Source organism: Pelmatolapia mariae, linkage group LG9, assembly GCF_036321145.2.
Source record: "Pelmatolapia mariae isolate MD_Pm_ZW linkage group LG9, Pm_UMD_F_2, whole genome shotgun sequence".
Taxonomy (NCBI): Eukaryota; Metazoa; Chordata; class Actinopteri; order Cichliformes; family Cichlidae; genus Pelmatolapia; species Pelmatolapia mariae.
The window spans coordinates 19277514-19421692 of NC_086235.1; the positions used below are offsets into that span (position 1 = coordinate 19277514).

At 39.6% G+C, this 144179-nt stretch overlaps 5 protein-coding genes across 5 annotated transcripts; 2 read left to right on the forward strand and 3 right to left on the reverse strand.

Annotated features, from left to right (window-relative positions):
* Positions 1-26249: 26249 nt before the first annotated feature.
* si:ch211-161h7.4 (uncharacterized) lies at positions 26250-37222 on the reverse strand. Its single transcript, XM_063483580.1, has 16 exons — positions 36955-37222; positions 35647-35690; positions 35371-35435; positions 35114-35256; positions 34847-34895; positions 34515-34725; positions 34314-34400; positions 33786-33929; positions 31837-32534; positions 31094-31615; positions 29815-30379; positions 29631-29701; positions 28429-28569; positions 26767-26927; positions 26568-26658; positions 26250-26426 (listed from the first exon to the last, which is right to left on the reverse strand). Exons 1-16 carry the CDS (start codon positions 36976-36978, stop codon positions 26344-26346), a joined length of 3099 nt encoding a protein of 1032 aa, XP_063339650.1. The 5' UTR covers positions 36979-37222; the 3' UTR covers positions 26250-26343.
* Positions 37223-49949: 12727 nt separating this feature from the next.
* nanos2 (nanos homolog 2) lies at positions 49950-50719 on the reverse strand. Its single transcript, XM_063483208.1, has 2 exons — positions 50223-50719; positions 49950-50088 (listed from the first exon to the last, which is right to left on the reverse strand). The coding sequence occupies exons 1-2, from the start codon at positions 50717-50719 to the stop codon at positions 49950-49952; spliced, it is 636 nt and encodes a 211-aa protein (XP_063339278.1).
* A 1344-nt stretch (positions 50720-52063) lies between these two features.
* Positions 52064-58792, forward strand: kpna1 (karyopherin alpha 1 (importin alpha 5)). Its single transcript, XM_063483609.1, has 14 exons — positions 52064-52144; positions 52765-52898; positions 53047-53160; positions 53783-53882; positions 54166-54260; positions 54444-54575; positions 54714-54802; positions 54903-55002; positions 55168-55331; positions 55720-55798; positions 55892-56017; positions 56133-56260; positions 56688-56863; positions 57000-58792. The coding sequence occupies exons 2-14, from the start codon at positions 52773-52775 to the stop codon at positions 57185-57187; spliced, it is 1617 nt and encodes a 538-aa protein (XP_063339679.1). The 5' UTR covers positions 52064-52144; positions 52765-52772; the 3' UTR covers positions 57188-58792.
* A 3699-nt stretch (positions 58793-62491) lies between these two features.
* fam162a (family with sequence similarity 162 member A) lies at positions 62492-66419 on the reverse strand. Its single transcript, XM_063483832.1, has 5 exons — positions 66251-66419; positions 65128-65226; positions 64648-64759; positions 64011-64119; positions 62492-63607 (listed from the first exon to the last, which is right to left on the reverse strand). The coding sequence occupies exons 1-5, from the start codon at positions 66291-66293 to the stop codon at positions 63491-63493; spliced, it is 480 nt and encodes a 159-aa protein (XP_063339902.1). The 5' UTR covers positions 66294-66419; the 3' UTR covers positions 62492-63490.
* Positions 66420-66679: 260 nt separating this feature from the next.
* mix23 (mitochondrial matrix import factor 23) lies at positions 66680-72322 on the forward strand. Its single transcript, XM_063483833.1, has 5 exons — positions 66680-66873; positions 68343-68468; positions 69438-69584; positions 70263-70322; positions 70422-72322. The coding sequence occupies exons 1-5, from the start codon at positions 66823-66825 to the stop codon at positions 70470-70472; spliced, it is 435 nt and encodes a 144-aa protein (XP_063339903.1). The 5' UTR covers positions 66680-66822; the 3' UTR covers positions 70473-72322.
* The last annotated feature ends 71857 nt before the right edge of the window (positions 72323-144179 follow it).

Here is a 144179-nt window from a genome sequence, read left to right on the forward strand (position 1 = left end):
TTGAAATTCAGAGGTGCTGCTTTACTGACAGCCAAGCAGAACACCAACGTATATTTGTGGGGCGATGTCCCATATGGAAAAGATATATATAAATCTTATAAAGTTTGTATCTGTCTTGTGTGAAACTTGTATGAAAAGCATACAAGAGTGAAAACAGATATAAGATCCCTTGAAAAATTATATAAATGAAACTTGTATGTTTTGGATACTTACTAAAACAATATGTGAAAGTAATGAGAAAGTGGCCACTTTCATGAGTAAATCATATAAGCCTTATATGATTCTCTATATGAAGTAGGCCACATAAGTTTTTACTATTTCTTTTCCATATGGGGTGGTTCAAGAGTTGGCAGTTCATCTTGTAATCAGAAGGTTGCCGGTCCGAGCCCCGGCTCCGACAGTCTCGGTCGTTGTGTCCTTGGGCAAGGCACTTCACCTGTTGCCTACTGGTGGTGGTCAGAGGGCCCGGTGGCGCCAGTGTCCGGCAGCCTCGCCTCTGTCAGTGCGCCCCAGGGCAGCTGTGGCTACAATGTAGCTTGCCATCACCAGTGTGTGAATGAATGGGTGGATGACTGAACGTAGCGTAAAGCGCTTTGGGGTCCTTAGGGACTAAGTAAAGCGCTATACAAATACAGGCCATTTACGACACCAGACATGAAATCTGGGATCTGTCAGATTATGTAGAGGTATTTCTCTTCTTGTCCATTTAGTTAGTGTACAAAATCATAGCAGAGCTTACAGAGAGGGACAGAATATTAACTTTGAGCACCTTTTGATGCTAGATCCCTGTGAAATTTCTCTTTCACTGCCAGCAGAATTTATAAAACAGTATGCATGCACACTTTTGCTCCGCTCCATTAAGACTGTGAAGCAAACTGCCTTAACATTTTTTCACAAGCTCCTGCTTAGACAATAAGTGACCAGCAAAGTTGGAGTTACTTAAGAATGTGGGGGATTCATATACATTGTGGACATTTCCCATTGTGCATGTGCACAAGCGTAGACCTGGCTGCTGGATTGGCACAACAACCTTCCAGTCCTCATGCGTCACTGTAAGCCATCTCAAGGCCCTTTTTCTCTGCTGCAGCTTCCTGTCAAGTTAATTGTAGTTGCACAAACACATTTGCACTTGCTGACTTTATAGGTGGGTGTTGTTGGAACACTGTACTCTATAGTATATTGGCCTCTTTACAAGATTTATATGGTGATTTGCATTCACTGAGAATTTAAAGGGTTCAAAAAGAAAGGAAATGCCCACGATAATCTACCATCTGAAGGGGAATTAATGCCTCTGTGGGAGTGGACAAGGGGTAAACGCCCAGTTTCATTCGTCATTGTTTTCAGCAAAAATATGAGAGCAGAGGAGGTAAGGTCAAATGCTTTAAGTAACATACTTACATAATTACATTTCTCTGCCAAGCTTCCTTCTACTGTAGTATTGTCTGAGTAATGGCTGTTGTCAGGAGCAGAGGCAGAAGTAATGTGACTTTGCAATAGTGCACAACAAGGACACATCGTATAAATGTTGAGACTTAATTGCTGTAGCTCATCGTTTACCAACAGCTAGAGGGGCAACTAGCCAATTAACACTACAGATGGGTATGGTAAGACTTTTATCATTACTGATACTGCTCTCTATATTTTGATTTAAAATAAGCAAATACCATGACTATTGCTGAGAAATCCCCCATGGTGTTTGTTCGTATCAACTTCAGGTGGCAAGCAATGTGCCTCTGGGATAACGTGGTGTGATAAACCCCCTACATTTAAAATATTAATAACACTGAGCAATAAGGAAGTGTGGTTATCTCTGGTTGTCAGAACATCTCCCGCTAAGCTCTTTAATTAACTAACTTGGGGGTGGGGGCAGGGTGAAGCCTACTACTGAATACCATTAGTTTGGGCTTGTTTTTGACTGTTCTGTTCTGTTCCATACAGTCCCTTTGAGTGTGGATAAAAGAGATAAGAGGTAGGTTTTTTTGTCAACAAGTTTAAGCTCATTAAGTTTAAGCTCATTAAGTTTCAACCTTTGACTCTAAACTCAAGGGTTAGAGTCTTTGTTCAAGAGGGCAATAGAAAGGTCAGTGATTCGATTCCTGGCTCTTGCTAATCTGCACGTTGAAGCATCATTGGGCGACACTGAACCCTGAGTGGCCACTGATGCATGTGTCAAAGTGTGTGCATGAATATTTGGTTAAAGGTGCATAGAAATTTTTTTGTGTGTGAATGAGGCTTGTAGTAAGAAAGTCCTTTGAGTGCTCAAATAGAGAAGAAATGTGCTATATCAGTACCAGTCCATCTTCCCCCAGTGTGTTAATTCTAGAAAATCTGATCTTTAACATGACTTAATTAAACTTGATGTCCACCTCATTTCATCTTTTGCTATGAAGATTGTTTTAAAAAAAAAAAAAAAAAGCTCACCACCACTGCACTCACTGAACTGGTCATCAACAAAATATTTAATGAGCTAAAGAGCATCATAATGGTGACGAAGGCGGATTTAAGTGACATGGTATGGTTGTTGATGCCAGATGAGCATTTCTCAAAGCACAACACATCCAATCTTGAAGCAGACGACCTACAGCAGCAGAAGACCATGCTGGGTGCTGCTCTTGTGAGCTAAGAACAGGAACCTGAGGCTACAATTAACTGAATCTTGCCAAAATTGGCAATGTTTTTACAGTCTTCTGTTCACCACCAGTTCAGATTGCTGCTGCTGGTGTAATGGTGTGGGGGATATTTTCCAACCACCAGATCCTAATCCAATAAAGCACCTTTGGTATGTGGTGGAACAGGAGATTCACATGATGTATCTGCAGCAACTGTGTCATGCTATCATGCCAAAATTTAACAAAATCTCTGAAAAATGTTTCCAGCAACTTGTTGAATCTGTGCCATGAAGAACTAAAGCAGATCTGAGGACAAAAGAGGGTTCAACCCAATACTAGAAAGGTGAACCTAAAAAGCTGTCCACAGTGTATTTGTATGGTGCATGTAGTGTAAAATACATTTTACACTATGTATTCATATTTTTGTTTCAAATGCAAATGAAAATCTCTTGGAGTACAAAGTACAGACATGTATGCTAGCTGATTAGTATTTTGTAAATCTAACACCAACTGCGCTAACTAAAAATCTATGATGATCTGTACCACAGAGCCAGCCATAATATTAGGCATATAATTCATTAAAAATGCTCTAAAAGGCCACTTTGATCACTTGAAATACTGGATAAAGGGTAGCAGACACTACCTGGCCCAAACCTCATCTGTGAATATTTTAAATTTAAATACATAACATAGGAGTCTTTCGGGATTGACTCCCTTTTTATCACCAGCCTCAAGTGGCCAAAAGAGGAACTGCACTTTTTTTCCACTTTTGTATCTAAGCGCTACTTCAGCACATTTAAAGCAGTTCTTTTAAAAAAAAACAGTCTTAAAAGTGTGTCTTAAACAAATAAATCTCATTTAAATAACTATGTGGGATGTTGACTTGCATCAGAGCCAGGAAGCTGCACTGAAGAGGCTGAGATGTGTCACAGCTTCAGTCATTATGCATGATGGATTTTTTTTGGTTTGTTTTTTGTAAAGTTCCTGAGTTTGCTTGTGTTGCATATTTTTCATGCAGCTACTTACTGGCAGTTTGAAAACGTCAGCTAAATTTGGCACTGCTTGTCTAGGTACTTATCAATACTTTGATCTGGAAGCAGTGCCCATTTAATACCTGTCCTCTCTACGTGTCCCTAAAGTAGAGCGCTTAGCAGCTAAATAGCCAGATATTTCCCATGAGAGCTGATTGAAAACAGAGAACAAATGAGAGAGAATATTACATTTAAATTCCCAGGCGGTGGAAAGCCTAGCCCACACTGAACTGTATTGTTGTGGAGTGTTGTTGCATTCAAGATGCTCTGTAAATGCTCTCAAATAAAAGGAAAGTCAGTTAATATTAACCACAGAGGTGAGAGATCAAAAACAAGTCCTGCACAAAGACTGGCAACCAGAAATGTTTGTAAAATCCAAATATATCGCTCTGCATTGTCTTATTCCAGCCGATATTTTTTAAAGTGCATCCACTGACAGCATCCATTACACCAATGATTTCCAATAAACTAAGAACCACAAGTATGTGCATTTACGTCTGGCCATGCTTCACAGCAGACTGAAGTAATACAAACACAAGCTCTTACTTATATTACTCATCTTGGAGGGTCCCAGGAGAGGAAACCTCTCATAGAATTACTGCTAAGAGTGTCAATTAGCCTTTATGCTGACACACTCACACTGCACATGAGTCATTAAAGACCCACCGATCAGGGAGGGTCAGACAATTGCACTGAGGGAAAATGAGTAAACCTCTAAAGTGGTAAAAAGGTGGCTGCAAACGTATAACGCAATCACTGAAGTTTCATTTTGAGCAACGTCACACAACTGGTGCAATTTCCTGCCCAATTATCTGAAACTGTAGAATCTACATCTCAATGGTATAAATCAGAAAAAAAGAAATTATGTTCTTCTCATGAATATCCGACAAAAAAAGAAAGTTTCAATCTGATTTTCGTCATTTTAAAACTCTTATGTGGCAGCACCATTAACAGACCACTAAATGCAGCAGAGCCAGAAGTCACGGCGCATTCATGAGTGAGAACTGCAGCTATGAGGCGGAAAATCTTTCTCTTCTGCTCCTGTCCACCGAGCAGTGTGCAATCCATATTGCACACAAGCTGACAGCCTTTATCACAGACTGCAAAAATCATTTTGGGGGGCATGTTGGAAATCACTACCTGAAGAAGATGAAGATAAGGATAAATGAATACACTATATATAGATTTCTGATGGGAAATGGGGAATGCAATTGTGTCAGTTTTCTTAAAAATTTCTCGATCGTCAAGCAACAGCCGGTGCTTTTTTTCTTTTCCTTTCTTTCTTTGAAACACTTACACATCCTTAAAGTTTATTGTTGATATCTCGAGCTGTTAAATCACTAAGCAGAAGGTAACTGAGAAGGCTGAGTCATTGTCTGCTGGAGATTAATTTACTCCGTCAGACCACAGATGGATTTCAGAGGTTACTGGCTGCTTTTCAACACCATTATATCTGGCTTCAAATGTCACATTCACAAGGTGAAGAAAGAGAAGATCCACAGAGCTTTTACTCTAATTGGTAGCTGTATAAGTGCAACAGAGAGAGGGGGGAGTCCTCCTTTACACAGCCTGTGGCGAGTCTCCTGACACAACATCCCTCTGCAGGGAGCCAGCTGGCCAACTTTGATTGTGGCCAGAAATAAACTTAGCCGTGACTGCTCGTGTCATCGGTTTTCGACTGAACATCCTGCCCAGAGGTACAAATGGGATGGGCTGAAAAAAAAATACAGAAATCACAAAGAAAATGTGAGTATATGATTAAAGTTTTTCTCAACAAAGAAGACCCTTAGTTAATCTCTCTCTGTCTGATCTGTGGCACCAAGCTCCTCATTCCCTCATGAAACTATAAATTTCAGCTTGAGATCACAGATGTATGCATTTGTTTAAGAAAAAAAACATTTAGCACAATTAGCAATTAGCACATGTGATGAGGATTTTGAAACTTTTGTTTAATAATACATATTTAATGCTTGAGTGCGTATGCATGAGTCCTTCTGAGCAGTCCAGTATTACATTACACCACAACCAGTGTGAACCCTCAATAGATCAATGCTGCCATGTTGTTAAAGCCTTCTCTTGCTTCTTCTCTTGCTTCTTCTCTTGCTTCTTCTCTTGCTCTTCTGCTGCTGTAGTCCATCTGCTTAAAGGTTTCACAAGCTGTGCATTCAGAGATGCTCTTTTAAAAAGCGGTTATTTTAGTAACCGTTTCATTTATACCAGCTTAAAGCAATGACCTCTGACATAAATAAGGCATTTTTGTCCAGAGAGCGTCTCTTTTTTGACCTTTTCTCTGTAAACAAGGATTTAAAAGGTGTACTTAATTAATTGACCAGTGACTGTAGATAAATGGAGAAAAAGATGATTGTTATAGCAAACAATCTGTCTCTAGCATTAAGCATTAAGCATTATCACAGATTATGTTAAATACATGGGACTAGTGCTTTTATGATCTAACTGAGCACTCATTCATATAAGTACCTTACACTCACACTCAGATACACTGAGGGTAACTCGACATACTTCGACATGCAGACTGCAGGAACCACGACCTTCCCATTAGTTGGCAACCTACCTCCACCTCCACCTCTTGAGCCAAGGTCAGCCCGATAACGATCAAGGCAAATGCCAACGTCTTGCATTCAGCTCTCTTTATAATGAATTCACTTTATAATAGTGCTGATTATTGGCACTAAATGCAAAATGATGAGATGAATTATTAGAGTGGCTTAACAGTAGCCAGATGTTACATCTCACACTATATGATAAAATAAATAAATAAATAAAATACAGTCCTTCTGTTAAAGGTACTCAAAGAATAGCAGAGCAAATGTGACAGTGTGGCTCACTCGTCTGTTTGTGTGGCTGTACACAGCTGATCATCATCATTATTATTGTTTGTTTGTGTGTTTTTCTTTTCATCAGATTTGTTCATAACAACAAAAATAAATAATAATCCAAACCGCATCCTTTAAAGCGAAAAGGTTTGTGACCTTCAGCTTATGAACCTGATTGTAAAAACCTGAACCGAGTCTAACCTTGGATCTTTATTATAAATAGGAGATGAATACAAAAAGCTTTTTATTCATTTTTTTTTTCCTGTGGATGAATTTCGCCGCAAAACATCCGTTTCTCTTTTCAATTACGGCTTTTGTCCTTTTATGTGCCGTTGATATGACTGACGTGTCATGTTTCTCACACAGAAATTTCTATTGGCAGTGTACAACAGGATATTTGGAAAATGTTGAGCTCTGCAGCATGAAAGATTGCCGTTTTGAATTTATAGCCACATGTGTGTCGCCCTGCTGGGATCTATTCTCTGGCAGGATCCTTTATCCCTCCGCCTCCCCCCAACCGTGAGTTCAGTGACATTTCAAGCCTGTCTCACTTCACGATGAACAGTGGGACGCAGGAAGGATTCATGTGGGGAGGGGGGTCACCCACACTGCTATTATGATCACGCAATAAATCTCTGTGCAATGACAGTTTCAGTTTTTAAGTGTTTGGAGGCTACACGAGCAACGATTGGGAGCAATGGAGCTGAAAGTAAACTGAATGAAAGTTTTAGATTTAGTTTGACATGTTACATGCAAAGCCCTTCTCACTGTTCCTTTTTTTTTTTTTTTTTGTCTGTCCCATTTGGTTCTTTAGCCGTCAGAATTGTTGTCTGAAGACCAACAAGGATACCAAATGAATTTATTTTGCCAAATGGATCATCATGGCATTGCCGTATTGGTCCATTTAAACAACCTTTGTTGTTATTATTTATTTTATTTTCAGTTGTTACAGATGGGACAGACATGACTGGGGGATAGGAAAGAGAGGAAGAAAGAGGAAGGAAAAGAAAAACAGAAGGGAAAAGGGACAGTGAGAAAGGGCACTTACAAAGACAAAGAAAAAAAAATCTCCTGGATCACCTGTTGAGAGAAAAAGAAGAGAAAACAAGCAAAAAAAAACCAAAGCAACATACTAAACAGCACCATCACGTTAATCTAGCTAAGTGTAAACAGCAGTAAATACTAAATATTGAATGTGGTTGTGCAGCACGCAGGACAGACAGCGCACAATGTGCTTTGAAGTAGCAGCTAAGAAAGGTGTAGTTTATGTCTACGAACAGTGAACACCCGTGTGCACACCTGTGTGGATCAGCGCGCTTGTATACAAAAGGTTTCCCCATGTAAGGGTCTGCTAGAGGGTGTGGAGGGCCATAGCTCCGTCCCCGAGGGCATGAAGCAGGCATGGAGGAGATCCAGGCTCCAGACATCCAGAGGCCCCAGAGTGCGAGAGCCCAAGGAGTACCACCGGAGGGGCATCCGTGCCACCCTCCTGGGAAGGGCTGAGGAGATCCCCAGACGAGGGGTCACCCAGTAGCCACGGAGCAGAAGTCAGAGGGGGCTGCACTGGCGTGCCCGCCGGCTCTGCCGGCAGCCAGCTGTGCCAGAGTGAACCGAGCCGCAGACCCCGAGGCCTTCTCACTGTTCCTAATGTGATGAAATAAAGAGCAAGAAGCTGAAAACAACATCTTTGAGCAACAGTCACAAAACTGTAAAGGTGAAAGTGAAGGTTGAACCGAGATGATGAGTGTTGCCTGTCCAATAAGAACAGCGTGTAATGATGTAATAAGGACTACTCATTTCTCATTACCAGTTAATCTGAACATCAACATGGTGTAATCCCACTTTAAGATCCCCAGTAGCTGATTTTCCCCTTAATATGCATCAGAGATGGGCTGAATAAAGGACTGGATCCTACTGTTGGAATGGGAATCTTTTTAGGAATAAAGAAGATCCTCGTTATCTCTAATTTTGAGTTTTCTAGGAAAGAGTGGATAGTTGTGAGGTTAGGAGAGCATTATTAATGGCTTGAGGAGATTGTGTATAAAACCCTGCTGAATTCCTTACTGTGATTTCTCACTCTTGATCTGCTTGAAATTTGTTAATCCTTTCTTCCCAAGATTCCCAAGAGGACATCTTTATTCCTAAAAACTCAGGTTGTGCTGTTTACAGGCAAAGTTAGAGAGGCAAGGCTGAGATAGTTTGGGCACGTGTAGGGGAGGGGTGATGGATATATTGGACAAACATGGTTGAATATCCACAGATGTGGATGTGGTGAATGGTTGGTGTGACAGAGGTGGATGTTAGGGTTAGAGGAAGACGGTCCCACAGAAATAGAAGAAGGAAGTGTGTTTGTATGGATCCAGTTTTGGAGTGATGGGTCAGAGCCTGCATTGGTGCATGTACCAAGTTTTTTGAACTTGATAGAAGTTTATTCTGTTCTTGAGTGTAGGAAGGTTTTAAGCAGAGCTTTGGGATGAGAGAAGCAACGCAACTCTCAGATGCGTTTTTTCTGACATTTTCAGAGAATATCAGTTTGTGATTCTGCTCTCATCAGCCATTTTGTTAGGCACACATGTTCACACATATCTACAAATATCTAATCAGCCAATCACATGGCAGCAACTAACTGCATTCACGCATATATTCAAGACAATGTGCTGAAGTTCAAACTGAGAATGGAGAAGAAAGGTGTTTTAAGTGACTTTCATGGAGGATTTGTTGTTGGTACCAAACAGGCTGATCTGAGTATATCAGAAACTGATGTACTGGGAATTTTTCCCACATAATTATCTCTAAGTTTACAGAGAATGGCCAAAAATAAAAAATAAAATATCCAGTGAGTGTCAGCTCTCTGGTTGAAAATATGTTGTTGATGTCAGAGGTCATCTTTGAGTTGATAGGACGGCAACAGTGACTTAAATAACCACTCATTACAACCACATTATGTAGAAGCAGCAGACAGGGGGCTGCTGAGTGTCACCCCTGTCAGCTAAGAACAGGAAACTGAGGCTTTAATTCACACAGACTCACCAAAACTGAACAATGGAAGATTGAGAAAATGTTACCTGGTCTAATGAGTCTCGATTTCAGCGATTCCATTCAGATGTTAGGATCAGAGTTCTGATCATTCTGACGGCATGAAAGCATGGATCCACCCAACCTGGTATCAACCATTACTGTGTGGCACATATTTTCTTGGTATCCTACCTACCTGAGTATTGTTGCTAATGATGTCCATCCTTTTATGACCACAGTGTATGATGTCTGAATGTCCAGCATGCTTTCTTGTGCTATCAGCATATTACGCTTTTCTGTGAAAAACAGCAAGATACTGACCGCAGACGTGATCAATAAAGTTTTCCTGGTATTTATACGATCCAGGACCAGCTATGTGAAGATACCGGTGTGGTTTTAGTGTAGCAAGCACAGCTAAGAGTAGTGATTCATAACATTTAAATAATGCAATAATAATCATCAGAAATCGAATAATCACCCTTCCATGTAAACTTGATATATAGATACAGCAGAAGAAGATGCTAACAAGTGGATTTTTAAAGTACATGCATTCAGTACTTTTCCAAAGTTGCATGTTAATTTAAAAAAAAAACCTTACAGTATAATCAGCCTGTGCTTTCATTTAAAACTTCAAAATGTTACTGCCTTATTCTAAATTTGAAGTAGTTGAAACCAATGATGAAAATTACAGATACTGAAAATTACACCCTAAATTCAGAAGAATTACATGCTTTATGTTGGGTAATGTACAATGTAAGTCGCAGGCTGATTTTGATCATTTTTATTTAAATTCACAAGTTAGTGGAAAAAGTTGTGAATGTAATGCTTTATTTTAATTATACATATCACAGCTTACATTTGCCCAACATTCGTTTTCTCCAGACAAAAATTTAATTTATTTTCAAAGACTGAAAAACAATCTGGACCTGATAACTACTTTGAGAAAGGACCATTGCTCTTAGGCAGGTCATGCCACTGTTACAATTTAGTGTGCACACTGAGCCATAGTTTTCTTGCTGCTGGATGACTTCTCCTTTATGTTCTTATGCTGCAGACTAAATTTGGAGTGAGTTACACAGCTCCCTACTGGTGCTGCGTGATGGATATGAATCTAAACATGTGAAATTAGAATTGCTACCTCGTATCGGCTTTTTAAATCTGTTCTGGTTCTGGTTATGGAAACTAACTCAATCATTGCTCGCACTAAGACTTGGCCAGGTTGTGTTCAATCTATGTGACAAATCCACTCAGATAAACACCTCCTTGGCTAAAGCCCCAGAGAGGACATAACAAAATTGAGGTGCTAATGATATCAAAACATTTGGGAAGCTGTTTAAAGTCAGGACTGTTAAGAGGTTTTAAAAAAACTCAACCCCCAAGCACCTCCTTTCATCAAATACTTCCTGGATATAGACACTCATCTCGGAGCAAAGCAGACACTGACAATCATAAAAACTGCCTCTTGGTAAACTTGTGACAAACAAACAGGAAGGAAGCAGATTTTGCTTTTATATTTTCTGAAATTACAGGGGAGCAGACTTAGAAGACTTTAAGTGGAAGGTATTGTGTATTAGTAATCAGTATTTCTCTTCTAATACCAACACATATACATGGGTGTATAATAATGAATGAGCAGGTAAGCAGGAGGGCAAGGCCTGATGGGTAAGTATTACTGCGAGGGCTATGGAGAGTGGGCAAATAGGCAGGTACTCGAGGCAAGAGTCTATTTTCTTTGGAGGGGAGCGATAAAACTACTCCAGGACAGGTGGGTACTTTTAAGTAAGAGCCTCTTTTCAGAAGAGTCTCAATCCAAAACTTCAGCAACTTCATGCAGCAGGGGGTCAAACAGCCGGGGCGCACCAGGAGGGAACTAGGGAGGGGGATGAGAGTGCAAGGTTAGTACACAGGAAGTAAAACACAAGAAAAGAGAGCCCGATTGTTGCTGCTAAGCACAACAATCTGGCCCGGTTCTTAAATCCACAGCAGGTAATGAGAAAATGTAAGAAGAGTGTTGATACCGGGTCTCCAGGTGGAGTTTCCTGGAGAGGGGGTGCCTGGCACACCCAGCAGAGACAAGAGACTCAGAGGGAGGGAAGGAGATGGAACGGCCAAGCCATAAAGCCAATAAATAATGGATACAATTATTAAAATACCCTTTATCAGAGCTTTCCAATTTTCAATCCAATGGAAAAGCAAATAATGAGCCGACATCATGTTTGAGCAACAAATTGACAGGTGGGTATAGTATGTGAAAGCTGTATTGTGAGTCTGGAGAGTTTTAAAGGGTTTCCACAGCATTCATTATCAAATAAATGTTGAATCTATCATGTGCCAAATCCTCCTTTTTTATGTTTTTTGTTCTGTTTTTTAACTAAACACAAATGAGCTGTTATCTCTCGCCTCGCTGTGTTTTTTTTTAACGCTCTGAACATTTTAAGTACATATTCTAAGCTAAATTCAGAACTGAAAGGTTGGGTGGGTGTTTGGGACGTTTGTGGCTAATGTATGTGGTGTGACCTGTATTGTACAAAGTCTCCTATTTTTCCGAACCTTTTCTAAACCTAATAATAATAACTGCACAGTCCGTAATACAAATACCACACAGCTTAATCACAACACCACAAACCGCAGCCTCAGAAAAATTCACAGCTCTGATACGCTGTAAATAATGATTAAACATTCAAAGGGTTTAAGTTTATTGTAATTGAAATAAGGCTGCTGATGTGCTAAGACTTGTGTGAATCCTGGATGCATGTCACACCTGAAATTTTTTTTGAAACAATTTAGTTATAGTAATTACAAAACAATTACCGTAACAGTTAAAACAATAAACTATATTTTTTAAAATAATGCAGAAGTAATCATAAAAAAATAAAATAGACTTTCCCTGAAATCCATTTCTCAGCAGCTTTCAGTTGAGAAGAGCTGTAGCAGAAAAACACTGATTAATCCGTGAGTCGTTCGTGCCTGTATCTGTGACTAAAGCTCTCGCTCTGCTTTTCTAAAGCCGGAACACTTTTTTGAGAGAATTTTTCATTTGTTACACCTCGAAAGGTGCAGACGGGAAAAGCTTGTTTGTGGATTTCAGCTGCTATGAATCTGACTGCGAGGTTGTAAAGTGGAAAAATGGAAAATGTAAACTGCCACTTCTGATGGGAATCAGCAACTGATTTTCAATCATATAAGACGACGCAGGTAAAGTAAAAGGCCTGTGTGGATTGCATTTGATGAAGATGATGGGATGACATTGGACTGATTGAAATTTAATAAAGATTGGCAACAGAATGGAAACACTTTCAAATATTACACAAGATTTCATTGAGGATGCAGCTGCTGAGAGCGCCTTCAGTCCTGCTGTAGTGGTTTATCACCTTATCTTTTCAGGTATACTCCTACAGCCTCAGATGTATAGTGATTCATACTGATTAAGCAGTTTATTTTGTCGCACAACTTTTATTCTACTTTTCACTGAGCTTTAGCTGAATTCTTAACTAACTGTTTATCTGTTTTAAATAAATTCTCCATAAAGTTTAGCTAATTATTGAAGTCTTACTTAAACGGGCTTCTTTTAACTGGTTCAATCTTCAAGTCTTTGTTTTTAGCTAATTACAGTTGGATCAATCAGTTGGACAATGATACATATTATTTTAATACACAGCTGATTGAAGAACACACTCGAGGAGGTGGACGTATTATTGTCAAAGTCTACAATCACTACATCACAAAGTGGATTAGACTTTGTCAGGAAACATCTGTTGATGAACAGTTTTTAAAAAAAAGGATTATCTGGACACCTTAAAGCAAGATTAACTTGTACCACAAGGTACATACGAACTATTTGTCAGATGTGGGGGAGGCAGTGTTACGGCATGTATGGCTGCCAGTTGATGATGTCACTGTTGAGACAAGTAACAGGATGAATTCTGAAGTGTACAGGCCTCTGCTCTCTGCTCTGATTCAGCCAAATGCTGGAAACTGATCAGATAATGATAATTAATGACCCAAAGCATCCTACCAAACCATCCCAAAAGTTTCTCACAGCGAAGAAATGGGATCAAGGATACTTGGGTAAACAGTTTACCCGATTGTGCAATGTGCAGGGAAAGGACATAAGAACTACATCTGAGCCTCGACAGGCCTCGTTAGTGTGTTAAATGTTAAAGTTCATTAGAGTGCAATTAGAAAAGAACGGAGGATTGTTGCCAGGAACAAACTATGATACTTCTGAAACAATGTCCTTTGGACAGATGAGATGCTCAACAGCATATTTGGTGAAAACCAAACACAGCTTATCAGCACAAACACGTCATACCAAAGGTCAAGTATTGTGGTGGAGGGGTGGTGATTAGGGTTTGTTTTGACATGACGGTTTTCCAGTCACTGAGTCGAGCATGAACTCTGTTGTAGAGTCCATCTCTCTGACACCTAAAGACAATGATCCCAAGCACATCAGCAAATCTACAACAGAGTGGCTCAAAAATTAAAGAATCGTGCTGCAATGGCCCAGTCAGTCCAGACCTCAACCTGACTGAAATACTGTGACGGGGCTTAAAGAGCTGTGCATAAATCAATTCTTGCAAACCTCAATGATCTGAAGCAACGCCTAAAAGAAGAGTGGGCCAAAAAAAGAAAATCCTCTACAACCATGTGAGACACTGAGAAAGCACACAAAAAATGATTACCTCAACTTGCAAGCTGCTGAATAATTTTCACTGGACTGTATATTTATTTGTTTATCACAAATGCAATTAAATGGTCTTAGTAACTGAATATATCTGATACTCAAAACACACGTGGCCATTTTTTAAACACTACGACTGGAATTCGCAGGTCTGCTTTTCATCTTGTTCTCTTTGAAATTATATCTGGCCAGTTACAGCTAGTGCACCTGGCTGAAGGTGCTTCTCTCAGCATCCATCTGCAGCTGTAGAAGAGTTCAGCGGGAACAGATTGAATCCAAGGTTAGAGAGGCCTGAACGAGCTGTTCAGGGAGGATTCTTGAAGCGTATGTGTGTCATTACAGCACACAGATGGAAAACCATTTTCCACTAAATCGACCTTTTATCATTTAACACGGGGCAGAAAATGACTGTGCCCCTTGATTTCTTCTTTAAAAAAAAGAAAAAAGAAGAAGCTCTCAATATATGTATTACGCTGACAAGCGAACAAACTTGGCTGAAGCAGCCAAACCTGCTGACAAAAGATAATTGGGAATTTTAGATTCAAAGGCTGCTTCGGCTCCCTCATCAAGACAGTAACCCTGAACACATTTCTCTACTGTACTTCTTTATAAAGAGAAACGCTGGTCCATCATGGTTGTGCTTTACCTCTGAGAGCCCCCTCTCTCTGTAACCGCAGGTGAATCAGGTCATCAGGGTGAAATGTTTACATGGATTCAAACTGCTTCCATATTATTGCATCATAATGATCTTTTATTGAAAAGGTTAACGTCACAAGAAGTGACGTCAGAGGGAAATCTTTTCTTATTTATGTCTAATGTTTGATCACTGACTTCTGACAACACATAGCACGTAAAATGTTCTTTATCAATGCTTTATTATATATTATATTAGCTTGAATAAAACACTAATGCAGTGCATCACCAGATTTAGTAAATCTACTTATTCAGTGTTCATTTTGATGAATGCTCCACTGCAAACTATTTACAACATAGTCAGAATAAACGAACAAGGCTGACTGTTCAAACCATCTCTTTGAGTTTTACTGAAAAGGTTTTTGTGTGTGTTCAGAATGTAGAGTTCTTCCTAACACAGGCTTGGAAGAGTAAACTCAATCCAGTCTCCTTTTTTCTTTTTTTTTGTTGTTATTGAAATCAAATAATATTTCTTCCTGCTGCTGCTGAGAGTGACTCCTACACAGCTGAAGATAATTATTTCACTGTTAGTTTTTACTCCAGTCTGTTTGCCCAGTAAAGTGTGCGCAGTCTATAAAGCCAAGTCCGCCAACCTGAGCGACTATATTTGTCCCTCTCATACAGGACTGTAGCAGGGGCAAGACAAACGTTTTAAAATTAAAATTTTAATTAAAATTTACACTCACCGGCCACTTTGCTAGGTCAACTTTATTAGTACCAGGTTGGAAACATTCCTCAGAGAGTTTGGTTCATGACAACTACATCCTAAATATTTCATTTGAGTAAAGCAGACTCACTGTCATGTTAAATAAAACAGTCTGAGAAAGGTGTATTTATGTCTACGAACAGTGAACACCCATGTGCACACCCGTGTGGATCAGCGCGCTTGTATACAGAAGGTTTCCCCATGTAACGGTCTGCTAGAGGGTGTGGAGGGCCATAGCCCCGTCCCCCAGGGCATGAAGCAGGCATGGAGGAGATCCAGGCTCCAGACATCCAGGGACCCCAGAGTGCGAGAGCCCAAGGAGTACCACCGGAGGGGCATCCGTGCCACCCTCCTGGGAAGGGCTGAGGAGATCCCCAGACGAGGGGTCACCCAGTAGCCACGGAGCAGAAGCCAGAGGGGGCTGCACTGGCGCGCCCGCCGGCTCTGCCGGCAGCCAGCTGTGCCAGAGTGAACCGAGCTGCAGGCCCCGAGGCCGGAGGTTCGAGGGCCCCCTTTGCCCCGGAAGAGGCCTGACCGAGCGACAGGCACCAGGCCCCGCCAAGTAGCCACCGGGAGTGAGATGGTGTATACCTGAGCGCCCAGCCCCGGACACCAAGAACCACCAATGCACCGACCCCTGAGTGCATCAGTTACCGGCAGGGAGTGTGGTGAGGGGAGATAGGCCTCCACACTTTGGAGGGCCTGGGTGTTCCCAGGGAGGTGGAGTCTAAGACCCGACCTGACATATAGACACAGACAAACAGGCACACACAGACACAAACATGCATTCCCACCCTCATGCACACATATACAAACACTCAGCACTCATCCAACGTAGGAATAGACATATATGCACATGTACACACAATCGCACTCCCCAAACATACTCTATACCCCGGGTCCAGGTACCCTCGCCCCCAGAGGGGGAAACGGCACCCAGACCCAAGAGATGTGACCCTTTCCCCCCGGGCTGGAGGCAAGCAGACCGCCCCAGGCCTCGCGGAAGCAGGGAGGCCAATCTGTCAGCCAACACCTCCTCCCAGCCCCCCGCCCCGATGGCTGGCAGAGAACGGGGGTGTGTGAAGACCCCATACCTCCCTCCTCCCGCTCATGTGTAGTGTTGCTGCGTGTTGTTCTAAAGTGCATTTAAAACAGGGGAGGGCATGGTGCTGCTGCCGGAGAGCAGCAGGTGTTAGCACGGCCCCTCCCGAGAACCCTCAATGTCTACATGGATTTAAAATTGAGAGGTGGGCACCGGCGCCAGAGGTAGGGTTGAATACTCAGACCATTCACTGGACGCCGTTGGCGTGGTCACCCTCAAGGCCCTATATATATATGTGTGTGTTATGACAGTGTGAATAATGTGGATGTCTAAGTTGTGGAATAAAATTGAGGCACAGGTGGCCAGAAGGGGACAGAGGGGGGGGGATGTCTCCCCTGCACCCTGGTGACACACCCACACCCCAAGGCCCTACCTGTGTGGGTGGGTGTGGTGGAGCGGGAAGAGGGAGGCAGCCGGGGATGGGGAGGAAAAGAAAGGAGGGGCAAGATGCTCCTCCCTAGGGCCAGCTCCCCCGCTGACCCCAGTAGGCACCCCCGTCCTCTGGCACCCACCAAGGCAAGGGAGTCCAGGCCCATCCAGACCGGGGCCTACGGCAGCAGCACCGCCAAGCCCCACAGGACCCAGGGAAGCCCACCCTACCCCACCGCAGAGGAAACTGTACCCACCCTAACATTCAATCATCTCCCAGACTACACAAGACAACAGACACCCAGGTTAGGTTTGTTCTCCACCTCTCCTATGTCTCTCCCCCACCTGCAGAGTGGACTTCTGCAAGGATGGAACAACCTCCCCGCCAGTTAAAGAGCCCCCCAGTTAGGCCGATGCACCAGAGGCCCCCTGCGCCAGGGCTGGGCCCCCGTGCACCCACCCGCCCACAACCTCGGCGACACACCGACTAGGACCGAAGCCCCAAGGCCCAGCCAGAGCCCCATCACGGAGACGAAGCACCCCCGAACCCCAAGCCCCCCCGCCTGCCCCGGATCCACTCAGGGGCAGCCAGGCCACCAGGCCAGTAACCTACGTCCGCCAGCACAGACCATCCCCCAACCCCCGCTGCACGCAGCCACGAGGAGAACACCCTCTAAGAGCGACCAGAGCCACTGACCAGGTTATGACCACAGCCCCCCGGGTTGAGCCCTCCCGGGATAACGTCTCTAGGGGTCCTCCAGGCGCCCTAAGCCCGTCCCAACCTCCACATCAACCACAATAGCTAAGACGGGACCAAACCACGACCCCCCACCCCCTCTAGGTGACGGAGCCGATCAAAGGAGCCCAGAGGGATTGATCTAATGTGGTGGCAGAGGCTGTATCAAGACTAATGTGATCTATTAGATGGTTTCTATATTGGCTAGAATTAAGATTATTTTTATTTTTCCAGTTCATGAGGATCGTTTTCTTGGCGATGCATAGGGCAGTAAAAACCATGTGGACTGTATTAGTTTCTGTAGTGACATCATCCAATTTTCCCAACAAGCACACTAAAGGGGAGGCTGGAATTTTACATTTCAGACACTTTGATAAGTCTTCACATATCTCACGCCAAAACTTCTGAACTGGTGAACAGAACCAAAGAGCGTGGATGTAATTGTCTGGTGTATTGCCTTGACAGTGTGAGCAGTTGTTGGAAGATGTAAAGCCCATCTTGAACATCCGATGACCAGTATAGTGCACTCTATGTAGTATTTTGTATTGTATTAACTGCAGACTGGGATTTTTAATCAATTTAAAGGTTTGTAAGCATACCTGAGACCAGAAGTTTTGGTCTAAGCTTACTGATAAATCTGCTTCCCACTTTGCAATAGGAAGGGATACTGATACATCTATTTTAGAAAGTGTTCTGTATATTTTAGATAATAATTTGGGGGATTTAAGAGTAAGAAAATGTACCGCACTTGGTGGTGTTTGTAATTCAGCTTGACTGGGGTAAAATTTCTTTTTTACTATGGATTTAATTTGTTGATATTCTAAAAACCTTTTCTTGTTGATCCCATATTGTGCAACTAGTCTGTCAAATGAAATAAATTCTGTTCCCTCTAATATATGTTCTAAGTATTTAATTCCTTTACAACTCCATTCTGGAAAATTAATCATATTATTGTTTTGTAATATGTCAGGGTTATTCCAGATAGGTGTACGTTTGCATGGGATTAATGAAGACTCCGTTATTTTTAGAAACTCCCACCATGCTGTCAGAGAAGAGCTGATGTTAACACTTTTGAAGCATTCATATCTTTTGATGTTTGAGCTGATAAATGGTAGGTCTGAAATCTCTAGATCATTGCATAGTGCCTGTTCAACATCTAGCCAGGGCTCATCTAAGAGGGTATGTTTTAACCATTCTGAAATGAACTGAAGCCTGTTGGCTAAAAAGTATTGTTGAAAATTAGGCAGATCTAATCCTCCTTTATCCTTAGTTCTTTGTAGCGTTTTTAAGCTGATACGCGGGGGTTTATCTTTCCAAAGGAATTTAGAAATATATGAATCCAGAGATCTGAACCAATCTTGTGATGGTTTGTTAGGGATCATTAAAAATAAGTAATTTATTTTTGGCAAGATCATCATTTTTATAGTGGCGACCCTTCCCATGAGTGATATGGGTAAAGATTTCCATCTAGTCAGATCACCTTCTACTTTCTTAAGAAGTGGGATGTGGTTTAATTTAGTTAAGTCTGAAAGCTTAGGAGAAACATTAATACCCAAATATTTAATGTTTCCAGATTGTAGTGGGGCAGAAGAAGAGTTATGGAAGGAGCAGTTAATGGGAAGAACTGTAGATTTTGACCAGTTAATTGAATAATCTGAAACTCTTGAAAACCAGTTTATTAGAGTAATTACCTCAGAAAGGTTGGTTTGTGAGTTTTGCAGAAAAAGCAACACATCATCTGCATAGAGACTGATTTTATGTTCTACGTTCTTACATTTTATGCCCTTAATTGTTGTGGCCTGTCTAAATGCTGCCGCTAGTGGTTCGATAAAAATTGCAAAAAGTGAAGGGGAGAGTGGGCATCCCTGCCTGGTGCCCCTCAGGAGACAGAAGCTGGAGGATGTCTGGTCATTTGTCCTTATACAAGCTGTTGGAGAATTGTATAATATTCTTATCCAGTTTATGAAAGAGGTTCCAAAACCAAATTTGTGTAAAGTTGCAAATAGAAATTTCCAGTTTACTCTGTCAAATGCTTTTTCTGCATCTAGAGATAATATTATGGTTTCAATGTTTTTACTGCATGAGTAGTCTATTAAATTAAGTAATCTACGAGTGTTTGTTGATGAGTGTCTACCTTTTATGAAACCAGTTTGGTCAGGATGAATTAAAAGGGGGGTTATTTTCTCTAGTCTCTTTGAGAGAGCTTTGCAGATTATTTTGAGGTCTACATTTATAAGAGATATTGGACGATAGCTTGAGGGAAATAAAGGGTCCTTGCCTGGTTTTAGTAGGAGACTAATGTTGGCAGAATTCATATTTGATGGAAGTCTGCCATTTTCCTTGATTTCCTGCAACATTCCGCGGAATACTGGTGCCAAAATTGTCCAGAATTCTTTGTAGAATTCTGCAGGAAAGCCGTCGGGACCTGGAGCCTTATTATTGGGCATACTTATCAGGGCTTCCTGGAGTTCACCTGGCGTCAGTGGCGAATCCAGTGCCATTGCTTGACTGTCTAGTATTTTCGGAAGATTTACGTTGTCAAGAAACTGATCAATTTCATTATTAGATGGGTTTATTTGTGGTGAATATAAAGTTTCATAGAAATCCCTAAAAATGTTGTTTATTCTTCCAGGGTCATATATTGTGTTCCCCGATAGATCTTTAACAGCACATATAGTTGTTTTTTCTTTATTCATTTTTAACTGGTTAGCTAGAAATCGACCGGATTTGTTACTGTGTTCAAAATTCTGCAAGCGAAGTCTTTGTACTAGGAATTCTGTTTTTTTATTAATAATTTCATTTAATTCTAGTTTTGTTTTGCATATTTTGTTCATTATTTCTTGATCTTGGTGGGACGCGTAGGCTTCTTCTAAGGATTTGATGTTTTTTTCTAATTCCTGAATATTTTTGTTTTCTTCTTTCTTTTTATGTGATGAGAAAGAAATTATTTTACCTCTCATCACAGCTTTCCCTGCTTCCCATAGAACAGAAGCAGATGTTCCGGGAGTGTCGTTAAAGTCTAAATATGAAGTCCATTCTTTTTTAAAATATTTAATACACCTTTCTTAGCTGCTACTTCAAAGCACATTGTGCGCTGTCTGTGCTGCACAACAACATTCAATATTTAGTATTTATTGCTGTTTACACTTAGCTAGATTAACATGATGGTGTTGTTTAGTATGTTACTTTGGTTTTTTTTTTTTGCTTGTTTTCTATTCTTTTTCTCTCAACAGGTGATCCAGGAGATTTTTTTTTTCTCTTTGTCTTTGTAAGTGCCCTTTCTCACTGTCCCTTTTCCCTTCTGTTTTTCTTTTCCTTCCTCTCTTTCTTTCTCCCTTTCCTATCCCCCAATCATGTCTGTCTCATCTGTAACTACTGAAAATAAAATAAATAATAACAACAAAAGTTGATCAAATGGACCAATACGGCAATGCCATGATGATCCATTTGGCAAAATAAATCCATTTGGTATCCTTGTTGGTCTTCAGACAACAATTCTGATGGCTAAAGAACCAAATGGGACAGACAAAAATAAATAAATAAATAAATAAATAAATAAATAAATAAATAAATAAAACAGTCTGAGATGATATGAGCTTTGTGACGTGGTGCGTTATCCTGCTGGAAGAAGCCATCAGAAGATGGCAAAACTGTGGTCAGCAACAATACTCAGGTAGGCTATGGTGATTAAATGATGCTCAGTTGGTACAGAGGAACCCAAAGTGTGACAAGAAATTATCACACCACTGCAACGCCAGCAGCCTGGATGGATCCTTGCTTGTTGTTTATGCCGAATGACCCTACCATCCAAATGTTACAGCAGAAATTGAGGCAGATCAGACGAGGCAACATTTTCCAGTCCTCTGTTGTCCAGTTTTGGTGAGGCTGTGAACTCTAGCCTCAGTTTCCTGACTTAGCTGACAGGAGTGGCACCTGGTGTGGTCTTCTGCTGCTGTAGTTCATCTGCTTCAGGATTCAAATTGTGGTGCATTCAGAGATGCTCTTCTGCATATACTGGTTGTAATGAGTGGTCATTTGAGCTAATGTTGCTTTGCTATCAGCTCAAAGCAGACTATTCTCCTCTGACCTGTAGGATCATTTTTACCCAGAAAACTGGTGCTCACTGGACATTTTCGTGTTTTCAGGCTGTTCTTTGTAAACACTAGAGATCCCAGTAGATCAGCAGTTTCTGAAATACTCAAACCAGCCCGCCTGGAACCAACAACCACGCCAATTTCAAAGCAACTTAAATCAACTTTCTTCCCCATTCTGATGCTCGGTTTGAACTTCAGCAGGTGATTCATTGGATAAGTTTCTGAACAAACAGTTGAACAGCTGTACCTGGAAAAAGTGGCCAGTGAGTGTTTAGAGTTTTACGAAAGTCTGCTAATCCCTATTTCTTAATCCGAGAACATCAATAAGTCAAAATGAAGTGATTTTATTACAGGATATCGATCCTGTAATAAAACTAAACTGTTTGGACATCTCTGCATTTCTTCTGTGTACACCCGCATTGCATAATGGATGTGCATATGATTTACTTCTCTAATAACTAAAACACTGCATCTGTTTGCAGGGGCGTACTCTTTAGTGCAACTCCTGTGGATAATTTTTCAATGAGAGATATTCAAATTCTGTTTGTGCCAAAAGTGTCAGTATCCTCTGTTAGCAGGGGTGTAAACAGGATGTAAAACAACACACTGGAGTTCAGTGACATGGGAGACAGGGGTATGAGGCTGGCTCTTTCAGCTGTTCGAGTCAGGGTACACATCAGGAACACAAACATGTGTTTCAGGATTAATTAAAAGGCTTTATTTTCCCTCTCAACGAGTCTTTGTGTTAAAATTTCAAATGAGCATTAAAAATATGATTTCCTGTTATTTGCCTGAACATGAAAGCGCTCACTGATTAATAAAGGGTGATTCATGGAACAACACAACAGCTTTGTTGCAAATTGGTTTATCATACACTCACGCGCCCATTAGCAAGTGCCTCAAACAGTTACTCGGAGCCAGTTCGAACAAAGGAAAGGAACAATGATCAGTGCCTGAAGTTGGGTCCAAGAACTGAGACTCAGATTAATGACTGAAAACTTGAATAGGCTTTGTTTAGACAAATGAATTCATGGCAGGCTCAGTGAATGCAAGCCCTGTGTGGTGTCTGTAGGCTCAGACTGTTAAATATACTCACTGGCAGCCAGGTTTCTCATTATAAATGCTGTACATCGTTTATCCCAGTTGCTTTAATTCAAGATTAGAAAGCAGTGATTGCTATCCCGACTCATTGTAGCTTAAACTCTGCTTAAACTATCTCAGAAATGTAAACACTGGCTCTCCAGAAGTTGTCTGCTGATAAGCACTTTACTCACAAAGGACCTCTTTTTGCGAAAGAAATCAAACATCTGAGCAACAACTTCCTGCATCAAACGTTTCTCGGCAGAAAGAGATAAACACAAAAGTTCATTCATCTCTCCCGAGCACGCCTGAAGCCACACACCTCTGCTTTGCACTTTGAGCTGAATCACATGGAGTTTGATTGAAATCAGCTTTAAAAAAAATATATATATATATATATGTATATACATACATACTTACATCTGATTACATTGCAAGCCCTGGGTGAAAAACTTAAAATAAAATACTTCTTTTCATTTTCTCATGTTGACATCTTAGGTGAAACTTTAATAAAATACATACTAATCCCCACGAGGTATTAGACCGGCGAGGTAAGCGCCGTATCTGTGGCGGTTAAAGGAGTCATTATGCAGTTTTAGATACACTTATGTCAGATGCATTAAGGAGTAGAACTGTGAGTAAGAGAGTGCATTTCGTAGGCAGAGGCTGAGGTTAAGCTCTGTGTTAGGCAGACTGTGGATACATTATTCAGTGTCTGTCTTACCACTTAAACCAACTTATCTGAGAATGGGAGTCCACATTTGCACTTTAGCTCAAACTAAGGCAGCACACTTCTTTCACTCTATCACTCATTAGCCGAGGGTTTTTCAGACTGGCTTGCAGCTTTGTTCTTAATTTTGGTGAGTGAAATATCGTAAGACTTCTAAATGAAATTTAGCACATGAATCTGTGTGTTTGAAAAATTGGCTAGACCGAGGCCTAATCATTTCTGAGTGTCTATGTTAGAGCCCGAGCCACAAGTTTCTGAGGGATCCATGTGATTTGAGCGTTTAGGCTCAAATTTGGATTAAAAGTTCAAATCAAGCACTGCATCCTCTCACATTGTCTTCTGTCTTCTCTTTAGGGTTCACTTCTGGGGGTGATCTGCCTCTATCTCACCCTATCCTTGTCATCTGTAACAACAGCTCTCCCTGCAGCATCCATGAGCCTCCACTGTGGTCTTTTCCTCCTGCCGGGCAGCTTTATCTTTAGCATCCTTTGTCCAATATATCCACTATCCCGCCTCTGCACATATCCAAACCACCTCAGCCTTGCCTCTCTACAACTCATTTCTAATTCTACCATTTTGGTCATTTGCATCAAAAATCTTAACATCTTCGATTCCAGTTCAGCCTCGTGTCTTTTTGTCAGTGCCAGAGTCTCCAAACCATACATCATAGCTGGTCTTGCCATCATCTTGTAAACCTCCCCTTTCACTCTTGCCGCTATCCTTCTGTCACAAATCGCCCCTGACAGTCGTCTCCACCCACTCCACCCGCACTCTCCTCTTCACCTCTCTCCTGAACTGTCCGTTGCTTTGGATGGTTGAACCCAGGCATTTAAAGGCATCCACCTTCACTATCTCTGATCCTTGCATCCTTTGCGTTTCCACCAACCTCACCTGCATTCTCTCTTTTTTTAAATGTGAGAAACGTGTGGAGATGGTTTTCTTAGTGAGCAAAAATTCGCTTTAACGTTATTCACTGCGCCCTGCTTTTCCTTCACAACTGCAGACCAGGCTTGATGTATTTTGCTCACTTCCTTGCACAGATGTTGCGTTACAGGCGGCATATTACGGTAGTTTATAATTAAAGACCTTGGGAGGCCATTCCCGTGAATACTCTGGTGGTCCACACACATCCTGAGTGAGAGTTCCTGCCCCGAGGCGAGTCTGTCTGTGGGTGCACTATGCAAAAACCAGACGTTCAGAAGTGATGAATTATCAAACCGGCAGGTGGTTGGATCCTCACCGTGGAGAAGATTCATTTCTCCTTTATTTTACATTCAAGTCATGGGTGTTGATCAGTTAATTAGCGACTATCAGCGCGCCCGCACCAGTGATGGACGTTTTGTAGCCTGCAGAAACAGACGTCTTAATGGAAGTCGCTTCACTGCACAGCGAAAGATTTCCAAAGCTACTTGTGTATGATACATTATGAAGGAGAAGCTTCAAGGCTTAACCCCAAAGTTCTTGTTTAAGAAACATGTTGGTATCATTGTCTCATAAACTATTCAACAGTATAGTGGGGGAGAAAATACCATATTCACTTACGGAAACATGATTTTGGCTCCTGAGGTAGCTCGGTAAATATTTAATGACAGAGCAGAGCAGTGGGTGTGACTTAGTGCCTGCCAGCAGATGTGTGAGCTTTGCTTTAAAACAAACATATGACAAACGCCTGTTTATCATCAGTTACTTTTGGTATGACTTTACTGCACTGCTGTCAGTGATGTGCTTTTTATTTCTTCCGTGCGTTACGTGATCAGAAATTTCAGCTGTTTTAAATCTTTTTTCTTACACATCATTTATATTGCATTTCACAACAAAAGCCTTCAGTGTACCAAAACTTCTATAATCCATTATTCTGTGGATTCTTGCCAAAGAAAAGACAGAAAGGTGCGTTCAGGTGAGGGGAGTAGTGTGGGGAGAAGAGAAACGCTTCTGGTGGAGTCCCGGCTTGTGTCCTATGTCAGATGAGTCACACACAGTGCTAAGTCATTTTTATTTTTTCTGCAAAAAGATACAATACTGTATCTTTTAAATATAGTAATATTCAAAGGTGGTCTTTAAGGATGTGAAAGATCACTGGTAGCACTTCTAATGTGTTTGCGTGTGGTGTTTCTTATCTCTTTATCATTTTGAAAGATCACAATTCTTTCAAACTTGACGTGAAAAGAAACTCAGAACAGAGGAAGAGGCAAACATTTCTGGCAATGCCTCTAACATGACATGACTTCTGAAGGGCAGTTTCTCTAATGACAAACCGTCTGTGCACACCTGTGGACCGGTAACCCTGAATGCACTCACAAGCCAGGATTTCACTGAATGCTGGCATCTACCGTAACACAAAATTTGAACAACATATCTTGAGAACTGTGAATGCCAGACAACTAACAGACAGACCTTTTTCTTCAGAGGGGGAAACAAAACCACCTCCAAACATCTTGAACTAAAATTATATCCGAATTTCTCGATAGTCACGCTCTGATAAAGATGCAGTTTAACGCAGGCTTTGGAAATGGCAAATACGGTATTTAAAAGCAAACTTTATTCAAATATTTTACATTTTTTACCAACATTTTCTTTCAGTTTTATTTCCTAGAATCATAAACTGAAGTAATTCTTAGGAAAAAAAATTACAGCCAATTTACTATTTACATTTTCACAATGCATCAGTTTACAGTTTCAGCTAACATTCTGGTGAAGTACAGAACCGCAGGCTGTGCAGTCAGATTCTTGATGGCGTATGCATGTCCTGTAAGAAGAGAACAGTAACTGTAAGAAACAAAAAAAACATCAAAAATATGTGCATTTCTCACTAAACCATGTTAAAGATCTATTATTATTTGCAAATGTTTTTATGATCAGATCTTACAGTAAATGTAAATAGTCTTACCAGACTCCACCACAAAAGATTTTCCAGGACTGAAGCACGACTCACAGCCATCGATGGTCACACCCACTGAGCTGGTTAGTAAGTTAAAAACCTTTAAAAGACAGAGAAATAAATAATGGAAATACTTTAGGACTCTGTTGTATAAGAGGCCTAGTTACTGCATAATTATATGCGAGAAACAGAATAAAGTAGTACTCACTGTTGTAGCACTGTGGTCCACCCAGAGAGGCTTCTTCATGAGGGATCCCAGCAGCAGCTTTCCACTACAGAAGGAGTTGGTGCTCACATCCTCCTGGAGGCCCATAGCTCTGTCTTGATAGAAGTACCAGTCAAACTGGTCTGGAGTGACACCAGGATCTCCTACAGTAATACAAAAAAGGCATAAGGATCATTAGACGACAAAAGTTTATTTATTGAAAATGTCTTGTCTACATTAAAAAGAAAGCAAACAAAATTAGATAGACGCATAAATGCTTTGAGTTTTTTGATGCAGGCATTTTAAGTATTTTATTTTGATCCTAACTGACAATAAAGAGGAAATTAATAAAAGATGTGATGATCAATCTGTCCAGTTAGGAAGGATAAACTACTGTGAATCCATTTCAGCTGTTTTGGTGCAAGTGAAAGTGACAACAGGTGCACTGGAGAGGCCACAACATGGTTTTAACAGGTGTTTGCCATGGACCACTGCTTTCTCCTTATCCCTCCTGACTGATTGTTCTCAGTTTGGCTTTTTGCTTGTGTTTTTGTTCCTGCTGGTAACATGAGATGATGCCTCCAGCCCATTCTGTTCGCACAAGTAGTCCAGCTCCTCCAGGATGGCACATTCATATGTGTCGTTGCAAGAAGGCTTGTCGTGTCTCCCAGCAGAGTCTAAAGAGCGTGGACGAGATAACAGATGGGCCTTTACATGAGAAGAGCCGAACAAGGCCATAGAAGGTCATCAGCCCTGCAGCAGAACGGATATTGACTCCTTTGTGCAGGGAGACGGATGGCTGTAAATGTCCCCACAAAATGACCAAACTGTCAGAAAAAGACTCCATGAGCATAGCATGAGGGTCCTTTAGTGGGACCTATGCTCATAGCTCTGCACCGTGCAGCTCAACTGGCATTTGCCAGTGATATATCTCCCCAGACCGTCGCTGACCCACGGTCAAACCAGTCATGCAGGGTGATTTTGAAGGCAGCATAACATTTGCTACAAACGGTTGTCTCGAGACTCTTTCACATCTGTCACATGTACTCAGTGTGGCTCTGTGCTCATCTGTGAAAAGAGAGAGGCCAGTGAGGGTTCTGCCTGTTCTGGCGTCCTCTGGCGAATGCCAATTGAGCTGCACAGTGCTGAGCTGTGAGCAGGAGTCCCACTAAAGGAAGTTAGGCCCTCATGGCATGCTCATGCAGTCTGCTGCTGACAGCTTGGTCAGAAACATGCACATGAATCGCCCACTCAAGGCCATTTTGTAGACCTCTGGCAGCACTCCTCATGTTCTTTCTAAAACAAAGGAGCAGATGCTGCTCCTGCTCTGTTGATCCCCTTCTACATGCTTGTTCAGGAGTCCTCGGTTAATGACCCCTGTCACGGCATCTTCTCCACACTCTTGAGACTGTGCTGGGAAACATAGCAAACCGTCTTGTGATACGCTGTCCTGGAGGACTACCTGTGCAACCTGAATGGACTGCAGACACTGTAGCCAATCTGCTTTACAAACAGCACAAACCACATTTATGACCAAACAGTTTATTTAACAGTGTAAAAGACAACAGACATTTAAACACCTGTATCTGTGAAGTCAGTGCAAAAACAACATTTGGAAATTACTTTTTCTTATTTTTTCTCTTTTCTTTCTTATAATTTTCTTACCTTCTGGTGTAGCCAACCAGAGGCTCTTAAACCACTCAGCCAGGTTGGCCATATCCTTCCGCTGTAAGATCAGCGGCTTGAGGGGAGGGGCGCAAAGATCTGAAGCAGAGAGCAGAACTGGGCTGCTGGATGATGGCAAAACTGGAACATAATAAAAATAAAACGCAGATATTTATAATGAAAAAATAAGGGTTTTTTTTTTTAAACCATTCGGGCACGCACCCAAACAGTGATCACACTTTCAGATATTTATCATTTATATTCAAGCCAACTGAGGTTAACAAGGGCTACCATTTTAGGGCTGTAAATATTGCAGTATGAATGCTCGTACTGCCAGCCTGACAGACGAAAATGTCAAATGTGACGGATTCATTTCATTAATTCAAGACTGAACTCACAGTGACACACACTGATTCATCCACAACAAACACTAGATTAGGCTTCAGCCGGTTATACTACTATGTAAAAACAAAGGAAAAGCTTCAGTACTTTTAAATTCCTCCTCTAATGATTCTGAATCCTTTCAAAACCATTTCTGAGTCTCTTTATCTGTTTGGTAGTTTGTGGGACTGACAGTTTTTTTCCTAGTAGGTCTGACACTGAAAATCATTGTGAAAACCAGCTCTCAGTTATTTACTTATTCATCCAGGTTTTAAAAAGTGCCAGTGCCCCAAGTTCCTGCTTCAATTACTGATACTATAATATTTGCAGAAAAGGACCGTCCACAAACACTGCACTTTACAGTGGTTTGTCTGACTGTCTGCAGTCCTGCAGTATCAGAAACACTGAGAGGCTAGGAGAGATTATGAATGAAATATCAGATGATCACAGAGCTTAATGGTTCTGGGCATGTCACCAGCTTGAAATCTGACCCAAAATGGAAAGAATTTCAGGGCCTTGAGATTTATAAAAAAACAATAAACTGCCTTTTTTTAATTAGCGAAATACTTAAAGGGGTTTTGATTTCAAAACAAGCCAATAACATTAAATCCTTGTTGATTAGATTTCTTTTTCATGTAAAGTAAAAGCATTTTAATGACTTCAGCTCATCCCGTCTCATTTTTACTGCGAGTGAAGCAGCCAGTGTTTAAGTCTTTACACTTTATTAAATGTTATAGTGAAGCTTTTTTCAGAGAATTGTGTAAAATGTTCTTTGAAAGATAAAACTGTTGGAAAATGTTTTAATGTAATTTAAAACCCACTTATGCTGTCAGCGTCTTCATAGTCTTCCAGCTCAATCATGGAGGATGGTCCACTCCTGTGGACTTGTGACCTGCCAATAAAAGATGAACGACAGTCAGAAATATACTGAAAATATAACAAAGACAGAGGTTAAGAGTAATTCAGGCTTTTCCTGAATTACAGCAGGTATCATGTAGCTGATACCTGCTATCTTGTGTGGTCTCCTGGTTGTCTGGGCTGTTGTCAGCTGCATGAGTGTTACTGCCTGCTACACAGATTTCCTCAGAGGGACGTGATCTGACATTACATCTGTTAGTCTGACGTCTGTCCACAGTCGAAGACTCTATGACTGAAGCAAAAATGTCTTTAAACGCTGCCAGAGAGCGTTTGACAGTCTTAGGAGTGATCACTGACTTTGGTGTCAAAGGAGGCACTGGAGCTCCTCCTAGAGGTTTTAATGAGACTGCCGTGTTGCCATTTTTGGGAACACCGAGTCTGGGAGATTTGCTCTGTTTAGACTCTTTCTTCCTTTCTTTTTTAGGTTCGGGCCTCTTGGGATGAAGCTGCTGAGGCTTTGAGGACATGTTCTCCAAATCTTCAGCTACGTTGTTGACAAGCCACCATTCGCCCGGGGCTCTCCTTCTCCGTTTGTGTGAATCTGCTTCCGTGAGCCGCTCCTTAGGTCGACTTTGTGACACGGGCGCTTTTGGTGTGGCTGACAGTTTTCCAGTAGAATCGTGCTGATATACTTTCTGAAATATCTTATTTCCTGTAACAAAAAGCACATTTCCTCAAAGTTTTGAGATCGTCAACTTTTGTGTTTATATTCTTTGCTACTTAATATTTCACACCAACTAGGAGGCAAACAAGGAGCACTCTGAGAGCGCAAACATTTAAGAGAATACTTTAGTTTTACTTTTAAGTTAACAGTTTTATATTTCGCAAACTTTTATTTTGTTTGTGCTTTATGAGTACAATAAAAGCAAGTGCAAAGTACAGCCTTTTTTCATTTGCCCTGGTGAAACCCATTTTAATATACCGGACACAATTTTGAGTGCAGTTATTTTTTATTTATGTGTAGCACTCATTTCACTGTTTAGTAAGTTAAATTTGTGTTAGGTTTTTCGCAATAAACAGAAAAGTTTTTGATCCCAAGTTTATCGTGTCTCCTCATTTTGCCAATTCTAGACAAATAAATCATTGAGTTGACCTTGAAGGCCTTGGTGGATCTAAGCCAAATTTTAATGACTTGTTAACATTATCACAGTATTAACTCATAGCCAACAAGATTTACCTATTTTACTTTGGAAGGCTAAACTACCTGTCAAGACATCTGTTAAAAGTCGATCCAACACAAAAGGCCAAATTCTCTTTATCTACACATGCATCAGTACTAAGAGTCCAATAGCACAATATATAAAACATCAGTCACAGAAACTTCAGAAACTCCTCTGTAGTACTGGCACTTTTACCTTGACCTTACCTGAGTTAAGGCTGTGGTCCCTCTGAGTAAAGACCAAAGGGCTAGACTCCTGGTCCAATTCTTGATCCGGGACCTCCTGCTGCTCCGGCTCGTCGACATACTCCAGCGCAGTCGTTATTAAATCTTCATCAATTGCTTTCATCTTGTCTAACTTTTCTCCTTGTTTATTTCCTTTTTCGCTCTGTTTTGTTTTCCTTTGTTTAACCTCACTCGTCTCCTGACTGGGCAACACTTTAAGCTGTTTCTGATTTCTTTTCTTTGAGGCTTTGCCTTTCTTTGCTTTTGCAGGTGAAGGAACTGCTGCGCTGGAGTCTTTAGGTTTTTGTTTGGACTTCTTTTGCGTGGCCTGCTGGCTGTTGTCCACTTCCTCTGTGCTCTGAGGGCAACTCAACCACCACTCTCCTGTCGATTTCCTTTTCCTTTTTCTGAGAACCTGACAGTCTTCAGATGAAGTCCCTTTAGAAACAACTGGCTTGTTTTGTTTCACCTGTCCGTCTGTTTCACAATTCATAGCTTCTTTGTCTAAAGGGATCAAAGGAAAAACATATATAAAGTAAGCAAAGTAATTTTAAGTGAATGAAGGAAAAAATTATGTTGCAATTCCAAAAATTAACATATTTTGATGATAAAGATCAAAACTTTAATCAAACTTCAAAGGTTAAGATCACATAAGATGACAATAGCTAGCACAAATATTCAACAACAAATTATAGAAGAGTTTTTAAAAAGTACAAAGGACTCACCAACAGTAGAAACTATGTCTTCAGTATCTCTGTGCTTGTCACTGGTCTGCTCATCAACATCCTTAACAGCAGGTTCTCCCTGCAGCTCTTTCCTGCTCGCCTTTAACGAGTTAGCCTTCTGTGTCTTGGTATTTTCTTTACCATCTTTTGAAGACTTTTGTTTCTTTGTTTCAGCAGACTTACTTGCTTTCCTTTCTGTTTTCTTAAAGGGTTTCGCTTTTTCTGTTTTCCGACTCGTTGTGTCTTCAGGCTGATCTTCTGCTTCATCACTCTCCTTTGACGAAGTCTTCTTGAGCTGCTGCTTCTTTTTTTCTGGCTCTTCTTGAACCAATAAGTCACCCGCAGGAGCATCTTGAGGAGCAGGAAGCTTATCGTCCTCATTTCTAGGCCCAGTCTCCTCACTGTTCTTCTCTTTCTTAGTTTTCTTCTTAATTTTCTGATCAACAGGCTGATCTTCCAATTTACTTTTTGACTTTTCTGTTTCCTGCTGTGGCTCTGGCATCTCCAGTGATCTATCCTTTGTCCTCTTATCAGAGCTGTCTTTGTCTGTGCTGGGAATCCTGCTGTGACTTTGTTTCTTACTGGTAGCACTTTTACTTGGGATGGAAAACCACAGAGGTGTATCATCTTCTAGGATCATAAAATCATCCTCTGGTTCAGGGGGAGGAGTGGGTACTTTAACTTGTTTCTTCCCGGAACTTAAAAAAAAAAAAGATAAATACATATAATTAAATTTTTTTTAGGAAAGAATGTGACTGAGGCCATGTGGTATTATGTGATCAGTGTTGGGGGAGTAACGGAATACATTTACCAGTGTTACATATTTAAAATACAAAATATGAGTAACTGTATTCCGTTACCGTTTAAAATGTGATATTCAAAATATAGTTACTTTGTTGAAATAAATGGATTACATGGTGGTCTTTTTTCCTTTTTCATATGTTAGGCTATGCTCTCTCTATCTTTGGTAATTCCACGCCAGTGGAAACCCAAACAAAACACGCATTAAGAGGCTCTAATGCCTGTGTCTCTATCTCACGGCCCATGTGGCCCGCATAATGACGTGAAGAAATATTTTTTAAAATTATTTTTCAAAAAATTATTTAATATGAAGGAAATAGGCAGAGTGTTACAGGCATAGCCCTAAAGAATGTAGCTTCATGGGCAGTGTAGTCCGTGCTGCATGGAGATGGACTGCCATACACGTTATGTGTCTGTGAGCGAGGGAGGGAGAAAAAGGAAAAGTAGGAGCTGTCACCGAGCAGAAACGGGAGCTGGAAGCATGCAAATATAATAATAACCACAGCAGTCAAAAAGAGTGCCTGATGAGCCCAGTTGTAAGTAAGCTATTAAGACTCGACTGTACACTGTGTTCGTGTTTTCCTCCGATACAATAAGTTCCGTTGGAGCAGCCTTTTAACGCCTCTCTCTGTCTCTCGCTAGCAAAGTTGACCCAGACAACAAAGTAAAGCTAGTTTTCAGTTACAAGCCCGACACAGAACCCGACGTATTAGCCAGAGGTCCCTTTACTACGGTTCGGAGCCGCGGACCTGTTTTATATACGCGCGGAACAGTTTTAATACGAGATCGCTGCAAAAAGCGCAGCCTTACCTAATGTCCACCCTACTGTTACTCATTTTATATTAAGATTTAAAAATCTAGTTGGTATTATTATGGCAAATAACCTTCAGTAAAAGTAATAAATCACACAGCAATAGTACATTCATGTAGTTGTAAAAAGCATGATAATATATTAAGTATTCCAAAGTATTCAGAATACATTACTCTCATTGAGAGACATAACGGAAAACATTACAAAATACATTTTGGGGCATGTATTCTGTAATCTGTAGTGCAATACATTTTAAAAGTAACGTTCCCAACACTGTATGTCATGCAGACATGTTTACGCAGACAAGTTATAAAGGTGTCATCTGATCTCAACTCACCTGAAAGGTTTTGACTGTGCTGCATCTTTCAGTTTCTGCAGAAAAGCTGTCATATCTTTTCCCGCTCGTGTGGATGCCACAGGAGCTGCAACTTCAGGCTCCCGGCTCACTGTTTGAACAGCTGGCTGTGTGCTTTTTGGACTCCTGTAAACAAAGAAGATATAAAATGTAACTGAAATAACCAAATAGTTTTCAAGAACAACCAGAAACACTTCCCTAACTTTTTGAATCGGTGTTGCTGCCTCCACTGATCAAAATGAAGCGTATCACCAATACAGTATGTTTGATGTGCTATATAATCTCGTAGCCTATAAATATTGTTCATCTTTGATTACTGTTGTGCAGTATTGCTGTGTAAGTTTGTTTGACTGGGGAATTTTTTTTAAGTAGAAAAGGGCAAATGGCAAATGTCAAAAAACTAAAATATCTTGTACAATTAATGGTCTCATATGGTCAAATTTACAGCATCAAAGTCTCTTCCTCCTGAAAAAACACCCAACGAGGTATTTAAATGAAAAGCAACCTTACCCTTGTAATTCAATCTTCTTTTTGTGGCCAGATATCTTTGTTAAACTAATCTTGCTTGGGGGAGACTCCAATCCAGACTTGCCGTTCCTAGAGGAGAACAGGATTAGTGAAAGATTTGTGGAAAATAAAAAAAATATAAAAAAACATGAAAAATTGTAGAGGCAACATTTCCTGCTAGGAACTAAGTATGAATTTCCGTACTCCTCTGTGGCTTGTCCATTACACTGGGGATTCTGGGTGGGTAGAGAGTCTTTCTTCACCTCTTCTATTCCTTCATCTTCACACATAAAAAGAATTGGGGACACAACTTGAGCTTTTTCATTGTCCTGCTTTTCTTCTTCAGCAGCCAAACTTTGTTCTGCTGGACTGGAAGTCTTTACTGGGTGATGTCCTTTAAAGGGGATGTCCAAATCTGCAACAAGAAAAAGCCCACTCCTAAACAATTCATTTAATAAAAAAACAAACAAAAAACAAACAAACACACACACACACGGCATATATTTTCATTATGAACACAAATTTGAGTGTCTTACAGATATCCAGTTCAGGACTTGCAGGATGCAAGACATCTCCATCATCTCCCTGAAGAAATTCAAAACGTGAATTAAAATAATGAACACAAATTACGAAAAATTTCGTAATTTTCTCGTTCAAAAAAGGACTCACGGCCGAGCTAGTAAACAAGAATTCATTAGAAAGTGTGTTTGTTTTAATAGCTGGACTGCAACAGATGTTTCTAACACTGGAGCTTAGGACATGCATGCAATATAAGCAGAAGTCACCGTATCGACTGACTGTACCATTACTAATTGGTGTCCTGGAGGTTTTTTTATCAGCTGTCCCTCTGGGGGGACCGAGTCCTCACTCTTATTCTGGTGTATTTCTGAATCAGAAGTCTGGATCAGAGGAGAGGGGGGCTGTAGATTCGCATGTGAGACTGAATCTGGAAAAAAACAAACAAAAAAAACAAAACAAACAACAGTCGAGAAGAGGTTAATAAAATGGAAACACATAATTTAACACAAAGAATTACACCAATCGGATGAATCTCACTCACCCAAGTCATCAAAGATCTTATCAATATCTTGCAGTGTCAGTGTACCTTCCCAGTGCTTAGCTGGGCTGAAAAACAAAGGTAAGAATTAAAGGGTAATTCCAAACTTTTGTAATTCCTGTTCAAATTCTGTGATATCAAATACAAATAAATCTGCAATAGCATGAATAAATCCAGAAAATGAATTTACGAAGCTCATAGATATTAAAAAAAACCATACACACAAAAATGTTTAACTAAAATAAAACAGCTAAATTTTAGAAACGTGTTTAAACTTACCTTTCATTGTCGATAATATAACAGAGCTTCCTCTTGGGTCTCCTCTGTGAAGAGAAACCAGCTTAGAAACCACTCCAGGATCAAATGAATAACTATGTTCACTTAGCAAACACAGCCCCTGTTCTAATAGATACAAAGTGTCTGAAGGGACAACAGATGGTACTATGGATTAAGCAATAACATTTGAAAGTAAGGCTAAATGATCAACTCTCTAAAACTTTACAAGAATCGTAACATTCATGGATGTAGTCATTCATGTTGTAGTCAAGTTCACTTCAGTTTTGTTTATATATATACTGTAACTTCCCAATTACAATAACAACAATTATCTTATAAGAGTCTCTGTACAGATCCTACAATATTAAAGAGAACTTAAACAAACAGAGCAAATACTTGGTAACTGGCAATCCCACATTTGTTTGACCCTGGTTTAAGTTAGAAAGGATGAATCTTTTCAGTTAACCCATTTTTGAAGTTCTGCACATTTCCAAACCATCTCAGCCTTGCCTCTCTAACTCAGTTTCCAAAACACTTAACCTGAGCTGTCCCTCACATGTACTCATTTCTAATCCTCTGCATTTTGGTCTCTCCAGTGAAAATCTTAGCATCTAGGCCTGCCTCCTGTTTTTTTGTTTTGTTTTGTTTTTAGAGCCACCATCTCCAAGCCATGCATCACAGCAGGCATTACTACCATCAACATTTTTTTTCACTCTTGTTGCTATCCTTCTGTCACAAATCACCCCTAACATTTGTCTCCATCCACTCCACCTTGCATGCACACTCTTCTTCACCCCTCTTGTGCACTGTTAATATGATATATAACACGATTTAAATGGGATGGGGGGTATTTTATTTACATCTGAGGCAAAAGTATTGTTACTGGAGGTGGGAAAAGTTGGATCAGAGCATCCCTGCTTTTCAGAGAAGGAAAGGGTCAGAGTCACATGATCAGTCATCCGATCCAGTCCCACCAAATAAAGAAAGCTTTTACCTTTGTTTTCCCATGGAGCTTTAGTATTATGGAAATACAATATTCCAGCCCACAAGTGAGCAGCGCGGATTATTTTTTCAGTATCGCTCTGCAGAGATTAAAGAATGCAGTTCTAATATTAAGTTTAGAGGACGAGTTAAATGACAAGTTATGTTCAAATGGAAACAAAAGGCGATCGGCGTGTGTAAATAAAGACGGTAGTCTGTAGCCAGACTCGGAAGTTTAAAAACTTGTCACCGGGAAAATGTCTGAATCCCAACTCTTGGGCTAGGGTAATGTTTGTAATAAGTTTGTGCAAAAGCACGAATAGAACTTACTAGGACTGGGTACTCCGTCTCCATTTGTGTTAGCTGGCTGTCCTTCTTTCAACAGTATGGTTAGCCGACTGTTTCCGACCGCGAGACCCGAGTTAACAGGTAATAATCATGTCGTGTTCGTTTACTCTCTAGTTTGTTAGCCCTCACGTGAACACCTTAAAAAAAATCACGTAAAAATACCTATTTAGCCATATAAAGACCAATTATAACTTTTTCTTCTAGCCGATATCCTTCGTTAGCACAACAATGGCGCTGTTTACAGTTTGTATTTCACCCGCGCACTCTAGAAAACTATGGCGACATTGTGCCCCAAGTACTGACTCAAAGGCGGGAGTGTCGCGAAATTGGCACGCTGTAATTCACAGTCCATGTCTTCTGTAACATCGCTGTGAGTGTGTTAATTAAGTAATGACTTGAACATAACTGTCTAATTGGTAGGGCCTACTGATTTTTAACAAAGTTTTGGCTGGCAGCGGACTTGCAGCCTGAAGAACCACGCACAGGGAATCAGTGATCACTGTTTTCTTCTTCTACATATTAGTTTCCGGCAGATTAAAGTTGGCGCTTTGCTTACTGCCCTCTACAGTTTAAAGTCGGAACCAGCATCCTGCACCATATACTGGATAACAAAATCAAAATCAGAATACAGTACTTAATTAATCCCTAAGGAAATTATGTGGTTACAGTTGCTCCAAGAAAATAACAGTAAAAGACTGAACTAAATTAAATATTACAATATATTACTAAGTTTACAAAATATAGGAAATAGCTCTAATAAATAGCTTTCCAATTTCATATGGTAAGTATGACTGTGCAATGACAATAAAGAGCTATCTTATCTTAATATATACAAATACTTTAATTATAAATAGCATATTACAGAGGTGAAATATACATATTGACATATTACTCTAAAATGTAAAACTTTGTTGTTTGTTAGGTTGGTCACTGTAGGTCATTGTAGAGGATGTGCAAAAGAACATGATTTAACTGACTTAATTTCTAGGCTTAATGGATCAGCCGCAGTCAAACAGCCAAAAGCTGTGCATTAGTGGCAAAAAAATATGGCTGTTAGCTGCTGTTTATAATAGCTGTTTCCTCAATGTATTTATCTGGTGAAATACGGTGTAATATTTTGTGATTTGTTAATTAACAAGCTACACAGCTTTGAATGAGGCCTTTAACCTTTAAAGCATAGTGGTTACTACAGTGGACAGCTATTCAAAGGCTGTTTTCTCGTATTTGTGTCAGTGTTGATGGTGTACTTGCACATAAACTACGACGTTGGACACTCATGTGTCACTCCATACCCTGCCACCCACTTTTCAGGCAGTGTAAGTGCACAAACCATTTCTTATTTAATTAAAACTGAAATTTCTCTAACTCCTTAGAAGTTAAAAAAAATCTTTTTTTCATGCCTAAAGATGAATAAAAATACTTAAGAAAAAATCCTGATTGAGGTTGTCATAATTCATGCATGAAAGGGTTAAATGGTTGTGACAATTACCAGCTGTTGCAGTTTACTCCTACAAACTTCTTTTCTTTTGGTAAACTGGGTAAATATCTTCGTTTTCATATATACAGATAAATGTTAAGTAACGGCAAAATTTGGATGCTATCTTGGGATAATGGAAATGATCGTCATGTTCAAATGTGTAACATTTCACTGAAAACAAGTGCACACTGATAAATGAAACTTAAAGTTTATTTATACTTTTGAAATATGACATATAACTGATTAAAACATATCAAAATGTTTCTCCTTTATGTATATTAATATGTTGAATATAAGCTCTATGGTGTATGTCATTTGCTATGAAACCACAGCCTGCACAGAACATAACACACCCATATATGATCTGCATGGGACATAAAGAAGTTAAAAATAATTAAGTGCTGTAAAGTATGCACTGTATAGAGTATATGCTCTAAATCAGGGGTGTCAAACATAAGGCCCGTGGGCCAAATTTCAAATCCAGCCCACTGAATGGCTTTGGAAAAGATGAAAGAGGGTGTAAAGTCTGGACTTTTAACTGTATTTTCATAAATTTTACAGCATTTCCTACTGATAAAGGCCTCTCCCATGGCCATACACTAAGGTATTTAAGTAATAGATAAACAATTACATGGCATAAAAATAACAGTTTTTTCACTTTCTGCTATAGAAGTTTGTTTTTTCCACATTTTCTGTGAAGTAACAAAAACTTTTTTACGTTTTATAATTGCAGGACAGTCTGGGCAATATGCAGCCAGAACCTTTTCGCTAATTTTACACATTTATTTTTACAATTTAAGCCCAAAAGAGTCATGCTGACAGATTTTTTTTTTTACTTTCAGCAACATTTATTTATCATGTAGAAAAACTGAGATCTACAGCTGAAATTTTCCTTCTTTTCTTTTATTAAGATATCTCAGGGATTTTGTGTGTATTTACATTTCTTTACACTGATAGAAATGTAAATGATATAGTCATATAGTAAAAGTATGTTCTCTAACGTTACAAGCCTTATATTTTTTTAAATGTAAAAAAAACATCTGGATGCTTAAAATTAAAAAAAAAAAATCTTTAGCGCACATCTTAAATCAGAAATAATATTTTATAACACCTTGATTTTGGAGTAGCAACATTTATATGGTGTTAACACTGAACAAACAGCTGTGATCATGTATGATCTATATTTTAATACATCAATAAACATTAAAACAATACAAATCAATACGATGGGAAAAACAATTACATCATACATGAAAAACTTTCAGTAATAATAACAAACAGGTTTGTTTTTTATCATAAAGCTGCTCAGCGAAATATCTTTTTCTGCTTCTTAGCGATCTCCATTGGTTCCATGGCTTTAGGATCGACACCTTCGTAGAGTGGCTGTTTGATGTGTCTCCAGACCACCAAACTAACCCGAATCACAAACAGCACACAGGCTGCAGCCAGCAGCACAGCTGAGAGAAGAAAAACGAATCAGTACAGCTCATGCACGTGACACAGAGCTCATTTTGTGGGTGTATTTATCTAAAACATTTAGTGTGGATGCAGGGATTTATGTGAAGTCTTACCAATGAAGACGCCATTGCGACTGGGTGATTCAGCATCATAGTTTTTGTCAAGGTTTCCAGACAGCGCCCAGATCACAACGGGATAGGTAATGCAGATGTACCGCACATGCTTGTCGAGGACAAGATTCTCCAAAATAAACCTATGAAACACAAAACGCGTCGCTTTAGCATCTCAATTTTAATATGTTAGATTCTAACATATATTAATATGTTAGAAGCCTAAGAGTTCAGCCAATTCTACTCCAGTCATATGGTTAAAGATCATAAAATGCACAATTTTAGTATGTCATGCTTCAAGGTCATAGGTCATAAGTTTTAGCTTTCATTGGATCATCTCCAAATTTTAAATATACTAATTATTGGGGGAAATAAGCACGGTCTTTATTTGAACTCTTTCAAACTTTGTTGTTTTAAGCAAACATTATTTGATAAATATCACAAAAAGATTAATATACTACATTAGCTTTCCATACTGATGCATAAAGCATCTAAGTTTTAGTGTAGCCTTTGCCCTTCAGAGGGAATTGGAGGGAACTGAGCTCTCTCAATGCTCTCGTTTGGTTTATTTTTTTTTAAAGAAGCACACTCACCATCCAAGCAACAAAATAGTCAAAAGAGAGTATGAGAGTGTGGCAGCATCGTCTTGGGACATGTTGGTTTCATAAGCCAGTACAATGGTCAGGTTGAGGAGGGTTGCAACAGTTGTCCAAGTTGTGTATATCATGACACCATTCTGGACCTGCAAACAGATTTTTTCATGGAGTCCAAGCAAGCATTATATTAATAATGTCTGACCACAACAGGCTAATGTAACTTGATCTACATGCAAGATTAAAAGCTTAGCTTACAGTTAATTATGCACACTTACCAACACCCGGAGGAGCCACAGGTCTGCTTTGTGGTATTTGTTGAGCCAAGCTCCATAAACGTGAATCCCATGGCAGATGAAGCATATCATGGAGTAGTTAGTGCAGATGATGAGGATGAGAAACACCAGTGCAGGAATCATCAGTCTTTTTTAAGGACAGATACAGCAGAAAAACACATTTAATGAATCTGTTGAACAGCTTTCATCTTTTAGAGCCATGCATTACTGCAGGCTTAACTCACACACGACACTTAAAGACTCTTACTCTCTGTCCCAAACCAGCAGCCAACCAATATTGACGCCCATATTGAGACACCAGCTAATAAAGAATCCATAAGGCAGTACTGCAGGAGTGCAGTAAACATATCCATATCCATTCCTAGAAGATAAAAAGTTGATCAATAAATCTGTGGGAACAGTTTTTCAGTGGGTTTTAAAAATAGACTGAAGAGACCTGGAGATATATATATATATAAGTGACTCATATCTGTGCTTTAAAAATAACACTGTAGTTTTAAAGAAGAAAATATAAAGAAGTGGACACAACTTTCTGAAAAGACTCGCAACAATGTAGATGATCATGAAGATCAGCCAGATGTAAATGAGGGTCCAGATGAAAAATGTCCACCCTGAAGGCGTAAGCTGGGTGTCAAACAAAGCTGAGACATTGGCTTGGGTGGTGTGAAAAGGACCTTTGTGGAGAAAAAGGTTAGATTTTAGGGAAAGTTGACTGTTCGCGGTGTGTTTTAACATCCTCCACACGAATATCAAAGACACTGAACACTGCTGACAAACAGCTAACAAAGTTTCAACTTACTAACTCCAACTACAGCCAGCCCATTAAACACCAAGCTCACTAGAAAGGCAGCTAAAGACACGAGTACTGCAGCGATACGTCCTGGGTTGTGTTTTCCCATCACGGTCCTCTTATTCTAAGCTGGGAAGAAAAAAACATTTTATAAAACAAAAGCAGGAACAGGAAGAAATGGCAATCAATCACTTTCACACAGTTAACACAGAAGCCACTTAATATATCTTTAGACATTTATCAGAAGCTCTTTTTACAACTTTTATCAAAGTTTGCCACCATAAAAAACAAAACAACAACAAGAAAATTGACTCTTCTTAAGAGAGGACCAGATAGTAATTTTTAAAGCTTCCTGTGTGCATTATCCATACGACATACATGTTTTAGTCCGTTCTAATAAAACAGCGTCCACATGATGAGATTAATAACACTTACCTGGCTTTGCTCCTTGTTGTGTAAGCCGTGTGAAGATCAGGAGTAACTGCAGAGGACACGGGACCAACTTTTATATGGAGCGACTAGTTGTGCAAGAAGGTTTATGACTCTTCAAGACATCAGGTGCATCTCTTATCCTCTTTACATTTCTGAAACAATCAATCATAAAAAGCTGATAAATATATCTACTCATATATTAAATAATTTTGAAAGCACTTATATATATGTATGTGTTTAATGAATTACAGTTTACAGCATGATTTTATTATGTTATTACTTCCTAATGTCTCAGCCCTCCTTCAGAAATTACAAATTTACTTTTACACTGTATAACTCGGAGTTTGAAGGTCCTTTATCAGGTGACGTGGTATGATAGTAATCCCTGGTTATGCATAAGGTCATATCTGATGATGAACACACTCTTGACAACAGGGTTTGTGGAATGTACAGGTAATTGTTTGCATAAGGAAATCAGTGGGTGGAGGTCTGTGTGTTTTTTTTAATCAAAGCTTTTTATTGATCTGCAAAAACAAAAAAAGAGCAAAGCCAAGATAAAAAGATAGATTTGATGAAATTGTACCGCTTTTTAAGTCTAAGTAAAGAGCATAATCCTCATATCTGTGTAAGTAGTCAACAACAGATCTTGGAGGTGGCCACACAAATCCACCCAGCAACTAGATATAGATGCAGTCTGCCACCAGCAACTTGTGCTGTTTAGTGGAATTTGTTTAAAAATATACATTAAAAGGTTATTAAGGTGTACAACAAGCACAGGCTGGCTCTGAAGACTTAAGGCTGAAGACTGTACGTTTCTGCTCAGACTGGAGCAGAAAACACGCATAATCGTAAACTTTGAACACAACTCAGATTTGTTACCTTTGTGCATTTGTTGACTCCGTTCACGTTTTTATTTGCTTAAATGGTTTTATTCCCACAGTGCTCTAAATAGTAATGCATTTACTTACAAGTGCAGTGTGCTCTTAGTTTATGCAATAAAGATGATTTTTTTATGAGGCTGATGAACAATCAGCTCGAGAGCTCCATTGTGTGTGTGTGTGTGTGTGTGTGTGTGTGTGTGTGTGTGTGTGTGTGTGTGTGTGTGTGTGTGTGTGTGTGTGTGTGTGTGTGTGTGTATTAAACGTGAGCAAATATTTCACCATATGTGTTAAAATGACAAATGTACATGACATCTTATCATCCATCCTTGTCATTATTAATGAATCTGAATTGCTTTGTCTTCTCTCTTATTGAACAGATGTGCTGTCTGTTAAATAACTCAAAAAAGACCCCATTGAAGTCAGTGTTAAAGTTTATTTTTACAGCTTATGAAAGAAAAGTAAATTAAAGCATAACCACATGTTTCATGTTTGTGTGGTGAAATCAGAAATACACACTTTATTGCAGTTCATAATTTTTGACAGGTGTGAGCCTTCAGCTTTATATATCACTTTATGAGGCTTGATGATATTCAGCTGAGGCTGGAGTCATTTACAATACAGCCCTGACATCATACAGAAATCATACTGCAAATCTTTTCCTCGCTCTCTCACTTAAATATCTTTTTCTGCTTCTCTAAAATCTCCATCGGAGACATTTTGTCGGGGTTTACGTCTTCGTAAAGCGGCTTTTTCATTTGCCTCCAAATGACCAAACATATCCGAGTGGCACACAGGGCACAGGCTACACCCAGCAGGGCAGCTATAGTGGAAAGAAAATATCACAGCAAGGCATCAGTGCGCATCCACATATGATGTTATCAGTTATAGTCGGTGCTATAGTGTCACTGAGACTGGTTGATGGTTTATCCTCACCGATAAAGATGTTGTTGCGGGTAGGAGCTGCGGTGTTGTAGTTTTGGGTGAACACCCCTGTCAGCGCCCAAATCACAGTGGGGTAAATGCTGAGGATGAATCTCACATATTTTTCGAGAATGGAGTTTTCCAGGATGAACCTGTGAGAGAGACGGCACCTTTTATTTATCCATTTTTTCTAAAGAAGTCGCCCTTGTTGTTTCCTCTGTTTGTCAACTTACCACGCTATCAGCACAACGGACAAAACAGAAAGAGCAAGAGTGGCGCCGTCAGTGTGGGACATGCTTGCATCATACGTTAGCACAATGGTCAGGTTAAGCGGGGAGGCAATAGTTGTCCACGTTGCATAGATGGCAATGCCATTCTGAATCTGCAATGAAGACAAAGCAAAAGACAGAGATGCTGAGATTATAAGCATGTATGTGAAAAAAAAAGAAAAGCAAACATCAGGTGCCATACTAACCAGCAGATGATGGAGCAACAGGTCTGTTCTGTGGTATTTGTTGAGCCAGGCTCCATAGTTATGCAGACCGTAGCAGGAGAAGAATATCACAGCGTAGTTAGTCAAAGCGATTAGGATGAGGAAAGCCAGCGCAGCAGGTGTGTACCTTTAGCAGGGATAAAAAACAGAATTTGACCACAATGAAAACAATTAACCTGCACGGTAGAAGCTGTGTTTACATGCTTCTTGCATGGACATACTTATTTTTCCCATTTATTTCATGATTTCAGGTCAATCTTATCTGCATATTTAGGCCAAGAGGGCCTGACAATGTGATTCAACACACCTTCATTTGGTTACTCAGCTTAGGTGGACTAACCTAAACAAAATTAGTTTTAAGCGAATCAGCATGCCACCTGTGCACTGCACTATATCCAGCCCTCATTTATACGCCCCCTTTTCTAATGCAGTAAGGAAAAACATTAATCAATACTATGGCTTTTTACTGATATCAGTTAAATCTCTCATCACACTCACTTTCTGTCCCACAGGAGCAACCATCCAATATTGACGCCCAGATTTAAGCAAAAAGTCACAAAAAACCCGTGTGGCAAAACTGCAGGGCTGCAGTAGACATAACCATAGGCATTCCTGCAGAAAGAAATCAGAGGTAAATGTAGACTTCAACAGACATCATATAGAAGAAGAAAAAATTAGTCTCAAGAAAAAAAAACTTACTTCCTAAAGATGCCTGCAAAGACATACAGCACCCCTAAACCCATAAAGATGTAAATGATGGACCAGATGGTAAAAGTCCACCCTGAAGGCGTGATCTGGGTCACAAACTCATCTGAAATGTTCGCGGTGGTGGACAAAAATGGATCTGTGGCGCAGAAACACAGAAGTTAGAGAGAGTAACAGAGTGCTCAAAGGTTACAGCGTATTTCTAAGAGTATTAAAAGTCAGACTTACGTTTTCCTAACGCTGCCAGAGCAGACAACACGATGGTGATGATGTAGAAAATCACTGCCAGTACTATGGCAATGGCATGACTGATGTGGTGTTTTGCCATTTTTAGTAAGCCAGTTTCTATAAAACAGAAGAATTATAATTGAAGACAAATTATAACAAGTTTCTAAATTCCATATTAACAATTTGCCATCAGCATTAAATGTCACTAATCAGAAGAAGCCATGACGCACCGTTTAATGTCTTTTCTTGACTGAAAGCACTGGAAGTCTGCTGTGTGGGGTGGGCTTTTCTTTTTTACATAAAACGAAGCTGGTTTTGTAACAGTGGAGCTTTTATAGCCCTGTAGCACGTGTACATGTTTGACATCCTCCACGTGTCCTCTGTTTTCGGCTGAATAACTGAACAAAAAAAGGGGAAAACAATCCTGTCGCAGAACTGACTCAGCTTTATAACCATGTTCCATAACTTTAAACATATATAAGAGCTGGACTTTGCCCCAGCAGTCGTGTTTAGTAACAAGTTTTTATCACAGACTCGTATCAGCAGCAGGTGAGACCAGGGAATGAAGAGCCAAAGGATTATATCAGCTTTAAGCAACTTAACCTTCACAGTTATGAAATGTTGGGTAGCTGCCAGCTGGACATCTATGTATCCCAATCCTAAAACTTCTACAGGTAAATGAGAAGAGCCAATGATATGTTTGTTAATGACTGACAGGCCAAATAAATCAGCTAGGATTATATAGAGCTGGAGTGCACATGAAAACAGAAGGTCATGTATGATCACGCACATACACAGAAGGCCACACACACCCTACATCAGAGCAAGACTTTACTAGAAACACATGTAAACAGCTGCACTGAGTTAAGAGTTTGTGATCACCTGTTTGGTCAATTTTTGTTTCTTTCGGCTCTTTTGTTTCTTATTTGAATCACGTGATCCAACAAAAAATATCCGTAATATATAAAGTTCTGGTCTTTAGGACATATTTTTATACATCTGTGGAGCATTTAAAGACCATGGAAGTAGGTTTACTGCACTTTTTCATACGTTTCCATCTGGAAATTAATATCCAACATTGTTTTTTTTAGGGATTCTTGAGGGAAAAAAACTGGCGATATAAGTCTGGACACTACAGGCAAGCTTCTTTTTTTCTTCAATGATCATTTCATGACCATGTCTTCTTTTAGAAAGATAACATCCAAAACATACATTCAGCTGTTTGTTTTACTACTCTTTGTCTTTTTGCACATGTAAAAATTAGTTTGTAGTTAATGTGAGACTGCACAGAGACCTTCCATCTTCAGAAGTTTTCTGATGACTCTGCAGTGGTTGGATGCATTAGCAGGGATGATGAAACAGAGTATCGGGCTGTGGTCGACTCCTTGGTCACGTGGTGTGAGCAGAATCATCTGCAGCTCAACGTGGCAAAGACCAAGGAATTTATTGTGGACTTCAGGAAGACCAGGGAACACTTGACCCCTGTTTCAAACCAGGGGATCATTGTTGACATTGTGGATGACTATAAATACCTCAGAGTATACATTGACAATAAACTGGACTGGGCTAAAAACACCACAGCACTTTATAGGAAGGGTCAGAGTCGCCTCTATTTTTTGAGGCGACTGAGGTCCTTCAACATCTGCCGGACAATGCTCTGGATTTTCCACGAGTCTGTTGTGGCCAGTGCAATCCTCTATGCTGTTGCATGCTGGGGGAGTAGATTGAGGGTTGCTGATGCTAACAGACTCAACAAACTGATCCACAAGGCCAGTAATGTTGTGGGGATGGAGCTGGACTCTCTTAAGGTGGTGTAGGAGAGGTAAATGTTGTCCAAGATAAAGACAGAGGAAAGAGGAGGAAGGCGAGGAACCATCATGGAAGGACAGGCCCCTGCACGGTATGTACCACCGGCAGATAGAGGAGGTGGCTGATATCCAGAAATCCTACCAGTGGCTGGACAAAGCTGGACTGAAAGACAGCACAGAGGCACTAATCATGGCAGCACAAGAACAAGCTCTGAGTACAAGATCCATAGAGGCTGGGGTCTATCACACCAGGCAAGACCCCAGGTGCAGGCTGTGTAAAGATGCCCCAGAGACAATCCAGCACATAACAGCAGGGTGCAAGATGCTAGCAGGCAAGGCATACATGGAACGCCATAACCAAGTGGCCAGCATAGTGTACAGGAACATCTGTGCCGAGTATAACCTGGAAGTCCCGAGGTCAAAGTGGGAGATGCCCCCAAGGGTGATGGAGAATGACCGAGCTAAGATCCTGTGGGACTTCCAGATACAGACGGACAAAATGGTGGTGGCTAACCAACCGGACATAGTGGTGGTAGACAAACAGAATAAGACGGCTGTAGTGATCGATGTAGCGGCTCCGAATGACAGCAATATCAGAAAGAAGGAACACGAGAAGCTGGAGAAATACCAAGGGCTCAGAGAAGAGGTCGAGAGGATGTGGAGGGTGAAGGTAACGGTGGTCCCCGTGGTAATCGGAGCACTAGGTGCGGTGACTCCCAAGCTAGGCGAGTGGCTCCAGCAGATCCCGGGAACAACATCGGAGATCTCTGTCCAGAAGAGCGCAGTCCTGGGAACAGCTAAGATACTGCGCAGGACCCTCAAGCTCCCAGGCCTCTGGTAGAGGACCCGAGCTTGAAGGATAAACCGCCCGCAGGGGCGAGATGGGTGTGTGTGTATATATATATATATATAGATATATATTGTCTGTCTATTGTATTGTCTGTCTTTGTACTGGAGCACTGTAACCAAAATAATTTCCGTTAGGGATCAATAAAGTATTCTGATTCTGATTCTGATTCTGATGATGTTATCATTTCCACATTTGTATATTTTTTTTAACCTATCAGAAAATGTTTCCAGTAAATAAGTATGTAATGTCATATTTAAAGGCAGTTTGTTGTGGGGGTTTTACAGTTTTTACAAAAAAGTTTGTTTGCATATTATTTATTCAAAGCCTGTGATATACTGTGTGACATTCAATGTTCAGATTCATGTTCTGGAATTGTATTCAGATAAGCTTATATTTAGAAATGTATGTAAAAGTATTTAAATGTACATTTTTAAGAACTTGTATTAGGAAATTGAATTGTCCTGATATACACCACTGTGCAAGCATCTTGAGTGACCACTCATTTTGCTTCCAAGGAGCCAGACTTTGTTGTATTTTATTGTTGTAAGTTTTTCTTTGGACATTTGCTGCTTTTTCATTCATTTTCAGTCCAGTTCTTGTACCTGAACATTTTCAAAGGACTCTTTTGTTGTTTGTTAAGTCACTTAACTCTGACCTATGAATCATTTAAGCATGTTTTGAAAGTACGTAACACAAGGGTTGAACCAGTGCTGTGTTCACACAAAACCCTAAGAAGAATGACCAGCTATTCTTCAAAGAAAACTCAAGAAAATAGGTGGTCATACTAAATTATGACTTTGACGCTCATTAGAATTGTGCAAACTCTGTTTTGACCTTATATACTGTATTTTCATCTATTTTGAAACCAAAACTGTTAAACTTTAATTCAATTTCTCACTTACCTCTGTAACTTCAGGTGGAAGAGTTGCATGTGAGTTCAAATTTTCTATAATACCAAAAAACATACAAAATACTGATGTTTTTGTTGAATAATCTGTCTGACATGAGGGATAATATAGCATTTTCATTTTAACTAAAAGAAAGGGCTCTAAAAATGCCTTCGGCTGCATTCGTCTTTTATTTTTCATATCCACTTATCTTATTCTTTTTCATTAACAATGTACTGACACTAAGGGACATTTTTAGAAATCTATTTAATTCCACAGAAAGGTTAGCCACTTTAGTGTTTCACTTGTGACCTATGAAATACCCCAAAATGACCTCCTACCCCTGCACCCTTTGAACAGCCCATTGAAGCAACAATGTAGTCGAAAAATCAAGTGATATAAGACATTTCTCTCTTTAAAAGGGTCCAGTGTTTATGCACCAGATTAGGCGGTTTATTGCCCGATCAAAGCACGTTGCTCTTTTATGAACACCACCACTCCTGAGTTATGAAATCCCATAAACATCACTTGAATTAGTCTGAACACTGCTTTGTGATATTTTTATGTTTTATCATCGACGCATTTAAGAGAAAAACGTGTATGTGATGGCTGCAAACAAACCGAACAGTTCATAATCAATAAGAGGAAAACTATTTTTAGATTTTTTTTTCCAGAATTTACATTTTTAAGCTGTTGTTTGTTTGTTTGTTTGTTTTTTAATCACTATAAACCCACTAATACTGACAGAGTGACTTCTGCCATTTCACTTATTCTTTTTTTGTATCATATTAAACAACAACAACAATAACAACAACAATAAACACTCGAGGACTTTAAAGAGTTTAATTTTTTTTCCAAGGTTTGAGAGCGCTCACCCCGGCTCGGGGCTCCACAGATGTGATGGATGGGGGCTCCTTGCTGCAGACTGCAGCGGAGTGTTTGACAGTCAAACATGAAACATTCTTTGGAACTGAAACGGTCTCTGCCAACATGAACACATACCCCAAACAGTTCGGTAAATATGTACAGTTTCTCGCAGCTTCAGTTTTCAGCAGCTGGCAGAACTTGGGACACCCTCAAAGCTGGCGCAGTTTTCTCCCGTTGAGCCTGCGCGTACTGGCGAGCGAGAGCGCTCACCCCGGCTCGGGGCTCCACAGATGTGATGGATGAGGGCTCCTTGCTGCAGACTGCAGCGGAGTGTTTGACAGTCAAACATGAAACATTCTTTGGAACTGAAACGGTCTCTGCCAACATGAACACATACCCCAAACAGTTCGGTAAATATGTACAGTTTCTCGCAGCTTCGGTTTTCAGCAGCTACCAGAACTTGACCCCCGTCTGCATCCTCCCAGCCGCCTCCCACTTCACCTGCGGGCAGTACCTGCGAGTGTGAGCGCTGTCACCGGTGGCTTCGCAGACAGGGCAAGTGTAGTTCCGGAGGATGGGGCAGAAAACTTTCCCGTCGTCTGATTTGAGCTTGTGAGATCGGTACACCCTCGGAGTCTCCCCGTTCTGCTTGCAGAAGCGGCAGTAGTCCGAGGATGACGCGCTGCTGCTGGTGTCCGACGCGCTGCTGGTCGGACTGGACTGCGATGAATTTTTGGAGGATTTCTTCCCCCGAGTGGAAGTGTGGACCTTACTCCAGGGGGGCGCTTGTCCCTTCTTTGGACGCTCGATGTCTCCGTTTTCAACCTCACGGTTGCTGCACAGTCTCTCAAAAACTTGGCTCAGATTCATGTAGTCGTGCCACATGTTAAAGCAGTCCCCACCGGGGAGGATCGAGCTCTGGACCTCCAGTCGTCTCGGCATTGTGGTCATTTTTTGGCAGAAGTCAAACCGAGGGTGTGTTTGGAGCGCCTCATATTTATAGCTCACTGAAGATGGTCTTAAAATGCAACAATGTTTGGATCCTATAGATTGCATGCAGCCTGACGACGTTTTTTGGAGGCAGAGAGAGAGAGAGAAAAAAGAACTTTGGTGCAGGTGCAGTCTTTTATGTAGCTTTCTGGTGACCTTAGGACCTCTTAAGAACCTTTACGAAGCCCGTTGACAGGCCTTTAATCGAATGATCGGTTGGTTGATTGATAACAGAAAAATGACGCATAAGCTGGACATAAAGGACTGAAAACACCAAGAGCAAAATATTGCATCGCACTCGTTTTTTGTAGTTTATGTTTAGATTAGATAATTTCGCAAAATAACGCAGCAAAATAAATAATAAGATCCGGGATGTGGAGACAATTTAGCCCTGAAAACGCTACGTCCAGGTGAACAGAATCAGTCCCTTACCTGATGATTGAATATCAAGACTATTTAGCAATAAGCTTACTTTAAAGGCTCGTAATAGGTGAACTGTCTTGGTATAGTTGGGTCACGCAGAGTTCAGGCATTTCTTTTTTTCTATCGTAGTGCGTTGGCCTTTATCCTCTCATCCCCTCTCGCTCTCTCTTATGGCGTTAACGCCATACTCTCTCTCACACACAAACACGCGCACACACACAGTGTTTAATTGTATGATAGATAGATAGATAGATAGATTAAATTCAAAGTGAATTATGTGATTTAATGTGTTAAGTTCAAATCTCCATTCTTTCCCTTAGTTTTGCATGTGTTTGCGGGGTTTTTTCTCTTTCTTTTCTTATTTTGTCACTTGTTTACAGTTTTATTATTATTCGTACTTCTGATGTGCTCGTATCTGACAATGCTGATGCTCGTGGGCCGTGTGTGTGAGTGTGTGTGTCTGAGGATGATGATGGTCCATGTTGTGCTACTTGTTGTTTGTGTGTGTGTGTCCCGATGACCCCTGGCGCCGGAGCGTCTGGACTAGAGACGTGTCACATCCAAGAGCCGCACCTGCACTTATAGAGAGCACATACATAGAGGTGAGGTATGAGGATGAATGGATAGATGCGGTCCTTTTTCGAAGCTGAGCGCACAGTTGTATTTCCTGCACAATCACACACGTAGTGAGGCTGTGTGTATGCCGGTTATACCATGAATATAAACCCTGCAGGCACCGCTTGTCTGTCAAACTGTTTATGAAGCAAAAGTCACATTTCTGTTTATTTACAAAGCAAAAAGAAGGGGGGGGGGAAGAGGCGTGGGGGGGGGCGGAGCTTAGATAAGTGCGGGGGAGTTGTGGGTCGTTTGCGTTTAGTTTGACGCGTGCGCACTAGCATACCGGCGACGGCTGTTCAAACGGTGGCCTAGCGAATAAGGGGATTACGGAGCCCAATCTGACAGGTTAGATAACGAAAAACGTTTACATTTTAGCTGTGTACGTGTGGCAGCGATTCATAATGAGAAGTTAAATGAATTCTTACTGTCTGAGACGGTGGTCTGTCGTTTGCGCTAACGTTAATGTTGGATTTTGGTACTAAGCTAACGTTAGCTACAGCAGTTAGCCGCTGGCTGCCAGCTAGCTTTCGATAGTAGAGGAGGCTAAGAGCGGCGTTGACATTAGCCAGCTGATCAAGTGTACCCTCCCGGGGGACTTGTGCTTTTAGGTTTTCCTTGTGCTTGTCCGAGTTGTGAGTTGACAACGGAAGTACTGGACCCCGATCAGTAGATGGTAAAATGATGCTTTCTTTCCACGCAGCATCAAGGCACGGGAAGCTAATAGGCTAGCTGCTATCCTTACATGACCCTGTTTGTTGAACAATCTTTTTTGAGAGGAATGATACACACCGGTAGCTATGCCAGCGTTGGCTACGCTAGTTGGTGTCTGTCTTGCTAGTCTTTGCAGTACAGTTGGTGGTGTTTTAATAAAAAAGAAAAAAAACAGAGGGTTTGTTTCTCAGTTGGGAACTTTGAAAGATTTGCTCCAAAGCATATCCAAATAATAGACTTCTGATTCTTCTCAGGCTGCACAATGAGTCAGGGTAAGGACAATGCACGCCTCAAAAGCTACAAGAATAAGTCTCTCAACACAGATGAGATGAGAAGGAGGAGGGAAGAGGAAGGCCTGCAGCTCCGTAAACAGAAGAAGGATGAGCAAGTAAGCAATGTGTTATACTGTACAACTTAAACCGTCATAATGATCCTGAAATTACATACTGCCAGTGTTTGGAGTAAACTTGAGGCTATGCTTTGTTTGTAGCAATTTAGTGTTGGAAGGGAAATGCGTATTTGTCCTTCTGTTGCAGCTTTTTAAGAGGAGAAATGTTGCCACTGTGGAGGATGATGGCATCCTGGATGAGGATGGGATGGCTGATAGCGGCTATCTGGAGTCCCAGGCCAACAACATGGACCCACTCATGGTGAGAAGGCATTTATATGTCTGCTCTGTCACACATACACTCCTTTCTGGTAATCAGATGGCATCTAAAAATCTTGGCTTTATGTCTAAATGAATATTTGGGTCATTTTTCTGTAAAACTCTGTAGAGGAGCTTTTCTGTATCATGTTCTAAACAGCACAAGTTTTGATGCATGCAGTGACATTGACACGTAGTGAGCCACACAAATAGCATGTTGAATCTTTCGCACACAGTGCAGTGTGTTTCTCGCCTGACCAGACCACAATGATGTGTGCAAAGTTACATTTTATCACACAAACTGTAATTTGCATAAATTCCTATGTGATGCATTTAGTTCTAATCAGTAAGGGCACTGTGTCTAAGCATGTTTAAGAGGAGTGAGCTACAGCTTTCTCAGCACCACTGAGCAGACTCCCTGCTCCAAGTGGCAAAAATGAAAGTGAAACATTCAAAAGTGTAGTTACGCTCCCCCCCCCCGAGTTTAATCAACTGACAAAACTCATTGTACCAAAAAGATTCCTGATATCCAGGCGTATGAGATGTCATCACTCACTGCACACATCAAGTCAGCTGTGACAGCAATTCATGTGTTTTTAAAAAATCCCCATTGTTGTGCCACACAGGGTGGGGTGATCTCTGAAGACATGATTCAAATGATTTTCTCCAGCTCTCCTGAGCAGCAGCTAATAGGTACTCAGCGCTTTAGGAAACTACTTTCTAAAGGTAAGCAGGACCCTAACTTTGCCCATTACAGCCACTCGTGTCTTTGCATTTGTTTCAGTATGTCTTACAAGGGAAGGATGATAACTGATTGAGGCCCAGTGCAAGGACAAAAGCATTGTTTTGAGCTGCATAATCTGCCACTCTGTCTCACAGTTAACCGCTGCCTAAAATTCATAACTACACAATATCAGTGTGGCCGGAGTGAATGTTACATGGGGTGTAATGCTGTTAAGTGTGCCTGTATTAATTGTTGCCACGTTACCTCACCCTTCCTCACACGCAGAACCCAACCCACCTATTGATGAAGTCATTGCCACTTCAGGGGTGGTGGAGCGCTTTGTTGAGTTCCTGAAAAGAAGAGAAAACTGCACATTGCAGGTACGTTTTCCTAGAAAACTAATTTTAGATTATATTTGAAGCTTGTAGATTTTTGTTTTTGTTTTTTCTCCCTCATGTTTCTTTGCAATGTGCTCTTCCTGTTTCACCATCGTATCCAAAAAGTTGCATGTGTTGTGAGTTCAGTGCACTAACTTTCCTCATATATTTTGAATATGATTGTAGTTTGAGGCTGCGTGGGTATTGACCAACATTGCCTCAGGTACGTCTCACCAGACACGGGTGGTCATCCAGGCAGGAGCTGTGCCTATATTCATAGAGATGCTCAGCTCGGATTTTGAGGACGTACAGGAACAGGTGAGGAGGCTTCATTTTTACTTTTCCTGGTATCCACTGACCTCTGGCAGCTTGTTGAGGTCAAATTTAAACTGATTAAAATGGTAGTTTTTCATGTTGTTTTTATTGTTTGACTTGAATAATTGCTTCACCCCTCAGGCGGTGTGGGCCTTGGGAAACATAGCAGGAGACAGCACAGAATGCAGAGACTTTGTCATAGACTGCAACATACTGCCCTCACTGGTGCAGTAAGTATCCCCTCAGTCTTACATTCTCTGCTTTTGAAGTTGCCTCTACGGGGAAACAAAGAGCAACTTTGATTGTGATCGTCAAATTTTCCTCTTGCAGGTTATTGGCCAAACAGAATCGTCTAACAATGATGAGGAACGCGGTGTGGGCACTCTCAAACCTGTGCAGAGGAAAGAACCCACCTCCAGATTTCACTAAGGTAATTTGCCAAGATAAACACATCACTATGGTAACTGCACACCTCTTAGACTGCTTAAAGGCACATCGTATCTCAGATTTCAAGGTCACAGGCTATATGAAGATACTAATATGCTTAACTGGATAACAGTTACACCTGCTGAATGTGTCCCTTTGTTTCTTGCAGGTGTCTCCGTGTCTCAGCGTGCTGTCTTGGCTGCTGTTTGTAAACGATACGGACATCCTAGCTGACGCATGCTGGGCGCTCTCCTACCTATCAGATGGCCCAAATGACAAAATCCAGGCTGTTATTGACTCGGGAGTCTGTCGCAGGCTCGTCGAACTGCTGATGTGAGAGCCAAAACAAACACACACACACAGATATTTTCAGAGGCTGTTCTACAAAGAGATTTATTGTATGCGAAACACTTGGGACTCTAGTTAAATACCCATAAAGTGACAAGTAACACATGAGTGCTATAAATTAACAGGACTGAAACATCTGGAAGAATTAGGTTATGTTGTAGAGGAAGGGTGCAAAGGTGCATTTAAGCGGTTCTGACAGCACATGTTGACCTTACTAAGACTGCATTTTTTTTCCCTTTTAATTTGTCACCTAGTAACAACAAATAGTGGTTTAACATTATTGCTACCATCCTAAAACTGGAGGGTTAACATTTCTAAAACTTGATGAAAAAACTGTATGATCTCACACTTCGACTTTGCTTTCTTGTTCCAGACACGTGGATTATAAGGTGGTCTCTCCTGCACTGCGGGCTGTTGGAAACATAGTCACTGGAGACGATTTACAGACACAGGTGGTAGCTGCATCTACACAGACAGATGTGATAAAAGCTTATGCAGAAGGCAATGGCTCTTTGTGACTCTGTGAACATTTGGTATTTTTCTAGGTGATTCTGAACTGTTCAGCGCTGCAGTCTCTACTTCAGCTTCTGAGCAGTCCCAAGGAATCTATCAAGAAGGAAGCGTGTTGGACAATCTCCAACATCACTGCAGGGAACAGAGCACAAATACAGGTGTGCTGCACATTCTTACAGACTAACCTAGAAAAAAAAGCTTCCTTTTTTTGTTCCCTGAGATTGAAAAGCTGACTATTGGAGCTTCTAACGAATTGTTTCCTACTTCTTGTAGATGGTGATAGATGCAGGTCTGCTGCCTCCGCTCATCACTATCCTGCAAGTAGCAGAGTTTCGCACAAGGAAGGAGGCAGCGTGGGCCATTACCAATGCCACCTCAGGGGGTTCTGCAGAGCAAATCAGGTACAAACTGTGCACAGTATACAGCCAGTGTACCCATAATAGTCACGCTTGTCTTGAGTGAAGAAGTCAACTGATGCCACTGATTTTAAATTATACAGACTCTTCCATTATAAACAAACCTACTTCTGTTTTTCATTATTGTATCATTTAAGAATCGAAACTATTATTTTGTATTCTTAGTTTAAAGTGCATAAAATCTAAATATTATATGTAGCAAATGTGACTTCAAACAGGTTTATTTGAATCATTTTTCAAGACAGTGAGTTGGAGAGGGATTAGGGAAGTTGCCCATCAGCTTGTAGCCTTGCATGTCAGCGTTTCTTTCAGTGCACTGTGTTGTTCACTGATTAGTATGTTGCCTCCTTAAAAGGTTATTTTTCTTCTATGACAATGAATGTCTACTCTGTGTGTGGGCTGCCATCTGCAGGCACTTAGTGGAACTTGGGTGTATAAAACCTCTGTGTGACTTGCTCACACTCATGGACTCCAAAATAGTTCAGGTGGCTCTAAATGGCCTGGAGAACATCCTGCGACTGGGAGAATTGGAGGCCAAGAGGGGTGGAGGCATCAACCCCTACTGTGCACTCATTGAGGAAGCCTATGGTAAGTAATTAAATCCGTACGAAGGAAATAGGAAAGTAACGGTACTAGTCAGTAACCCTGGTCATTGGCTAATCTTTTATTTTCTGGAGTGTGCCGCCTCTGTTTTAGCACTACTCTCCACCTTTTATCTTCATAGGTCTGGACAAACTGGAGTTCCTGCAGAGCCATGAGAACCAGGAAATCTACCAGAAAGCCTTTGACCTGATTGAGCGCTACTTCAACACTGAAGATGAGGATCCATCTTTGGCTCCAGCCGTGGACCTGCAGCAGCAGCAGTTCCTCTTCCAGCAGTGCGAGGCCCCGATGGAGGGCTTCCAGCTATAATGCTAATTCCTCCCTTTTCCCAGAGCTCCACGTTCATCCTCACCTTTGCTCTCGTCTCACTCTATCCCCACAGCCATGATCCAGGGTGACATACCTCGGCCTCCCCCTCCCGTTCCCCTTCTCATTGTCTGAGAGGTTTAATCATCATCATGATTATTAAAAGCGTACCATTAAAGGGGCACACTCTGTTCATGCATCCAGCACGGGTGAATTCTGCAGTCTTGTCAGCCAGTTCAAGGTTTCACTCATTCTGTCTTTTGCTGAATTAATTTTTTCCCTCACCTGGACCTCTCCTGTATGGTTAAGCCCCAACATTTCCAGCTATAAACCTTTCCTATAACCCCATCCCCACATTATTGCTATTTTTTTTTTTTTTTTTGGTTTTTTGGGGGGGGGATTCTTCCTCAGCTTATCCCAAATAAAAGAACCTCTTTGTGGTCCTGTAGGATTGGCTTTTGCTAGCTCTTGAGTCTAGTATTTGGGCTGCACTGCTTGTCTGATTGAAGCATTAATGAGTCTCGAGACAGACGAACATGGACATGATTTCATTTTCTTTCTTTCTTCTTCTTTTTTTAATATATATATATATAACCCCCCTCCATCTACATTGAGAATAATGAACCTAAACACTGGACTGACCATGAGACGTTGACCGCACACTCGACTGTGGTCACTGGACTGAAATGCCCACACTGGGCCACATGGCTAGTTCCAAAATAAAGACTCATCTGACCACTACGAAAGGCACGACTCAAGAGTGAAGGTTGCTCTCCGATCGCAGATGGACAATTTTAGAAATTGCTGAAGGTTGGAGCTCGTCGGTGACAAATCAGGCTGCTTGCATTCCCACCTGGATCTCATATCACGCATTCCTCTTTCCAGTAATGGGACTATTCCACCTGCACAGGCTCCATCCCGAAGAGTTTAGACTGCCTGCTGCCTTCTGGTGTGACGTGAATTAACCCCATGGAATCATGGGAACCGGAGTCTTCCCACGCACTGAGACAACTGGACAGACTTGGACAAGACAAAATAGACTATTTAACCCTGGTTTCTGTCCAGCAGCAGACCAGTGGGGATTTTTTTTTTTTTTTTAAATTACCATAATTTCATTTCTTTTGCAGCACTTTAGTTCAGGACTGATGCCTGCTCATTGACAATAGACCACAGTTTATACATTAGCTATGTAATTGGTTAATGACACGGCTCTTCCCTCCTAAAAAAGCGAGGTGCAAAGAGGTGGTCTTTATCGTTGTTCCCCCACCCTCCTGGTATGACAAGGATTTACACTGTTTTGCCCTTAACCAGAGAGACTCGAGCAGTTTGTGGACTGAAAATGTTAGCACACACTTATCGGAGTTGGAGGATCATGGTGCCTCAGCAAAGCTAGAAGAACTTTTATTCTGACAAAGCAACCTCTACCAATCAGACAGCATTTTGAAAATTGGCCGTTTATCTGTTAGCTGTGTAAAACATAACGTTCCAATACGTGTTCAGGTAGTATTTTTTTTTTTTTTTTTAATTCGATCATGCCAAATCAGAAACATACAGTATGCCAGCTATTAGGCCCACAGTTGGTCTTATTTTCAATAAAAAGTGTTTTATTTTGTTTTTTTTAATTTGGGGTTTAGCATCTGCCATGTAGCTGATGGTGCCATAATCCTTATTATACAGAAATCCTTCCACATAATTTCAAGAAAAATCCAGATTAAAACTTGAAAACCCCGGTGATCACCTTAGTTAGCAAAACTGAATGTTTGTTTACCAAGTCCTCTTTACATTGCTTATTTTTGTCAAATTCTTAGCAAAAGATGACCAGCTCTACGTGTTCATTACTGTTTGTTGTACTGGGTTTGTGCATCTGTCCCCTGTTATGCCATTTGCATAAAAGTCGTTTCATGAACTACAATGTTTAATCGGTTTCATTATAGTCACTGAGTCTTTTTGTTTTGTTTTGTTTTTTTCATTAGATTTTTATTAACTTGCTTCCTTCAGTTTAAGGCAGCAACTAATTATTTTCCGTGTCATTATATCAAAGACTGCTAGAATCATAATTGCTAAAAGATGGCTGAAGCCACCGTGACATCACTGTGATTTTTAGACTGTGTTAAAGTCAGTAGGAGCCACACAGAATCCATGCATCTGTGGCTGTGAGAGGGCGATGGATGGAAAGGTAGTGAAGGTGGATTCAACCATTCAAAACAATGAGTGCACAAGAGAGGTGAAGAAGACAGTGCAGGCAGGGTGGAGTGGGTGGAGATGAGCGTTAGAAGTGATTTGCGACGGATGGCTGCAAGAGTAAAAAAGATCTACAAGATAATAGTAGACCTGCTGTTATGTATGGTTTGAAAATGGTAGTACTGACAATAAACAGAAGGCTGAGCTGAGGATGCTAGGACCAGAATGGACAAAATTAAAAATGAGTACATCAGAAGGACAGCTCAGGTCAAGGGTTTTGGAGGCAAGGCTGAGATGATTTGGACATGTGCAGAGCAGGGATGGTGAATGGATATGGAGCTGCCAGGCAAAAGAGGAAGACCATAGAAAAGATTTATGGATGTAGTGAAGGAGGACCAAAAAGGATGCTAATTGATGGGGTGAGATGTAGGCAGATGATCTGCTGTGGCAACCCCTAAAGGATGCAGCTACGGAAAGCAGCTACTTTTTAAAGCTTTACTTTTATTAATATTTTGGCTGCTTCCATGTGTTTTCAGAGCCAGGAAGGATTACGTTTGGATGCAAGTGGAGTACAAAGTTGTTTAAGGACTTTAAACTGGATGGGTGCATCACAGACACTTCCTTATTTGTGCTGAGTGACAGAGCAGTTTTTGGTTGTAAATCTGTTTTAAATACTCTTCAGGTTGAACATTGAAAGACGGGAGTAAGGAGGCTGATGACCTTAAGAGGCCACCAGAGCAACTGCAGTTTTTGGCACTTTATTATTAAGCTCTGGAGGTTGCCACTCAGCTAAAACCTTGCAAAAATTCATTTACTATCATTATTTGTAGGTCCTATTATCACTAACAGGAAGTGCAAATGTTACAAGTTGAGAAGGTGAAACAGGTTGAATTGTACAGCCATCTAGCGTGTGTTGGTGCATAATGAGAAGGCTACCATTCAAATTCACTGAGTATGTAGGTTGAACCATATTAAAGACCTATCACTTACACAGTTGCTGATATGAAAACGTTTTTGCAGAATAATGCAGAAATAACTGTCAGAGCTACCACTTCTTACAATATTTAGAACTGCTTGTAGCTGAGTAGACGTAGGAGGAGGCTGCATGGGGCATTACCACGTGCTTATCAATACTTCTCTCAGCAGAGCAGGTGGTGGTGCAGTGCGTTGTTCCACTTCTAACTACACTTCTCAAAAAAACTAAAGTAACACTTTGAAAACACATGACATCTGAATAAGAAAAAAATGCTTGATGTCTACACTGTTAAAGACTGGGCAATGTGTTAGGAATGAAGCATGCCCCATCATCTGGGAATGAATGGAGATCCCCCAGGATGTCGTCCTGGTGGATCTCCTCTCAGATATGGACCAGGCCATCACTGAGCTCCTGGACAGTCTGAGGTGCAACCTGGTGGCATTTTTCATAGAATGAAACGATGTCCCCAGTTTAGGTCAGGGGCGGGGGGCGAGTCGATGGGACCAATCAGTTCATCCACTAGGAACTGCCTGTATGCTCTCGCCTCATGAATCCAGGTGTTGTTATGCACCAGGGTGAACCCAGGATCCACTGCACTAGTGTAGGCTCTGACAGCAACCCCCTGAAACCTAATGGCAGTCAGGGTGTTGTTGCCTAGTCTGTAGAGGTCTGTGCCTCCCTGCATGGATATGGCTCCCCAGATCATCACTGACCCACCACCAAAATGTTCATCTGAACAGTGTTACAGACGGTATTATGTTCTCCACTGCTTCTCCAGACCTTTACAAGTCTGTGACATGTGCTCAGGGTGAATCTGCTCTCATCTGTAAAAATCACAGGTCGCCAGTGGTGGACCTGCCAATTCCAGTATTTTATAGCCAATGCCCGTTGGGCTCCATGGTGGTGGGCAGTGAGGACTGGGACTAATAGAGGATATTGGGGCCTCAGACCATGCTCATGAAGTCTGGTTCTGATTGCTTAGTCAGACATTCACACTAGTCTGCTGGAGGGCATTTTGTAGCTTTGGCACTACTCACCTTGTTCCTCTTTGCACAAAGGAGCAGATAATGAGTTCAGGACCTTCTACGGCCCTGTCCAGTTCTCCTAGAGTACCTGCTTGTCTCCTGGAATCTTCTCCATGCTCTTGGCTGTGCTGGGAGACCCAGCAAACATAGCAAACTTAGCAATGGCTCGTATTGATGTGCCATCCTGGAGTTGGACTACCTGTGCACCCTCTCTTAGGTCCAGGTATCACCTCATGCTAACAGTACTGACAATGAACATTAAAACTCGTGTTTTTACCTTTACTCACAATTGTTAAAAAGGGAATGTCCACAATTTAGGCTTTTTGAATGTAGGATATTTTATTAAAGCAATTTAGCAGAAGCAAAGCAAAAGCCAAACACAACCTATCTTAATGACCTATTCTGAGCTAATGTTGATCTAGTTCTAATCTTTGACCGAGATTGTAGAGAATGACCACACCTTGGCCACTGACGCACTTATCTCTTCCATGTAGATATATAACCCAATTGGAGAGAAGCAGAGACCAAATCCTGTTGAATTTATAATCTAACACAGGAAAATGAGCAGAGAAAAAGTCAAAAATTATAAATCCAATTAGTTTCTCCACACTGGTTGCTCTTCTGGCATTATTTGTTATAATTTCCAACTGTGGACCACCAGAGCCAAATCTTCAGATGTCTTATACTCATCGGAAGAACTAGAGGAAGAAACAACCTCGAATGTTCCCAGGTGCCCTCTTTTATACTCATTTGCATCCCCTTCTCTCTCTGGTTATCCCATCAATGTTGACATATAATCACCTGATGTCTAGCAACACCTTATCCTTCCTCTTTTTCACAGACATGATTGAAAACTAAGTTTAATCTTTTCATCTTCAAAACTGTTTAATCATAACACATCCAATTTCTTTTATTAAATCATTTGTTTGTTTAAAAAAAAACAACAACCCTCAACCTCTCTCAGTGCTTAGTCATCCTGATTGAGCGCTACAGACAAGCTCCGGGCCGTGTGCCATGTTTACATACCCCACATGTGCAAGAACCACCGCAGCACATAAGCACATGCATGCACACATACACACACACACCAATCGCAGTAAAAGATAAAGGCAGGTAGTAGAATAATTTCATTGCTCCAACTTTTATTGTTAATCAAAGATTTACTATTGGCGAAAGCACATACAGCTAAACTATATTATAGGACTCTGTATCATTTCACCCATGATGATACATAAGACCTTTTACCACCCATCCGATATAATGAGAGGTAAGCCAGGGGAGATCAATCCAGTCTTTCTCACCAAGCGATACGCTGATTAAAAAGTGGTCCTTTAAGTTTTTTGTGCAGTATAGTTTGTGACGATATTGCAGGGAAAATAATATACCATAGTATCCAAATTATCCTCCCAAACTTTAGTAAAGATAGCCGCAAAAAAAAAAAAAAAAAAAAAAAAAATTAAAAGCGGTATTGGTCACAAATGGTGAATATTTCCTGAAATAAGCCTTCCAATAGCCTTGGAAGGTGCCCACATGTGCCCAAACCAGGGGTCATTAAATGACACTGCACATTTTTATAGAAGCACTGCTTTATTGAACTAGTTTTGGTGCTCACCACATACAAACACAGATGGCACATCATTGTGGCCATGAAATAAGAAGCCCAGTTAGAGGGGTATCAGGACAGACAGCCCACTGCACAGGTGAACAAGTCACATCCAATCAGCTACTTAATGTTCCACAAAAAAGGGGAAAGACAATGTTTTCACAAGGCATGATTGCACATTCCTGCAATAAACCCTCCACTGGTCTGAGACAACGAAATGCCACTACCAAAATAATGGTTTGTGCCATTAATCAAGTGCCACTTTATAACCCTGTTATTTATATACATTCACTAAGTAGATACATTTTGCATTAGGTACTAAATTATTCCAAACCATTGTTAAGGCCAGTTTCCTAGTTGCAAAAGCACTACTCAGAATTTACTGCTGATATTTTTTTTTTGGTTGCACTACACCTCCAAAAGGGTGGGACTGGAGAAGTTGTGGTATACACAGAAAGTGGGACGCTATTGACTTGAGTTTGAGAATAAATCATGAGCGTGTCTGAACGAGTCATCTTCCATCACTGAGCCTTGTCAGACAGGGCAATGACACTTTCACTTTGTTTCTGGTGTTCTTCCCTCCATCTGGCTTTCTTCTCGATGTTTAGTGCCGTCAGGGTCTCATGCCTGGCAAGAGCCTGCAGAAAAACAGGAAAATACATGTGGCATTATTTAAATGTGAATGAAAATACAGAGGCAATGCATGAATCAAAGCAGTGAGAATTAAATTACTAATTATTAAAATTCTTGCAGGGGACTTAAAATTGTAATACATTTTACGCTTTGATATCCTGTTATTTTTAAACATAGGTTGAAATATCACATTGGTCACAAAATGTCCCAAAGTTCCCAAATTTTTAATTGCAAGTCACTGCTCTGTTTATTCACAACATGACAGACTCATCTATGTGAACAGGCAGGATTAAACCTGCTCTTTCACATTACTGGATAGCAGTGATGACATGTGTCCTTGTTGACAGTTACCGGAGTCGAAAAGAGAAAGAAAAAAGTTTCACGCAAGACTCATTCATCCATTCTTACCCTTTTGCCCAGAAACACCATAATCATACAGGCTCCTATCGTGGCAGCCATCATCACGTAGGCAGCCTTTACTCTGATTTTGTTTCTGGCAGCGTCAATCATCTCAAACCTGTAGAAGAAGTACATGTACACATGAACACTCATTAGGAAATGTTTTCTTGGCTCAAAAGTAGGCTTGAAACACGAGAAGACTTCAGCATTTAATCTTGTTATTGTTACTGAGGATCAGCGCAGTAGCATGATATTTACGGGGCCTTTTGTTCCAGTTATAGCAGGATTGTTGACTGTCAATAGATATTCAGTCTCTTGGGTCCTTCACACATTTTGCTTTGTTTTGATACTGGGGCTTTTGAGTACATGACATAGGAGGGCTTCTGTTTATAAGCTTGCCATGCAGGTCTTTACATCGCAGCAGCAGATCAGATGTGATCTCCACCCCGATGCCAAGATAATCCTCTCCAGTCACCAATAGAAGGCTTGTTTGAACTGCAGCTGTCTGAGGACCAGCTACACGCTGTGCCGCCGCTCATCCTGTTAGTTAGCCCTGTTCCTGTGATGTAACTTAACTGAATGTGACAGAGGCAGTTTGACTGCGGTGTGCCGGGAGGTCTGGTATAAACAGGAAAAGGCTACTTACGACACAGTCTCTGGTATCTGGTCTGCTGACTTGAAGCGCCCTGACCAGATCAGCATCTTCTTGTCCATATCTGAGGGCCTGTAGCCTGGGACTCTGAATGCAGGACGCGGCTCTGTGTGAATTAACAAAGCATGCATTATAATGAAGGCTGCAACTCCACGTGCTTCCTGAACAAAAAGCCAGAGATTCACATCATGACCTGCAGACTGCGACCTCACTTCCTGTGTCCCTCTTAGTCTTTTGGGATTTAAAAAAATTCACATACTTAGCCATCACAAATACCCTGTAACGCACAAAGGCAACATTTTTAGAATACTCTTACATCACTATGAGTGTAGCATTTTCCACATTAAAGTATATGAAAACCTAGAAGTTCAAGTTCGAATTTAGAAGCTGGTATTTAGTTTTTTCAGGTTCATCAGTAAATATTGTGCATTGTCTTATGATGACTTTTGAGCTCATCTGTTGTTCAAACCCTACCATGTGCTGGTGCTGCAGGTGAGGACTCCACTTTGGTCTCCTGCATTTTATTGCACATCCCTCTGTGGCTCCATGTCTGAATGACATGTCTCCTCTGACCTGTTTAGATACAGAACTAGTATCACATCGAGTAAAGCAGGAAGTCACATTAGTGACGATAGAACTAGCTGATGCTACTGAAAAAAGAAATTAAACAGTTAAACAAGAAAATTAGTAACGTGTTGCAGCAACTAATTAATCATCCAATCACAACTTTAGCATTACAAATTTGAGAACAGCCCTTAAAAGGCTCAAAATAAAATTACGTTCTTACGCTGGGGAAAAATGCCAAGGAAAAAAAGAATAAACGAATATTATGAGAACCATTTAGCGTTGAATTTGAATTATTCAAATGAATTTGCTCTTGCGCAATGTAAGTATTACTTTTTACCCTAACTTAAACTCATTTTATTAACTTATTTTTACCATCCATCCATCCATCCATCTATATATATATTATTTGCACTGTCTCGAAGTCGTCATTATATGTCTGTAGCACTTTAACTAAGTTGTGTATTTACTGTATACCGTTATTCTTTATCATCCTGATATAAAAGCAATTTTCCTTGTGGGCTCAATAACGTATCTCTATCTAAAGCCCTAAATTGGACACAAGTGAGTACTACATGACAGAAATCACCACACCTGAAGGGGCTAAAACTGAGAAGTGTTTAATTTTACATAAAACAAACAAACAAACAAACAAAACAAACAACAAAACACGACTACGAACATCTTCAATTATAGACACTGTTCATACCAAATAGGAGTGCCTGGTTAACCAGGCCTGAATAGCGTATAATGATAATAAAACAAGTTAACTAGGCCAAGTGTTTTCAATGGGACAATTTACCGAGACACCACGCACCAATTTCACAAACTGCTTTTACTGCCACATGTAGACAGGAAACACCATTTCAACAAATGCAAGACCTCGAAAAAGCATCAAACATTTATAACCGAGTCCAGAATTCACTCACAGCTGATTTTCTAACCAAATAACATCAACAAGCATCAGATTAGACAGTATTCAAGCGACTTATTACGCAACGAAAACACAGAAATTCAAGTTAGCTATACGAACCGAGGAGGCTGCCGATGGAAAGGCGGGATCTGATGAAATTCATGCTTTTGCTGATTGAATACACAAAGTCCAGTGTCTCTAAAAAGCCATTAAAGTGGGCTGGAAATCTGTTAGTCCCTCATCAGCTGTTGAAAGTCAAACAGCTAGCTAACAGGACCCGTCAGATAAGACGCTGTGTCGTGTGACTGATCAAAAGAAACAAGCTAGGGCCCGTATTTATGCCATTTGGACAGCGTCCACCCTCTGTGGCTGTGGTCGGGTCTTTGCTTTCGCTAGGTTGTCGTTTAATTATTAGGAATCTCAAACAGGGCTGCTGGGAGTTAAGCTAAAGTTGAGAAGAACAAGTGGAAAATGTATTAGTAAAAATGGTGCTATTCACTATAGTTGTATTTTTTAAAATCTATTTTAATATATTCACTTTGCGTTAATACGTGCGGCAGATGTTAATTTGTGAATGCGGCAAAAACAAATAAATAGCATTTAGGCATTATTAAAGCCTTTCCGTGCAGGCACTTTCTTGGACAGCCACCTCCACCACCGGTGATCCTGGTGAAGGACCCGTGCAGTCCACTATGGCGGCGCCCGGTGGAAGTTTAAACTGTGAGGACTATTCAATGTTTCAGGTAACGTTACGACTGATTAAGTGATCCGTACCGGCCGATCAGGCACCGACGGCCAGTCGAATCACCGCCTCCCCCGCAGTTCGTTTGCCGCGCTGTTTATTTTGCGCGAAGCCGATGAATTGGTGACCCTCTTTATTACTAAAGACCTGCACGAGTTCAAGGAGGCACAGTACTCAGAGCTTTCAGTATGTGGATCAACATACCCATGCAGCCTTTCATAACTGACTCTTTAAGCTGGCATAATTTACTTATGGATGTCATGGTTTGGTATATTGTGTTATTTTGCAGATTTATATTTTTATGCTAGAGCCTCACTGAATTCGCTTTGCATAATTCATAACTAACACACGTACATTTATTTATTCCATATAGGCTGTTTATGAGGCTTTGGAAAGTCATTTTAGCGCCTATCTCCAGGCGGCAAAAGCACTCTTTCTTCTGATTGGTCAGCCTTTGCAAGCCAGCAGAAGGGCAGCGCTTATCTTTTTATGTGCTGATGCCAGAATACACCCAGCCATATCTGATTAAAAAAGGAGCCTCATGCATTACTGCTCAAAAAAATCCCATTGGGGGGAAAAAGTACATATTTCAGATTCTTTCACTCAGAAGTCCTCTCAGAGTACGGAGGGTACTGACCAAAGCTATGCTACTTTGTTATGAGTAAACCATATGTAGAAGTAAAGTTAAATGCTTGTAGAAATTAAGAAAAAAAGCCCTGTTTTTAGTTGCATGTAAACTTGCCTCTTATTCTATCATTAATTTTAAAGATTTAGAGGTTTGGCTTCTTTTTCTAGGTGGTTTTGGAGACGATCATTCATGCTGTCAATTTGGGGTTTTAAATATCAATTCATAGCTTGTTTGTTTGGCGAGCAAAGCATCTAAACCACAGTTAAGAAAATAAACAACAATCAATAGCAGCCTATTAGTGTGTTCCTAGAGCTGATGCAATCCCCCCCCCCACACACACACACACCTACACCTTTAACTGTCTACACTTTGCGGGCATGCTGTTCCAAATGACCATATAAGGAAAAGTGGTGGAAACAGAGCATTGTGAGCACAGAATACTACATTAATCCTTTACCTTTTTGCTGAACAAATATGTGACTTATATTTATCTCTGGGTTCAACAGGTTCAAATTTATATTAAACCTGTTTTTCTCTCATGGTAGCAGGCTAAAGATGTTTGGATCCCTCCTTAAAAGTATATCAGCTGCTAAATGAGCCTTGTTAATCTTGCCTGCCATCTTGCCCTCTGTTGTAAACAAGATACATAAACTTATTTCCTTAAGGAAGCAACTCGTTTTGAACCACCATTTTTGGGTGGGGGGTACAGTCGTATCAGATTTAAATCTGACTCCATCTTAATGAGACAAAAGCCAGCATATCGTGTTACAAATGTATTTAGTTTAGTTTTAGTTGATGTAAAGCTGCTGACTCTCTATGTGTACTTCTGTGTGTTATTTCAGGAGGTACTGAAGGTGATGCGCACTATAGATGACCGCATTGTCCATGCCCTGAACACCACCGTGCCCACAGTCTCCTTCTCAGGCAAAGTGGATGCCACACAAACCTGCAAACAGCTCTATGAATCTGTGAGTGTGACACCAGGTCTCACCACGTTGTGAATTCAAATTCCCATTATTGTCATTGCCACAAAAACAACAAAAGGTTACCACAACAATAAAGAATAAATAAATGGCATATTTTAAACAGTGAACATAATACCTGGCAGTTTGGTTATGCAACGCAATGCAATGCCAGGGAGAGGTGCAGAGGGGACCTGTTAAGAAGTCTGTCTAACATCAAGTGTCCGAGAAATAATTTCAAGCAGCCTCTTTAAACTTGCCTTAAGTCTTCACATAGAGTCAGGGATGAACTGATTCAAATTCAGTCTTTCATTTAAGTTCAGTTTCATTTCACAAAACAGCATTCACCTCAAGGTAAAGACACCACAATATTAGAGAAAACCCCAATAATCAGACGATCCCCTGTGAGCAAGCACCTGGCAAGAAAGAACTCCAGTGAAGTAAAATGACGCTGACGGAGGTGCGGTCCTCTAATGCAATTGTGGTGATAAACCAAAGGTTACTGTGGCTTAACAAAACTCAAGAATTTATACTCTAATTATGACAGTTTTCAAATTTTGGATAAAATTGTCAACTAATGACATTTTTGTATTCAAAGAAGTCAAAGATCACAAACAATATGGCAAAATAAGGGTCTACACAGGCCAGCGTTGAGTGCCATAAAACTCAGGAAGAGAGCTTGACGTCATAATCCACATCTGGTCGCATGCTGAATTAGTTATAGTTGCTTACTTTGGAAATGTTGTGCTGCTGGGTATATGTGTGTGAAGCATCCCTGTTTCAGAATTGGTGCATGTTTCGCAGCGTCATCCATATCTGAATAATTGTTTTGTGTCAGAATCAGCCATTGTCCTCCAAAGTCTTCGCTGCTGGAGCCATAAGAGTCTGAACAGACATGAAAACTGGCACGAAGTCTGTGAAGGCAAGCAGAAATATTAATCTCATGTGTGCGTGTGTATTTCTGTTTTCTCACAGATGATGGAGGCTCATCTGAGCAGAGACAAAGCTATCAAGGCTTGTATAGCTCAAACATCAGAGGTGGTGGGACAGCTGCGTGAGCAAAGAGCAAAAGACAATGAAAACATGGCACTAATCAAACAGCTCAGGAAGGAGCAAACCAAGGTAAGTCCTGTCTATAAAAATTCCATGTCTTTTCCTTTTTTTTTCTTTTTTTTCTTTTTTTTTTTTTTTTACATTCTTAAAGCAGTTTTCTTGTCATTCTTTCTTTAAAGGATGAGTGGATTTTCATTTGTGGAGCTCCAAGCATATAAAGAGCAATCCACTAGATTTATACATGAAGTTTAGTTTGCTTTTCTAAAACAAACTAAAAGTCTGCATGTCTAACTGCAAGGAAGTCTGCCTCCAATCTGTCCATAGCTGTTCAGTTGCATTATGGGAAATGTAGGATTCTGTGTTTCTGCAGTTTTTGCCCATTATAAGGAATGCAAATAAGTTGCTTCATTGTTGATGTAGGTTTAGCAGCTATCTCCACTGAATCCACTGTGGATGCTTTTAATTTAGTTGCTGTAAGGATCATAAATGAAATGTAAATGAATATCTTAAACTTGAAAAAAGCTTTGATATGGTAAACTTTAAAATATAGAGGAAACTGAACATGCAGGGCTAAATGCATCAAGTAACTACTGAGGAAATATAATCCTTCTCTTTTTTTTTTCTTTTTTAAAATTTGGATAAACAGATCATTTTAAGAATCGAAAGGCTTTACATAGGTGACAGAACTGCATCTGCTGTCTTATTAGAGCAAAAATAATAATAAAAGTACTTTTTTTCTGTCCCCAGTTAAAGTTGATGCAGTCAGAGCTGAACGTTGAAGAAGTTGTAAATGACAGAAGTCTGAAGGTACAGTTTGCTCACTGTTCTCGTCACTGACTCGTCCTATAGTCACACATAATGAGCCGTCGTTATCGTGTGTTACTTACTGACGTTTCCTCGGTTCAGGTTTTCAACGAAAGGTGCAGAATCCACTACACGCCTCCGAAGGTGAAATGAAGTCCTGCTTCATGAAAGGAGCTCTTTCACTCGAGGTTTAAATCCAGGCTGGAGCCGAAACTGTGAACTGCTGCTGAGTCCTCGCTGCAGGCTGTTCACCACCCAGACATCTCTGACCTCTTCCCCGACACACAAATATATTCCAGTGTCATTACTGTATTAATTTACCACCGTTGTAAAACAGTCGCCCGTGTGCTTCTTCCAAGACAAAATTATTGTACAAAAAGAGTTTTTTAAAAATGGAGTCAAATGGTTGTCTGAGTTTGAAATCATTTGTAGACCTTAGACGTCCTTTTTACATGTATTGAATTCAAATGTTTACTATGCACTGTCTTCATCAGGAATTGGTTCAACAACTGCTGGGTTGATGGATTACTGTGTCATTTTGGACGAGTCTTCATCAGTCCATCCCTCAGGATGAGATCTACAAGCTTTGATCATTCCTTAAGTTTTCACACAGTGTCAAAAATCTGTCTGTCCAAAAATTTGATTTGGTACCAAGCACCAGCAAAAAGAACGACACTTCCATCAGCCTCAAGTGTACCTTATAAGAAATCGCCAATCCTCCAAACTAAGCTGTCTTTGTTAAACGTGATCTGTTGTACTTGCTTAACAACAGGAGCTGTATTCACTACATACGTTAGTATTTTACTTTTTAGTGCTTTTGCCTTGATCTGATCATTTTCTCTGATTATCAGAGATGTAAAGATCTCTCAACAAGGAAAGGACTAAAACTTCTATTTCACGGAGGAAGTGTGACTGATCCTGATGTCATGGCTGACATGTTCTATCACTGTTTTCCGACTGAATAAATAGAAGCACTGCAGCGGTCTGTTGCAGCCTCCTGTCAGCAGAGTGATCACACAAGCTCCAGCAGTCCAGTACTTGCAGTTCGTTTCATTTCCACTGGAGGGCCCCACCTGATCACAAACGGGTATTAATAGTATTAATTATTGTTGGTTTAATAAAAGCTGAGTCTTCCTCCTCCTAAAACACTTGAGTAGATTTTTTTTCCTAAAATTTCCACCATTAGAAATAAAGTAAGCAAATATATTTACTCCTGTGAGCTGTGTTTTCAAACATTTTTAGGCTGATGCAGATATTTCTTGAAACCCTTCTTTTATGACATAAATTCTCACATTTTCTTTGACCAAACCACACAGATGATGAACACGGCCAGTTAAAAATAAAAACATTGTGCTGTATCTTAAAAGACTTGCAGAGAACTCATTAACATTTACTGGGATTGTCATTCCACGGACAAGAATATAATCAATCAAAATCAAACTTGCAGTAAATTATTGTTACCCTCCTTTACATGCTCTCACACTCTGTCTCTCAGATGTACTCAAGTCCTGTAACTGCAGAACAACTAAAGTCATTTCTGGTGAATTTCCATGTGTAAGGAAGTTGTGGAAGAGCAGTACTTTCACACTTCCAAAGAACAACAGAGTGTGATGAAACTTTCCAGTGAAACACTGGAAACAACGTCTTTATCATTTGTTCTCTCAGATAAAACAGTGCATGGTAAACGCTGCAAACCGCAATGCTTCGATGCATTTTATATCACGTGTGTAAGCTTTTTAGAGACACTTGATTATTTTATCAGCACAAATTGCACAGGTTTATTGAATATGAATAACTTGTGTTAATTCAACTCAATTGTTTAAGCTCGTGCCAAAGCAAAACATCTGTGTGCAACCAATGCCCACTATTAACGGTTGGCGCCGCTTTGGAAGCAGAAACTGTTGGTTTGAAAGCCTTTAGTGTCTCCTTGTGGCAGGACTCTTATACTGCACTGTAAGATGTCGAGCAGTGTCAGCCGTATGCTAGAAAGTGATACATTAAAATTTCTGGGGTCACCATGAAGAGCTTACTTCCTTTCTTGCTCAGTGTGTAAAATGTGGTACTTAATGGATTGAAAAGAAAAATGATGGCACCCTTGTAGTTCACCCAAGTGGTGATGATTCAGGGTTTTAATTTGTAAGGTTTGAATTTTGAGCCATCATAAATTTCAAAACAGGAAAGTATACTATTTAACATATGTTAAGTCAAAGCTAATATAGCTGCTCATATATAGCTACTTATAATTTGAAGAGCTGCCTACACCAATGAGTAGACTTCCCAGAATGGAAACGGCACTCTTTGTGTGGTTTGAGAAAACAGTCAAGTTGTTAAGAACTATGACTGAGAAGAATCCGCCTGTGTACAGCAGCAGGCTGCCTTCCTAGAATTTGGATATCCCCCATGCGCTCGTCTCTGCATTATGTGCATTACCTCTCTTGGAAAATTAAAACCACAGCAGCTTTTCATAGTTTTTTTCATTCACTATCAGCTTACACCAAAAGTCTACTCTGAAGAAGATTATTCAAAACATGCAACACAGTCACCAATCCCAGCAAATTCACCTCTAAGTCAGACTGTACAATACAGAAAATAAAAGAGCTACATCTCAGACTCTACAGGCTTCAATTAGCATGTTAATGTGAACGTTCAGTTAGAAAAAGACTGAACAAAAACGGCCTGAGTTGAGCAATTAACCAAAGTGACAAACATTGCTCTAAATAATACTCCCCTAATCCAAGTAGTCACCCAAACCTGGACGTGGATTTAGAGGCCTGAGGGCCATCTCACACATTTATTCAGAATAAAACAAGTTTAAATTAAAATTAAACAAATCAAAATCTTGAAGACGTATGCCTTTTATATGTTGGTAAAATGTTTAGGATGAAATGGAGATATAACACTCATGCACCCTGAAAATTATGAAGGTCTAAATATGTATCAAAGGGACTCACTGAACATCAGTGGATTTCTATGGGGCAAACGTACTTAAACCAGCTACTGTGACCATTGCTGCAGAGCAGAATGAATGATACTGATGGGGACTGTGAGGGTTTGTAGTTAAATTCCTGCTCTTACAGGATCAGTGAGTGTCTGTTTAAAGATTATTAACATACTTTTACATCACTATGGAACACCAGCATTTCTGCAGAGGACAGAACCACCTGCCTTAATCTACCATGATGCTCTGTGTTATGTTGTCATGGCAATATGAAGTCAAAAAATACAAATGTAGAAAAATGCTCATTTGAAGGAGGACAAGAAGACAGCCAACTGGAAGAGCTTTTGAAGCAGGAAAACCTTTCTGGATTTCTCTTAATTTAACTGGAAATTTTGCTAATACAAGTCAAGGAGGAAACAAGGAGGCAGGTTGGATTATATCTGAGGACAGGACGCACGAAGGAGAAGCACGAGGAGAAAACAGCAGAGCGATGGTGCGGAGCTAATCGTGGATCAAGTCAAAGAAGCAAGCATCAAAACTGTGAGTAAACATAACACACAAAGAGTTAAAAATTAATGTGCTGATTAAGGAAACATTAAATTTGGTTAGTTTGGGGTCTGCAGCTTCAGGTTTGTGGGTTCAGTTGGTCTCAAAATTGAGGAAAGACAAAAAATGTTTCTTTTGAAAGGTTGTTGGAGGATTCTTACTGTAAGAAATATCTGGGTGTGCATCTGCTTTTATTTAAAAAAAAACAAAAGTTGAATTTTATTTAGTCACATTGGAAAGGGAAAATTGGAGGATCAGAACAATAATGTGGCCAAATTTACTGTTTCCTTAATCAGAACAATAATTTTGATCTGAACTAGAAATTTTGAAATGGGTTATTTTCTTTCTTCTCTACTGATCACTGTGTTACATGTTGAGTTACTTGTCAGTCTACATTAATGCTAATGGTAATTTTAAAAAATGCAGTTCGTAATTTTGTAGAAAAAGGCTCTGCACCTGTGAAAAAAAATAGGTATCCACACCCCCAAAATCACTGTAGATCAGAGTAGCTAAGCCCTGGTTAACTGCAATTATATTACAGGAGATGAAACATATTGGAATGATTGAAAGAAACAAAGATTGCTTTAGGGTTTGAAGATTTGACTTTCTTATTGAAAGAGACGAAAACTAATCTATGTGTGACACTGAGAAAAAAACTGAAAAATTAAAAGATCTGGAGGTCCAACTGTTGTTATACAAATGATGTGCAAACTTGTTTTAATGACATTAGAAAGAAAAATCAGATGTTTAAAAGGGTAATATATAAAATTGATTTTTATATTACTTGAAAAAATGATGTTGGTTAGCACGGCTGTACTTGAAAAATGCTGGGTCACTAGTAAGCTGACATTTAATGTGATAAACTGAGGATAGGTAATATAATCTACACACTCGCTATTATTGTTGTAATCCATATACCACCTTTATTGTTGCATCTATACACAAAGTTAATATTTTATAAAACATCAATCATAATTGGTGATCAATGCAAGTTTTAAGCAATAATATTTATTTGCATTCACAACTAATTTACAAAATATAAAAAAGAATCTTGTTTTTTTAAGAAAAAAAGACGTTTCTAACTGACTTCAAACTTTTGAGCTGTAGAGTAGATTGATGAGCACGCAATAAAGTGAACTTGTTAGGGAGAGTTTGCAATCAACTCAATTTTTGATGATAGACACAGCTAAAAAAATGAGCGTTTTTTAGACACTGATGTGTGGACCGATCACATGGTTATAAACCAGGTGAAAACTGACTTCAAAATTTTGAGCTGTAGTGTAGATTGCAATGATAGTGTATAGTTATCTATTACAGAAGAATATCTAGAAGTATGAGGACAGGGAGACACTGTTAAAAAGTTATGAGCTGTCTTGCTGCATAGAAAGTGGAGTCTGTCATCCTTGAAAAGCTCCCAAGATAGGCAGCTGGTAGGATTGAATGATGCTCTGCCTCTGTGGTCAAGTACAGACATAGGCCTTAAGCAACCATGAGCCACTGATAAGCGTGACAGATTAGGAAACATGCATAAAGTTCATTAGTTAGACACCTGTGAGCCACTAATAGGAGAAAATGAGCACGCAATAAAGTGGACTTGTTAGGGAGAGATTGCCATCAGAGTTAAAACACTCCAACTGAATTTTGATGATGGACACAGCTAAAACAATGAGCATTTTGTTGACACTGACGACAAAATCCTGATCAGATACAGACAGACACATGCATACAACACACACTACTGCTCAAAAGTTTGTGGTCAGATTCAAACAGTCGTCTTTTAATTAATAATTTAGATTTACTTTAACATAATATTACATGAAGTTTATCAGTAATGTTTTCACAGATGTGTGTTTAATGAATCATTTATGTTAAATCACCCATGATGCATTAGTAAATGTCTACACAGTTATACATGGGCCCATTTTTAGTAACAATCATTCGTGTGTGCACCCCACTTTGCAGTTATTGATTTGTAAAAAATGTTTGGAATAATGTATGATTTTCGTTCCACTTCTCAAGAGTACACAACTTTATATTGGTCTTACACGTGGAATTCCAATAAAATTTATTCATATTTGTGGCTGTAATGTCACAAAATGTGGGAAAGTTCAAGGGGGCCGAATACTTTTGCAAACCATTGTAAGTGAGGTTAGGCTGGAAAATGTAAACTTGTAGACACATTTATTGTTTCTTTAATCACCACAATAGTTTCAGTTTGTGCTAAAATCTCTTAAAAAGCTGTTTTGAGTAATAAGTGAGGCTTTTAATGTGTTAAACTTGCATTAGATAAGACAATGTACCACTGAACACAGGAGGGATTATTGCTGAAAATGGGTCTCTGAACACCTCTGTAGATATTCTATTAAAAATCATTCATGATTTGTGATCAGTGTTAATATTAAGCATTTATATGATTCTTTACTCTTTTGATTAATTGCTGTGATTCAATATGAAACCAAATTTGAGTCTATTCAGAAAACAAGACATTTCTAATTCACCTCAGACTTTTGAGCTGTGGTCTACATTGTAATGATAGTGTACGGTTATTGATTAGAGCAGATAATATGAGACAATCAGGAGAGACTGTTAAAAAGTTATGAGCTGTCTTGATAAAGGGAAAGTGGAGTTTGTCATCCTTGAGCTGCTGCCGAGATAGGCAGCTGGTAGGATTGAATGATGCTCTGCCTCTGTGGTCAAGTTCAGACATAGGCTTTAAGCAACCATGAGCCACTGATAAGCGTGATAGATTAATAAGCATGTATAAAGTGGGCTTGTTAAACAGCTGTGATAGGAGAAAGTCAATGAGCACGCAATAAAGTGGACTTGTTAGGGCCAGTTTACCATCAGCCTTGCTAAAGTTGAACTTCATTTGTATTTAAAGACAGACTTTAAAGAAAATTCTTATTTGAAACTGGTGATAAAATCCAGGTCAGACACAGTTACATACAAACATACAGTACACACTACTGCTCAAAGGTTGGAGGTCAGTTATAAAAGTCCCTGATTTTAATAGAAAATTGGCTTTAATGTAATATCACATGAAGGTTATCAGTAATGTTTTCACAGCTTTAATCAAATCATTCATCATCCATAAGTTGTGATGGAAAAATGTCTGCAAGTGTGCAGGAGCCCATTTTTAGAGACAATCACTCCTGTGTTATAATGTTAATTGAAGTTTATCAGGTCAGATGACAAATAGATGACAAGAAATATACTCTTACTAATTATTAGAGTTACAAGTACTTTGCTAAGCAAAATTAAATGAGGTTAGGTTGGAACTTGAAACGTTTATATAAAAGGTTCAGTTGGTGATGCATGAGAGAAAATAAATTTCTTCTAAAAATCTATTGGAGAATTCTGATTGTAAGAAAGGAAAAATATTGAAAGAGTGAAACTGTTAAAAAAGTGAAGGTTTTGTGCAGCTGGGTGTTGCAGCCCCTTTAGAGGAAAATGTAAACTTGGTTTAATGAGGTTAAAAACAAAAACTGGGATGATCCAGACACATTTATTGTTTCCTTAATCACCACAATAGTTTGAGTTTGTGCTAAAATCTCTTATAAAGCTGTTTTGAGTAATAAGTGAGGCTTTTAATGTGTTAAACTTGCATTAGATAAGACAATGTACCACTGAACACAGGAGGGATTATTGCTGAAAATGGGTCTCTGAACACCTCTGTAGATATTCTATTAAAAATCATTCATGATTTGTGATCAGTGTTAATATTAAGCATTTATATGATTCTGTACTCTTTTGATTAATTGCTGTGATTCAATATGAAACCAAATCTGAGTCTATTCAGAAAACAAGACATTTCTAATTCACCTCAGACTTTTGAGCTGTAGTCTACATTGTAATTATAGTGTACGGTTATTGATTAGAGCAGATGATATGAGACTATCAGGAGAGACTGTTAAAAAGTTATGAGCTGTCTTGATAAAGAGAAAGTGGAGTTTGTCATCCTTGAGCTGCTGCCGAGATAGGCAGCTGGTAGGATTGAATGATGCTCTGCCTCTGTGGTCAAGTTCAGACATAGGCTTTAAGCAACCATGAGCCACTGATAAGCGTGATAGATTAATAAGCATGTATAAAGTGGACTTGTTAAACAGCTCTGATAGGAGAAAGTCAATGAGCACGCAATAAAGTGGACTTGTTAGGGCCAGTTTACCATCAGCCTTGCTAAAGTTGAACTTCATTTGTATTTAAAGACAGACTTTAAAGAAAATTCTTATTTGAAACTGGTGATAAAATCCAGGTCAGATACAGTTACATACAAACATACAGTACACACTACTGCTCAAAGGTTGGAGGTCAGTTATAAAAGTCCCTGATTTTAATAGAAAATTGGCTTTAATGTAATATCACATGAAGTTTATCAGTAATGTTTTCACAGCTTTAATCAAATCATTCATCATCCATAAGTTGTGATGGAAAAATGTCTGCAAGCGTGCAAGAGCCCATTTTTAGAGACAATCACTCCTGTGTTATAATGTTAATTGAAGTTTATCAGGTCAGATGACCAATAGATGATAAGAAATATACTCTTACTAATTATTAGAGTTACAAGTACTTTGCTAAGCAAAATTAAATGAGGTTAGGTTGGAACCTGAAACGTTTATATAAAAGGTTCAGTTGGTGATGCATGAGAGAAAATAAATTTCTTCTAAAAATCTATTGGAGAATTCTGATTGTAAGAAAGGAAAAATATTGAAAGAGTGAAACTGTTAAAAAAGTGAAGGTTTTGTGCAGCTGGGTGTTGCAGCCCCTTTAGAGGAAAATGTAAACTTGGTTTAATGAGGTTAAAAACAAAAACTGGGATGATCCAGACACATTTATTGTTTCTTTAATCACCACAATAGTTTGAGTTTGTGCTAAAATCTCTTATAAAGCTGTTTTGAGTAATAAGTGAAGCTTTTAATGTGTTAAACTTGCATTAGATAAGACAATGTACCACTGAACACAGGAGGGATTATTGCTGAAAATGGGTCTCTGAACACCTCTGTAGATATTCTATTAAAAATCATTCATGATTTGTGATCAGTGTTAATATTAAGCATTTATATGATTCTTTACTCTTTTGATTAATTGCTGTGATTCAATATGAAACCAAATTTGAGTCTATTCAGAAAACAAGACATTTCTAATTCACCTCAGACTTTTGAGCTGTGGTCTACATTGTAATTATAGTGTACGGTTATTGATTAGAGCAGATGATATGAGACTATCAGGAGAGACTGTTAAAAAGTTATGAGCTGTCTTGATGCAGAGAAAGTGGAGTTTGTCATCCTTGAGCTGCTGCCAAGATAGGCAGCTGGTAGGACTGAATGATGCTCTGCCTCTGTGGTCAAGTTCAGACATAGGCTTTAAGCAACCATGAGCCACTGATAAGCGTGATAGATTAATAAGCATGTATAAAGTGGGCTTGTTAAACAGCTGTGATAGGAGAAAGTCAATGAGCACGCAATAAAGTGGACTTGTTAGGGCCAGTTTACCATCAGCCTTGCTAAAGTTGAACTTCATTTGTATTTAAAGACAGACTTTAAAGAAAATTCTTATTTGAAACTGGTGATAAAATCCAGGTCAGATACAGTTACATACAAACATACAGTACACACTGCTGCTCAAAGGTTGGAGGTCAGTTATAAAAGTCCCTGATTTTAATAGAAAATTGGCTTTAATGTAATATCACATGAAGTTTATCAGTAATGTTTTCACAGCTTTAATCAAATCATTCATCATCCATAAGTTGTGATGGAAAAATGTCTGCAAGCGTGCAAGAGCCCATTTTTAGAGACAATCACTCCTGTGTTATAATGTTAATTGAAGTTTATCAGGTCAGATGACCAATAGATGATAAGAAATATACTCTTACTAATTATTAGAGTTACAAGTACTTTGCTAAGCAAAATTAAATGAGGTTAGGTTGGAACCTGAAACGTTTATATAAAAGGTTCAGTTGGTGATGCATGAGAGAAAATAAATTTCTTCTAAAAATCTATTGGAGAATTCTGATTGTAAGAAAGGAAAAATATTCAAAGAGTGAAACTGTTAAAAAAGTGAAGGTTTTGTGCAGCTGGGTGTTGCAGCCCCTTTAGAGGAAAATGTAAACTTGGTTTAATGAGGTTAAAAACAAAAACTGGGATGATCCAGACACATTTATTGTTTCCTTAATCACCACAATAGTTTGAGTTTGTGCTAAAATCTCTTATAAAGCTGTTTTGAGTAATAAGTGAGGCTTTTAATGTGTTAAACTTGCATTAGATAAGACAATGTACCACTGAACACAGGAGGGATTATTGCTGAAAATGGGTCTCTGAACACCTATGTAGATATTCTATTAAAAATCATTCATGATTTGTGATCAGTGTTAATATTAAGCATTTATATGATTCTTTACTCTTTTGATTAATTGCTGTGATTCAATATGAAACCAAATTTGAGTCTATTCAGAAAACAAGACATTTCTAATTCACCTCAGACTTTTGAGCTGTAGTCTACATTGTAATTATAGTGTACGGTTATTGATTAGAGCAGATGATATGAGACTATCAGGAGAGACTGTTAAAAAGTTATGAGCTGTCTTGATGCAGAGAAAGTGGAGTTTGTCATCCTTGAGCTGCTGCCAAGATAGGCAGCTGGTAGGACTGAATGATGCTCTGCCTCTGTGGTCAAGTTCAGACATAGGCTTTAAGCAACCATGAGCCACTGATAAGCGTGATAGATTAATAAGCATGTATAAAGTGGGCTTGTTAAACAGCTCTGATAGGAGAAAGTCAATGAGCACGCAATAAAGTGGACTTGTTAGGGACAGTTTACCATCAGCCTTGCTAAAGTTGAACTTCATTTGTATTTAAAGACAGACTTTAAAGAAAATTCTTATTTGAAACTGGTGATAAAATCCAGGTCAGACACAGTTACATACAAACATACAGTACACACTACTGCTCAAAGGTTGGAGGTCAGTTATAAAAGTCCCTGATTTTAATAGAAAATTGGCTTTAATGTAATATCACATGAAGTTTATCAGTAATGTTTTCACAGCTTTAATCAAATCATTCATCATCCATAAGTTGTGATGGAAAAATGTCTGCAAGCGTGCAAGAGCCCATTTTTAGAGACAATCACTCCTGTGTTATAATGTTAATTGAAGTTTATCAGGTCAGATGACCAATAGATGACAAGAAATATACTCTTACTAATTATTAGAGTTACAAGTACTTTGCTAAGCAAAATTAAGTGAGGTTAGGTTGGAACCTGAAACGTTTATATAAAAGGTTCAGTTGGTGATGCATGAAAGAAAATAAATTTCTTCTAAAAATCTATTGGGGAATTCTGATTGTAAGAAAGGAAAAATATTGAAAGAGTGAAACTGTTAAAAAAGTGAAGGTTTTGTGCAGCTGGGTGTTGCAGCCCCTTTAGAGGAAAATGTAAACTTGGTTTAATGAGGTTAAAAACAAAAACTGGGATGATCCAGACACATTTATTGTTTCCTTAATCACCACAATAGTTTGAGTTTGTGCTAAAATCTCTTATAAAGCTGTTTTGAGTAATAAGTGAGGCTTTTAATGTGTTAAACTTGCATTAGATAAGACAATGTACCACTGAACACAGGAGGGATTATTGCTGAAAATGGGTCTCTGAACACCTCTGTAGATATTCTATTAAAAATCATTCATGATTTGTGATCAGTGTTAATATTAAGCATTTATATGATTCTTTACTCTTTTGATTAATTGCTGTGATTCAGTATGAAACCAAATTTGAGTCTATTCAGAAAACAAGACATTTCTAATTCACCTCAGACTTTTGAGCTGTGGTCTACATTGTAATGATAGTGTATGGTTATTGATTAGAGCAGATAATATGAGACTATCAGGAGAGACTGTTAAAAAGTTATGAGCTGTCTTGATGCAGAGGAAGTGGAGTTTGTCATCCTTGAGCTGCTGCCAAGATAGGCAGCTGGTAGGATTGAATGATGCTCTGCCTCTGTGGTCAAGTTCAGACATAGGCTTTAAGCAACCATGAGCCACTGATAAGCGTGATAGATTAATAAGCATGTATAAAGTGGGCTTGTTAAACAGCTGTGATAGGAGAAAGTCAATGAGCACGCAATAAAGTGGACTTGTTAGGGCCAGTTTACCATCAGCCTTGCTAAAGTTGAACTTCATTTGCATTTAAAGACAGACTTTAAAGAAAATTCTTATTTGAAACTGGTGATAAAATCCAGGTCAGATACAGTTACATACAAACATACAGTACACACTACTGCTCAAAGGTTGGAGGTCAGTTATAAAAGTCCCTGATTTTAATAGAAAATTGGCTTTAATGTAATATCACATGAAGTTTATCAGTAATGTTTTCACAGCTTTAATCAAATCATTCATCATCCATAAGTTGTGATGGAAAAATGTCTGCAAGCGTGCAAGAGCCCATTTTTAGAGACAATCACTCCTGTGTTATAATGTTAATTGAAGTTTATCAGGTCAGATGACCAATAGATGATAAGAAATATACTCTTACTAATTATTAGAGTTACAAGTACTTTGCTAAGCAAAATTAAATGAGGTTAGGTTGGAACCTGAAACGTTTATATAAAAGGTTCAGTTGGTGATGCATGAAAGAAAATAAATTTCTTCTAAAAATCTATTGGAGAATTCTGATTGTAAGAAAGGAAAAATATTGAAAGAGTGAAACTGTTAAAAAAGTGAAGGTTTTGTGCAGCTGGGTGTTGCAGCCCCTTTAGAGGAAAATGTAAACTTGGTTTAATGAGGTTAAAAACAAAAACTGGGATGATCCAGACACATTTATTGTTTCCTTAATCACCACAATAGTTTGAGTTTGTGCTAAAATCTCTTATAAAGCTGTTTTGAGTAATAAGTGAGGCTTTTAATGTGTTAAACTTGCATTAGATAAGACAATGTACCACTGAACACAGGAGGGATTATTGCTGAAAATGGGTCTCTGAACACCTCTGTAGATATTCTATTAAAAATCATTCATGATTTGTGATCAGTGTTAATATTAAGCATTTATATGATTCTTTACTCTTTTGATTAATTGCTGTGATTCAATCTGAAACCAAATTTGAGTCTATTCAGAAAACAAGACATTTCTAATTCACCTCAGACTTTTGAGCTGTAGTCTACATTGTAATTATAGTGTACGGTTATTGATTAGAGCAGATGATATGAGACTATCAGGAGAGATTGTTAAAAAGTTATGAGCTGTCTTGATGCAGAGAAAGTGGAGTTTGTCATCCTTGAGCTGCTGCCAAGATAGGCAGCTGGTAGGATTGAATGATGCTCTGCCTCTGTGGTCAAGTTCAGACATAGGCTTTAAGCAACCATGAGCCACTGATAAGCGTGATAGATTAATAAGCATGTATAAAGTGGACTTGTTAAACAGCTGTGATAGGAGAAAGTCAATGAGCACGCAATAAAGTGGACTTGTTAGGGCCAGTTTACCATCAGCCTTGCTAAAGTTGAACTTCATTTGTATTTAAAGACAGACTTTAAAGAAAATTCTTATTTGAAACTGGTGATAAAATCCAGGTCAGATACAGTTACATACAAACATACAGTACACACTACTGCTCAAAGGTTGGAGGTCAGTTATAAAAGTCCCTGATTTTAATAGAAAATTGGCTTTAATGTAATATCACATGAAGTTTATCAGTAATGTTTTCACAGCTTTAATCAAATCATTCATCATCCATAAGTTGTGATGGAAAAATGTCTGCAAGCGTGCAGGAGCCCATTTTTAGAGACAATCACTCCTGTGTTATAATGTTAATTGAAGTTTATCAGGTCAGATGACCAATAGATGACAAGAAATATACTCTTACTAATTATTAGAGTTACAAGTACTTTGCTAAGCAAAATTAAATGAGGTTAGGTTGGAATTTGAAATTTTAATATAAAAGGTTCAGTTGGTTATGCATGAAAGTTTCACACAGTAGAAATCTGTGTTTATCGTTTATATTGGTTTTATTCTGAGTTTAGTGTTTATTTGTGAGCGTTGTTTTTATTTGCACGATTTTACTCTTTTTGTGTCACATGTTTTTAGTCTGTTATTTTACATTGTTTTAATCCACTGTGGATTGGTTGGGCATGGGACAAATGAGCTGATAGTCATCACCTGCTGAGGCATGTGTGTGTCCAGTGGTGTCCTTTCAGCTGTTTAAAGGACTTATTTAAAGGAAGGAAGCTGAGCATTGGAAGGAGAGAGGCCCTAGATTGGAAGAGGAACGCATGAAGGCCAGGTGGAAAAGAGGGAGCCACTGCGTGATCGTGGGGGTGTGACGTCTCGTCTGGAGACCCGTCAGCGTGATGTGGTGACCCAGTCCCGACAGCAGGAATGGCGACAGTAGGAGACAACGCGCGTGAGTGACATCAGGGCAGATGTATACCACTGGTTGCATTTGTGAGTAGTGTCTGACTGTTGTTCACTGGGTGCAGCCGTGTTGGGAGAGGGTCGCCATGGCTATAAGCCAGGGCAGCTTCCGGGATGATGGTTGTGGCTCCTATTTGTTTTAACTTACAGGTGATGATGTGAGGGGAGCTGTGGTGGTATCGAGCGACGGACTCCAATGCAGAATGCGAACTGGGCTGGGATGTGATGGGCCCAGTGGACGGACGAGACTGGGACAGGAGGCTCCTCGTCTGCCTGGCACGAGGCTGGCGTGGACCCTGCTCAGCAAGAGGAATTTCTGTCCAGCTCAAGAACACACAAGGAATATTCATCCTGGGTTGTGGGACTGGGTGGGATTTTTGTGCATGAAGAGAATTGTATTTTTACCAGTTTTAGAATAATCTTATCTAGTCTCGGTGGGAATTTTAGCATATTGAGAAAATGTTGTTGTGAATTGGCTTGATTTAAATCAAATTGAACTGCATTCAATTAAAACCAAATAACTTGTAATCAAATCTATTCAAATGTAAATCTCACTCAGTTTGGACAACTAGCACTGAAAAATACACTGACATCCTCTGTTTCCCAATTAGCAGATCAGAGGTTGCTGTTTTATTCGTGACTCAATACTTGAATGGTTTTATCCTGTTTATAAATAAACATTTAAAAATGACATTGCTTCATTGTATGATTAATTCTTTGTCTGTGTCAGTCCTTAATACATACACATGTATACAATAATTCTAGTTGCCATAGTCTCCGGAGATTCTATGCTCCGTTTTCTCATACTTTTCTTCACTGTTTACCTCATTCTGCCCAATAAAATGTACAAATTTTTGTAAACAATTATGACTTGTTTTATGCCATTAAAAAAAAAACCTGTCTCCATATGAGGACGCACTTGAAAAGAAAAAGTCACCACTTTGCATTTTACAAATCAAGTAAACAAACACAGGGCTATTTATCATATAACTAACTTTTAGGCATGTGGGATAGAAGGATGGGAGCTTTAAATGTTGTGCCTCCATAATTATTCTAGAGTCTTTACAGTGTTCAGCGACTGCTGTGATTTGGTGCTATATATATAAACTTGAAGTGAATGAATCCACCTGTTCACAGGAGATCACAGGAAGATGACACCAAACATCAGAAGATGTTATTGTGCGCCACAGTAAAAGGGTGGTTTCTTGGGACTAAAAGCACATAATAAACTACAGCAGAAGCTCACATAAAGCAGGAAATAAGCAGGCAGCACTTCATCTACTAATGCACGTTTTGCACTTTCATTGTTGTCTCTGTTTCATTCACTAACAATTCAATGGTGCAAGATTACCATACACAGAATTAGGATATCTGCATGACACATCTATGCTATACAGCGAATGGATTATAATTATTACAAATACAGTAAACATATTTACATTTGAGTTCAAGCTCGATACAACATAGATATTTACAAAGTAAGTATGAAAATGAAACCGGTCTGAAAAATAATGTACAGTGTTAATGACGGGTTTTTTTCTCTCCTTTTCTTTTGGTGAACAAATCTGAAAGGGGGCGGGGTTAACTGATATTAATTGTCAGAGGGGGAAAATATCATGGCTAGTTTTGTTTGAAAGGCATCAACGGAAAAACAAACACACACACAGAGAAAAAAGTGATGAGGTGAAGAAAGACACATTAAGTGTGCTGTCGTTTTAGATGTCACAAGCTACTTTGTATAATCCTATATCCCTGATATTAGAAAAAATTAAAATGAGTTAAAATACACCTTTATTTTGATAGAGTTCAGATGGATGCCTAGCATGACTAATGAGTAGATATCCTCGCCCTCCAAAAAAACCAACAGACTTCTAATTCACTCAAACCGCTTTTTAATAAAGAGGAAGCACTAATGTAAGTCACCTCCTCAGTTGAGGTGCAGGGGGTTACATTTTTAGGTCTCCTTTTCCTTTTTCCCCCCCTCTCTCTTACATTCAAACCCTCGCTTAGTTCACACTAGAACAGGCCGCCACACCATCATTTGGTTTAATATGAGTGGAACAACTAAACCACACAGACTTTATTTGATCAGTTAGTTGAACCTTTTATTAATATGTGCAAAGAGCTGCAAACTAATATATATACATTGCAAACAATAAATACACAATCTATTTTTTTCCCCTGTCCCGTTTGGTTCTTTTGCCATCAGAATTGTTGTCTAAAGGCAAAGAAAGATGCCCAAAGGATTTACATTCACATTTGTTATAATATGATGAATCAAGCATTTAGATATTAAATAGTATTGAGGGAGACAGGATCAAATACAGTGGGGAAAAAAAGTATTTAGTCAGCCAATTGTGCAAGTTCTCCCACTTAAAAAGATGAGAGAGGCCTGTAATTTTCATCATAGGTATACCTCTAACTTGTCTGAGTTTTAAAGAATTGATTTACAAATTATGGTGGAAAATAAGTATTTGGTCACCTCATTTTTTGCCCCACTGCGTAATATACAAAGATATTTGTGGCAACTCGATGTGCTTTGTCCACTTTTATTAACGCATTGCTCTGTTACCAAAGAGAATACCTCAGTTTATTGTATGTTTGACTATAATTTACCAAAAAACCAAAGCATGATTTCTTATCGTTTCTACAATAACTATCAAATGAGCCCACAAACTCAACAGGACAGTGCTTACTCAAGTCATGGATCAAGTGACTTAAAGGGCCGTTTTCAAAGAAAACTAAAAGTGTATAAGCAACCAAGGAAGTGAGTCCTACCTGGCCACTGGACAACATTCAGTGACAGTAGTGTACTTGCTGGCATCTCCGGTGGGCAGAGCCCTGATTCAGTAGGGTGAATAAGGGATCTCGTCTCCTCCGTACTTAATGAGAGTGGTGTATCTGTCAGTCATGTCTGGCACATAAGACACCAGGTAGGTCCCATCATGGTTGTCACAGATATTTGCTTCTTGGCATCAATGGTGACCTTCACTGGCAGAGAGGTGGGCACTCCAGTGGTGTTAAGGCCGGAGCCACTTGCACACACCTTGCTGGTATCATGGGTGGGCAGCACCTTCACCTTGGAGTGGCTGTAGCTCACGTGGCAGAGCAGGTCAGCCACTAGCCAGAAGGTCGGTGGTTCGATGCCAGGCTGCTCCAGGCTCCATGCCAAATATTCTCCTTGGGCAAGATACTAACCCCATGTTTGCCTCCTGGTGGTGGTCAGAGGGCCCAGTGGCGCCAGTGTCCGGCAGCCTCGCCTCCGTCAGTGCGCCCCAGGGCAGCTGTGGTTACAATGTAGCTTGCCATCACCAGTGTGTGAATGACTGAATGTAGTGTCCTTGGGGACCTTAGGCACTAAGTAAAGCGCTATTTGTATTCAGAGAAGTCAAATATACTGAATTCATACATATACACGAATTCCACAGCCCGGCAGGTGGCGCAGAGCACTTGCCGCCCCCTGGCAGATTGAAGCACAGACAGGCGCTGGTTTGATACGCACTCACTCACTTCAAATCCTCTCTGTAGCCTCAGTCTGCTAGGGGGATTCCTGGTCTCTTTTTTTTCTTTTTTGGGGTGTTGGGGCCTGTATTTATAAAGCTGGGACTATCTCTGTTGTCATGGCTACCAAGAACAACGCCAGCTTGGGGAGAGCGGAGAGCCGATAAGCACAGACTCATTCATCCTTTCTCCTCTTTCATTTCACAGCTGCTGTGGTGGGAAATGCTGGGACTTGTGTGGCTATGCAGTTTTTGCATTGTTGGGAACTTTTAAGGACCAGCCTTGAATTTTACAGATTTGATAAGTGAAGACTGGATATTTAGTGACGAGAGCTGGGATAATCTGGACAGAATCTGCAGGCTGCATCTCCAAATCAGAAATGGCTTTAGATCTGACGCTAGCAGACAGCCATGCATGTCTCAGGGTGATTACACACTAACACATTGTGATTAATCACACACATTTGTATACATTTTATTAACAAGATAAAAAAAAAAACACTATACAAAATGTGTTTTTGTGACAGGCTGCTAGTAACAAAGTGCTTAAAGATTTAAAATTGGTTCTTTCCCAAGTTTTCTGTTATGTGTACACATATTCCTTGAATTAGGTGCTTTTTAATTCTCCAGTAATGGTCAGTGCAAAGTGTTTACACAAACAAACAAACAAACAAAACATTACTCAGAAAATGGTCAGGTACAAGAACTGGATTAAAAAGGATTGGAAAAAACAGATAATGTCCAAAGAAATACTTCAGCGTGTGGCTCATGACTTTTGCACAGTACTGTAAATGTTATTAATAATGAAAGATATAAAAATGTAGCTTTCCCATTTTTTTAAAAATTCCCATACACATTATTCTTTTCTTCTAGTGAAGGTGCCTCCTCCTTCAGACCTTAGGGTAACTAATTTCTCAGACAGTGACATCACGGTGCGCTTGGAAGCTGCAGATGATGATGATGTTTCTTACCTCATTAAGTGGATCTCCCTAAGTGGAGGCGACCTGAGACAGGTGGGGAAGAACTATTGGGTTGTTAGAGTACATATTATGAAATAAAAACACTGTTAGTTGTTAGAAGCCAATGTTTTAATGATAGGATATGACAGTAATGAGACAACCTAAGATATCCAAGATTACCACAAAAACACAGAAATAAAAATCATAGAATCACAGAAACCTTGTTTCTCTCCCATTAGTCTATAGGCCCAGTTACCTTTTACTTTTCTGTGTCTACGTTTATTGTCCATGCTAGTGTGCAAATGAAATTCTTTGGCTTTGTGTTTTTTGTTTGTTTTCTGGCTTTTTTCTGTCTCTCTAGCCACTTTGTGGGTAAGCAGTGCGAGTGTGGTCAGGTCAGACCACTCCAGTATCTGTGTGTCATGGAGACCAGTATCTGCCGTTCTGTGTCTCATTCCCATCGTTATTCCCCAGTGTATTTAAGCCCTGTGTTTCTCTCTGTCAGTGTTGCGTCATCCCTCATTGCTGTGTGATTCTCCCTGTGTTTCCCCGTGAGTTTAGGTTATTCTTTCCCAGTTTAGTTTAGTTTTGTGTTGCATGCCTTTTTCCCTTGCCAGTGAATAAAGCTGTGGTTTTGAGTTTATCCCTCGTGTCTGAGAGTCTGCATTTGGGTCCAACTCCTGCCCGCACACAGCCAAATCATGACAAAACGACGCAACCATAAAATGGACTCAGCAGACTCACGTTTTGCCCCGGAGGAGGAATAGTTAGAGCAGGTAGGGGATTATTACTGGAGGATAATCCACGCTGCGGATCCCTACAAGAGGCAACTGGAGGTAGTGTTTGTTGATCACCTCCTGTCGTCCACTACGTGTCCAGTCAATTTCTTGGACATTAATGGGTTAAAACAAGTTATCACGGCTTTGAGAACAAGCCTTTGTTTTGAAGTGTTTGGCATGGGTGGCCCAGGCAAGGAGGACTCGGCCACCCTTCTAAAAACCCTCGCAGCTTGGTTGGCTCAATCAGTAGCTTCCCCGTTAGTTCAGCCTGTAGCCCAGTTAGCCGCCCGGCCTGTAGCCGTGTCACCCTCAGCTCAGTCTCCTGTGTCTCCAAATCATTCTCACCCATCCATTCCTTGCAGGGAGAAAGCCTCACCCTAACCCTAGGTGTTTCTCATGAACTGGCTACCTTAGAGACAGTAACTCGCTCCAGGGCCTCCCCAGAGGCTGGGTTTCAGCCCGTAGCTGATTCTGGATCCCTGGAGGCTAAGAAGCCAACTGAGGACTGCACCGTGTTATCAATGCCTGGGCAGAGCCAGTACCCTGCGCAGCTCCAGCTACCTTCATGTCTGCCACAGGACCATATGCCTGCTGGTTTTGTGCCTCCACTGGGGGTTTGGAGAGCCCGGCCAGCACTTCCTCATCTCCGCTGGAGGGTCCGAGGGGCCCGCACACAGCCAAATCATGACAGTGCAAAGCTTTAAACCTCATTTGTATCATTAGTACAGCTAACTGTGTTCAATACACGGTTACAAGGACAAGACACGAGTTTGTGTACAAGGTTTTTTTTTTATACTTTCTCTTTATTGATTTTCATCTTATTTTACATACAGAACTAAAGAGGGCAAGGGAAACTAACACATTCACATATGTTCACATATTCCAAAATACACATCACCTTGTTTTACTTACACATATTACATATTACCCAGGTGCATGTTCCATTCAAACAAAATCGCGGCTATCCCTCTGCATCACACAGGTATCAGTTTCTAGTCTTTTAACGTATAACGATCCCATCTTTCCCAAAGTCTCTCTCCTTTCTCCTTCTGCAGCCGCAGTGAGAGTGTAATCAATTCCATATGATGGATTATGTTAATAATGTCTATGACCAGCTTCCGTGTGTGTGTGTGGAGGGGGGGGGGGGGGGGGGGCTTGTCTGTAACCAACATTTAGTAATTGCCTTTTTGCATGCAACCACAATTATTTTCAGTAAGTATGAGTGTCTTTTATTTATATCCTCAAGAATTTTCCCAAGGTACATGGTACTAAAGGAGAAGTCCAGTGTTACTTCAAGCACATCCATCACCATTTGTTTAATCTCCTCCCAAAAGGTCTTCAGTTTAGGGCATGACCAGAAGACATGGAAGCAACCTGCAGCGACCTCCCCGCACTCCCTCCAGCATGAAGCGCCTGAACCACTTATTTTGGATTTCTGCTTTGGTGTAATGAAGAATCTAATTAAATTCTTCCATCCAAAATCTTGTCATGTTAAAGAATTTGTGGTAGATAACACATTCCTCCACATCTGCGACCAATCTTTCTCTGAGATAGTTATACCTGCTTCTTTTTCCCATCGATGACTGACATATCTTGTTGAGGTCTTTTTCATAACTATAAAACTTCTATACACTTTGCCTATAGTACCTCTTATAATGTTCTCACCATAAGCATCCATAAATATTTGGATCACCCCACTAGGATCTGTGTCATGCATTCTAATTTCCTTCCGGAAGAAGCTCTGAACCTGTAGGTAACGATAAAAATCTTCCCTGCCGATCTCATAAATCCGACACGTCCTCAAAATTTATCAGCTCCCCATGCTTAACTATCTTACAGATTGCAGTGATTCCATGCCTGGACCACTCCCTGAATTTATGGTCCACCAATGCTGGAAGGAAGCGCGGGAGATACGCTGGCCAACCCAGCAAACCTATTTCCCTATTAAGACAAAATTTTTTTAATCACATCTGCCCATTTTTTCAGGGAAAAACTTACACAAAAATTTTGCATCTGATATGCCTGTGGCAAACTCTCAAGAGACCCCAGAACAGACTGTATTGGGAAATCCATCAAAGAAAGCTCAATGTCCTTCCATTTTGCCTCATACTTAGAGTTACACCAGCACACTAGAGGTCTGATCTGGGCTGCCTAGATAGTAAACCTCAAAGCATGGTAGGGCCATGCCCCCCCGCTCACCAGGCAGCTGCAATGTTGCATATCTCACTCTCGGCCTTTTATTGCCCCATATGAATCTTGAGCAATGCATATCCCACTCCCTAAATTGTTTTGCTGGAACCTCCACTGGAAGTGCTGCAAACAAATATAGCAGCTTTGGGAGGATATTTATCTTTATCGCTCTAACTCTGCTGCCCAGATCGAGGTGGAGCAGACCCCACCTCTCCAGATCTTCATATATCTTCTTGTTCACCCGATTATAATGAACTTCATATAACAATGCAAGGTCTTTTGTCAGCAGGATCCCCAAGTACTCCATCTGAGATTGATGCCATCCGAATCTATATTTAGCTACCAATTGTCTTGAGGGGTTTAAAAAGAATGTCAAGATTTGAGTTTTTTGAATGTTTAGTCTATAACCAGACAGTCTGCCATATTCTTCCAGTATTTCCATAAACAGAGGGATTCCCTCTTCTGGGTTTCCTAGCGTTACCAGCACGTCGTCCGCATACAAGCAAATTTTATTTTCCACGTTCCCCGTTGTAACCCCCTCCAATCGAGTCTCTTCCCTGATGCATTGAGCCAATGGTTCAATGAAAAGTTTAAAGAGCAACGTGCTCAACGGGCAACCCTGCCTACAGCCACGTTGTAGTGTTATCCGATTTGAGAGGCTTCCATTAACTTTGATCCTCGCTGTTGGAGACAAATAAATCATTCTTATACATTGAATAAATCTGTCACATAGCCCAAATCTCTTCAACACGTGAAACAGAAATTCCCATCCGACCGTATCGTATGCCTTTTCTGCATCAAGCCCAATGAGAACTGTCCCAGTTTCCCCTTTAAGTATCTGGTCAATAATATGAATGGCCCTTCTGATTTTATCGTGTGTTTGTCTATTACCAATGAAGCCTGTTTGATCCTCCTCTATCAGCGTGGGCATCAATGTACTTAACCTCTTAGCCAAAATCGCGGCAAATAGTTTATAGTCTATATTTAACACGCTAATAGGTCTATAACCTTTGGGGTCAGTTTTATCCTTCCCTGCTTTTGGTATGACAGAGATATATATACCCCCCCCCCCCCCCCCCCCACACACACACACACACATACACACACACACAAATAAAACATATGAAGGATTGTACATTAACATAAAACTGTTGTCAGAACCATACTGAATTTCACCAGAGAAACACACACATATGAAGAGAGAGAGAGTATGCATAGTATGGAAACGGCTACCAAACAGCCATCATAATTTGAGAACAGGACAAATCAACAATTGACACTGACTATGTAATATTAAAATCTGTAACATAATGTATTGTTTGGAGTTTAGTCTGTTACTGTTACTATTTTTACCATTTCTTCTTGGAGCAACTGTAACCCACATTATTTCCTTAGGGATTAATAAAGTATTGATTGTCATGTATCCTGATTCTGATTGTTTCAGGATACATGACCTGCCATTGTCCAATGACACATCTGCTTGCCTGTATCTTTTGCTCGTTTCTCCTCTTCTTTTCTATTTTTTCTAAACTGAGTGTCGGGGCTAGCGGGTCGGACTCAAGCGCAGGCAGCGTTCACAGTCTTTTAGCTTTATTACACACCAGGTGCTATGTACAAAAGTGAGGGATTGGGGAAGGGCTTCCACGGGTCCACGGGTAGATGAGGAAGGGGATGGATGCTCCAAACTCACGGGGTCTCAGCCGCTCCTCACACTCCGCTCTCACTCTCAGCTCACACTCGCGCTCAATTCCTTACAGATTGCGGGGAAACAGGAAGGGTCCGGGGATCTGGAGACAGGAAGGAAGCAATCACTAACGATGCGTACTACCGTACACCAATCTACAAGCTGGGATTCTCACTAACGTGGTGATTCAATATTCTAGCGATGAGAGGCTCAGAGCTGCTGCCTTTAGTAGGGTCCGGGAACGGTGATAAGCTATAGGTGAGTGATTAGTGGCAGGTGTGCATGCCAAGGGCAGGAGCCTGAAGAGAGCTCCGCCCCGGCCGAGTGCTGCAGGAGCAGGTGGGAGGCGAAATGAAAACAAAACAAAAACACATGTAGCCTAGCAGGGCTGGCCGGGGAGACACAGGGACCATGACACTGAGCACCTGATGGCTTTGAACTTTTCTTGTCCATCTTCCATTGGTTTTAATTTTGCACTCCAGTATGAACACCCATCCCCCAACCCGAGGATCGCCACAACATAACCTAATAAACCTACACCTTAGTTCACAGATTCACTTTGTCTAAGGTGTATTTCTGGGATTTCGCACAACCCAGGATTCAAATCATGAATAGATAATGGGCTTGGATTTACAACATTATGAAATGTGCTCTATTTGGAAGAAGACGGCCCCCCTCCCCTTTCGACGGGTTGTGTGTGAGACTTTGAATCATTAAACTGTAAATTATACATTTTAAATTGTTATTGATCTCTTTACCCCTGGTCCTAAAGTGTATATTTATTTTCTTACTCTTCTTATATTTATTGTTTGTTTACTTGCACTGCTGTAACTGAAGCCTCGTCGTCTCGTCTCTCTATATACTGGACTGTATGTAGCGGACATGACCAGTAGCGGTTTTAGATACGGGCGACACGGGCGGTTGCCCGGGGCGGCATCGTGGTGGGGGGCGGCATCACGGGCATCGGCAAAAAAAAATTGCTCGTACTCATGCTGCCCCGACATCATGCCAGCGCATATTGGGAATGGCATAGGCACCGATCGGTTTTCTATCGCCCATTAGCTGGGAGTAACGGCGCCCTCCGTTTGCGAGGTGCACCTGCTGCTTGCGGCACAGGGAGGAGAGGGCGGGGCGGCTGGAGCAGCAAAATTTACCAACTCGCAAAATAAAACAAAATGAAAACAAACCAACAACCACGAAAACAGCAGACATTATGATACAGACTTATAATTTGCACCGATGTTTTTTAAAAATTCTATACGTGAAAAGTGAGCGCGAGAGCCCTCGGTGCGCCTGCTCGCTGCTGAAGTCAAAGTAAACTTTATTGTCATCTCCGCTACATACAGTACAGTATATAGAGAGACGAGACGACGAGGCTCCAGTTACAGCAGTGCAAGTAAACAAACAATAAATATAAGAAGAGTAAGAAAATAAATATATTTATTTATTTATTATTATACACTTTAGGACCAGGGGTAAAGGGATCAATAACAATTTAAAATGTATATTTTATATTTTGTTGATTTAAAGTCTCACACAACCCGTTTTTAAAGTTTAAAAAAAAAAGAGAAAAGAAGAGGAGGAGTGTAGCGACTTCCACAGTCGCTAGAGGCCGGGGATGGAGCCTGCCTATTTGCCTGACGCGCTGTCAACTGTACGCAATAATGCCAGAGGTGGAATTGCTTGCTTGTTTATTAAAGTGCTTGAAAAGTTTACAGAGCAATGTGATCGGCTCGCGATTCAAACTCTTAAAACATCACAGCTCTAATGCAACAAGGGGAAACTAGTTGTGCTGCGGTCAACAAAAACTACGGCTACCCAGCCCTCCTCTCTGTCAAAATCAAACCAGTGAAAGACAGACTGACAACGCCCTCTTAATGTCACCGCTACCACCCACGTGACTCCCGTTACACATCACCATAGCAACCAAACAAATGAAAACCCAGTGATCATTAAAATTCAATACATTTAATTATGGCTCCTACAAGGAGGAACGAGCAAAAAGATTCAGGTCATGTATCCTGAAACATTAAGAATCAGAATACTTTCTTAATCCCTAAGGAAATTATGTGGGTTACAGTTCCTCCAAGAAGAAATGGTAAAAATAGTAACAGTAACAGACTAAACTCCAAACAATATATACAATAATACAATATTAATTAGTCAGTGTCAATTGTTGATTTGTCCTGTTCTCATTGTATGACGAATTATGATGTCTGTTTGGTAGCCGTTTGCATACAATGCATACTCTCTCTCTCTTCATGTGTGTGTGTGTGTGTGTGTGGTGGTGGTGGTGGTGGTGGGGGGGGGGGGGGGGGGGGGGGGGGGCGCCAGAGGGGGTGTTCGCCCAGGGCGCCAGGCTAGGACCGCCACTGACTGCAGATCAAACACATTCAAACTAATGACGCTGCACACAATGGAAACCCATCGATCGAATTGCCGTTTGATGCAGAGAACAATGTTTCTGTGTGTCACCTTCATGCTAAATTTCTGATTGCGAGAGACTGAATACTAGCAGTGACACAAGTCAGCGCCGCTCTCCATCCTTTTTTCTCAGCCTGCAGAAGTGCCTTCTGTTGTTTGTCATTTGTTTCACCTTTTTTAATCCTCACTACCAGTTCTTTCCATGCTTTCATGGAGTTATGGTGTTCAGGACTATTGTCATGTGAGGTGAGAAGAGAACTGGCATGCTTCCAGTCTGTCAGTCTGTTAAATTAATGTTAACTTAGAATATTTCTTAAAATACTGGTGGCTGCAACTTCTTTGACATTTCTATGAACATACATTTGCATTAGTGTACACAAGTTATTTGGAATACACAGGATTCATAGTGGCAGCAAAGCATTTGCAAAATAATATGCAACACACACTGAAATGGCCGCCATTGGGTCTTCATGCTCGGGATCAGACATTTGTAGAAACACATATGTGGCTGAGGAGGTGGACGGCTCCTCATCTTGGGCAGTGCCAGTGGTAGAGGGTGCTCCAAAATATTTTGTGCCCCTGAATAGAAACCCAATATAAAACTCAGAAACATACATGCATCATTTTCATAATTAAAACAAATATATAATTTTGCCCAATTTATCAAATATTCAGAATTATATGTATAACAAGCATTTTATTGACTATGCTATCACAGCATCAGTGTTTGGACGTAATGCATTACTCTGTAATTACAGTAAGATAACTTTCCTAAATAATGTAGCCTAATAGTCTAAGGAATTTCATTTTTTGCTAAGTCAGCTAGATTTGTCAGACATTGAGAATGGGAGTCAAATCAACAATACACATTTTTCAATTAATGGCCAATTAATATTAGAATAGAATAGAATAGAATAGAATAGAATAGTCCTTTAATTGTCCCACAAGGGGAAATTTGGTTTATTATATTATGCTGAAGATTAAAAATATCAGTGACTACTGTTTTCCCTATCACAACTAATGAATGTTATCTTGTTTGAGGATACATGACATGCACAATACCTGCCATTATTCAATGACACATCTGCTTACCTTTATCTTTTGCTCGTTTCTCCTCATATTCTTTTCTCTTTTTTCTAAATTGAGCACCTGATGACTTTGATCTTTTCTTGTCCATTTTCCATCTGTGTTAATTTTACACTCCAGTATCAACACCCAGTAAACTTAAAAATACAGAGCAAACCTGCGGTAACTGACTGAACCTACAGGGCTAAATGCATCAAGTAACCACTAAGGAAATGTAATCACTCTTTTTATTCTTTTTTTAAAAATTGGATAAACAGATCCTGTTAAGAAGGGAAAGCCTTTAAATATGTGACAGAACTGCATCTGCTGTCTTATTAGAGCAAAAATAATAATGAAAGTACTTTTTTTCTGTCCCCAGTTAAAGCTGATGCAGTCAGAGCTGAACGTTGAAGAAGTTGTAAATGACAGAAGTCTGAAGGTACAGTTTGCTCACTGTTCTCATCACTGACTCGTCCTATAGTCACACATAATGAGCCGTCGTTATCGTGTGTTACTTACTGACGTTTCCTCGGTTCAGGTTTTCAACAAAAGGTGCAGAATCCACTACACGCCTTCGAAGGTGAAATGAAGTCCTGCTTCATGAAAGGAGCTCTTTCACTCGAGGTTTAAATCCAGGCTGGAGCCGAAACTGTGAACTGCTGCTGAGTCCTCGCTGCAGGCTGTTCACCACCCAGACATCTCTGACCTCTTCCCCGACACACAAATATATTCCAGTGTCATTACTGTATTAATTTACCATCAGTGTAAAACAGTCGCCCGTGTGCTTCTTCCAAGACAAAATTATTGTACAAAAAAGAGTTTTTTTTTTAAAATAGAGTCAAATGGTTGTCTGAGTTTGAAATCATTTGTTGACCTTAGACGTCCTTTTTACATGTATTGAATTCAAATGTTTACTATGCACTGTCTTCATCAGGAATTGGTTCAACAACTGCTGGGTTGATGGATTACTGTGTCATTTTGGACAGTCTTCATCAGTCCATCCCTCAGGATGAGATCTACAAGCTTTGATCATTACTTAAGTTTTCACACAGTGTCAAAAATCTGTCTGTCCAAAAATTTGATTTGGTACCAAGCACCAGCAAAAAGAACGACACTTCCATCAGCCTCAAGTGTACCTTATAAGAAATCGCCAATCCTCCAAACTAAGCTGTCTTTGTTAAACGTGATCTGTTGTACTTGCTTAACAACAGGAGCTGTATTCACTACATACGTTAGTATTTTACTTTTTTACTTTCATTCTCTCAATAAGGAAAGGACTAAAACTTGTATTTCACAGTGGAAGTGTGACTGATCCTGATGTCATGGCTGACATGTTCTATTACTATAATGTTTCCCGACTGAATAAACAGAAGCACTGCAGCGGTCTGTCGCAGCCTCCTGTCAGCAGAGTGATCACACAAGCTCCAGCAGTCCAGTACTTGCAGTTCGTTTCATTTCCACTGGAGGGCCCCACCTGATCACAAACGGGTATTAATAGTATTAATTATTGTTGGTTTAATAAAAGCTGAGTCTTCCTCCTCTTAAAACACTTGAGTAGATTTTTTTTTTCTAAAAATTTCACCATTAGAAATAAAGCAAGCAAATATATTTACTTCTGTGAGCTGTGTTTTCAAACATTTTTAGGCTGATGCAGATATTTCTTGAAACCCTTCTTACTTTTATGAACATAAATTCTCAAAGTTTCTTTGACCAAACCACACAGATGATGAACACAGCCAGTTAAAAATAAAAACATTGTGCTGTATCTTAAAAGACTTGCAGAGAACTCATTAACATTTACTGGGATTGTCATTCCACGGACAAGAATATAATCAATCAAAATCAAACTTGCAGTAAATTATTGTTACCCTCCTTTACATGCTCTCACACTCTGTCTCGCAGATGTATTCAAGTCCTGTAACTGCAGAACAACTAAAGCCATTTCTGGTGAATTTCCATGTGTAAGGAAGTTATGGGAGAGCGGTACTTTCACACTTCCAAAGAACAACAGAGTGTGATGAAACTTTCCAGTGAAACACTGGAAACAACACCCTTATCATTTGTTCTCTCAGATAAAACAGTGCATGGAAAACTCTGCAAACAGCAATGCTTTGATGTATTTTATATCACGTGTGTAAGCAGGTGGAAATTGTTTACGAGTGTAAAAAGAAACTGAATCAATAAATGCATCCAGGACAATTTGATAAATAGAGCTGAATATGTGCAAAACAGTACAGATGACAGCAGACTTCAGGAGGATCCAATCTCCATTATCCCTGCTCACCTTACTCAGCAGCATCCAATCATCCAATATAGACACTAACATCAAAGCAGTACAACAGAGCGCTACAGGGCACTGTAATCCTCATGTATATACTCTCTATATAGTAACTACTTATTTTTTGCATATTTTTTTCAACATCTTTGCACTCTGCAACATTGCACCATAAATAAAAATATGCTACATGTGCTGTTTTTGTCTGTGTCATGTTGCTACTGTCAGTATTGTCTGCTGTCTTTTCTGTAGCATACATTGACCTCCTGACTAAACACAGTGTATAAAATTGGCATCTTCCAAACATAAACAGTCTTCATCTCTACATACAGTTCGATTTGTCGGTTCAGCTTTTTTCAGTGAGATCCAGCACAGTCACATGCTGCTGGGATTATTTTGTCTCATTATAATTTTTCTCTGTGTCATGTTTATGCTTCTGTAATGGGAGGCATGGGTGTCTTCTCTTTTTCAGGTTATTCATGACCTAATATGAAAATATAAACTTTGAAGAATCAATGTTTTTGATGTAAAATCCACCAAGAGTTTTTCTGTACTTTTCAGGTTTAATTAAATATCAACTTTTTCTCACCAATGACATTTATTTCATGTCAATAAAAACATGAATTCACATTGTCTATGAGAAATACGACTTCATGACTCAAGGAATCAACAATCAACAAAAATATTTTACGATGCTTTATTTGTCATTTAAAAAATTGTTCATTCAACTGTACAGTGCTTATTACTCTCAATAATTGTGGATTTAAAGTAATACACTGTTTATATGTTATTGCATTTAATTATTTGATGTTAACAGAATAGTACTGTTTTTTTTTCCATGAACAGCTGTTTGGTCGCAATGAGCAGCTGAAGCAGTCTGTGTGATCAGATCAGAAAGGGTTGATTGGATCATCTTTGGTGTGGTTTTCCTCCACTTTAATCAGCTTAATCTCTTCTCCGTTATTTGGAAGGCTTTGAAAGAGGTCCAGATGAAGGTAACTGGGTCCACCAACATGAACCTGCAGTCAAGAGAGATGAAATGCTTGTAGTGTGTTGAAGACTGAGGATGTTCAGAAATATCTTTAACAAGTCACACTGATGTCGGAGTAACTCTGTCCATAAACACAGCTTTACTTCTTTTCTTTTAATGAAAATGACAAATACATAAAATGAATGACAACAACAATTACCTTGACTGCATGCTTTGTTCCATTCACGATCTGATTCCTGTACTTAACAGCAAGGAAGTCTTCGTATTTCTTCATTTTATTTGCCTCCACTAGTCTCTGTACCTGTGTTTGAATAAAATAAAATGTAATAAAATTCTGGACTGAAATGCAAAGTAGACAATTTTGTGTGTTGAAGTTGTGAAGAAAGAAGGTAGACTGATATTTTACCTCATCACAGATCTTCTGAATTTTCGGAGTGGCATCCTTTGTGTCTGACCATCCGCCAAGTTTAGCATCAGTCATTGTGAAGTTCTCTTAAAATGAACAAAGATATAAACTGAACGCCTTTCTGTGTTTCAGATGTTTAACTTCAGGTGGTTATTACACATATTTATACTGTATAACCACCCTGGAAACTTACCAGAAGGTGTCTCCAGTACATGAAGGGTGGAGCTACATGTGAAACCGTTGCTCTCACATTATTATGTAGCTTGTTTGTGAATTACTCCCCCAAGTTGGAGCTTTCACTGTGGCACTTCTCACAAATTATAATTGTGCAATTCAGACACTGCAGACAAACAAGCGGATATGCACATACATAGTTTTCCGATGTTGTTTTTAAACAAATCGATATCTAAATCTTAAAGGATTAAAGGTCAGATTGACTAGGCAGGAAAAATAACCACGAAGTCACAATTGCAAAAATACACATTCATGCTTAATTACAGTCCGTCTGTTGTCACCCAGTCAAAGCTACATACAGTTTGATTTGTCAGTTCAGCTTTCAAGTGAAATCCAGCACAGTGACATGCTGCTCTGATTATTTTATGCCATTCCAGCTCCTTCTTGGTCATGTTTGTTCTTCTTGTTTTTGCTCATTGTCTATGATTTAAATCAAATATAAAAATATAAAAGCTTGGCTCTAAACTTTCATGGGGAGGACAAAATGGGAAGCCTTAAATTCTCACGTTTGAGCAATCCACTTGTGCTACATACAGGCTTGTTCTGAAAATATCTTTACCAGACATTCCACACAAACAAATCCCCCACTTCCAACGGCAAATATCATAATCATACTCATAATAAAAAAAAGAGTTAGAGTTGTAATGCACACTGTAGCACCCCTCAAAGAGAACCCCCTGAATACATGTGCAGAAGATAGCCACAAAAAACATGTTGACACAAATTCTGGTCATAAATACACGCTACACCTTTTTAATAAATACCAACAGCAGCTCTTCAGTGCCAAAGCACGTTTTGTTTTTTGTTTTTTTGTTGTTGTTTTTGCTCGTCCAGACCTTTCTTAAAACTGGCTCTATGTAGAATTATCAGCATGGTAAATGCTCAGTGCAGGTGTTTAAGAGTGGTTATTTCAGTAGTTTTGAGTTATTTGCCTGGATTTAGCGAAAGGAATCCAATTCCTTGGAATTGTTAGTCTGCCCATCTATTCCTCCTGTTTATCAGTTCCACTTGCACTCACGCTACAAACAGCTGATTTCAGTCCGTGTGTTCAAGAAGGGAAACAGCAGGGCAGTCTAGAGCATTTACCGGAGCGTTTCTCTGGTAAACATGTGACATAAGGGATTGCAGTGTTGTTCCTTTTGTCCTTCTGATTCTCCCTAGAACCTTTTCTGTGCATCTTTGCCTATTTGATGAAAGACAATTCAATAGATAATAGTTTTTGTTTTTGTTTTTACATGTGTGCATTCCTTTTCTTTCCTTTCTGGCTTAGAGGGAATCTTTTCTGCCAGGTGTTGCAGGGTCCTGATTACTCCAACTTTGTGTTCCAGATGGTGGTGGGAGTCACAGAGAAGTTACTGGCAGTAACGGTTCCTGATACGGGCGACACGGGCGGTTGCCCGGGGCGGCATCACGGGCATCGGCAAAAAAAAAAAAAAAATTACTCGTACTCATGCTGTCCTGACATCAGCCAGCGCATATTGGTAATGTCATAGGCACCGATCGGTTTTCTATCGCCCATTTGCTGGGAGTAAGGGCGCCCTCCATTTGCGAGGTGCGCCTGCTGCTTGTGGCACAGGGAGGAGAGGGCGGGGCGGCGGGGGATTCTCTGGTGGCTGGAGTGGCATCTAATAACCAACTCGCAAAATAAAACAAAATCAAAACAAAACAACAAACACGAAAACACCAGACATTATGATACAGACTTATAATTTGCACCGGTGTCTTTTCGAAATTCTACACGCGAAAAGTGAGCGAGAGCCCTCGGTGCGCCTGCGCGCTGCTGAAGTCAAAGTAAACTTTATTGTCATCTCCGCTACACAGTCCAGTATATAGAGAGACGAGACGACAAGGCTCCAGTTACAGCAGTGGAAGTAAACAAACAATGAATATAAGAAGAGTAACAAAATAAATATACACTTTAGGACTAGGGGTAAAGGGATCAATAACAATTTAAAATTTATAATTTACAGTTTGATGATTTAAAGTCTCACACACAACCCGTCGAAAGGGGAGGGGGGCGGCTGCTTCCAAATAGAGCACATTTCATTCATAATCAGTGGCGGTCCTAGCCTGTTTGGCGCCCTGGGCGAACACTCCCCCCCCCCCCCCCCCCCCGCCCCACACACACACACACATACATATGAAGAGAGAGAGAGTATGCATAGTATGCAAACGGCTACCAAACAGACATCATAATTCGTCATACAATGAGAACAGGACAAATCAACAATTGACAACGACTAATTATTATTATATTATTGTATATATTGTTTGGAGTTTAGTCTGTTACTGTTACTATTTTTACCATTTCTTCTTGGAGGAACTGTAACCCACATAATTTCCTTAGGGATTAAGAAAGTATTCTGATTCTTAATGTTTTAGGATACATGACCTGCCATTATCCAATGACACATCTGCTTACCTGTACCTTTTGCTCGTTTCTCCTTGTAGGAGCCATAATTAAATGTATTGAATTTTAATGATCACTGGGTTTTCATTTGTTTGGTTGCTATGATGATGTGTAACGGGAGTCACGTGGGTGCTAGCGGTGACATTAAGAGGGCGTTGTCAGTCTGTCTTTGACTGGTTTGATTCTGACAGAGAGGAGGGCTGGGTAGCCGTAGTTTTTGTTGACCGCAGCACAACGAGTTTCCCCTTGTTGCATTAGAGCCTGTGATGTTTTAAGAGTTTGAATCGCGAGCCGATCACATTGCTCTGTAAACTTTTCAAGCACTTTAATAAACAAGCAAGCAATTCCACCTCTCGCATTATTGCGTAAAGTTGACAGCGCGTCAGGCAAATAGGCAGGCTCAGTCCCCGGCCTCTAGCGACTGTGGAAGTCGCTACACTCCTCCTCTTCTTTTCTCTTTTTTTTAAACTTTAAAAACGGGTTGTGTGTGAGACTTTAAATCAACAAAATATAAAATATACATTTTAAATTGTTATTGATCCCTTTACCCCTAGTCCTAAAGTGTATATTTATTTTTTTACTCTTAAATATTTATTGTTCGTTTACTTGCACTGCTGTAACTGGAGCCTCGTCATCTCGTCTCTCTATGTAGCGGAGATGACAATAAAGTTTACTTTGACTTCAGCAGCGAGCAGGCGCACCGAGGGCTCTCGCGCTCACTTTTCGCGTATAGAATTTTGAAAAAACATCGGTGCAAATTATAAGTCTGTATTATAATGTCTGGTGTTTTCGTGTTTGTTGGTTTGTTTTTATTTTGTTTTATTTTGTGAGTTGGTTATTAGATGCTGCTCCAGCCAGCCAGAGAATCCCCCGCCGCCCCGCCCTCTCCTCCCTGTGCCGCAAGCAGCAGGCGCACCTCGCAAACGGAGGGCGCCCTTACTCCCAGCAAATGGGAATAGAAAACCGATCGTTGCCTATGACATTCCCAATATGCGCTGGCATGATGTCGGGGCAGCATGAGTACGAGCAATTTTTTTTTTGCCGATGCCCATGATGCCGCCCCCCACCACGATGCCGCCCCGGGCAACCGCCCGTGTCGCCCGTATCTAAAACCGCTACTGTTCATAATGATGTAAATCCAAGCCCATTATGTATTCATGATTTGAATCCTGGGTTGTGTGAAATCCCAGAAATACACCTTAGACAAAGTGAATCTTTGAACTAAGGTGTAGGTCTATTAGGTTATGTTGTGGCGATCCTCAAGTTGGGGGATTTGTGTTCATACTGGAGTGCAAAATTAAAACCAATGGAAGATGGACAAGAAAAGTTCAAAGCCATCAGGTGCTCAGTTTAGAAAAAATAGAAAAGAAGAGGAGGAGAAACGAGCAAAAGATACAGGCAAGCAGATGTGTCATTGGATAATGGAAGGTCATCCTGAAACAATCAGAATCAGAACCAGAATACTTTATTAATCCCTAAGGAAATAATGTGGATTACAGTTGCTCCAAAAAGAAATGGTAAAAATAGTAACAGTAACAAATCAATTCAAATCAAATCAATTTATTTATATAGCACTTTTCACAGGATAAAAACCACAAAATGCTTCACAGTAATATAAAACAGAAATACATAAAATACATTAATAATCAAACATACAGCACAAATCTAATTAAAAGCCAATCTAAATAAATGAGTCTTAAGCTGCTTTTTAAAAGAATAAATACAATCAAGACAACGTAAAGATGGAGGGAGAGCATTCCACAACCTGGGGGCCACCGCTCTAAAAGATCTATCACCTCTAGTCTTAAAACGAGTTCGTGGGACTACCAACAGCCTTTGATTAGAAGATCTCAGGCTGCGAGAGGGAGTGTGGGATTCTAAAAGATCGGAAATGTAGGCAGGGGCATCACAATTCAAAGCTTTAAAAGTCAGTACCAAGATTTTAAAATGAATTCTAAAATGTACTGGAAGCCAGTGTAATGAACGTAACACTGGTGTAATGTGCTCTCTTTTTCGTGTCTTGGTTAAAAGCCTTGCAGCAGCATTCTGGACTAACTGGAGACGGTCAAGATTCCTTTTGCTCAAACAAAGAAAAAGACTGTTACAATAATCTAAGCGAGAAGAAATAAAAGCATGAATAACCATTTCTAACTCAGATTTAGACAGCAAAGTTCGCAGTTTGGAGCTGTTTCTTAGCTGAAAAAGGCAATTCCTAATCAACTGGCGAGAGTGTTGTTCTAGGGACATGGCAGAATCAAAGATCACACCAAGGTATCTGAGGCTCAAGTGAACAGATGAGCCAAGAGAACCAAGATGCTTTTTGATTAGAGATATCTGGTTGTCGGGGGCAATAATTAATGTTTCTGACTTCTCAGAGTTCAACTGTAAGTAGTTGTCACCAAGCCACTGTTCAATAGAAGCTAAACAATTAATTAAAGAGGACAGTTTATGGACTTCCATCGGCTTAAAAGAGCAATAGAGCTGAATATCATCAGCATAGAAGTGATAAGACACCTCAGGAACTGCCTAATTATAAGTCCTAGAGGTAACATTTACAAAAGAAAAAGAATAGGACCCAGAACTGAACCCTGCGGTACCCCACATGTCAGATCCTTAGAGTGTGACATAAACCGATTCGCAAAAACACTAAAAGATCTGTTGGAGAGGTACGACCGAAACCACTCCAGAGCAAGACCGGACACACCGACTATGTCCCGGAGCCTGTTAATCAGGATGGTATGGTCAATGGTGTCAAAGGCAGATGTCAAGTCCAACAAAACCATGACTGAGGATGCTCCGGAGTCAGCTGACATCATAATGTCACTAGAGACTTTAAGTAATGCGGTTTCTGTTGAGTGCCTTTTACGGAAACCTGACTGAAATTTGTCATAAATTTCATGTTTTTCTAAAAAAGTGGTGAGTTGATCTGCAACTACTTTTTCCAGAATTTTTGATAATAATGGAAGCTTAGAGATAGGCCTATAATTCTTAAGCTGAGTTGGATCCAAACTGCTCTTTTTTAATATTGGCTCAATAACAGCATGCTTACAGAACCTAGGAACCACACCTGTTAAAAGAGAGGCATTGCATATCTCTACAATAGAGGGGCCAATGACAGAGAGAGCATTTTTGAAAAGCCCAGCAGGTAGAATGTCATTTGCACAAGTGGTAATTTTCATTTTATCCACCAGGAGTGAAAGGTCATGTATGTTCATTGGGTTAAACGCTGACAGTAAATGAGGGGGAGGTGGCCCAGAGACACAAACAGATGATATTGGAGAACCAATGCTCATACGGACATGATCAACTTTATCCACAAAGAAATTCAGAAACTCATCACTCTCAGATATAGAGGTCACGGGTACTGGGTGGACCACGGGGGAAACAATAGAGTTTATGGAGTCAAACAGTACCTTGGAATTTCTCTTGCTTGATGAGATTAACTGAGAAAAATATCCTGATCTGGCTGTTTTTATGGTTACATGTAAGGAAACCCAAAGTTCCCTAAGGTGGAGCCTGTGAACTTCAAGTTCAGTTGATTTCCAAAGGCGTTCTACTTTTCTACAGATTCTTTTGACCTTCCTGACGTCATCAGACTAATCTCCAAACAATACATTATGTTACAGATTTTAATATTAATTAGTCATTGTCAATTGTTGATTTGTCCTGTTCTCAGTGTATGATGAATTACGATGGCTGTTTGGTAGCTGTTTGCATACAATGCATACTCTCTCTCTCTCTTCATATGTGTGTGTGTGTGTGTGTGTGTGTGTGTTTCTCTGGCGAAATTCAGTATGGTTCCGACAACAGTTTTATGTTAATGTATAATCCTTAATATGTCTTATGTGTGTGTGGGGGGTGGGGGGGGGGGCGCCAGAGGGAGTGTTCGCCCGGGGCGCCAAACAGGCTAGGACCGCCACTGGTTACTGGTCTGTGTGTGTGGACTTCTGGTAAACTTCAGTGTTGAGGTTTCCTTTGTACTCAATGGGCACAGCACAGTCCAGAAATGACAAACCATTACCCTTTGTGTCTTTCCTAGTGAACTTGACCAAATATGACCAAGATGGCGCCGCTGTGTGTGGCTCTTTGTCTGTCACTCCCAAGTTTGTTTCTGTTTATATTGTTTCTGAACTGTGTCATTCACAAAACAAAGTCTCTGCTGAGGTATGTTTGCCAGACCTCCAACCTTTGGTCTAAAATATTGTGTGTGAGATTTTAATATACATGTGTGTAGTCCTGATAAACCACTGCTAAAGGACTTTTTAAGCCTTACTGACTCTTAACCTGGTGCAGTCCTTGCCTGGCCCTACACATGAGCATGAACACACACTGGACCTTGTTCTTTCATGTGGTCTGCCTGTCACTAACCTGGAGATCTGTGACTCTGTACTCTCAGATCATATGCCCGTGTTATTCAATGCTGCTTTTACACATACTGCAGTTAAATCTCGTGCTGCCGCTCAGCGCTGTCGGGTTATTAACCCCTCCACTGCCGTGCAGTTTTCTGCTGCTTTTGAGCTCCTCTGTGACCCTTCTGGCTTTGTCTCCTCTGATACAGAAGAGCTTAATTCCTCATTTTATTCTTGCTGTCAAATCATCTTGGACTCTGTGGCTTCATTAAAAACCAGGCAGCCTAAGGCTAAACCTAAGCCTTGGTTTAATGCGAGGACTCGTGCTGTTAAGAGGGAATGTCATCGAGCAGAACACAGATGGAAAAATATAGACTGCAAATTTTAAAAGACTGCTGGCATCGCTACCAGAATGCACTCAAAGAGTCGAAAAGGAAATACTTTGCAAATATTATTTCTTCCAACAGTCATAACCCACGTGTGTTATTTAACACCACTGACTCTGTTCTTAATACTCCATCGAATGTCTGTTTGGAAGCTTCTCCTGATATGTGCAATAATTTTCTGAGCTTTTTTATTGAAAAGGTTGTCACCACCAGGGCTGTCATCACCACTCCTGACTCTGACCCCTCTGTCTCTGTCCCTTGCACTGCTGATTTGACTCAGTTTGAGCTTGTGACTCTCTCCACTTTAGAGGATGTGGTTTGCCATATCTCTGAGCTTCTCTGAGCTCCCTACATACCCTGTCGGTCTCTTAGGTCAGCTGACCAGCTGCTCCTGGAAGTACCGAGATCCAGGATGAAGCTCAGAGGGGACAGGGCCTTTCCCCTAAGGATTCAAACCACTGTAGTGCAGTACCTTTAATACCCACAGTATGGTCTAATGCTCTAATGGATATTATGGTCAGCAGTATGGAACACTGCACTGAGGTCTAGCAGGTCAAGCACAGAGACGAGTCCACTGTCAAAGGCCATAAGAAGATCATTTGTAACCTTCACTAAAGCTGTTTCTGTGCTGTGATGAGCTCTGAAAACTGAGTGAAACGCTTCAAATAAACCATTCCTCTGCAGATGATCTGTTAGCTGTTTGACAACTCCTACAAGAATGTTTGAGATAAAAGGAAGGTTGGAGATTGGCCTATAATTACCTAACACAGCTGGGTCAAGTGACTGCTTTTTTAGTACAGGTTTAACTATCCTATAGAGCAACTCAAAAAGCTGCTTTATTCCTCTTGTTTCTAACAAAGTGTCATAGAAACCCCTGATATGTCTCGTGATATTGGTAACTGGGTTATTATATTTCACTTATTTGTCTGCATTTATACCTCAGCACACCAGGACTGTCAGACTTTTCAAACTCAGCCTTGTTCCCTGTTAAAAGACGCAGTCCTTATTTACATGCACAATGACTTATGCTTAATGGTTAGTTATGTTTTCAGCAATGTTGGATTAGGATTGTCAGGTTTTCTTTAGCCACTCTTTCTTCCTGTGGGTTAATTGGATTCACGCAAATTTTAAAAAGATGGCCATGTGTAATGTAATATTTTATCATGATTTTTAATTTTTTTATTTGATTTTTCCCAGTTTAGCTCAACTTCTTACCCTAGCACTGCAGGATGATCGCATCATGTAGGATTAGAAGTTTAAGGAGTATTTGAATTATGTGGAACCCGATGTCTCTAATATTATGCTACAAGGATTTTCTTGAGTGTTCAAACTGCATATTATTACTGAGACTGCAGGTATTGTATTGTATTTTTTAGCTGGCGAGCTGAGCTGGTGTTCTGTGTTTGGTTTTCGGTTTGTTTGTTTTTTTGTTTCATTTTTTATTGCTGTGAACTGTACACCATGTGGGTTAGAAAAAAAATACACATATTTACGCATTTTTTCTGTGAAAGAGAACTGTGATTCATACATTTGGCAATAATATACACTTTTTTTTGCATGTATTGAATTCAAATGTTTACTATGCACTGTCTTCATCAGGAATCGGTTCAACAACTGCTGGGTTGATGGATTACTGTGTCATTTTGGACGAGTCTTCATCAGTCCATCCCTCAGGATGAGATCTACAAGCTTTGATCATTCTTTAACTTTTCACACGGTGTCATCATAAGGTCAAAAATCTGTCTGTTGGTATTTTACTTTTGAGTGCTTCTGCCTTGATCTGACCATTTTCTCTGTTTATCAGAGATGTAAAGATCTCTCAATAAGGAAAGGACTAAAACTTCTATTTCATGGAGGAAGTGTGACTGATCCTGATGTCATGGCTGACACGTTCTATTACTATAATGTTTGACCAAACCACACAGATGATGAACACAGCCAGTTAAAAATAAAAACATTGTGCTGTATCTTAAAAGACGAAGAGAAGTCATAAACATTTACTGAAGGTACTGGGATTGTCATTCCACGAACAAGAATATAATCAATCAAACTTGCAGTAAATTATTGTTACCCTCCTTTACATGCTCTCACACTCTGTCTCTCAGATGTATTCAAGTCCTGTAACTGCAGAACAACTGAAGTCATTTCTGGTGAATTTCCATGTGTAAGGAAGTTATGGGAGAGCAGTACTTTCACACTTCCAAAGAACAACAGAGTGTGATGAAACTTTTCCCGTGAAACACTGGAAACAACACCCTTATCATTTGTTCTCTCAGATAAAACAGTGCATGGAAAACTCTGCAAACAGCAATGCTTCGATGTATTTTATATCACGTGTGTAAGCAGGTGGAAATTGTTTACGAGTGTATAAAGAAACTGAATCAATAAATGCATCCAGGACAATTTGATAAACAGAGCAGAATATGTTCAAAACAGTACAGATGACAGCAGACTTCAGGAGGAGCCCATCTCCATTATCCCTGCTCACCTTACTCAGCAGCATCCAATCATCCAATATAGACACTAACATCAAAGCAGTACAACAGAGCGCTACAGGGCACTGTAATCCTCATGTATATACTCTCTATATAGTAACTACTTATTTTTTGCATATTTTTTTCAAAATCTTTGCACTCTGCAACATTGCACCATAAATGAAAATATGCTACATGTGCTGTTTTTGTCTGTGTCATGTTGCTACTGTCAGTATTGTCTGCTGTCTTTTCTGTAACATACATTATACTTGAAAGTGAGACTACTAAAACTGAAATCACAGTATACATTAAAAGCAAATGCATAAAAATAAGTCATAGGTATCTCCCAACCTCACACACCAGCTCAGACACACCAGAAAGATGACGTTCCATGTGCCACAAGCCAGTTTTGGAAGCCAGGGGTCAGACTGCCATTGACAGGCGCTTCAGACTCCTACTCGATCCACAATGCACCGATGTTAACTTACATTTGCTATTAAAAATCATACCATGCTACCACTTTACAATCTCACAGGAGGACAAGGCCACACTCTAGTGCATATTTGATGCTTAGAAAACTTTCGTTATTGTTCAGGAACCCAGAGTGTGAATGGTTATCTGTCTGTCTGTGTTAATCCTGTGGTTGACAGGCTGTCTAATGACAAGATGAACTGCAGCCCCACATCTGCCCTTCTTAATGAAGTGATTAAGGAAATGAAGAGAGGGGTTGAACTAATTTCTCTGTTATTTGAGTAGTTCACTGTGTGTTATTACAATTAGCTAGCTATAACTGTAGTAGTTATGTGCTTTGTAATCAAGAACTCACTGAAAATATAACAAAACACTTATAAAAGTTGTTTTAAAAACATAAAAATCTATTTTATGTATTTTTACAAAGCAAATACCATAAAGAAAACATTACTGCAACTAGTAATATCGTGAACTTTCAATCAATAATATTGCATTTAAAGCTGTTAAAGAACAACAAAAATGGGCTTCTCTGCTTGGGCTGCTGCCCCCGCGACCCGGCCCCGGATAAGCGGAAGAAAATGGATGGATGGATGGATTATTTGCTTATTTGGGGTGTGTCAAAACTAAATCTTATTACTCATTTGAAGTAATCAGCCAGATCAGCCGTTGTTATTGGTTTAATATGTCCTAGCCATTAGACAGAGGCAGACAAAGGTTTTACATGTACATTTGTTGACTTGCTAAAAAACAGATTTTGCGTCTAATAATCAGTGATGGGAATAACGGCGTTACAAGTAACGGCGTTACTAACGGCGTTACTTTTTTCAGTAACGAGTAATCTAACTAATTACTATTCCTATCGTTACAACGCCGTTACAGTTACTAACAAGGAAACGCGGTCCGTTACTATTTTTCAACAAACAGACGGTTGAAGCTGTGTTCAGCTTACCGCATCTTATATCAGTTGCACGGAAGTAGCTGTAAGTAATCTGGATGCTACAGTTTTAAGCAGCTGCGCGCTCCCGCGGACGGTAATCACGATCACTGTGTAGCAGAACACCTGGAGCTAAGGGGGCAAAACAATCGCAGGAGTGCTGCTGTCTGACTGAGGAAGAATAAAGTAGTCGTGGTAAGCCAATCACATGACCACTTAAAGACAAAGCAACAAGGTGATATATACCAGTTTATAAATTGTGTTGATTTTAGATCAATTCTGGTTATACAGTATGACAAAATGAGAACATAACTGTAAATTCAGGCATGCGAGGTTGTGCTAAAAAGAATGATACCAAACAAGACAAAGTAAATAGTTTTTAAAGGAAAAATGTGGAGGGAAAATCAAGAGCAGTAAAAAAAATGGCCAATTATACCCTGGACCCCAGAGGGTTAAACATTCTTTGTTTTTTGTTTTTAAGTAACGCAATAGTTACTTTTCCAAGTAATTAATTACTTTTAGAATATTGTAACTCAGTTACTAACTCAGTTACTTTTTTGAAGAAGTAACTAGTAACTATAATTGAATTACTTTTTCAAAGTAACTTACCCAACACTGCTAATAATAATGCAAACATCTCCCCAAGAGCTCCTTAGGATATGAAGCAATTTTACAGGGCTTGTTTACCAGTTGATACGTCTGTGAAAGCTCTGAAGTTCTGATTAAATGATTGATTGACAATACTATAATCTTTAAATCTGAGACATCTGAAATGGAAACATGTAATTCCTGGGAAGTCAATGTTTGTTTTTCTTTTTCCTGAAAGAAAATTCATTGAGGAGTGTCACTAAACCAACTTTCACCACAGGTCTGCCAGGCTGTGCTCAGACATGCACAATGTTTTGAACAAATGAACTGAACACTGAAACAAACATATTTTTGGGACACCTTCACATAGGGGATAATTATCAATGATCCTTTCTTTATACTCATGTGTCGATACAGTCTTTGTTCATTCACCTGTAGGAAGTTTTCTTCTATTGGTCATGTAGGCACCTGTAACGAAGACACAGAGAGCACCCATCTTCAGACACACACTCTTCGTGCGACAATGTGACAATCACATACCAATAGTACAGAGAGGTTAAATGCGATGAAGACAAATTTTCCACTACACACAACAGACTCAATGTTTTTCTTTTGTTGCTTTGTACTTAATGTAAATTGTTTAAATTGTATTTACCATCAAACACCCTACTCACCTTTGTTAACTGGGTCACTCAAACATTAAGACTTTTGTTGATGACAAATGAAGTGAATCAAATAATTGTGTGTAATGTAAAAACTCACTGGTTCTTGATTTATATTTGAGTTTTAGCATCATTACAGCTTCTTCTCTCTGTTGTGTTTGTGCTTCTTTAATGAGTAATCTTGTTTTTATTTACTGTCTATCTATGTGTACGCTAATTTAAACAACTGTACAGTACTCTGCTCTGGTAACTATTGTCCATGATGTAAATATGTAAAAATTGTGCTTCAGTTCTGTGTCCTGCTCTGTTTGTATATGTGTGTTTTTGCTGCTGATACAACCAAATTTCCCCTTGTGGGACAATTAAAGGATTATTCTATTCTATTCTATTCTATTCTATCAGTTAATCCAGATTTTTGGTGAAAAGTTCACACATTTACAGATTTTCTTTACTTTTCACACAGAATTAAAGATAATTTGGCCCTTATGTGTTTGTGTGCACCAATAAAAACTCTCACTCTCACTTTTTTACTGTCCCTGACTGCTTATGAGTCAAATACAGTTTCACAACTGTCACAAAATCAACACTCACAAAAAAGTCATATTTTCTTTATTATTCCTTTAAAAATGTTCAATGTACAACATGTTTCAGTTTTTAGATTTAAAAATGATTCGCTGCCTATAACACAAAATTTTAATGCTTATTTTGCTATAACAACAGTAGTTTGGAGGCAATCATCAGCTGAAACAGGCCATGAGATCAAATTAGAAAGGTTTGATGGCCTCATCAATGCTGTGGTTTTCATTTACATCAATCACATGAATCGTTTTTGCGTTAAGTGAAGTGTATTGACTGACATCCACCACAATGCACTTGGATCCTCCCACATCAACCTGCAGGCAAAAGAGACAAAAAACATGTTGTGTGTTTGACACTAAATATCTTCATTAACACTTTTAACAGCACATCTAAAGTTTTCTTTCTTGTCTTCCAATTCCAGCGAAATTTATTAGAATGAATATGACAGAAGTACTTACCTTGATTCGATAGGATTCCATTTCATTCTCATTCCCAACAAAGTAATTAAGAGCAAGGAATTCACTGTATATCTTCATGGTCTTTGCCTCCACTAAGAACAAATTAGAATATGATGTAAATCCAGAGTGGAGTACAAATCAGAGCTTTTGGTTGTGGAGATTATGAAGAATGAAGGTAGAATAAAGCTCACCTGATCACAGATCCTCTGAATTCTTGGAGTAGCAGGACGTGCAGTCATTCTGAAAGAAACAGAGACATAAGATATCTGCTTTTATGAATCCAGTTGGTTATCACACATATTTATACTGAAATTTAGCAGAAGGTGTCTCCAATACATAAAGGGTGGAGCTATGAATCCAAGCACTGCCCTCACATTATTATGTTACTAATTGTTGGTGACTTACTCCCCAGCTCCAGCTTACACTTTTGAATGTCACCTAAATTATAATTGTGAAATACAAATATTTGCAGGCAAAAAAATTCAAATTCACAGACAGAGCAAGATTTACTAAGCTCGATAAATTAGTAGTGATAACAATGATGTGCCACTGAGAGTGGAAAAATTCTTTGTGATCTACTAGCAAAGCAAAGATGCAGCCAGTTCATTTAAATAATGAGCAACATAAACCAAGAGCAGGGCAGACAAACTTGTCAAAAACAAGAAGACCCAAGGGAAGAGCAAAGAATATAAAAACATACAGTCATTTTTTTCTCTACTACAGCTCTTCCTGCATGGGTTGATTACCAAATAATTTTATGTGAAGGTTGTTCATACCATCTAGATATTGTAATAATCAAAGTTGTGATATGTCAGAGAACTGAAAAGAAGACACATTCAGAAAAGGTAAAACCAGAAACTTTATTTCACGACCAAGATGGAAACTTCAAACAAAAATTAAGAAGGGAAGATTTATAATTCCTGGAAGACAGCAAACACCATACCGGTTATATAATATAAAATACAAACGACACCTTCCATTTGCAGTGCATAGATCAGAGAGATCCATCCACTGCAGATCAAACACATTCAAACTAATGACGCTGCACACAATGGAAACCCATCGATCGAATTGCCGTTTGATGCAGAGAACAATGTTTCTGTGTGTCACCTTCATGGTAAATTTCTGATTGCGAGAGACTGAATACTAGCAGTGACACAAGTCAGCGCCGCTCTCCATCCTTTTTTCTCAGCCTGCAGAAGTGTCTTCTGTTGTTTGTCATTTGTTTCACCTTTTTTAATCCTCACTACCAGTTCTTTCCATGCTTTCATGGAGTTATGGTGTTCAGGACTATTGTCATGTGAGGTGAGAAGAGAACTGGCATGCTTCCAGTCTGTCAGTCTGTTAAATTAATGTTAACTTAGAATATTTCTTAAAATACTGGTGGCTGCAACTTCTTTGACATTTCTATGAACATACATTTGCATTAGTGTACACAAGTTATTTGGAATACACAGGATTCATAGTGGCAGCAAAGCATTTGCAAAATAATATGCAACACACACTGAAATGGCCGCCATTGGGTCTTCATGCTCGGGATCAGACATTTGTAGAAACACATATGTGGCTGAGGAGGTGGACGGCTCCTCATCTTGGGCAGTGCCAGTGGTAGAGGGTGCTCCAAAATATTTTGTGCCCCTGAATAGAAACCCAGTATAAAACTCAGAAACATACATGCATCATTTTCATAATTAAAACAAATATATAATTTTGCCCAATTTATCAAATATTCAGAATTATATGTATAACAAGCATTTTATTGACTATGCTATCACAGCATCAGTGTTTGGACGTAATGCATTACTCTGTAATTACAGTAAGATAACTTTCCTAAATAATGTAGCCTAATAGTCTAAGGAATTTCATTTTTTGCTAAGTCAGCTAGATTTGTCAGACATTGAGAATGGGAGTCAAATCAACAATACACATTTTTCAATTAATGGCCAATTAATATTAGAATAGAAAAGAATAGAATAGAATAGTCCTTTAATTGTCCCACAAGGGGAAATTTGGTTTATTATATTATGCTGAAGATTAAAAATATCAGTGACTACTGTTTTCCCTATCACAACTAATGAATGTTATCTTGTTTGAGGATACATGTCATGCACAATACCTGCCATTATTCAATGACACATCTGCTTACCTTTATCTTTTGCTCGTTTCTCCTCATATTCTTTTCTCTTTTTTCTAAATTGAGCACCTGATGACTTTGATCTTTTCTTGTCCATTTTCCATCTGTGTTAATTTTACACTCCAGTATCAACACCCAGTAAACTTAAAAATACAGAGCAAACCTGCGGTAACTGACTGAACCTACAGGGCTAAATGCATCAAGTAACCACTAAGGAAATGTAATCACTCTTTTTATTCTTTTTTTAAAAATTGGATAAACAGATCCTGTTAAGAAGGGAAAGCCTTTAAATATGTGACAGAACTGAGTCTGCTGTCTTATTAGAGCAAAAATAATAATGAAAGTACTTTTTTTCTGTCCCCAGTTAAAGTTGATGCAGTCAGAGCTGAACGTTGAAGAAGTTGTAAATGACAGAAGTCTGAAGGTACAGTTTGCTCGCTGTTCTCATCACTGACTCGTCCTATAGTCACACATAATGAGCCGTCGTTATCGTGTGTTACTTACTGACGTTTCCTCGGTTCAGGTTTTCAACGAAAGGTGCAGAATCCACTACACGCCTCCGAAGGTGAAATGAAGTCCTGCTTCATGAAAGGAGCTCTTTCACTCGATGTTTAAATCCAGGCTGGAGCTGAAACTGTGAACTGCTGCTGAGTCCTCGCTGCAGGCTGTTCACCACCCAGACATCTCTGACCTCTTCCCCGACACACAAATATATTCCGATGTCATTACTGTATTAATTTACCATCAATGTAAAACAGTCGCCCGTGTGCTTCTTCCAAGACAAAATTATTGTACAAAAAAGAGGTTTTTTTTAAAATGGAGTCAAATGGTTGTCTGAGTTTGAAATCATTTGTAAGACCTTAGACGTCCTTTTTACATGTATTGAATTCAAATGTTTACTATGCACTGTCTTCATCAGGAATTGGTTCAACAACTGCTGGGTTGATGGATTACTGTGTCATTTTGGACAGTCTTCATCAGTCCATCCCTCAGGATGAGATCTACAAGCTTTGATCATTCCTTAAGTTTTCCTTAAGAGGTCAAAAATCTGTCTGTCCAAAAATTTGATTTGGTACCAAGCACCAGCAAAAAGAACGACACTTCCATCAGCCTCAAGTGTACCTTATAAGAAATCGCCAATCCTCCAAACTAAGCTGTCTTTGTTAAACGTGATCTGTTGTACTTGCTTAACAACAGGAGCTGTATTCACTACATACGTTAGTATTTTACTTTTTTACTTTCATTCTCTCAATAAGGAAAGGACTAAAACTTGTATTTCACAGTGGAAGTGTGACTGATCCTGATGTCATGGCTGACATGTTCTATTACTATAATGTTTCCCGACTGAATAAACAGAAGCACTGCAGCGGTCTGTCGCAGCCTCCTGTCAGCAGAGTGATCACACAAGTTCCAGCAGTCCAGTACTTGCAGTTTGTTTCATTTCCACTGGAGGGCCCCACCTGATCACAAACGGGTATTAATAGTATTAATTATTGTTGGTTTAATAAAAGCTGAGTCTTCCTCCTCTTAAAACACTTGAGTAGATTTTTTTTTCTAAAAATTTCACCATTAGAAATAAAGCAAGCAAATATATTAGAAGAATATATATGATACCTATTTGGGGGGGGGGGGGGGGGGGGGGTGTGAGGGGTGGGGGTGTGGGGTGGGGGGTGAGGGGTCAGGGGGTCAGGGGGTCAGGGGAGGGGGGTTTTGCCTGTGGGCATTGCCCCCCACACCCCCTTTGCCGAGCTTAAAAACTGACATCTTGTGCACGTACGAGCACGCGCGCATGCACTCTCATGTACGCGCTTTCACTCTTCCGAAAAGGGACGCTTCCTGCGGTCCCACTGCGCATGCTCTGTCTCCTCCTAGCAGGGTGTTTTTTTAATTAAAGGTTCATCAACCGCTGTAGGCATTTCGGGCTTTTCACGGTAAATTTACACAAACAGGAATGACTTTGTCTTTTATTCTATAGAAAGACTTTTGTTGTCAGAAAATCAAGCTGAAACGTCAGTGTGTTTTATAAGCAGATTTTCTACAGTTAGTAGCTAGTTAGTTGGCTGTTTCAGACTTTAAGACGCTGTTTATCTCAAGAAATGGTGAATAAGGATGTGGAGAGAGACCAAACTTTTATCCCTTTCATTAAATAACTGCATCCCCCCCAAAAAAAACCTTTCACCTAAGAACAGCGCCGTTAGTTCGCATTCATTTTCAGTTAAAATTTAAAATAATTAAAACAAAAATAGGCGAGGGCTTTCCCAGACATTCTTTAAAACACAGATGTGCAACGCATTATTTAATTAGTGTTTATCAGCCGATGCGTTTTAGTTTTCAGTGTGAATATATACAAACAGGAGTTACTTTTGCAATAGTGTTTTACACACTCTAACCGAAATGGTAGATTTTGTGTGTTTTTTAACAACTGCACTTTGGGGAGGGGATAGTTAAGGCGAATTTGAGGTCTGTGCTTTGGGGTGGGGGAAGAGGCATAAAGGTTTATAACAGCCAGCAAACTCTATCCTTGAGCCTGACACCCGCACGTTAGTTTGTGTATTCGACCGTAAATTTTTAGAGAAAATACGCATTGAATTTTGATGCAATTTTTAAAACATAGATGTGCAATACATTATTTTAATGTCGTTTATCAAACGCTGTGTGCGTTTTGGTTTTCACTGTGAATGATTTACTTTTGTAAATGCAGGATCACATTTTTTTAATGGTGCTTTTGAGACACTGATCTGAAAGATAAATGCTTTCGGTAGAAGCAGCTTTGCTGGATTTGTTTTTTAACTTGGTGAAACATAGTGCGAAACTTGTAATTTAGTATTTTTACAGGTTTTAACTGCGTTGTCTTTCTGGAAAATGTTGGTAAACTTGTGACATGAGAGCATGCACCGTACTCTTCAGACCTGTCAGCTTTGCTCGTTTCATAGATCCTCTGTTGATAAAACTGATAAAACTCTAGATGTAAAATTTTAAGGCTACATATTATTTATCTCGCACTAAGTCTGCTTGGCATATGCTATGTATAAAGGCTCTTTCCAAAAAAGTGTAGAGGCGACTTTAGCGTGATTAATTTATTACAATGTCAGTTTTCCCTCCTTTGTCTAGCTGGTGCAAGTTTTTTGTTTATTTGTGAAACTGAGCGCGGTTGTGGACAATTCCGACTGTGCTGTTTGATTTGTGTTTCGTGCTGGATCACTTTCTTTAATTGTTACTTCTCTGCGAGCAGTGAAGAACCAAACTAGTACTTCAAAGTTTAGAATCAGTTTTGCCCCAGTGGCCAGTGCGAAGTTGTGCTGCAGATCCCAGTATGAAAGCTGAGGGTCCAGCCAGCCGGCAGAAAGGCCAGTTGATGCCTCGATGGGCATTGGAACCGGTTTTGCCCGCACAGAGCGTTTCTGACATGCTGGCGTTGCTTATGCATAAGAGAAAAGCAACAATACAGCGTGTTCTCTGCTCCAGGACATCCTTTCACACGGTATGTATGTATGTCTGTCTGTCAGCGCTAATTATTCAAACCCTGTTTAAAAGGCGACTCATTTGTTGTCCAAAAACATTTCCTCTAAATTTGCAAAGTTACTGATTTAAAAATATATATTTTCGATTTTAGCTGGATGTCACACTCTAGACTCTTGAGCATATTTATATAGCAAAATTCACAATGGTATAACCATGTTAAATAAAAGATGCCCAAGTGTCCACCAATGCACTCTAATGCATGCCATTAATTACCTCTATAGCTGAAAAGAGTCTGTATCCATAATTTGTGGATCTGCTGATTTGTTTTTAATGTGGCACTTTTTTTTCCACGAAATGCAGATGATGAAATCCTCTTTATTTGAGAAAGTGTCCCTAAGCTATTGTTGTTCATACTTACTGAGTTCCCTAACCACTTCTTTGCTATGTCAGCAAACTTTCTGAACAGGAAAGGTATCGTAGATTTAAAGACACATCTTCATTGAAGCAAAGGCAAAAAATTGGAATGAATTTTATGTTCATATTAAAGAGTGAAAATCCAAAATCTGCTGCAATCTTTTGTATTAATGATCTCTCTCTCTCTCTCTCTCTCTCCCTGTGTGTGTGTGTGTGTGAGTGAGTGAGTGGGTGTGTATAATGCTGCGTGTGTGTGTGTGTGTGTGTACAGGAGAAAGGTGATGCCAGGAGCTTTTTTAATGCATTTCGAATCAACTTTTTTTTTTTTGTTTTACAAGAAGTGTATTTCATACATTGGAACAAATGTAATCTTTTCTATACTTTATAACTATGAAACTCTAAAGATTTTAAGTTCATGCACATTGTGAAACAAGAATCTAAATCTTTCTGTCACAATGATTTCTATAAACGCATGATGTTTATGGGGATAATGTGAAAAATCTTTTGTGGGCTCTAATAATGATCAGTGGTGATTGAAGAGGAAGCTTGAACCCTGGCTCTGGAGATTTTCATGACAAGTGACAGTGCAGACATTTGTTAATCAGAGAACATGTTTTATCATCATAACGACTGTGAATTTAAGCGTCGTTAAAGTGTCACTTCAGCAATGCTGCCAGGAGAAAGAAGTGTTGACTGATGTTTTTTTAATAGAAGACTTAAAACACTAAACTCTAATTTCTGGGGTTTATTTTAAGTTTACAGAATATAACGTCTGGTATGACAATGAGTTTTACTCCTCACTGTCTGTGTTATGTGTATCCATTTATCATGTATGCTACTTTGCTCTGTGGACTAAAATGTTTCATTGTATTCACGAAATAAACCAGAATTTCAATGTCCGAATCTTTTTACTGTTTTTCTGCTTTTGTTCCCTCCAAGTTTGACGAAACCCACAGCTCACTAACAATGTGGAGCAGTCTCAGTGTATTTAGCTGCTTTTTCCCTAAACACAATCAGTTGACTGGGAGAAATGCCTGTAGTCCTCACTTTGGTCATTGTGAATGTTGAAGGAGATTTGTTTCATAGACACCTTATGCTAGTGTTTCCTACACTTAATCCAACACTACTATGTTCTATTTAAACCCAGATTCCTTTTATAGTTTGCAGTGAAATTTGTTAAACCGTTGCTTAATGGGACAGCAGTACAAGTCACTCTTTCCTAACACATTGTAGATAAGTTTATCGCTGGACAACACAGCTAGCAGTCTCACACACTCTTTAGGTTTTTGAAGTTTTGTGTGTAATGGTTTAGTCTATCACACCTTACCCTTTTCTCCCAGTATCACAACAGTATGACTCCCAAAGTACAGAGCAGTAAACAAGCAAGGACTCTGAAGTCAGAACAGAAAGATACAGTTGGAAGATGAATGATTGTGTTTTTATGATGCGTAGTAAACTACCCCGTCTTCTTTTTCTCTGTGTTGTTGTTCTTGTGTGTGTGTATGCTTTTAAAAGTCAAAGTATACATTAGCCACACTTACAAAAAACATTTTGAATTTCATTTAGAACTGAGATTCTACGTTGTAAGCAGAAATCTTATGCTCAGCCAGAAGCGTGTTTCCCCACTTTCACAATGCTGAGGTGTCAAATCCACAACCCCCAACAGATGGTTTGTCACACACTGGGTTCAAACACTCAAAAAGCAACACAACAGCAGGTTCATGAAGGACAAGCCCCCCTTTATTTGCACAGCCTCACACACTATAGATTTTTAAAGTTGTGGTGTACAATGGTATAGCCACAGATGTGACTTCTACTTTTGATAAAGATCACTCCACATGCATATTTCTTAAGAAATGAAGCGTCTTTATTAAGCTCTTATTTATACATGTCTACACAATAATAGACACCGTGTGCTCTGTGACATTATAGTCTTCTACTTCTGCGTCCATTGGTTTGCATTTTCAACTCCCAACCTTTCAGGTTGTTATGAACGGCTTATATTTCTAACATTTTGTGATGTAAAAGTGAATCATGCAGCTTTTTTATTTTCTGTCTGATGGAAGGACTTAAGACACGAGTTATTTAAACAATTCTAAATGACAGTGTGACGGCCATAGTACTTTATGCGGGTGAAATATGTTAAGGATAATGTTTCTCAATGTAACATGGCAAAGAACTTTTGGTTAGGATACAACATTTTGTAAACAGTTACCTCAGAAGCTGTACTGTCAGATCTATGCATGTAAGGTTAAACTTTCCACAGTACTTCCACTTAAGTAAGTAACCAAACACATAAAGTCACCCTCACCAATAATCAACTGTTCCTTGAAAAAGGTAGCACAAACAGACAACTGACTCAGCAATGATAAGTAGAGCTACCCTAGGCCGATACTCAAGCAGAAGAAAATTAAAAGTTGTTTTGGCTCGAAAGATTGAAGAAAAATATGTTTAATAATTCAACAAGACCCTGCACCTTCAACACATGTGCATTCAAATTTTGGAACAGGCTCAACATTGCTGTTGTTCAATAGTTTTTATCCACTTTCAAAAGTCATTTTATGGTTTTAATATTTCCAGCTGATAAGGAGACTTACAGCATTTCAAATGCCCGTCCAAATGCTTTAAACATCCGCATTGTCTGTAACAACAGCATCAAACTGCAGAGCATTGTTTTTACTCAAATTCAGCATTTTCTGATGAAAATTTAGCTGCTTTTTTTTTTCACTGTAACACCCCCTCAGTGCCATTTTTTTAGGATGATATTCTTGGAGATTCATTTTTTATATATATACACTTATGCTTTGGGAGTGAGGGTATCTAATACGCACGTTGTCACTGTGTTTTGTACTACCAACTGTGAGGGCTCTGCTTTTACTTTGAGAAGTCTGGTTTTAGTCTCGTGAGTGTGTGTGTTTTTCAAAGGAGATCTTCATCAGTTTCATTTTGTTACCACAAACTTTGTGTAAAGTTCACAACAGAGGTAAAGAGATTTAAACACACCAGTTTAAGGAGGCATGCAGGGTTTTGGACCAGTTGCACAGGAGAGGTGAAGAAGAGAGTGTCAGCGGAGATGTGCAACAGAAGCAGAGGGAACATTTTACAAGATGATAAATGGCAGATTTAGATGATTACGGATTATGTTGACAAGATTAAAAGACACGTCCGTCAGAGTTCAGCAACATTTCAGTTTGATTAAATTAAAGTTGTTGTTTTTTTTTTTGTTTTGTTTTTTTAACTACACAGGGTTTATTTTCTCCTTTGATAGTAATCATATTGAACATGTCAGTGATGGAAACAAAAATATAAAGAAATGCTAAACGTGTGTCTAATTAAACTGTTCCTGTGAACCATAAATCATCCTTTAGTATGTTCGGTGTTACAAACTTGAAAAAGCACAGAAAAGATCATCGGACATTAATCTAATCAGTTTTCAGCCTTCATTCATATTGAAATGTTGAAATCTTTCCTGCTAGACCGAAGTGTAGCGTTTGATACCGTTGGCCATTACATTTTATTACATCTATTATTAAATGGAGAGTCCTCTTCACACACTGAAGTCAATTATGAAGCTCCACGGCTTCTGTGCAAAGACTAGTTCTGTTTACATTATACTTGCTTTAGAAGGCATAGCATATATTTTTACTGCTATGTAGATGATACCCGCTTTTATTGGTTAAACTGCTGGTATGTCTTAGATACATAATGAGCTTTAATTTTCTGCTTCTAAATTCAGATAAAACTGAGGTTATTGTAATATGGCATAAAAATCTTAGAAACACTGTGGCTAACAAGATCCTTTCTCTGGGTGGGATCGTCTGTTGTAGGGATTAGACACATTATAAGTAAAATTGAGGCACACAATCCCGTCGCACAACATCAACATTTATTTATATACAAAAATAAAAATGCTTTTTTTACATAAAAGAATTGTAACTTTACAATTCATCACCGATTACGTGGGTACATAGTCCTCATCCTTAACCCATAGTGGTTCGGGTAATTCCTCAGGGCCATATCAGGATACATGGTTGAAAACAGGATACATGTTTTTTTTTTTGTTTGTTTGTTTGTTTTTGAATGTGCTAAAATGTAAGATACATGCTTGAAAAAGCGTACATGCTTTTAAAAGATGTGGCAAAATGCAGATTACATGTTTTAAGAAAGAAAAAAAGGGTAACTGTTTAAAGATACGGTACCATACGTGTTTTTTGGAAAGAATCAGTCTTTCAGAGAAAGCATTAGCGGCCTCCTTTGTAACATTCTGTGACCATCCACAGCTGTCCGATTTTCACCACATCCTCCCCCACTAGATTGTCGTAGGCCTCGGTAATGGCGTCAAAGACTTTCCTCACTGATTTGAGCTCATGCAAGAGAGTCTCCGCCACTGTGCCGACTTTGAGGTCGTCCGTTTTGATGTTCCGGGCAATCAGCAGGCGTTGAATGGAAGGAATGAAACGAGGGGTCAGGAGTCTTTTTCTGATGCTGTAATAATTTTCAGCGTAAAAGTCATCCTCCAACACTTGCAGACACTCGTGCTGTCTCTGGCTGGGTTGATCGAACTTACAGCCGTTGCATTCTTCGGTGCGGTACTTGTTGATTACAAGGTTGACTAGATGATACACCGCGGTTTTCACGGTATCTATGAATAAAGAAGGTGCCCAACCATCAAGCTCGTCGGCTTGCTGCAGTTTCTCCAAGGGGCGATAGTAACCGGGCGTGTCGGGTACTATTGTGCCCTCAACCGAGGAACTGGCCAAGGAACTGTCCTCCTCAGCGCGACGCAGGGGTGCAGAGTCCATCTTTCTTTCTGTTTTTGAGCTAGGTTTTTGAAAGAATGAGAAAGCGGTCTTCTTTTTAGAGTAAAATAAGGCGGGCGTGGTCTGGAAGTGGGATGTTCTTAGAGGGGCAGGTAGGAGTGGCAGCGATTTTTAAAACCGGAGAGCTGGCCGTCAACTTTAGAAAAGAACAGTAATGTCCTTTCTTATCTGTTGGGGTTGAATATCTCCATGAAAAAATGACACCTTGCAGCCCTTCTGCTCAATCAACCATCAAAGTGGCAGAACTTGGTACATACTTGGTACTTGGTACTATCAGGGACGCTGGGCAATCTTTAGTCTCTGAAGATCCATCCACAAACCCTACATTTGAAGATTGGAGTGAAGACGCACCGTATTCACCAGTATCAGAGTTGAGCCCACCCCCTTCACCGCCACAAGTGTGGACTATGGACACCGACGACGAGGAAGATTTTTTGTATTTCGGCGACTCTCCCGACATTGATGAGATAGACTGGGCATGGCCGCCCTTCCTAGGCCCTGAGGAATTACCCGAACCACTATGGGTTAAGGATGAGGACTATGTACCCACGTAATCGGTGATGAATTGTAAAGTTACAATTCTTTTATGTAAAAAAAGCATTTTTATTTTTGTATATAAATAAATGTTGATGTTGTGCGACGGGATTGTGTGCCTCAATTTTACTTATAATGTGTCTAATCCCTACAACAGACGATCCCACCCAGAGAAAGGATCTTGTTAGCCACAGTGTTTCTAAGATTTTTATGCCATATTACAATAACCTCAGTTTTATCTGAATTTAGAAGCAGAAAATTAAAGCTCATTATGTATCTAAGACATACCAGCAGTTTAACCAATAAAAGCGGGTATCATCTACATAGCAGTAAAAATATATGCTATGCCTTCTAAAGCAAGTATAATGTAAACAGAACTAGTCTTTGCACAGAAGCCGTGGAGCTTCATAATTGACTTCAGTGTGTGAAGAGGACTCTCCATTTAATAATAGATGTAATAAAATGTAATGGCCAACGGTATCAAACGCTACACTTCGGTCTAGCAGGAAAGATTTCAACATTTCAATATGAATGAAGGCTGAAAACTGATTAGATTAATGTCCGATGATCTTTTCTGTGCTTTTTCAAGTTTGTAACACCGAACATACTAAAGGATGATTTATGGTTCACAGGAACAGTTTAATTAGACACACGTTTAGCATTTCTTTATATTTTTGTTTCCATCACTGACATGTTCAATATGATTACTATCAAAGGAGAAAATAAACCCTGTGTAGTTAAAAAAACAAAACAAAAAAAAAAACAACAACTTTAATTTAATCAAACTGAAATGTTGCTGAACTCTGACGGACGTGTCTTTTAATCTTGTCAACATAATCCGTAATCATCTAAATCTGCCATTTATCATCTTGTAAAATGTTCCCTCTGCTTCTGTTGCACATCTCCGCTGACACTCTCTTCTTCACCTCTCCTGTGCAACTGGTCCAAAACCCTGCATGCCTCCTTAAACTGGTGTGTTTAAATCTCTTTACCTCTGTTGTGAACTTTACACAAAGTTTGTGGTAACAAAATGAAACTGATGAAGATCTCCTTTGAAAAACACACACACTCACGAGACTAAAACCAGACTTCTCAAAGTAAAAGCAGAGCCCTCACAGTTGGTAGTACAAAACACAGTGACAACGTGCGTATTAGATACCCTCACTCCCAAAGCATAAGTGTATATATATAAAAAATGAATCTCCAAGAATATCATCCTAAAAAAATGGCACTGAGGGGGTGTTACAGTGAAAAAAAAAAGCAGCTAAATTTTCATCAGAAAATGCTGAATTTGAGTAAAAACAATGCTCTGCAGTTTGATGCTGTTGTTACAGACAATGCGGATGTTTAAAGCATTTGGACGGGCATTTGAAATGCTGTAAGTCTCCTTATCAGCTGGAAATATTAAAACCATAAAATGACTTTTGAAAGTGGATAAAAACTATTGAACAACAGCAATGTTGAGCCTGTTCCAAAATTTGAATGCACATGTGTTGAAGGTGCAGGGTCTTGTTGAATTATTAAACATATTTTTCTTCAATCTTTCGAGCCAAAACAACTTTTAATTTTCTTCTGCTTGAGTATCGGCCTAGGGTAGCTCTACTTATCATTGCTGAGTCAGTTGTCTGTTTGTGCTACCTTTTTCAAGGAACAGTTGATTATTGGTGAGGGTGACTTTATGTGTTTGGTTACTTACTTAAGTGGAAGTACTGTGGAAAGTTTAACCTTACATGCATAGATCTGACAGTACAGCTTCTGAGGTAACTGTTTACAAAATGTTGTATCCTAACCAAAAGTTCTTTGCCATGTTACATTGAGAAACATTATCCTTAACATATTTCACCCGCATAAAGTACTATGGCCGTCACACTGTCATTTAGAATTGTTTAAATAACTCGTGTCTTAAGTCCTTCCATCAGACAGAAAATAAAAAAGCTGCATGATTCACTTTTACATCACAAAATGTTAGAAATATAAGCCGTTCATAACAACCTGAAAGGTTGGGAGTTGAAAATGCAAACCAATGGACGCAGAAGTAGAAGACTATAATGTCACAGAGCACACGGTGTCTATTATTGTGTAGACATGTATAAATAAGAGCTTAATAAAGACGCTTCATTTCTTAAGAAATATGCATGTGGAGTGATCTTTATCAAAAGTAGAAGTCACATCTGTGGCTATACCATTGTACACCACAACTTTAAAAATCTATAGTGTGTGAGGCTGTGCAAATAAAGGGGGGCTTGTCCTTCATGAACCTGCTGTTGTGTTGCTTTTTGAGTGTTTGAACCCAGTGTGTGACAAACCATCTGTTGGGGGTTGTGGATTTGACACCTCAGCATTGTGAAAGTGGGGAAACACGCTTCTGGCTGAGCATAAGATTTCTGCTTACAACGTAGAATCTCAGTTCTAAATGAAATTCAAAATGTTTTTTGTAAGTGTGGCTAATGTATACTTTGACTTTTAAAAGCATACACACACACAAGAACAACAACACAGAGAAAAAGAAGACGGGGTAGTTTACTACGCATCATAAAAACACAATCATTCATCTTCCAACTGTATCTTTCTGTTCTGACTTCAGAGTCCTTGCTTGTTTACTGCTCTGTACTTTGGGAGTCATACTGTTGTGATACTGGGAGAAAAGGGTAAGGTGTGATAGACTAAACCATTACACACAAAACTTCAAAAACCTAAAGAGTGTGTGAGACTGCTAGCTGTGTTGTCCAGCGATAAACTTATCTACAATGTGTTAGGAAAGAGTGACTTGTACTGCTGTCCCATTAAGCAACGGTTTAACAAATTTCACTGCAAACTATAAAAGGAATCTGGGTTTAAATAGAACATAGTAGTGTTGGATTAAGTGTAGGAAACACTAGCATAAGGTGTCTATGAAACAAATCTCCTTCAACATTCACAATGACCAAAGTGAGGACTACAGGCATTTCTCCCAGTCAACTGATTGTGTTTAGGGAAAAAGCAGCTAAATACACTGAGACTGCTCCACATTGTTAGTGAGCTGTGGGTTTCGTCAAACTTGGAGGGAACAAAAGCAGAAAAACAGTAAAAAGATTCGGACATTGAAATTCTGGTTTATTTCGTGAATACAATGAAACATTTTAGTCCACAGAGCAAAGTAGCATACATGATAAATGGATACACATAACACAGACAGTGAGGAGTAAAACTCATTGTCATACCAGACGTTATATTCTGTAAACTTAAAATAAACCCCAGAAATTAGAGTTTAGTGTTTTAAGTCTTCTATTAAAAAAACATCAGTCAACACTTCTTTCTCCTGGCAGCATTGCTGAAGTGACACTTTAACGACGCTTAAATTCACAGTCGTTATGATGATAAAACATGTTCTCTGATTAACAAATGTCTGCACTGTCACTTGTCATGAAAATCTCCAGAGCCAGGGTTCAAGCTTCCTCTTCAATCACCACTGATCATTATTAGAGCCCACAAAAGATTTTTCACATTATCCCCATAAACATCATGCGTTTATAGAAATCATTGTGACAGAAAGATTTAGATTCTTGTTTCACAATGTGCATGAACTTAAAATCTTTAGAGTTTCATAGTTATAAAGTATAGAAAAGATTACATTTGTTCCAATGTATGAAATACACTTCTTGTAAAACAAAAAAAAAAAAGTTGATTCGAAATGCATTAAAAAAGCTCCTGGCATCACCTTTCTCCTGTACACACACACACACACACACGCAGCATTATACACACCCACTCACTCACTCACACACACACACACACAGGGAGAGAGAGAGAGAGAGAGAGAGATCATTAATACAAAAGATTGCAGCAGATTTTGGATTTTCACTCTTTAATATGAACATAAAATTCATTCCAATTTTTTGCCTTTGCTTCAATGAAGATGTGTCTTTAAATCTACGATACCTTTCCTGTTCAGAAAGTTTGCTGACATAGCAAAGAAGTGGTTAGGGAACTCAGTAAGTATGAACAACAATAGCTTAGGGACACTTTCTCAAATAAAGAGGATTTCATCATCTGCATTTCGTGGAAAAAAAAGTGCCACATTAAAAACAAATCAGCAGATCCACAAATTATGGATACAGACTCTTTTCAGCTATAGAGGTAATTAATGGCATGCATTAGAGTGCATTGGTGGACACTTGGGCATCTTTTATTTAACATGGTTATACCATTGTGAATTTTGCTATATAAATATGCTCAAGAGTCTAGAGTGTGACATCCAGCTAAAATCGAAAATATATATTTTTAAATCAGTAACTTTGCAAATTTAGAGGAAATGTTTTTGGACAACAAATGAGTCGCCTTTTAAACAGGGTTTGAATAATTAGCGCTGACAGACAGACATACATACATACCGTGTGAAAGGATGTCCTGGAGCAGAGAACACGCTGTATTGTTGCTTTTCTCTTATGCATAAGCAACGCCAGCATGTCAGAAACGCTCTGTGCGGGCAAAACCGGTTCCAATGCCCATCGAGGCATCAACTGGCCTTTCTGCCGGCTGGCTGGACCCTCAGCTTTCATACTGGGATCTGCAGCACAACTTCGCACTGGCCACTGGGGCAAAACTGATTCTAAACTTTGAAGTACTAGTTTGGTTCTTCACTGCTCGCAGAGAAGTAACAATTAAAGAAAGTGATCCAGCACGAAACACAAATCAAACAGCACAGTCGGAATTGTCCACAACCGCGCTCAGTTTCACAAATAAACAAAAAACTTGCACCAGCTAGACAAAGGAGGGAAAACTGACATTGTAATAAATTAATCACGCTAAAGTCGCCTCTACACTTTTTTGGAAAGAGCCTTTATACATAGCATATGCCAAGCAGACTTAGTGCGAGATAAATAATATGTAGCCTTAAAATTTTACATCTAGAGTTTTATCAGTTTTATCAACAGAGGATCTATGAAACGAGCAAAGCTGACAGGTCTGAAGAGTACGGTGCATGCTCTCATGTCACAAGTTTACCAACATTTTCCAGAAAGACAACGCAGTTAAAACCTGTAAAAATACTAAATTACAAGTTTCGCACTATGTTTCACCAAGTTAAAAAACAAATCCAGCAAAGCTGCTTCTACCGAAAGCATTTATCTTTCAGATCAGTGTCTCAAAAGCACCATTAAAAAAATGTGATCCTGCATTTACAAAAGTAAATCATTCACAGTGAAAACCAAAACGCACACAGCGTTTGATAAACGACATTAAAATAATGTATTGCACATCTATGTTTTAAAAATTGCATCAAAATTCAATGCGTATTTTCTCTAAAAATTTACGGTCGAATACACAAACTAACGTGCGGGTGTCAGGCTCAAGGATAGAGTTTGCTGGCTGTTATAAACCTTTATGCCTCTTCCCCCACCCCAAAGCACAGACCTCAAATTCGCCTTAACTATCCCCTCCCCAAAGTGCAGTTGTTAAAAAACACACAAAATCTACCATTTCGGTTAGAGTGTGTAAAACACTATTGCAAAAGTAACTCCTGTTTGTATATATTCACACTGAAAACTAAAACGCATCGGCTGATAAACACTAATTAAATAATGCGTTGCACATCTGTGTTTTAAAGAATGTCTGGGAAAGCCCTCGCCTATTTTTGTTTTAATTATTTTAAATTTTAACTGAAAATGAATGCGAACTAACGGCGCTGTTCTTAGGTGAAAGGTTTTTTTTGGGGGGGATGCAGTTATTTAATGAAAGGGATAAAAGTTTGGTCTCTCTCCACATCCTTATTCACCATTTCTTGAGATAAACAGCGTCTTAAAGTCTGAAACAGCCAACTAACTAGCTACTAACTGTAGAAAATCTGCTTATAAAACACACTGACGTTTCAGCTTGATTTTCTGACAACAAAAGTCTTTCTATAGAATAAAAGACAAAGTCATTCCTGTTTGTGTAAATTTACCGTGAAAAGCCCGAAATGCCTACAGCGGTTGATGAACCTTTAATTAAAAAAACACCCTGCTAGGAGGAGACAGAGCATGCGCAGTGGGACCGCAGGAAGCGTCCCTTTTCGGAAGAGTGAAAGCGCGTACATGAGAGTGCATGCGCGCGTGCTCGTACGTGCACAAGATGTCAGTTTTTAAGCTCGGCAAAGGGGGTGTGGGGGGCAATGCCCACAGGCAAAACCCCCCTCCCCTGACCCCCTGACCCCCTGACCCCTCACCCCCCACCCCACACCCCCACCCCTCACACCCCCCCCCAAATAGGTATCATATATATTCTTCTTATATTTAATCCTGTGAGCTGTGTTTTCAAACATTTTTAGGCTGATGCAGATATTTCTTGAAACCCTTCTTACTTTTATGAACATAAATTCTCAAAGTTTCTTTGACCAAACCACACAGATGATGAACACAGCCAGTTAAAAATAAAAACATTGTGCTGTATCTTAAAAGACTTGCAGAGAACTCATTAACATTTACTGGGATTGTCATTCCACGGACAAGAATATAATCAATCAAAATCAAACTTGCAGTAAATTATTGTTACCCTCCTTTACATGCTCTCACACTCTGTCTCTCAGATGTATTCAAGTCCTGTAACTGCAGAACAACTAAAGTCATTTCTGGTGAATTTCCATGTGTAAGGAAGTTATGGGAGAGCGGTACTTTCACACTTCCAAAGAACAAAAGAGTGTGATGTAACTTTCCAGTGAAACACTGGAAACAACACCCTTATCATTTGTTCTCTCAGATAAAACAGTGCATGGTAAGCACTGCAAACAGCAATGCTTCGATGTATTTTATATCACGTGTGTAAGCAGGTGGAAATTGTTTACGAGTGTAAAAAGAAACTGAATCAATAAATGCATCCAGGACAATTTAATAAATAGAGCTGAATATGTGCAAAACAGTACAGATGACAGTAGACTTCAGGAGGATCCCATCTCCATTATCCCTGCTCACCTTACTCAGCAGCATCCAATCATCCAATATAGACACTAACATCAAAGCAGTACAACAGAGCGCTACAGGGCACTGTAATCCTCATGTATATACTCTCTATATAGTAACTACTTATTTTTTGCATATTTTTTTCAACATCTTTGCACTCTGCAACATTGCACCATAAATAAAAATATGCTACATGTGCTGTTTTTGTCTGTGTCATGTTGCTACTGTCAGTATTGTCTGCTGTCTTTTCTGTAGCATACATTGACCTCCTGACTGAACATAATGCATAAAATTAGCATCTTCCAAACATAAACAGTCTTCATCTCTACATACAGTTCGATATGTCGGTTCAGCTTTTTTCAGTGAGATCCAGCACAGTCACATGCTGCTGGGATTATTTTGTCTCATTATAATTTTTCTCTGTGTCATGTTTATGCTTCTGTAATGGGAGGCATGGGTGTCTTCTCTTTTTCAGGTTATTCATGACCTAATATGAAAATATAAACTTTGAAGAATCAATGTTTTTGATGTAAAATCCACCAAGAGTTTTTCTGTACTTTTCAGGTATAATTAAATATCAACTTTTTCTCACCAATGACATTTATTTCATGTCAATAAAAACATGAATTCACATTGTCTATGAGAAATACGACTTCATGACTCAAGGAATCAACAATCAACAAAAATATTTTACGATGCTTTATTTGTCATTTAAAAAATTGTTCATTCAACTGTACAGTGCTTATTACTCTCAATAATTGTGGATTTAAAGTAATACACTGTTTATATGTTATTGCATTTAATTATTTGACGTTAACAGAATAGTACTGTTTGTTTTTTTTCCATGAACAGCTGTTTGGTCGCAATGAGCAGCTGAAGCAGTCTGTGTGATCAGATCAGAAAGGGTTGATTGGATCATCTTTGGTGTGGTTTTCCTCCACTTTAATCAGCTTAATCTCTTCTCCGTTATTTGGAAGGCTTTGAATGAGGTCCAGATGAAGGTAACTGGGTCCACCAACATGAACCTGCAGTCAAGAGAGATGAAATGCTTGTAGTGTGTTGAAGACTGAGGATGTTCAGAAATATCTTTAACAAGTCACACTGATGTCGGAGTAACTCTGTCCATAAACACAGCTTTACTTCTTTTCTTTTAATGAAAATGACAAATACATAAAATGAATGACAACAACAATTACCTTGACTGCATACTTTGTTCCATTCACGATCTGATTCCTGTACTTAACAGCAAGGAAGTCTTCATATTTCTTCATTTTATTTACCTCCACTAGTCTCTGTACCTGTGTTTGAATAAAATAAAATGTAATAAAATTCTGGACTGAAATGCAAAGTAGACAATTTTGTGTGTTGAAGTTGTGAAGAAAGAAGGTAGACTGATATTTTACCTCATCACAGATCTTCTGAATTTTCGGAGTGGCATCCTTTGTGTCTGACCATCCGCCAAGTTTAGCATCAGTCATTGTGAAGTTCTCTTAAAATGAACAAAGATATAAACTGAACGCCTTTCTGTGTTTCAGATGTTTAACTTCAGGTGGTTATTACACATATTTATACTGTATAACCACCCTGGAAACTTACCAGAAGGTGTCTCCAGTACATGAAGGGTGGAGCTACATGTGTAACCGTTGCTCTCACATTATTATGTAGCTTGTTTGTGAATTACTCCCCCAAGTTGGAGCTTTCACTGTGGCACTTCTCACAAATTATAATTGTGCAATTCAGACACTGCAGACAAATAAGCGGATATGCACATACATAGTTTTCCGATGTTGTTTTTAAACAAATCGATATCTAAATCTTAAAGGATTAAAGGTCAGATTGACTAGGCAGGAAAAATAACCACGAAGTCACAATTGCAAAAATACACATTCATGCTTAATTACAGTCCGTCTGTTGTCACCCAGTCAAAGCTACATACAGTTTGATTTGTCAGTTCAGCTTTCAAGTGAAATCCAGCACAGTGACATGCTGCTCTGATTATTTTATGCCATTCCAGCTCCTTCTTGGTCATGTTTGTTCTTCTTGTTTTTGCTCATTGTCTATGATTTAAATCAAATATAAAAATATAAAAGCTTGGCTCTAAACTTTCATGGGGAGGACAAAATGGGAAGCCTTAAATTCTCACGTTTGAGCAATCCACTTGTGCTACATACAGGCTTGTTCTGAAAATATCTTTACCAGACATTCCACACAAACAAATCCCCCACTTCCAACGGCAAATATCATAATCATACTCATAATAAAAAAAAGAGTTAGAGTTGTAATGCACACTGTAGCACCCCTCAAAGAGAACCCCCTGAATACATGTGCAGAAGATAGCCACAAAAAACATGTTGACACAAATTCTGGTCATAAATACACGCTACACCTTTTTAATAAATACCAACAGCAGCTCTTCAGTGCCAAAGCACGTTTTGTTTTTTGTTTTTTTGTTGTTGTTTTTGCTCGTCCAGACCTTTCTTAAAACTGGCTCTATGTAGAATTATCAGCATGGTAAATGCTCAGTACAGGTGTTTAAGAGTGGTTATTTCAGTAGTTTTGAGTTATTTGCCTGGATTTAGCGAAAGGAATCCAATTCCTTGGAATTGTTAGTCTGCCCATCTATTCCTCCTGTTTATCAGTTCCACTTGCACTCACGCTACAAACAGCTGATTTCAGTCCGTGTGTTCAAGAAGGGAAACAGCAGGGCAGTCTAGAGCATTTACCGGAGCGTTTCTCCGGTAAACATGTGACATAAGGGATTGCAGTGTTGTTCCTTTTGTCCTTCTGATTCTCCCTAGAGCCTTCTTTTCCATGCATCTTTGCTGATTTGATGAAAGACAATTCAATAGACAATAGTTTTTGTTTTTACATGTGTGCATTCCTTTTCTTTCCCTTCTGGCTCAGAGGGAATCTTTTCTGCCAGGTGTTGCAGGGTCCTGATTACTCCAACTTTGTGTTCCAGATGGTGGTGGGAGTTGAGGTTCCCTCACATTATTGTAATAATGTGATATTATGTCTTGATATTAATATCACGTTATTACAATATACATAATTATCACGTTATAACAAAATCTCCCCATGCCTCAATCCAAGCATAAAATAGAACTTAACTAATTGCGATAAATGAGCCATTTTCTCGAACTCTGATCTGCACTGTCATCCACTTCACTATGTTTTAAGGCAAACATATATATCATGTTTGAAAAATAAAAGATATGTTATATCGTGAAAACTTTATTGTTCAAACAATATAAATATCATGTCCATACAAAATAATATTTATATTGTAAGAACGTGAAATGTTTGTTGTTATAGCGCGATAGTTATGTATATTGTAATGACGTGATATCATATTGTACAAACATGAAAAGTATATTGTTAGAACAATAAAGTTTTCACGTTATAACGTGATATAGCTCTATTTTTCTTTTGCCTGGGTGGCAGCTCTAGGCTTCCGTATATCACAGAAGTAGAAATATACCTGCACTTTTTTCCCCCCCATTAAAAAACATGAGTCAACACTTCTTTTTCACAGCAACATTACTGAAGTGACACTTTAACAATGCTTCATATCACAGTCTTTATGATGATAAAACATGCTCTCAAACATGCTCAAATGTCTGCGCTGTCACTTGTCATGAAAATGTCCAGAGCCTGGGTTCAAGCTTCTTCTTCAATTACCATTGATCATTAACAGGGTCACGAAAGATTTGTCACATTATCCCCATAAACAAGATGTTTTTATAGAAATCATTGTGACACAAAGATTTATATTCTTGTTTCACAATGTGCATGAACTCAAAATCTTTAGAGTTTCATATTTATAAAGTATTGAAAAGAATACATTTATACCAATGTATGAACTACACTTCTTGTAAAAAAAAAAAAACTGATTGGAAATGCATTCAAAAAAGCTCCTGCCATGACCTTCCTTGTGCGAGCACACACACACACTCACACACACTCACACACGCACACTCACACACGCACACACACTCACACACGCACACTCACACACGCACACACACTCACACATGCACACAATCACATAGTAGCACACGCAGCATTACACACACACACACACACACTCACACACGCACACAATCACATAGTAGCACACGCAGCATTGCACACACACACACACACACACGCACACACACACTCACACACGCACACAATCACATAGTAGCACACGCAGCATTACACACACACACACACACACACACTCACACACGCACACAATCACATAGTAGCACACGCAGCATTGCACACACACATACAAACACACACTCACACACACACACACACACACACACACACACACACACACACACACACAGAGGGGCGAGAGAGAGAGAGAGAGATCATTACAGTTTTTTCTGAATGCTTAAACCCTAACTGTGATTCTTATAGCACAATTTCTAAAACTATTAATACTTATAGCAAAACCACTCACTGAGTTTGCAAAACTAAAAGCACAAACACTGCTTTGCACTCAGTTTGCCATTTTGTAGCACACACTTTGCAAATCTGTAGCTACAATCCACTGCACAGCACTCTTTTTGCAGAACTGTAAACACAACTCACTGCTTTTGCACTCAATTTCCAAATGATCAATGCACTCCTAGCAAAACTACACACATTTAAGGCCATTATTTACACTATTTTGCCAACTGTCTGGCACACTGTCACATGTGAAAACTTTTTTAGATAATTAGTTCACTTTGCAATCAGCCTAAGCACTATACAGTTTTTTCTGATTGCTTAAGCACATTTTTTGTAACTATTGGCTATTTTTGCAAAACTCTACACACAAATAAGAAAACCTGTCACCCAATTATCAAAACATTGTAGTTCTCTTGCAAAAGCGAACACAGCTAGATTAACTCTTCACACCTTCGTAAAAATGGTGTTTTCGTATCAAACAGTTAACACAAGCCATCATCTACTAAGCACACAATGCGCCAACTACACACTGATGGTATGAATACAAAACACATCTGACTTTTGCTTTCTCTGTGCACAAGGTAGGCCATGTCAGTTTGAGCTCATACTTTTGTCATAGATCCATAAGCATAGAGGGATCCAAACTTCTGGTACTGGTGTTTATTCACACACATCAAAACAAACACAAGTGTTTATTTCCAAGTATAGGATTATTTGCAATCACCATATTGACTATATGGGTTTCTTGGTCTGCAGTGAACATGCTTCCTCTGCCCCAGCATCTGGTTGTCTAGCAATTCTGTAAAGTAACAATTTCAGTATTTTTACATCTATGGTATTGTTGTGTTTCTCATTAGCATATGGCAGTGCTACAAGTCTTAGTGCAAAGTGACTGTACTAACCGATTCTGATTTCAAAATGTCCTTATGATGCTTGCTACAGTGTAGCAGCTCGAGTTAGGCTGAACCCGTTGGCCAGCTTCCCTCAGGGTCATTCCATGGTTGATTACATGGTCCACTATTGTAGCTCTGATGTCATCAGCAATTCTATTTCTTACTCTTCTTACCCTTCCTCTCCCCCCTCCTCGTCCTCCTTCCCCCCCTCCTCATCCTCCTCTTGCTCCTCCTTGTCCTTGTTGTCCTCTTCGTCCTACTTCTTCACCTCCACGTCCTGTTCCTCGGCCTCCTCTACTTCTCACTCTTCCTGCTCCCTCCACTGTACTCCACACACAGAGCTTACCTGTATTATAGTGCTTAGGCTGATTGCAAAGTGAACTAATTATCTAAAAAAGTTTTCACATGTGAAAGTGTGCCAGACAGTTCTCAAAATAGCATAAATAATGGCCATACATGCGTATAGTTTTGCTAGGAGTGTGTTGGAAATTTGGTAATTGAGTGTAAGCAGTGAATTGTGCCTACAGTTTTGCAAAGTGTGTGTTACAAAATGGCAAACTGAGTGCAAAGCAGTGTTTGTGCTTTTAGTTTTGCAAACTCAGTGAGTGGTTTTGCTATAAGTATTAATAGTTTTAGAAATTGTGCTATAAGAATCACAGTTAGGGTTTAAGCATTCAGAAAACACTGTAATACAGGTAAGCCCTGTGTGTGGAGTACAATGGAGGGAGCAGGAAGAGTGAGAATTAGAGGAGGCCGAGGAAGAGGACGTGGAGGTGAAGAAGTAGGACGAAGAGGACGACAAGGACAAGGAGGAGCAAGAGGAGGACGAGGAGGGGGGAGAGGAGGACAAGGAGGGGGGAGAGGAAGGGTAAGAAGAGTAAGAAATAGAATTGCTGATGACATCAGAGCTACAATAGTGGACCATGTAATCAACCAGGGAATGACCCTGAGGGAAGCTGGCCAACGGGTTCAGCCTAACTCGAGCTGCTACACTGTAGCAAGCATCATAAGGACATTTTGAAATGAGAATCGGTTAGTACAGTCACTTTGCACTAAGACTTGTAGCACTGCCATATTCTAATGAGAAACACAACAATACCATAGATGTAAAAATACTGAAATTGTTACTTTACAGAATTGCTAGACGACCAGATGCTGGGGCAGAGGAAGCATGTTCACTGCAGACCAAGAAACCCATATAGTCAATATGGTGATTGCAAATAATCCTATACTTGGAAATAAACACTTGTGTTTGTTTTGATGTGTGTGAATAAACACCAGTACTTGAAGTTTGGATCCCTCTATGCTTATGGATCTATGACAAAAGTATGAGCTCAAACTGACATAGCCTACCTTGTGCACAGAGAAAGCAAAAGCCAGATGTGTTTTTTATTCATACCATCAGTGTGTAGTTGGTGCATTGTGTGCTTATTAATATGATGGCTTGTGTTAACTGTTGGATACGAAAATACCATTTTTACAAAGGTGTGGAGAGTTAAGCAAGGGTTATTCGCTTTTACAAGAAAACTACAATGTTTTGCTGATTGGGTGAAGAGTTTTCTTATATGTGTGTAGAGTTTTGCAAAAATAGCCAATAGTTACAAAAAATGTGCTTAAGCCATCAGAAAAAAACTGTAATACAAAGGATTGCAGCAGGTTTTGGATTTTCACTCATTGGATTTACAGTTTTTTCTGAATGCTTAAACCCTAACTGTGATTCTTATAGCACAATTTCTAAAACTATTAATACTTATAGCAAAACCACTCACTGAGTTTGCAAAAATAGAAGCACAAACACTGCTTTGCACTCAGTTTGCCATTTTGTAACACACACTTTGCAAAACTGTAGGCACAATTCACTGCACAACACTCAATTACCAAATTTCCAACACACTCCTAGCAAAATTATACACATGTATGGCTATCATTAACACTATTTTGCCAACTTTCTGGCACACTTTCACATGTGAAAACTGTCTTAGATAATCAGTCCACTTTGCAATCAGCCTAAGCACTATAAACAGGCCACAGGTAAGCTGTCTATGTGGAGTACAATGGAAGGAGCAGCAAGAGTGGGAAGAGTGAGAATCCGAGGAGGCCGAGGGAGAGGACGTGGAGGTGAAGAAGTTGGAGGAAGAGGATGTGGAGGTGAAGAAGTTGGAGGAAGAGGACGTGGACATGTTCACTCCAGAGCAAGAGACCCATATAGTGAACATGGTGATTGCCAATAATGCAATAAGACTGCACAAAATACAGCAGCGCATAATTGATAATGACACCATCTTTCAAAATGTACACAGTGCAAGCATTTCTGCACTGAGTCGTGTACTTGCGCGCCACAGAATAAGAATGAAGCAAATTTACAGAGTTCCTTTCGAGAGAAACACAGAACGTGTAAAGCAACTGTGATATGACTATGTGCAGGTAAGCTAGTGTCATTGGTTCTGAATTTGGAAGTGCATACTGTAGTGCTGTGCATGGGCCTGATGTGTTGCATTTGTTTTGTCTTGTCCAGAGAGTGATGGAACTAGAAGCAGATGCAATGGGACATGAGCTACTTTTTGTGGATGAGGCCGGTTTTAACCTCAGTAAAACCAGGAGACGTGGCAGGAACATTATTGGACACCGTGCCATCATCAATGTCCCAGGACAACGTGGTGGTAACATAACCATGTGTGCAGCTATAAGCCAAAATGGTGTTGTTCACCATCATGCAACCATAGGCCCATACAACACTGCACACATTATTGCATTCCTGGACACCTTGCATGACATGCTCACTGTTCAGAGACCAGAGCAGACCCGATATGTCATCATATGGGACAATGTTAGTTTCCAAAGGGCTGCTTTGGTCCGCAACTGGTTTACAGACCACCCATCCTTCATGGCACTCAACCTCCCTCCATGGCACTCAACCTCCCTCCATACTCTCCATTCTTAAATCCCATTGAGGAGTTCTTCTCTGCCTGGTGCTGGAAAGTGTACGACCGTCATCCTCATCAACAGGTAGCCCTTTTACAGGCAATGGAGGAGGCATGTGGAGATATTGACCAGGCATCATGTCAGGCCTGGATACGGCATTCAAGGCGAAATTTTCCCCGGTGCCTTGGACTGGAGGATATCGCATGCCATGTGGACGAAATTTTGTGGCCGGACCCAGAAAGACGACATGATGTAGGCTGATTGTCTTTTTTTTTTTTTACCTTTTTTTTGTGAAATTCCTATTTTGTGTACTGACTTTGTCTTAGTTTTGATGAGTGTGAATAAACACCAATACTTGAAGTTTGGATCCTTGACACTATGACAAAAGTGTGACCTCAAATTGACATCTGTACACAGAGAAAGCAAAAGCCAGATGTGTTTTGTATTCATACCATCAGTGTGCAGGTGACGCATTGTGTGCTTAGTAGATGATGGCTTGTGTGTTCTGTTTGATACGAAAACACCATTTTTACGAAGGTGTGAAGAGTTAATCTAGCTGTGTTCGCTTTTGCAAGAGAACTACAATGTTTTGATAATTGGGTGACAGGTTTTCTTATTTGTGTGTAGAGTTTTGCAAAAATAGCCAATAGTTACAAAAAATGTGCTTAAGCAATCAGAAAAAACTGTAAAAGATACCTGGAAACTGGCTAGTACATTCTGAGAGAAACAACTGCCTTTTTTTGCCTTTGCTGCAAGCTGTTATCTAAAAGACGCATTACATTAACAGACTGACAGAATGGAAGCATGCCATCCCTTGTAGATATATTTTGATATTCTTATAGATACACCATGGGGGCCTGGGGTGAAACAGCATTTCAATGCGCTGTACACTGTGTATATTGTTGTATTGACAATAAGGATCTTGAATCTTGATCTTTATCTTGAATTGTTTTTGACAAGTTTGTCTGCCCTGCTCTGTGAATGGTGAATGTTGCTCATTATTTAAATGAACTGGCTGCGTCTTTGCTTTGCTAGTAGATCACAAAGAATTTTTCCACTCTCAGTGGCACATCATTGTTATCACGACTAATTTGGCGAGCTTAGTACATCTTGCTCTTCCTTTGAATTTGCTTTTTTTTTCCTGCAAATATTTGTATTTCACAATTGTAATTTAGGTGGCATGCAAAAGTATAAGCTGAAGCTGGGGAGTAAGTCATCAACAATTAGTAAAGTAATAATGTGAGGGCAGTGCTTGGATTCACAGCTCCACCCTTTATGTGTGGGAGACACCTTCTGCTAAATTTCAGTATAAATACGTGTGATAACCAACTGGATTCATAAAAGCAGATATCTTAAGTCTCTGTTTCTTTCAGAATGACTGCAATTCCTGCTATTCCAAGAATTCAGAGGATCTGTGATCAGGTGAGCTTTATTCTACCTTCATTCTTCATAATCTCCACAACCAAAAGCTCTGATTTGTACTCCACTCTGGATTTACATCATATTCTAATTTGTTCAAACACAGATCAAGTTCTTAGTGGAGGCAAAGACCATGAAGATATACAGTGAATTCCTTGCTCTTAATTACTTTGTTGGGAATGAGAATGAAATGGAATTCTATCGAATCAAGGTAAGTACTTCTGTCATATTCATTATAAAAAAATTCACTGGAATTGGAAAACAAGAAAGAAAACTTTAGATGTGCTGTTAAAAGTGTTAATTAAGTTATTTAGTTTCAAACACACAATATGTTTTTTATCTCTTTTGCCTGCAGGTTGATGTGGGAGGATCCAAGTGCATTGTGGTGGATGTCAGTAAAAATGTTCCACCTGATGTGGGAGTGATCAAGCTAACTGACGTAAAAGAAAACGACAGCAGCGATGAAGCCATCAAACCTTTCTAATTTGATCTCATGGCCTGTTTCAGCTGATGATTGCCTCCAAACTACTGTTTCTATAGAAAAATAATAAATAATAATAAAATAATAAAATAATAAAAATTTTGTGTTATAAGCAGTGAATCATTTTTAAATCAAAAAACTGAAACATGTTGTACATTGAACATTTTTAAAGGAATAATAAAGAAAATTTGATTTTTTTTTGTAATTGTGGATTTTGTGACAGTTGTGAAGCTGTATTTGACTCATAAGCAGTCAGGGGACAGTAAAAAAAAGTGATAGTGAGAGTTTTTACTCAAATGCTTATTGGTGCACACAAACACAAGCTTTGAATTTTCTGGTATGTTTGTTAAAACTATTTTTAATTCTGTGGGAAAAGTAAAGAAAAACTGTAGATGAACTTTTCACCAAAAATCTGGATTAACTGATAGACAGTAAACAAAAACAAGATTACTCATTAAAGAAGCACAAACACAACACAGAGAAGAAGCTGTAATGATGCTAAAACTCAAATATAAATCAAGAACCAGTGAGTTTTTACATTACACACAATTATTTGATTCACTGTTAAAAAATATCAGCATAAATCTGAATGTTTGAGTGAGCCAGTTAACCCAGGTGAGGAGGCTGTTTGATGGTTAATACAATTTAAAAACTTTACATTAAGTTCAATGCAACAAAAGAAAAAATGGAGCCTGTTGTGTGGAAAATTTGTGTTCACCAGATTTAACCTCTCTGTGCTATTGGTATGTGATTGTCACATTCTCGCACAGAGAGTGTGTGTCTGAAGATGGGTGCTCTCTGTGTCTTCGTTACAGGTGCCTACATGACCAACAGAAGAAAACTTCCTACAGGTGAATGAACAAAGACTGTATCGACACAGGAGTACAAAGAAAGGATCATTGATAATTATCCCCTATGTGAAGGTGTCCCAAAAATATGTTTGTTTCAGTGTTCAGTTCATTTGTTCAAAACATTGTGCGTGTCTGAGCACAGCCTGGCAGAACTGTGGTGAAAGTGTTTCATAGTAATTCATTAACTGTAAAGTGACCAGGGGATGGGCTGGTGCAATAAAGCTTGTTGGTTTAGTGACACTCCTCAGTGAATTTCCATTCAGGAAAAAGAAAAACAAACATTGACTTCCCAGGAATTACGTGTTTCCATTTCAGATGACTCAGATTCAAAGATTATAGTATTGTCAATCAATCATTTAATCAGAACTTCAGAGCTTTCACAGACGTATCAACTGGTAAACAAGCCCTGTAAAATTGCTTCATATCCTAAGGAGCTCTTGGGGAGATGTTTACATTATTATTAGACGCAAAGTCTGTTTTTTAGCAAGTCAACAAATGTACATGTAAAACCCTTGTCTGCCTCTGTCTAATGGCTAGGACATATTAAACCAATAACAAAAGCTGATCCGGCTGATTACTTCAAATGAGTAATAAGGTTTAGTTTTGACACACCCCGAATAAGCAAAAATAATAATGACATAAGGAATATCAAAAAAAGCAAGCATTCATATATAAAGTGTTTCCTCTGAAATTCCCAAATGTTCTGTGAGTAGTAATATACCTGCACTTTTTGCCCCCCCCCCCCCAGCGCGTTCATGTGAGTGCATGTACGCGTGCGTGTCCCCCTGCCTTCGCTCATGCATGTGAGTTCAGGGGTCATGTGAGTTCATAAGTGTTTAATTTGCGTTTATTTTAATGAAACCATTATGTGTTTTAATTAAA

What these genes read in the sequence shown, in the direction of transcription:
- nanos2 (XM_063483208.1), bottom strand. Translation starts at nt 50,719, where the DNA reads ATGACCACAATGCCGAGACGACTGGAGGTCCAGAGCTCGATCCTCCCC. An exon ending in CAGACGGGGGTCAAGTTCTG is followed by an intron (nt 50,089 to 50,222) that starts GTAGCTGCTGAA and finishes ACTCCGCTGCAG; the next exon opens with TCTGCAGCAAGGAGCCCTCA.
- mix23 (XM_063483833.1), top strand. Translation starts at nt 66,823, where the DNA reads ATGGCGGCGCCCGGTGGAAGTTTAAACTGTGAGGACTATTCAATGTTT. An exon ending in AGGACTATTCAATGTTTCAG is followed by an intron (nt 66,874 to 68,342) that starts GTAACGTTACGA and finishes GTGTTATTTCAG; the next exon opens with GAGGTACTGAAGGTGATGCG. An exon ending in TAAATGACAGAAGTCTGAAG is followed by an intron (nt 70,323 to 70,421) that starts GTACAGTTTGCT and finishes TCCTCGGTTCAG; the next exon opens with GTTTTCAACGAAAGGTGCAG.
- si:ch211-161h7.4 (XM_063483580.1), bottom strand. Translation starts at nt 36,978, where the DNA reads ATGGAGACGGAGTACCCAGTCCTA. An exon ending in TATATTATCGACAATGAAAG is followed by an intron (nt 35,436 to 35,646) that starts GTAAGTTTAAAC and finishes TTTGTTTTTCAG; the next exon opens with CCCAGCTAAGCACTGGGAAG. An exon ending in TGGACCACAGTGCTACAACA is followed by an intron (nt 26,659 to 26,766) that starts GTGAGTACTACT and finishes TGTCTTTTAAAG; the next exon opens with GTTTTTAACTTACTAACCAG.
- fam162a (XM_063483832.1), bottom strand. Translation starts at nt 66,293, where the DNA reads ATGAATTTCATCAGATCCCGCCTTTCCATCGGCAGCCTCCTCG. An exon ending in ACCTGCAGCACCAGCACATG is followed by an intron (nt 64,760 to 65,127) that starts GTAGGGTTTGAA and finishes TAATTCACACAG; the next exon opens with AGCCGCGTCCTGCATTCAGA. An exon ending in TGGTGTTTCTGGGCAAAAGG is followed by an intron (nt 63,608 to 64,010) that starts GTAAGAATGGAT and finishes GTTTTTCTGCAG; the next exon opens with GCTCTTGCCAGGCATGAGAC.
- kpna1 (XM_063483609.1), top strand. Translation starts at nt 52,773, where the DNA reads ATGAGTCAGGGTAAGGACAATGCACGCCTCAAAAGCTACAAGAATAAG. An exon ending in TAGGAAACTACTTTCTAAAG is followed by an intron (nt 53,883 to 54,165) that starts GTAAGCAGGACC and finishes CCTCACACGCAG; the next exon opens with AACCCAACCCACCTATTGAT. An exon ending in AGGCTCGTCGAACTGCTGAT is followed by an intron (nt 55,332 to 55,719) that starts GTGAGAGCCAAA and finishes TTCTTGTTCCAG; the next exon opens with ACACGTGGATTATAAGGTGG.